Source organism: Arvicola amphibius, chromosome 2 (genome assembly GCF_903992535.2).
Source record: "Arvicola amphibius chromosome 2, mArvAmp1.2, whole genome shotgun sequence".
Lineage (NCBI taxonomy): Eukaryota > Metazoa > Chordata > Mammalia > Rodentia > Cricetidae > Arvicola > Arvicola amphibius.
In genome coordinates, this window is record NC_052048.2 from 21,503,223 (window position 1) to 21,645,761 (window position 142,539).

A 142,539-nucleotide genomic window follows, 5' to 3' on the forward strand; every position below is an offset into this window, starting at 1 on the left:
TCTTACATATTAGTTTAATTCATTTCTATTTATCTGTGTATCGCCACGTGGCTATGGCTTACTGGCTTAAGTTTTATCTGGCTCCAGCATGGCCACATGGCTTCTCTCTGACTCTGCCTCCTTTCTCCCAGGATTCAGCTTAGTTTCCCCCACCTAGCTCTGTTTCTTTACAGCTCTACTATGGGCCCAAAGCAGTTTCTTTATTCATTAATCAATAAAAGCAACACATAGACAGAAGGACCTCCCTTACCATTTCCCCTTTTCTGTTTAAACAAAAAGGAAGGCTTTAACTTTAACATAGGAAAATTACATATAACAAAATAGTTATCAAGCAAGAGTTAGTTACAATATTTATATCTACTTATCTTTTATCATATCTAAGCAAAACTATAAATATCTATTCTTGAACTGTATCAGAAGGATATAATATTACCTAAGTAAATAAGTACATTGTAAGCTACTTTCAAAACTCTAGAATTGACAGAGACTTCACACTGCCTAGACAGTGATCCAAAGTTCTTCTGTACCATTGGGGCATCTATCTTCAACCTACAGGCTCATAGTATCTGGCAGACTTTTCCATGAAGCAGGAAATTTGAAAGTCTGTTTTGCCTCTATTGGCAGTTGGTCAGTCAGTCACTTTCTTCTGTGTCCTGCAGAATGTCTTCCAGACTCTTTCATGAAGCAGGAACCCTGAAGGATCATCTCACCTTTAGGTAAGTTTAGCAGTCATTTCTCTGCGGGTCATGCATATCCAGTTCATCAAGAAATCCAGGCAAGAGCCTGGATTCTTTCTTACCCAAATAGCTAACCAACTCCATAAGGAGCCTCTTTGATACCCATCTTCCTCTTGAAGTAATTGGTGCTGCCATGAGCAGATGTGTCTCATTGTCATGAAAAGTCCTAAGTTCTTAAACATTTTAAATGGCATATTCTGAAGGTCTCTGAAAGATTTGAGGAATACCTATCAACTGAAATATCTCTCTATATATCTAGAAAACCTAACATGACTACTACACACTTGATTATTATAATTGATTATTAACCTATATTTCTTATATATTACATTTTAAATGAGTTGCACAAACACAATACCTAACCAAAGAGATCTTTTATGTCTGAATCTGTCCTATTGTGTATCTGTAATTCTTTACTGTCTATGAACATTTCTTAAAATGCTAAGTGCTTCTTAAATACTTAAGCTGTGGCATTACTAGGGTATTACAGTACTTCCTGCTTTCCCCACGCATTCCAGCATGGTTGAGCTGTTTGCTGCCTCTGAGAGTCATGCCCACAGCCCCATCTCTAGGCACATAGCAGGTTCAGGTTGCCACCAAGCAAACCATAGCACATTGCTCACAAACCCCATTCAAATGCTCAGTTTCCTGAAAGAGTCAGAGTTTGTGCTGGCAGAGTGGCCCAGAAAGCAGGCATTTCAAAACTGGCACAGTTTTTTTCCTACTACCACTGAATCAGGAAAACCTCTCTCAAAGGAGCTACAGCATGCTTCCAGAAAACAGCAAGAAGCTGTGTTAAACTATTTTTGTGTCTAGAATTCCTTTTCAAGTCCTCTCAGGTTTTAAGTGGATTTTAGTCAACCATGTTAGTGCCAATTTGTTGTAGGTAGGCTGCTTGTTTCATTCCTGTCTGCTTAGTCCTAAAATAATCACACAGAAACTGTATTAAATCACTGCTTGACCCATTAGCTTTAGCTTCTTATTGGCTAACTCTTACAAAATTAATTTATCTTATTTCTATTAATCTGTGTATCACCACATGGCTATGGCTTACTGGTTCTGGCAAGGCTACATGGCTCTGACTCTGCCTCCTTTCTCCCAGCATTTAGCTTAGTTTTCCCTGCCTAGTTCTGTTCCCCTATAGCTCTGCTGTAGGCCCAGAGCAGTTTCTTTATTCATTAACCAATAAAAGTAACATATAGACAGAAGACCTCCCACACCCGAGTCCCTGATCCTCATGTGGTGTCAGCGTCTTTGTCCTTATTTGTTCTGCTCACACCTCTTATCTGGGGCTCCTCTAGTTTGTGTTCTGATTTGATCAGCACTAAGTGTCTTTGTCATCCACTACGTCTGTTTCACAGCCTCACCCCCCTTCCATCTGTCAGCATCTGTTCTATCTACTCCAGGGCTTGGGTGTTAGAATGGAGGTCCATCATTGGTGCTTCACAGACATCATGGTGGGCTTCTCACAGCAACTCAGAGGGACCTTCACCAGGGTTTATTAAGGATACAAACTGAAATAAAGAAATTCAAGGGAGACTCTTGGGACACCCTAAGCACCCTAGCACCACCTTCAGCTCAGCCCCTCAGCTCTGCCATCAGCACAGTCATCTTTTGGGCCTTTAAACCCCACTGCCCACCATTCCCATTGGCCCTCTTGCCCTTTGCTTTGCTCCTCTATTCAGTCTCCACTTGCAGCTTTCTAAGAGGGAGAATATATCAGGGACTATGGGTTAGATGCTCATGCAAAGTCACTTTGCTAGATGGCCTCAAAGTGGCTGCTGTGTGCTGAGATGCCAGCAGCCTACTAGAAAACCTTTGTGACTAGGGCAGTGGTGTCACAGGGTACAAAGCATGGTGACCAGTGTCTAAGGGATGTTTGTTGCTGCCATCTTCAGATTGGAGCATGCACTGAAGACTGTCATTGTGGTTTTAAGAAAAGGCTGCCCATGGGTCCAGGTGAAAGATGCAGAATCTGGGGCCAGGGCCTCCTGAGGACTCATCTATTCAGGTAGCAAGCATGGTCTGAAGCTTGAAGCTCATTTCAGTTCATGGCATCCCTAGTAGCAGGCATACTCTGTGTCTGGAAGGCTCTCAGGACACCTTGCTCTCTAGTCCATCTTGTCTTTGAAGAGACCACATCATTCATCTATATTATACATGTTCTGCATGCCCCCCCAGCCTTCGTGGTTTTTATTCCACCCACCACATGTTCTGCCCCCCCACCCCAGTTTTCACAGAGAAGGTAAGTGATGTAGCCTGGTCTCTGAGCTCTGTCCTGAGGACATAGCTGGCCAAGGGCCTGTACCTCCAGCCTCTCCTGCAGCATTTTGTCATTTTTGCCAGTATGGGGGGAAGGGGGAGTGTTTCTCCCGCCTTCTCTTACTCTTTGTCAAGTTGCCAGACAGGTGAAGCAAAGAATAGCAGATGGCATTTCCATAAAAGACATGAGAATGTGAATTTCTGAGAGCAGGTGATCAGCCCGTGTCACCGGCACCTCCTGGGCACCATCTCTGAAACAGAGATGGCTAGTGATTGGTGTATAAGGGATTGAAGGCTCATGAACCTTTCCTTGGGTCCACTGGTACAATTTCTGAGTTCACGTCTGTCTCTTGTCAGCTTTGTGACTTAAGGGAGATTCCTTCATGTTCCTGAGCCTAGTTCCTCATTTGTAAAATGAGGATAATAAGAGCTGCCTGCCTATCACATGGGAGCAAGTGAAGAGGAAACCACTGGGTGGCATTCTTCCCTATGACTACATCCAAGCATGCTAGAGAAGCCTTGCCCACCACACCTCCACAGACGTGCACCACCCTGGCTCCAGCCTCCATGTTCTCTCTACAATGACTGCCACAGCGATTCATTTTGGGAAGAGAGTCTTTCAGCAATGCACTCTGGACATTTTAGGAGGAGACCAAAGACCTATGTAATGGCCATGCCCCTCTCCTGCCAAGAAGAAAATGAACACTCAAAACTCTCACATGGTTTCACACCACATTGTTTTCAACAGAGCTCCAGGGACTCCCAGAACTCTGAAGCCACGTGCAAAACTCCCTTCCTTGTCTGGCCACTCAGGCGTAAAGCCAGTGCCTGAATTACATTGTCCTGTCGGGACCCAACTCAAGTCTTTCTCCTGTGAACTGGTTGGGACAGCCCATCATTTTGAGTTAACTTGATGAGGTGAGCATCAAAAGCAAGAGGAGTGACCCTGATGTAGTGAACATCAAAAGCCAAGGGTCAGACCCTGATATCGTGAGCAAGAGTAAGGAGCATGACCCCATGGGATGAGCGTAAAGAGTAAAGAGTGCAAGTGGAGGGCCAGGAATGTTCCATTCAGAGAAGGCTGCAGAACGGGGTTGTATGGACCCACCTGTGGGAGACACAGCAGTGAGGATCAGCTGAGAAGGGGCTGAAACACCCAAAGTGGCTAATCATCCTCCAAGGATTGTACAAGAAGGAAAAAAAATATGTCACCAGGTCAAAGGAACTGAAATCCTCCAGCAGAGAAAGGAGGTGAACAACGCAACAGAATCTGTGGGCTCTCTTAGCTTAGGGGCTCCCAGCAAAGAAGGCGGGCTGCAGTATGCTGGTATGCCTAAAGCCCTGGCAGGGAAAGACAGAGGGTTGCCTATCCTGGCTGGGTTTGCCATGACAACATGAGGGCCGCAGAAATAGGGTTCCCTTGGGATTGTACTGAGACCAATTTTGGAATACAGTTAACTGTTCTGAAAGAGAAAATACTTTCTTCTTGAGGAAGAATTAATTTAAGATTCTGTTGTCTTTTGTTCATCCATCAGCAGGTGAGTGAGCTTTGTAAGAACGAGTGTGGGGAGTCCCCAGATGCAAGCTGTGCACAGCTGTGCTCCCAGGGGCAGGGAAGAGGCAGTCTTCAGTGGCTGCAATGGTACCCTAGGCTATGGCCAACAAGGAACTTTCTAGAGTGCTAGAAGCTCTGAGTTGGTTGACTCCTGGGCTAGGACAATATCTAGACTTTTCTAAGCACACCTTTGACTCTATCTCCACCTTGACCTTGAGCTCATCAACAAATTTATAAATTGGGAGTTCAAAACCACACTTTGTAGTAAACGTGGAAAATAGCAGAACACTGGATGGGTGCACCAAACAAACTCGAAAACCATTACAGAAAAGATGCGTTCCCTGCAATACCCAGATTCAGATGCGACTGACAGGGAGAGCTCTGACTCCACCCCGATCGCTCGCTTCCACTGACTAACACTGTAGTTACACGTCCAGCAACTTGCTGGACCTTTAGTTTTACTGTTTAGAAACCCCTCACAGCCTCCTGCAATCCATAACCAGTCAACATTTGCTCAGAAGGATAACTTGTCATTCAGTACGAAGAATGAGGTGGGGATGAAAGCTGAGGGAAGGGACCCTAATTGCAGCCTGCCCTTGGAACGTTAAGGAATCTTTTCACTGGACTGAATGTCAACAAAAACAAAATCTCTCCTCGTAAGACATAAACCGCTCTGCAACATTATTGAAAACACTCCTGTGAGAGATTTGTCTGTGCTTCTGTGATGCAGAACCAGTCCCAAAAGAGGCCTTTGTAAGTTGTCCCTTGAGCCAATCAGGACACTGGACAAAAACCCTCTTTCCTGTATTGTTTCATTTGCATTTGCTTCAGACAGGTCTGTGACCTCTCTAAATGAGATGGGTCTCCCTTTTGTGGGGAAAAGAATAGTCTGAAGGTTTGCTGCAGGCTGCTTGGGTGGTCCCATGTGGATTTTCCCATGGCTTGAGCCTCTTTCCAGTCATCCCTCTCTGGGGGTGGGGGTGGAATCCATAGGCAGGTTTCCCCTTCTCAGGTGCTTCTTAGCCTAAGATTTGTTAGGGGTGGAGCACTGAGCCCTGCTTTTTGTCTCCAAGGCTCAAGAGTTAGTACATCACTGGATGGTATTCATTGGCTTGTTTTTCTTCCTTTCTGGTGTTTGCTCTTAGAATAGGCAGAGGACCCGAGAGCTGTACTGACTCTCATCTCTTAACCAGACATCTTCATTTTCCAAATGATTCTGAGTCTAGCCTTACTTACTTGGGAAATCAGAGCCTGGCTGGCTGGGCTAACTAGAAGTTGAAGGACATCTGCCCAAGGACGGCAGACATTGGTTGTTGGGAAGAGTGTCAGAGCTGAGCTTCTTGCTGCCATTGCTCTTCCACACCTGCTCTTGGGTGGAACACAGGGATTCTTTACCCTTCCTCACATGGTCAGTTTCTTCCTGAAGCTCTTTGTCCTACCTCCTAAGTGTGATTTCAAGCCAATACCGAAGGAGCTGAGATTCCCTGAATGGTGAAGGAAGAAACACAGAAAACCAAATGGTCCCTACCATGAACCAACCCAACCTAATGAGTGTGCTTGCCACCAGCACTCAAGTTGCATGGTCTCCTGAAAACCTTTTTTGATAGAGAACATGGCCACAAGGTTCCTTAAATGTAACCTACCCATAAGTTTGTTAATGGGGAAAAAGATGCCTTTTGGCAGGCGAAATGCTGCTGATGCCTAACTAGCAGGGGATGGTTTGGGGCAGAGGTTCAAAGTGAACATTGAAACAGAGGCAAGGAAGGGAAAGGAGAGGAGGCTTAACTGGCATCTGCAGCAGTAGACGGTTAGGGATCTTCCTTCAGGCTTCCGCCCTTTGAACGGAAACAGCGGAAGAGCAGAGAGGTTTGGGTGAGTCCTTGCTCTGTCTCTGTTGCACTTCCACTGACGAGAAGTAATGAGACCCTTCCTAGACTTCATGCTTGCTATATACTGAAGATGCGGGGAGAGAAGACCTACTGCTATCACATTTTCATGAAAGCAAACCTCAGTTAACTTTCAACAAAAACATCCCCAGTGCCCCACTGGGATTTTGTCTTTCTGTGATCTCTGTCTGGCTGTCACCGAACCATGTAAGCTTGAAGTGTGAAGACTTTTTTCCATTAGGGCATCAAGGCATTCTGAAGTGGCTCACAGACATAGGCTGGATAGCATCATTCATTGCCCAGATGACCTTCTACAATCTAGCTCCCATCTGAGAGACCCACTGAGCAAAATATACTTGTGTTCTTTTAGAGGGAGGGCTGAGGATCATTTTCTAAATGATGCAACTGGCTTTTGTAGGTCTCATGTGAGCTTCTGGACATCACCAGTTTCTTAGGCTTTTCAAAACCCAGGCAGCTGGTTGAACTGTCATGTCTGCCTCGACACTTCTGGGCTGTCCAACACTACCTAATTTCGGAGAGGGGGTTCCCTTCTGACTGTCCATAGTAGTTAGGACTTAAGAGGAAAAGAGAGGAGAGAATGTCAGAGTGGGACACAGGAGTATGGAAGGTAACCACAGATTGACCATAATATGATACATATTCCTCATACCACTTAGTGCTTTACCCAATATTATCCCCATTTTACAGATTGAGGAGACTGAGGTTTAAAGAGGTTAAGTAACTTGTCTAAAGTCTCATGTCTAGTATCTAACAGGATCCAGAATTGAAACTTGAGGCTTTCTTATTTTGGAGCTTGAGCTCCCAATTCCACTTGTTATTGAAGAGTCAAACCAAGAAAAAGACATGTCTAAATGACCTCGTACCCTGCTATTTGTTTGACTGACCTTCATGAGACTTTTTGTCACTAAGTGGGAAAGGCAGGAAAGGAGTTCAGGGTGTCCCTTAGAATCAGTTAAGAGTTACTCAACCCTCCGGCTTAGACTGAGGTTGAGAGGTTGCATTTTCTCAGCAGATCTGGCCTGAGAGCAATCAGAGATGTCGGTGTCCTGACTACAATGTGTTTAGTAGCTTAGGGCAATATTTCCAATCTTCCTTACTCCTCAGCTTTGCCCACAGGAACTGCTGCCACAAAGGCCTGGGCAGGAGATGGAGATGCTGGGTCATGAGCACTTGGGTTGAGGTTTTGAGGAAGGATATGGAAGCCAAAGACTAACAAGAGGCCTTGGCATCATTTGGGACCACCCTTCACTCTTGTACTCCATTTCGTTGGGCACTTCAGTGAGGTTCCTGATGTAAGGGCCAGCTGCTCACTTAATCTATCCCAGCATCCTTAGCGCCACCTCAGAACTAACTGCCAGTTGCCACTTGCCTGCCCCAACAGAATTTAACGGAAGCTGCCAACAGCCTTCCTCTGACCTCACTGGATAGAACCCACTGTGTCCACAGATAAAAACGCCTCTCTTTCTTCTGAAATAGTCTTCCTGCTCTCTTGCAGTGGGCAGTCCTCTTGTGTGGTGTCCAGGCAAAAAACAGAGAAGGAGCTAGTTATTCATTTATCCCCACAAGGGACCTCTTTTTCCCATACCAAGTATACAAATAATTCCCATAAGGAGAGGCTGTTGAGAGTGAACAAAAGAACAGACCGTGTATGGTGATTAAAAAAAATGTTGGGCCAGGGTTGTCTGCCCCTCAGCTTCAACCAGCTTTGTTGACTTTCCTGCTGACAGAAGTGGGAATTTGTTTAACTCAGATGAATATATTTATTCAACAGACCTTGCTAATCTTCTCCCCAGAGATCTTGTAGCCTCACTGGAGGCCAGGGAAAGTGTTCATTAGTGGAAACCTTTAGGAGCCAGTTCCCTTTGGGAGGCAGTGAGTAGCACACATCTGGGGACATGTATGTAGAAAAAGTGAAATTGGCAGAAGAAAATCTCTGGGGTCCAGGGTGTGGTTATATTAAGATAGAGCCACCTGGGAGGGTGGAGACATAACTCTCATTATATTGAAAGGTAGACTTCATGATGACCGACAAAGACGTCCTGAGAGTTTCTTCTTAGTCATTTGCTCTAGGCTGATATGCAAATCCACACGCACACACTGGCATCTTCATGTACCTGTCTTGCCCTTTAGAAGCTTTTTTTTATGAGTTAGATTAAAATATCAAGGAAGGTTATAGTTGCTTTTTCTCCATAAGCCAAAAAAGTTGGACTTCCATGAATTTCTAGTGGGGGGTTCAAAGCAACGCAGAGGGAAAGCCTCGATTTTAACTTTTCCTCTTGGCTCAGCTAAGCAGCTCCTCTGGGAGAATTGTTCTCTGAAAAGATTCTTTAGTGGCTAAGAGGGAACCTAGCCAGGAAAAGAGATGTAAGTTGTAAAGAAATCCACCCCCAAAGGTGGTGATCTTTACATAAAACCCTGGTGTGACTAGCGCACATTCTTTCCTAGAGAGAATATCTAGCCAGATGCTAGACCCACCACCTACGGCTTCATTTGCAGTCCACATGGGCAGAAGGAAGGTCCCTCTATAGCATTGTTGCTCTTGGCTGCTGAGCCAGATGAAGAAGTGGGGTGGGTCTCTCAGCGCTGGTGACCACTGTGAACAGTTGGTGACTTTGGTTTAGGAGCACAAACAAAACCGCAGTCAACAGCAGAAGGCAGGCATCTTCCCTCCTTTTAAGCAATCAAGTAAGGGGAAAGAATCTCACTGACAAAGAGGTATCATTTGTTTCCGCAGCCCCAAATGCTGGTTGCAAAGTGTGCAGAAACCATAGCGTCTGTCTGTTCCTCCTCTTCCACTCCAGTCCTGGCGTTTTACTCTTCAGTGTATGAAGATGAAGAAAGGCCCTAAGCGGGAGGGGCCTCGCTTTTCTGGAACCTTTTTCTTATCTGAGTTGTGTTCCTGCACCTATTTTCTCTTCTGTAGTAGTTGATTCTTCCCAGGCCGTGAGTGGCAGAGGGAGGATGTATTTTTTCCATAGCACACACCTGCTCACTTATCTACTATTTATTCAGGGCGATCACATGCTCTGAGCTCTCTCCTAGGTGAGGATGGCGAAAATAATCCAAAGAGGCTTTGCATTTAAGGAGAAAAGAAATTTCAGGATCTGCATTTGGGTAGACATGATTCGTCAAGTGGGGGATAAAAGGTTTTGGGGAGCAGGGTCAGAAGGAATTGCAGCTATTTCTGAATATCTGGTAGACATGAGAGCCTAACATGGACACAGTGTGTGATACCACTACAGGGGGCTGTAGGTCACTTGGTTTTGAAGGCATAGTGAGTACAGGACAGGGTAGTGGTGCCACTGTCAGATATGAATAAGATTTTCAAGTTTAGACAGGCTAGTGGTGGCACTGTCAGACGTGACTTCAGATTTTCTAGTCTGGACAGGGTAGTGGTGCCACTGTCAGATGTGACATCAGATTCTGAAGTCTGGAGTTTGGTTCCTGTAAGGGGACTTTACATGATAAGGCCACTGGTGGATTTAAGGGTGACTTGAGACTGACTGTTCAGCGGGGAAGAACAGTCTGGCTTGTTGGCTTCCTTTATAAAGGTATTGACTATCTCCTACCCACCCACCCTCTGTGCAGCAAGGGCAGCTGTGCACATAAACCAAGGAGGGTCTGGATTCTTCTGTGGTTTCCCTCTGGGTCTGAGACAGACTTGGAGAGTTAAGGAATGTAAGAGACAGACCTCCCACCTAGTTGAAAGGGAAGCCCTAGCTACTCCAGTGAAGACATGTTCCTTCAGGACTAAGAGGAATGGAACAGAAACAGGAGATACTACACTCCAACACAGGGCCCTAGGGCACCTGCTGGGGGCGAGAGCCCGGTGTTGGCTTGCACCACACACTGCCAATTTGCCCTGCAGCCTGGGCATTGCCACTAACTTGCTGTGTGACCTTGAACAAGTCACTTTTCTTTTGGGGGCCTGAGTCTCCTTATCTGTAAACAGAGAAGAGAGGCAGGATGATCTTTAATGCTGTTGTGAGCTTTTAATGCTGTCTGTGGGCTTCTCTAAAAAAAAAAAAAAAAAAAAAACCAAAAAAAAAAAAAAACAACAAAGAACAAAACGACAGACCAATGAATACCACCCCCAGCCCTGCCAAGGGAGGCAAAATGTGCTGTAAGTCATTCGCCTTTGACATCCAGCTCTTGACCACAGGTAACGCTTTGCTTTAAAAACCCAAAAGGGATTCAAAGTATGTGGAGTTGGAATATAGGATCCGTCCTCGGTGGCTTTTGCTGCAGGGAGAACTGGCTTTCTCTGATTTGACCCTTCATGACCCTGGACAGCACTTATGATCTGGTTGAAACACAGACCATTATGAGAAGCAAAAGTGTGATTCATCCCTGTGCCACACTCTTCAGGGACCAGCAACTCAAAGCAGAGACTTGAGGCCACCAAGGTTTTTCCAGAATCCATCTGGGGCTGCTTTAGAGAGCCAGGTGGCTTCTATTCTAGTTTTACTTGGTGTCATATTAACTCTGTCACGCTGATATGAGAACAGCAGGAAGTATTGGAGCAGAGGGGTTCTATTCCAGGACCTAACGACAAAGGGCCATGGCTGTCTGTGATCAGCCACCCTGGCTCATGAAGTTGAATCTGACTTGTTAACCTCGTTTACATCAGGAGTCATACCTATATTCTGCTGTCAGGCTCAGAACCAAATCCAGACTATCTTTTCAGCTCGAGTTAAATGCCTGCTATGGGAACCAAAGTCACTAGCATGAGCACGGGTGTTTCTTCCATGTTCTAGGTGGCTTCTTCCAGGGAAGGTGCTAATCATTTCCCTCTTCAGTGACGCTGAATCCAGTGGAGGGACAGCCATTGGATGCACCCAATGGACTCTAGCAGTTATCCTGGGGAGATAGGATACTTTACTGTATTGGCAGGTGCACTTGGGCCTGATATCCTACATTAGATGTGACCCCAGTTGGGCGCCGTGCCTGGGTGCGGAGAATGAGTGCCAGTCAGCACAGCAGGAACAAACCAAGAATTTTGCCTCTCAGGACAGGTAGATTCCTAAAGTGGAACTAAGTGGTCCCTGCAGAGCCAGAGCAGGCCAGCTGGTGCAGCTAGAGGAGCATCCCTCCTTAGCCTCGTTCTTATTCTTGAGGACCGACTGTGGCCAGTGTGACTGCAGAACCTTCAAAGCAGCAGCTCTTCAGTCTGGGAGGAGGGGGGTTGCTGGGAAAAAAAAAAACCACGTTATTATGAAATGGTGGAAGAGCCGTGCATGCTTCTCTGCACTCCTTAGTCACTCTTCCTCCATGTTATGATTTCTGATGCTCCCCAGAGCTCCCTTTTTCTGGAACATTTCTTCACCATTTTGCTTTAGAAGTCACTTGGATGCCCAGGCCCCTCCTGCTACACATTTTGCTCAAATTGTCTTGACAAGCCTAGAGCTTTGAGAGAAGGGGCTCAGGGACCTGCCCAGCCTAGGTGGATAGGACTCTTCAAGATGGAGCTTTGGTGGTGTAGGGTGTGAGCAGTGGGATGCTGAGCAAGTGGGGAACTGCTGGACTCCCTCAAGCTTGACATGTCGTCCAGGCAATAAAAGTAATGAAGGAATTTCAGGGGGAAGGCTGCTGGGAAAATTCAAGGCCTCTGCAGTGAGTATGGCAGATAACATTGCCACAGTGTAGTTCCCGTTAGTTCCCCCCCCCCCCCCCTGTAAACAAGAACAAAAGTGATTGGAAGAGTTTGTAGAGCTCTGCTTGCTGTGGAAGGTGGTGTGTTAAGATTGCCCTAAGAAATGGCTTCTACTTCAGACCTCACCACCAGAGCCTTTCGAATGCACAACATGACCATTCTGAGCCTCAAGATAGTGTTTGCAGCCTCTTTCAGAAATGTTCAACCTTGGTCAATGAATCAATAGCTATATGGATGGACGAATGAATGACGACATGAGTTTATCATAAGCTCTGGCTCGGGTAGGAGAGGTTCATGGTGCTCGCCTTTGAAGAAGATAGGCCTGGAGTTGAATCCCAGCTCAGCCACTTGCAAGCTGTGTGACGTAGGAACAGGTTATTTAACTTCTCTGAGCCTCCTTTTCCTCAACTTTGTCCGTGCCAAATATCTCTGAGAAATCCAAACAACACCATCTTCATTCCCCAGCATGGGGCTGTTTGTTACACAGCACCATAATGATGGGCTAGCTTAAGAGGACAAACATTGGGTGGTGGCAGCTTCCTCAGCACATGGAGGCTTGTTTGCTCAGTGGTGGCCTAGAGTTAGGTGAAAGAGAAGAACTGAGCTAGGTCCATCCCCAGATGCACATCTGATCTTCACCACTCGGACTTGGAGAGGCCCAAACACAAGCACTAAGTATATAACCAGGGCATGACTGAGGTGTCTGGCAGCAGACGGAGTGTGTGCCCTGGGAAACAGATGTTGGGGAAGAGCAATGAGGAAGTGGGGTGGAGAATCTACCAGATTAGTATCCATGACCATGCCTGCAGTGGGCATCAAAACTTTTGTGGAATACGTGAAGGCTTAAGAACCCAAATCTGTGGATCAGTTTGTTGAGCGATTAGCAAGAAGGGTGCTGGGGGAAAGGTTGGTGTCTGGGTTGGAGGCTGGGAACAAGTGAAGCTTAGGTTATCTAGACCTCTCCTGACTTAGACACGGCCCTGGAGTCCCATGAGGGTCTGCCAGTTTCTGAGCAGACTCTTACACTGAAAGTGGGCTGCAGTGGGGGCAGGAGGAAGGCACAGAGCTCTAAGGGCAGTTCCACAGTGGAGTTCCTACCGAAGGCCTGCCGAAGCACTGTGCTGCACTATCCCGGCAGCAAAGGCTTTCTGGGGCCCCCGTCCTGTAAAGCCACCCGGTCCCCACCTGCTACTCACAGCCACCTTTCCTCTAGAAGCTGGCAATGGCAACACTAAGGTCTCCTCATCTCAATTTCTCATCCTCACAGCCCCCCGCACATTATCACACGATGTCCTCTTCCAGTATCAAGACTTCGAAAGCCTTTCCGTTTCTTCCTGATACTCTTCATAGGGCCCTTGGGATCTTGGCTTGTTTTTCCTGACCTGTAGTGTCTCTGCCTGTGCAGTGGTCCACATCCCCCACCCCCACCCCCGTCCATGCCATCAGACACAAAGTTGTGGCCCTATGTAGCCGGAAATCATCTGCTCCCTCTTGGGGGCGACTGAGAGCTGCTGGAGCTCACAGGGTGTGGTGAACTTTGGCCAACACAAGATCTGTGACCTTGGCTTACACCAGTGTTGCCCAAAGCCTTCACCTCCTGCCCAGCGGCTCTATATCTGCCCCCACATTAGCTAGTGGAAATGCACACAGAGCTGACTCCTCAGTCCAATTTCTACTCTTGATGATAGTTTTCATGAAATTTGCCCTCTCATCCCAAGGCCAAAGTCACTTTAGTTGTATGAGGATGAACCTCCTCATTGCCGGTCCCCTTCCTGTCCATGCCTCCCAGGAGGATCTCCTTCTATAACTTGCTGATAGTTCTCTTATTTTTGACTACGGCTGAACCTCAGGGAACTTTCACCATTAGGCCTGCCTCTTCCCTTTCTCTCTTACATTCTCCAGGCTTTGCCCAGCCATTCTCAACCCCATACAACCCTGACCTGTCACCACTTTCTTTTCTAGTTAAAGGTCTTACAAGTCCTGCCTGTAGTGGGTGTCTGTGAGGAAACCACCCCTCCCCTCCACTTCTTAATCTTCCTAACTCAGGCACTTCCTGTCAACCCACAGGACTGAATCATGACTAAGTTTCGCATCACAAGCCCAGCGGACTCCACTTCTCAGTTCTCAAAGCCAGAGGGGCTCGAGAGGAGGCCATGGTCAGCTCTGCCTCTGCAATGCTCTCCTGCCTCGCCTTCCATGACAGGGCCACCCCCTTCCTTGTCTGTGCTTCTTTAGCTGGCAGCTTCCAGTCTCCCTGTCCTGCTTTTCGGTCCACCTCTCTGGAAGACTGGAGCTTGCAGGCTTCTTATAGAAGCTTCTGGCAACCTTTGTTTGCAGTGGGACCTGAATCCCAGTTGCTTTTTGTGCCTGGAGTCGGGGTAACGCCACACCTCTGTCTTTTTTTCCTTTATTACCTGTGGTCTTGGTAAATACTGTCCTCAACGGCTTGAGGTTTGATTTATTCTGGACCTTGGAGATAGCTCAACCCAGCTGGCCACTTTCACAGCTCCTTCTCATTTTGGTGACTCCTCTTGTGTGGTCCCTGGCCCCATTGATTTCCCCTTCTGACTGCTTGCAAGGGTGGTTCTTGTCTGCTTTTATCTGCACTACCTAGCTTCCGACTCATGGCATCTCTACAACAGCCACCTCCTGCCTTCTCGGGGCCTCAGTTTCTCCACTCCCTGCACAGGACAGCTAAACATGTAGATCACGCTTTCCTTCTACTGTCTTTCTGTATCTTCTGTTGGCATCTGCCTTATTGTAGTAGGCACATAGCGAGTGGGGCCCAGTGTTTCTACTCCACTCTCCTGTCCACTCTTCCTGGCAGCTTTTCACCCAATGTCTGCCCTCTACTATTTCCACCCTGAGTGGTCCCTCCCAGGAGTGGGCATCTCCTATCACCGTCCCTTTAGACCCTGTGCCAGTTTCATACCCATACTTAGCTCAGCAGCTTCCTCTTCTTGACTTAATTCCCCTCATTGTTTTAAGGTGGTGAACTTCCCTCACTGCTTAAGGTGGCTCTCAGGAGTTACACAAGAGTTTTTCCTGGTTGCTGTTCCTAGTTGTTTCATAGAGGGCCTTCCAAGACCCTCGCTTTTCTATCTGGAAATTACCTTTCAGCCAAGGACTTTTCCCTGGGCAAAGAATCTCTAGGACAGGGATCATGTCTTATTTATCTCTATATCCCTAGGACCCGGCATTATCCTTGAACATGGTAGGCTATCATAGACACTTGGAAATGAATCAATTAACTTTGGGAATGTGTCTAAGTGGCGTTCAGGCTTCTGCTCAGCCGTTATTCACTTTTTTGCTCATCTTGGTGGCAAGGAACTGTCAGCTCAGTTTCAGATGGGCGAGTTCCCTAGTGGAAGGCCCATTGCAGCGTGGCGACCTGGGGGATGGGAATGGGAAACTCACACTGCACATCACTGACAGCTTGACTAGACCCATCAAGGAGGAAACCCCAGATGGGTTACACAGATTTCTATCTAATCTTTGTCCCAATCGAATACAGTAGCCCCAGTGGGATCCTGGCTTGGCCTTAGAAGTCTCAGGGGTTGGAGGATGGTGTTCATGAATGGAGGATTGAGGTAGAAAGCACAGAAAATTTGAGATGGCAGGGACTGAGCAGCAGAGGGATTGATTAAGCCTTCTTATTCCAGATGCCTGAGGCTCTCTGGGCTCCCAGGAGGTGTGGGGATCCTTTATGAGCCTCTGTGTTCTCACGCAGACAATTTATCCCAGGGGCTATTAAATCTCCACCCCTCACTTTGATTTTGTTTAGAGTCTCTGGCATGTATAGCCAGCTGTCTGACCACTGCCGGAGTACTAGGCTCTTGGGGACCTCTTCAGCTTTGCCAGACCCCACTCTCTGGGGGTGCTTATACCATCTCCCGTTTGTAAGACATGACTGATTGTTGCTGCTTGGGTCACTAGCAAAAGTGGGGGACAGATGGCAAGCCTAGACCTATTTGCAAGGCTCCGGCAGTGAGATGGCCTCTGGCCACAGTGAGAGAGCTAAACTGCTTCCTGCTCTAGAATTAGAAGCTAGGGCAGCTGGTTCTTGGGGAAGGGACAGCAGACTTGAGCCCAGTGTCCTCTAGGATGCTCACTCTCTTCCACATCTTACTGGCTGGAGAGGGATGTGGGGGACGAGGGGCTGAAGAGTCAGGAATTTTGTGCCTCAAGTTCTCTTTTTAGACACCTTTCTCCATGTCAGCTTTGTTATCTTCCAATAGCCTAAGAAGTGAGACAGGTTTAGGTGCTTCAAAATACGAAGGGTCTCAAGGGAAGCATCCCTACAGAGTTACACAGAGATACTGTACCACCATATTATACTTTTGCATAATTTCCCTACAGATTAAATAGTGTGCCCTTTACTATTTCCCTCAAGAAGTAGTCACCTGTTCACTTTTTGTTGAGCAATCTTCATTCATAATGTGTGTGTGTGTGTGTGTGTGTGTGTGTGTGTCTTTCTATTGAGTACTTTAGGCTAGCTGCTCCTAAGACCAACTTTAATCCAAATTCACGTCATCTTGCTTCCCAACACTCTTAATCTCCAGGATGGGAAATTCGTTGTTCTCCAGTCACTCCTGAGGCCAGGGGTTTTGAGTATTTGTAGGGATCTCAGCTCTTAAGAGGATTGTGCTGGAAGCAAAGATCTGTATTTTAAGACCTGTATTTTGAGACCTGTATTTTGTTTATCTTAAGTTCACAAGTTAAGTAAGATATTCACCTTTGCAGGGCAAGTTCCGACCTAGAAATGAACCTAGTGAGACCTGCAGGCCCCAGGCTTTAGAAGCAATTAGCATTTCCTTTGTTAGTTAGCAGTCACAGACCTCAGTTTCCTTATCAGCTAAGAACGTTCCCAGACCTGAATTCCAGCATCCTACCTCTCCTCCCCACCCCTGCCTGTTTGCTATATAACAGCTTCTGAGGAACAATAAAGTGGCAGCCTGATCAGAAAGCCTGTCTTGCTGTCATTTCTCCTGTCTCTTGCTCTTCCATTCCTCCCTTCCAGGTTTATCAGAGACCCTGTTTGTATCCCACTGGCCGGAATAGGATTGTCATACCTTAGACACACAGCGACTCCTCTTGCTGGGACAGTTAGATGCCTGGGCATAGGGGAGGCATTTTTTTTTCCTGAAGGTTATTACTAAAGGACACAAGTTCACCTCTGTCCAGGGTAACAGGCTGGCATGGCTAATGTGTGGGCCTGCTGGGTCATGGTGCCTAAGCCAGCTGGTCCTAGGCAGACCATTTCAAGAAGTCTGATTTCTTCCATTCAACAGGTCCATAAACAGTGAACCAGGGAAGTACCTGCTAGCAAGTCCATGCCTAGGTAGAAGGCCCTAAACTCTTATCGATCTTTTGACATGGGCCTTGTTCATATCTTGTTAGCACACTTGTTCCTTCTCCTTCTTCCATAATCTCTTAAAGTAAGGGTTTGGCTCAGTGCTCTTTGCAGAAGTCACAAGACAAGGCAGAGCAGACGAGTCCTCGCAAAAGTATCTTGTAAGGCAGAGTCCTTGCCCAGACTCATTAAAACAGAACATTGAATTTGACCTTGAGTGGTTCCTTTTTTTCTACCTTCTTCAGCATCTGAAACTATGGTTTTGTATGTGAGCATCCAGGTATGGATCAACAGTTTGATCATACTGAGCCTGTCCATCTGAAGGGTGATGGAGGGAAAGGCCTTGAAGGTACTGGTCTCAAGGGCCGCCTCTGGAGAACCTGGAGCAACAGTTTCCAGAGAATCGCCAACCCCTCTGGACTGAGAGGGGGTGGTTGTAGGGTTTTCAAAGAATACTTTTAAAATAGATTTATTGACAAGTCTTCCTAGTACAAAAATGGTTTAGAGTAAGGAGAGGCAGAGGGCCTAAAAAGTTAGTTACTAATATGTGTTCATTCATTAATTCAACCATATCTTAAAAACACCTACTATGTGCTTAGTTAGTGCTGTCTGAGCACTGAGAGGAATGAACTGAAGGCAGGACTCTGCCCTTCGAGCTTGCAGCTGCAACAGTAACCAGGAGCTTGAGCAGCACAGCAAGGGTATTTGGGTGGCTTGGCTTTTATTTCCACTTGCCCCTTGACTTTCCTACAACAGATATTGTTGTCTTCAAGCTCAGAACATTTTATACGAAGACATATGAGGGGACCTTTAAAAAGATAGCCCCACTCTGCCTTAGAGAGCGGCGTCCTCAGGACACAATCTTATTTTAGGTGATCTGGTCCTAAGTCAACCCTTCTTTGACTGTTTCTAAATGTTTTTCATTGGTTTTAGTGAGTCCCTAAGTGGTGACAGTTCGTTCTCTTTCAGGTCCTCGCTGTAGCTGTAGCCTAATGGTCTATGCCCGCGGAGAACCAGTGACTGAACAAGCCAGGAGATTTCATTTTGGTTGAAGAGCAAACTTAACTTTAGCCAACTCCAGGTTGAATTTTGCTTTAGCAATGACTGGAGACTTTCATAGCTGCTCTCTCCTTACCTTCCTGCTGGCTTGTCCTTCGCCCCCCCCCCACTTCTGTATTTTATATAATCAGAGCTGAAGGACATAACTTTAAACTAAGGTGGCTCAACACTTGACCTGTCAAAGTGACTGGTAGCATCTATATTGATGGGCAGAAAGAATATTCATATTCTGAGAAGCTAAGGAATGATTTCCGGAAATGAAACTGAACTGAGCCTCAGGGACAGGGTAGGACTCAGATGAGTTGAAAGAGGAATCAAAATTGTAAAAAGAGGATAGACTATACTCTCCAAAGGAATCAGATGGCATCATTTTGAGAAATTAATATACATCTTTATGTAGTTACACAGTGATACTGTACCACCATGGTGCCAGTCAACATGAGGGTTCATCCTCTAGATTCTGGGGAAAAAAATACTTGCATAATTTCCCTACAGATTAAGTAGCATGCCCTTTACTTTTACCTCAACAAGAAGTAGTCATCTGTTCACTTTTTGTTGAGCAATCTTCCTTCACAAGTTGTGTGTATCTATCTTCTGAGATCATTCATGTCCTTGGCTTGGCCCTGTCACTTTCTATGAGATGCTACAGCACATTTGCTGACTATGGCTGCTGCCTGGTCAAAGAAGGTGAATGTCAGAAAAGAAACCCACAGCCTGGCTTTTACTCAGATAAGGTAAAATGAGACATAACGTAGAACTTCAATGCGTACTTCAAACGTGAAGGTGGGAGGTTGGTTTCATGAACTTTATGTGCTGCTAAAGACCCAACTCATCCCCCAGAACCAATGTTTCTTGAAATCTCTAGGGAAGTTAAACTTGCAATCAAGAGCCACCACATAGGGGTTAACTGCTGTGACATTTGTTAGTGACAAAACCCTTAGGTTCTTTGCAAGGTTATCCTTGGGGAATCTAGAAATTCTTGGAACAATTTCTAGAGATTCTTGTAAACAAAAAAGTCTGCTACTTGGGCCATTAGGATGGTTCTGCACTCAAGTTGAATGGCAGGAGAGACAAGAAGTCAGTCTACTAAATTCGTGATGCAACACTTCTTTTCCAAAGTTGAAACTTTTTTAAATGGTAAAGAAACATTAAATCCATCCATCCATCCATCCAACAACTATTTATTGAGAACATATCATGTCTTTTGGCTCAAGAGGGGGGATTAAACAAAAGTGAAAACCTCACCTTTCCACTTAAAACCCCAAGGAAGAACAGTATATGTTTCAAAACTATTGACAGGCCAAAAAGCAGGAACTGTCTTCAATGCATTAAAACTGGAAGAAATCTTAGAAACACCGAAAGCCAGTGCAGCCAGTTTTCTGATGGAGGTATTTCTGTGAATACTGTCACAGAAGTGACCTGTGAAAAGTATGCCTGGACTTCTAAGTGACAGGTGTGGGGTGGAAGGGAGCCGAGAGCACACAATGGAGCGAGTGCCTGTGGCTGCTGGGATGATCAGATAGTCAAGGTGATCGCCCCATAACTGCCCTTGGACCTGTACTTTCTCAGACATTTGGGTTGCAGGATCCAAGTGGAGCTCTTCAGTCTACACAAGCCAAGAGACAGACATCCCTGCTATTCCTCTCTACCAATAACAGATACCTTCCCTGTGCTGGACAGAAGGAAGCAACACTTGCCAACAGGGCATACAGCAATTTTCTCCTGGTTGCCAGGCTCACAGACACTTTCTCATACACAAATGAACATTATGTATGAGGAATCAGAGAAGTTGTACTGATGTCAACAGAATTCACAGCAAAGGAAAGGTGATGTGGAGCTTGGAAATAAATATGGCTAGCAGATACACAAAGAGCGCTTGCAAACCAAATTGCTAAACATTTAAAAGCAGCAGATCAGTTTAGATAGTAGAGCGAATAGAACGGAAGAGAAAACCAGTGAAGAGGGAGTGGGAATTCTCTTGGACTATGCTACCTAAAAAGATGATGAGGTAGAGACTTGAAAAGTTAAGGGTTGAGGTGGGGAGCATGTCTGAACAATCCAGCATTTCTCTGTAAGGCGTTTTAGAGGATAGGGTGGAGTACGAACTGAAAGAAGACAAAAATCCCAAGCATTAAATAGCATGACCACTTGCCAGGTCAGAATGCTTAAGAAAATATCCATGGCCAAATGGAGCACATCATGGCACGAGGACAACATGAGGGGAGGAGCTGAGGGAAGGAGCATGGAGAAGAGCATGCGAAGAGGAGCAAGCACAAGCGTGACAGCCTTTCACTGATGACATACATGCCTCTCTCACTGATGGCATACATGGAAAAGAACAATGGAATCACAAAATCTGTACAGGTGGGAAAGATATTGGGCTTGGTGCTATAAATCCATCAAAATTAACAAATGTGTGGATGAGAAGTTGTTTCAGGCTTCCTGGGTTCAGAGTTCATCATTTCTTGGCTAGCGTGTGCGTGCATGCGTACATTCTCCCCCAACACACACCACTAAAGGTCATTTAAAAGCAAAACAATGGGAAAGGGAGTAAAGAAAACTGCTTTGTTGTACACACTTGTGCTTTACAGACAACAAAGTAAGATGGCCCCCTATATTCACCAGCTGAGTGGTGGCTGAGGAAGCATGAATGGAGTTTTTAGAGACCAATGGCCAGACTGTAGCTGTTTATAAAAGCTCTCTTAGGCTCGAGTGGTCTTGCGGGTGTAGTGTATGTATAGTAGAGTGTAGAGCAGACTTGTCTTTTTAGCACCCAGGGGCAGTTATGGCTGCCAGGCGGAAGGAGGATTGGAGAGACAGCTCATATTGCTCTTGCAGAGGACCTGAGTTCAGTTCCCAGTATCCACATCAAATGACTCACACAACTGCCTGTAACTCCAGCTCCAGGGCATCTGATGTCCCGTTCTGGCTCCCAAGGGCAAGTGCACCCTCCCTCCCAAACATACATATACACAAGTACACATAATTAAAATAAAAAAAATCTTTGGAATGAGTATGGCTGCCTGTCTGAAATTGCCACGCCTTCATTTGATGTTTACTGTCCCTTAAATTCACTTGGGGGTACCTCGAAGTGAGACTGCAATAATTATTCCCCAGACAGAAGTTGTAGTTTGCAGCAAGTACATCTCAGTGATTTTTCTTACTGTATGAAGTACACAGGCAGAGTTGGTTGCCCAGGATCATAGGTGCATACCCCCACTGAACAGAGAGAAACACGGATAGGGCCTCTTAAGGCAGCCAGGTGGTTTGGCATCCTCGGGCATAGCCATCCCTGCTAGATGGAGGAGGGAGGCTAGTCAGAAAGGTCCTGGCATCCTTGGAGGCTATTTGGGGAGGCTATATCTTCTGGAATAGGACTGATCCACAGCATACCCCTCTGGCAGACTTCCTGGGCAGGGCTGGGAATAGAAAGGAGGCTGGTCTAGCTGCAAGTCCAGCTGCCAGGGTCCCAGCAAGGGTACAGTCAATCATCCTGGCCCCCACCCCTGGGAAGCCTATCCACAGACCAGGATTCAGAAACAATTAAAATTTTTTATTAAAATAATTTTTCACCTTCAAATTGATGTACTCTGCCTACTGTTGTGTTTGGGAAAGCCGAATGGGGCTGTGTTTCCATCTTGAGTTTGTGATTCCCTGGTGGTTTTCTCCAGTTCATAGCTGGTCCTGGTTCTTGCAGAAAGGCATCCCATTTTATCCTTTTTCATTTAGCCATTTGTTTCTCATTGTCCCCATCTCTCCAGATCTACGGGAGAGTTGGCACTCTGCTTATTTGATTGTGTTCCAAGTTATACCATGAACCTGGGCAGTATGTTTTTAGCCCTGGAAGTGCACATAGAAGGAGACCCTCTTAGCTGTGATGCCTTGGCTCCTGGCTCCAGGTAGAATCAAATTGAAAGCAGATTCCTCAGCTAATCATCTTTGCTTTTTTTTGCTTTTAAAACACTCCTAAGGAAGCAGTTGCCACAGTACCTGCCAGGAAAGCTTGAATTTCTTGCTGTTAATCAAGAAATGGCATGCTTCCCCTGAAGTCCCATTATGACTTAGGACAGGACCATCTTCAGGGGTTTCCCATCCATCCAAGAGCTCTGATGGCATGCACACGGTCTCCTGCCATCTTTGCCCTCGTGGTTCTTGTAGCTGCTTTAATGTTTTTTGTTACATGTTAATGTCATGTTCAGCCGTCAGACTTTTTAGCCATGCTTATACCCATTGCAGAGCCTCTGAATGCAACGACAGGAAACTATGGCAGATGCGTGGCAATGAGCAAGACTTGGAAAGTGCAGCTGGAAGATAAAGGAGGCTTTTACGTAAGGTTACCTGCCTTGCAGGATGGATACCCAGAGGTACCAGTCTCCAGATGCATGTCCCCAACACATCCCTTCTAGTGTACATGGTTGCAATGGTCCAATTCCAGAGGGTACATATCTTCAAGCCTGGCTTGATGGAAAGACAGACTGTTTCTACTGGTATTTAAATTTTTTTCAAAAAGAAATAAAGTTTGAAGACAGGTATGGCTGGATATTCCCGAGACCCAAATACTTGAGCCCCTGGTACTCTAGTTAAACTTCCTAAATACTGCCTCCTCCTTCCCCTTGCCTGCCTGGAGAGCTAGGAACGGTGTTTGTACTCATCAGCCGTAGGACTCACAATAATACAACCACAAACATGAGCATGACCTACACACTTGGCTTGCCCAAACAGCTCTAAATGTTGAGGAAGAAGTGTGACTTGATAGTGTAGAGGACCTTCAGGACAGACCCAGGCTAGATGCCACCAGTCCAAATTTCCTAGGTGTCTTTCTGTCTTAGTTGACCCCCTACCTTGGGGCCTTCCCCATCATGCAGTGCAGCTGGGACTCGAATTTGATGTTCTTTTCGTTTTGTGTAGTACTTTTGTTATTCCTACAACTCTACTCTTTTCCTGAAACTCATTCACCATGCCACAACTTAGCCATTGGATAAGAATTAGAGTTATATAACTATAATTATATACCAGTATAAAATGATTTTTATGGGTTTCAGTTCACTTGGAAGTACCTCTGAACCACTCCAAATCGTGGTTGCACCACCCTGTATCTGATGCTTGACTTTCCACCATTAGAGATTCATTCTTTTGTGGAGGCTGGACAGTCCTCCCAAGTGTCTTCCTTGGATGTAGACCCATCAACAGCAGATGGGAACAGCTCACAGATGGGAAGGATTGCCCCCCCTCCCGCCAAGAGTCACATGACCTTGGTGATGACAAGACAGAGGAGGGAAGCCATGACAGGGACTTTGGAAGTTGTAATAAGAATAGTTTGGGTGGTTTAAAAGGTGGTCCTCACTCTGTTGTGGATATTCCGTAAATGCTGTCACCTACCACACTGGATCTAAAACACAGAATGTGACCCAGGTACATTGGTGGGAAATAATCTGCTAAAGACAAGAGCAAGCCTGAAACCCAGGGGGAAAGGACTGGGTACATGCACAGCTACCAGAGGAGGCCCAGCCATCTAACTCCTATATAACTGAGTCCGAGAGTTGGTGAGAAGCAGGCCTCCCCACCCTCAACCCAAAGCTTCCTTCTCTATGAATTATCCTGTATGAGCACTGTATCCGTTACTTTTCTCAAGGCTGTGACAGAACAGTTGACAAAGTCTGCTCAAAGAAGGGCTTTGGGGAGGGCACAGTGCCTTGTGGTGCAGGAGGCCGTGCCGGAGGGAGCGTGGAATAGCGGCTCGCATTGCCTCTATACTCAGGGAGCAGAGGATGGATGGTAAGTGCCGGTACTCAGCTGGTTTCCACCTTTGTCTTTTTATACTCAGTCTGGCATCCCAGTCCAAGGATGGTGATACCCACATCCAGGGTAGGACTTCTCAGTTAAGCCTCCCTAGAAACATCCTCACAGACACACCCAGAGGTGTGTCTTTTGGATGACTCTAAATTCAGTCAAGTTGACACTGTAGATGGACCATTAAAGGCACTTTTGTGTGTGGCTGAAAGAGGAAGGTGTTTGTATTCTGTGAGTAGAAGACAGAGGAGAGACGTAGATGCCAGATGCCAGAGAGTACTCTGTATGTCTTCTGAACAGTAGGATGGCGTAGGGGTGGAAATAGGATGAAATGGTGTTTCTGCAAGAGCCTTAGTGAGACCTTGAACACAGGGGTGGATGCTGACAGCTCTCTGGACCCACCCATATTTCTACACAGAACTCTAGGCACAGCCCTTCACAGTCTCACGAGGGTCATTGTTAATGCAGGCGGCAACAAGGCAACTTAAGATTATCAGAAGATGGTCCATGGGAGCTCAAGATGAAGGTCTATTATGAATATGAATGATGTGGGTCTCCTAGAAACCTCCCAGAGGGCCATCAGAAGAGGGATCTAGGGAGGACACTGGAGCCTTGCTACCTAATGTGATGCAGGCCATAGTCTCCTAGTGATATCATCAGATCTCTACCTGAAATGCTACAATAACAACCCACAGTCTCATTGGTCCACTTGCTTGACATCTTGCCACCCAAAAGCAGGCTGTGATTCTACGGGGGGGGGGGGGGGAGGGCTAGGTAGGGAAAGGGGAGAGACAAGAATGGTACAAGAACTAAGAGGAGGAGAGAAAAGTCTCCTCTTTGTCGTACTAACATGAAATGAAAGGAGAAAAGGAGAGGACAAGATTTGAACTCAGTCGTTCAGTCAGAAAACTACGATTTGACATTCCAAGGCATAGTTCATGGAACAGGAAGAAGAGTTCAGATACTGAGTTTAATTTATCTCCGCGCAGCATAAGATATCCTGCAAGGGTTGACAACAGATTAGAGGGGAAAGAGGAGAAGGTGGGGGGAGGGAAAAGCAGGCAGGGGGGATGAGAGAAGAAATAAGTAAGGTAACCAACAGGACCATCTTTGCTTGCTGGAAAATGGGCACGCATGCAATTTGTCCTGACGTCACCTCCCTCAGTTCTTCCACCACCTTCTTGCCCATGTGGCTGGATCCTTTTCTTTCCTCCTGTGATGAACTCCATTTTCAGGATCCTCTAGATAGGTTCTGGCATCTTTGGATGGGCATTGTATAAGCTAAATTTTTCCAACAGTTAAAAACCAATGTCTTCCAGACCTGCAAAGTCATTATGCAACCCGAGTGACACCCTTGAGGGAACTTACTAAGCAGATGTGACAGACAGCACGGAGGGTGGGAATATAGGTTGATAGGTGTCAGTTAGGTACAGTTGCTCTTGTCTATAGCTATCCCCAAGCTGACAGGTCCTCTGGCCTCAGGGTCGGCGTGTACTTTTTGCACTTGTCCCTGTACGTAAGGGTCCAAGAGTAGATTGTGTTACCATTCTCATTTATTAGGGACTCCAGTGAACTTGTTTTGAGGTTAGGTGCATCATAGCAGCCCCAAACAGTGTGCTTTGCCAGTCCCCTACTCCATTTTGTAGACAGGCATGGGGGTAACTTGGAAAAGTTAAGTGAGGGGTCCCAGGTCATAGAGTTAGTTATACACCAGATCCCAAATTTAAGACCAAAGCCTGTGATCCTCTGCTGGTGGTGTCAGGAAAACCAAGCTCATGTGAAATCCGGTCGCTGAATCTGTGACCTGGTCCTTTAGCTCCGGCCTCTCAGCCTTTCTCACCCATCTGCCGTTGACACACACAATGGGGGTGTGCAAGGGTGGGCACCGGAAATTGAGGCTGTCAAGAGGATCTGGAGGGTATGATGGGGGCACATGCACCCCAGAATCCTCACCACGCACACCTCACACTAACAACACTAGGTACTCTCTTCTCTACGTTTGTGACACCCCAGGAGAAAGAATCCAGCCACAGAAGACAGATCTACTCAGAAAGCATACACACAGGAGAAGATAGTCCTTAGCCATGGCGAGTCACAGATGCATTTGGAGCACAGGGATACTGGTAAGTCCAAGAAATGGAACTCTTCTTCTACTGGGTGATTTTACAGTCTCCTCGCGTCCTTGCCATTTCCCATGGAGTAACTTGAACCAACCATCGCCCCAGTCGGGAACCTGGTGGAGAGCTTAGCTAGGGTAGTGGATAATGTCTGCCTGCCTTCCTGCAGGTAGACTAGCCACAGAGTGTGCTGTTTTTAGAAAGGATGCTCCTTAACTGCCTCACCTTGTGACCAGATGGCTGTTACTGAGGACATCTTTGGTGACCCTCATTATGTAGGCCAGGTCATCCACACATCTGGATGAATTTTGATTCAAGAATCATGACAAGTATTTTTTTTAAAAGCAACAACTCTTATTTTATGTACCTGGATCCTCGAAGCAGGTCAGTTTGTGGATGACTGTAATTGTACGTCAGCAGGAGCTGCTTGTAGTTCTAATAGCCCTGGCTGTAGAGAAATTTATCCACTTTCCCCTGAGCTCTGCTCTTGACCAGCCCCAGAGAAACAGAATAACTGGTATTGGCTGTTTGCTTACTATCTTTGAAATGCCTTCTGAGCTCTGGAAAGGCCAAGACATGGCTCACTAAGGGTACACACCATGGTTAACAGGGCAGTGGGCTGCCATCAGCCTCCGACCACATAGGAATTGGACTTCCTTTCTACATTGGTTACTTCTCTCATAGTTGTAGCCAAATAACTGACAAAAGCAACCGAAAAGGAAGATTTTGTTTTGGCTCAAGTGCATCATGGAGGTAAAGGTGGCGGCAGGCAGCTCTATAGCCATTGGAAACGTTGCTGGGACTCCTTACATTTGGCAGGACATGGGACAGAGACCAAAGAAGAAGTAGGGCTGGTGGATAGACCTCAAGGCCTGCTCTCAGTCACCCACTTCAAGACTCTGCCATCTAAGGTTCCGTGATGTTCTCCAAACAGTCCCACCAGCTGGTAGCCAAGCCTTCAGACCCAGGAGTCTATGGGCACCCTTACAGTTGGGAGGGGGCACTCTGGTCTTTGTTCCTCATCTGTACTATTGTGTCAGATGTGTCTGGTCCGTCTTCATCGTAACTGGGGTGTGCGAGAGAGTTTTGATTGCCACAGCATCCCCAAGGTGACAAAGCCGACATGGAAATAGGCCTTTCTCAGGGAAATCCCTGTTCCAAGTGCAGGAAATGGGTCATAAGGTGTAAGGCAACTTTCCCAGATTCAGCCACAGGTCTGTTCTCAGGGTAAAATGCTCTCTCTCTCTCTCTCTCTCTCTCTCTCTCTCTCTCTCTCTCTCTCTCTCTCTCTCCACACACACACCTTTAGTGCTGATATCATCTGAGAAGCAGAACTAGGAAGGAAACACTCCTGCCTTTAAACACTGCAACCCAGGAACTGTGTCGTGTGCCTCACACCCCACTGCTAGCTAGTGTCTGTCGTTTTCCCCTGTGCACACAGATGAGAGCTTTTCTTGAGTGACAAGGGACAGATGAGTCCCACCTGGTAGGGCAAGCCTGGACCCAGGAAACATTGCTCCATGCTCCATAGAGGAGTGGAGCACAGCTCTCCCAGAGGTAGAAAATGGCTTCACCGTGGTGAGGTTTCTATCGGGTACAAACAGCGGTAGCTGCTATTGATCTAGGCACTACCACAGTACAGCCTGGAAGAAAAGGGACCCGAGGGTGCCTGGTTAGTCCTGTCTACAGAGAGAAGAATGTTGTCAATTAAAAAGAGTTTTATTGTTTTTCAGATCACAGAAGGTCTTGGAAACATCAAAACAATCCCTGTTGTCTAGCATTTGGGAGGACTCTGGGCACCGAAAAGATGACCACTGAAAAGCACCACAGGACTCAGTGACTCTCTTGAATTTTCTTAACACTGAAAGACTCATGCTATAGACACATCTTTCTGATGCAATATGACTTCGATGTCACAGATCTGCCTCAATATGCTGACCTCAGTTTTGGATGCAGTGGATGTTTTCACACACGACATTAGGGCAAATAAGGGAAGGAAGGTGGAGTTTTTGTCTTATCAGGATTCAGGCTATATCTCTAGATACCAGTTTGGTTAATATTTGACAAGATATACTAAGACAATATTACTTTTGGAAACCCATCACATGAAAATAAGGGCTCCTATTCACAAGGTATGTGTAAAAAATATTTGCTATAAATTTCTGTGACAGGAAACTGTTAACAACTTGAAGGTCTCTCAATAAAGGGTTGCTTTTTTTAAAGTGGGGTTCATCCATGCAAGATGTTTGTACTTTTAAAAATTAACTTGCCAAAACAAATTAACTTGGCTATATATGTGATAACTTGGAAAAAGGCTTGTTTAATAAGGGATACAAGTTTCAAATGATTCAATTGCCATAGCAACAGCATGTACTGTGCACATGCATACACACGTGTATACATATACCATGCACACATGCACACAATATGTATGCATGCACACACGTGTGCCCACACACTTGCTTATTACATAGATTTACAGGAGCAAAACTCCAAGACCATGCAGGAAATGTCAGTAGTGAGTGCATGCATGTGAAGGCCAGAGGACAGCCTCAGGGGCTTAGATTTTCTCAGGGGCCATCATTTTGGGGTCTCTCATTTCTCTGCAGCTTGCCAAGCAGACTAGGATGGCTTGCCAGTGAGTTCAAACACCCTTCCTCCTGGTCCCCACATCTGCTGTACTGGGATTGCAACCATATAACACCATGCCTGGCTCTTTTATCTTTTCTTTCTTTTTTTTTTTTTTTTAAAAAAAGTGGGTTCTGAGAATCGAACTCAGGTCCTCACGCTTGCAAGGCAAGCGTTTCACTGATCTCTCCCCAGCCCAGTGAAGTCTTAAATGAAAATCCAACAAAGAGAGAAGAAAGTGATCACGATGGCTAAATGGTCCGTGAAGAAAACGTGCTTACTCATTCTTGGTTTTATTTGGCTGTATGGGTTCACTGAGTTTTCAGGCTACCTGAGATCAGTCTTGCTTGCAATCTGTGTTATGAACAAGGGAAATCACAGTACATTTGGAGAATTGAGGCAGGAGCACTTCCCAGAATTGTATCTTCATAATGGAATGTGTTCCTAACTTTCCTGGCATGCAGGCTTACAGTTTTGGTGAAGAGATTACAGCTTTCAGGGTCTCCCTGTTCATCTCAATATTTGATGAGAAGCCATTGATCATGGCTGTATTTAACCTGTAACAACCAATTCACAAGACTCCAAAAAATGTCTGAGCCTATCAGGATGCTGACTGTACTAGAGTTTGTCATTGGACAAAATCTTCCCAAATGAGTGCCACCAAGGCCAGGCCCTCAGCTTTATGTTCTTAGTTCAGAAACCTCACACATGCATGATCCATAATCATCCTTTCATGAGGGTTCTTAGGAAAAATATGCCTTGAGCTACTCTACTGGGAGGCTGAATGGTTGCCAGTTGGCACTGGTGGTGATAGGAGGTGCTTGGAAAGGGTTTGCTGTAAGAAGGTAAATATTAATGAGTCGAAAGGGAAGGGAGACTTATACAGTTTAGCAGTTAGCAGGTAGAAAGAGCTAATTCTGTTGTGACCACATTTTGGAATATTTTGGTGCCTTGAGGCTCTTCTGTGTCTCCAAAGAAGTTTGGACCCTATCATAGACCATTGAGAAAAATGAATATTTATCTTTGGGCCCTTCTCATCCAGAAAGAAAGGTAGGTATGGAAGGTATTAGGGTTTTTTTTGGCAGGGGGCAGAATCTATGTAGTTTGTATGTGTTCTTTGTACATGTTCATGGGGGTGCATGCATGTTTGTAATTGGATATGCATGAATATATGTGTGGTGGTCTGAGGTTGACGTCTGATGTCTTCCTTGATCACTTGCCACTTTATTTCTTGAGACAGTCTTTCACTGGAGCTTACAGGCCAGAGATCATCAGCTGGCTAGTCTGTCTTGCCATTGGACTCCATGGACCCTCCTGTTTTTCTCTCCTCCAGCACTGGGGCTATAGATGCCTGCCAGTGCTCCTGGCTCTTACATAGATGCCTGCCAGTGCTCCCGGCTCTTACATAGATGCCTGCCAGTGCTCCCGTCTCTTATATAGATGCCTGCCAGTGCTCCCGTCTCTTATATAGATGCCTGCCAGTGCTCCCGGCTCTTACATAGGTTCTGGGGATCCAAACTGAGGTCTCTGCTTATAGGACAGACACTATCCAGTAAGCCATCTTAGTAACCACTAGAATTTTTCCTTTTTAACTAGTTTCTGTAGTGTTGTTGGTGATTGTACTTCAATCCACGAGCAGGATTTGTGGATTTGATGACAAAGCACCAAAGAAAACCCTATCAGTGCAGAACTATAACAAATGCCTCCCAAATAATAAGTTACCATGCCAAATAATGTCACACATTCTTAATCAGACACCAGCAGAAGACATCATATTCTGGTCTTAATGTCAAAAAGGAGGAAGCATAATGCTTCACAGGCCTTGGTGGCACTGCTGCAAGTTTGTCTTTGGAATAGCGGGCCTGCAGGCAGGCAGAAGATCGTGGCTTCTGGGTGCCACTATGATGAGCAAATACACGGTAGAGAAATGGGAGAAGTCAAACCGTCCATGTGCTCTGGAGAGAGGCTGAACATGCAGCAGCAGTGAGACATGGGCTGACAGAGTCGCCTGCCCTGCCACCGGAGGCCATGCGATATCTGGGTCTATGGCCCTGCCACAGCTGCCGTCTGTGTTGATATCTGTGACCCAGTTACCACCAAAGGCTATGAGAATGCCTGAGGTCTGGACTGATGCCTAAAGCCTGTTGATGTTGTTCAAGGTCCCTGTTGATCAGACCTTGGGAGAGCTGGCCCTGCACCCCACAAGCCCTGGGAGAACTGGCCCCTTCACAGGAGAGCTGACTTCTATAACAAGAATAGAATGTTCTATATATTCTATAATATATATATATATATTCTATATATAGAATATTCTATAACAGGAGAATGGCCTGGGCATGGAAGAGCTGGCCCTGCCCCTCGCTGGCTGCCACACATAGGGAAGCTACCCTGTCCCTTGCTGGCAACAGTGGAGCAGAGCAGGTGGTGGTGTGAGCATAGGAGAGTTGGCCCCAGTGGCATGGTCAAGGAAGAGTGGGCTCTATCCCTTGCTGGCTGCCAAGGGGAGAGCTGGCCATTGCTTGAGTTGGGTACTGACAGAGACCAGGGCTAACCAATTCAGCTACCATCCATGTCTACATCCAGAGTTTTGAGTTGGCCCACCCAACATCCACGACCTGCTAGAGCAGTGAAGGGACGAGTCCTGCAGAACCATAGCTTCAGCATCTCCATGACTCTGGGCAACAACAAGATGGATGTCGACGACGAGTCTCAGTGAGGGTCCAGTATTGTTCATGTAGCAGAAGTCAGAGGACTTGAACCAGACCAACAGCTCATGCAATGAACAGCTGCAAGAAAAGCTGTTTGGGCAAAGGGTCTACTGGCAACACACCATAGCTCACAATACCAATATGACCAACGAATATGTGATGGAGAGGCTGACGAGGCAGAAGTGGGTTTATTTTATCATTTTTTCTCTTCTTTTTTGGGGGTGGCTACAAAGATGGGGGGTGCACATGGAGTGTATGTTGTGAAATTCCCAAAGAATAAACAAAAATTCAAACACAGGAAACAGTGGGCCTCAGGTCAAGGAGAGAGAGCTGCAGAAGCTTTTGTGTAGGAGAACCACCCAGGTGTGGGGTTGCTTACAAGCTTGGACCAGGTAGCGGCTGCTGCAGCCTTGGCTGAACTCCATCTGGCCCAGACAACACTCAGAACACTGCTGGGTGAGCTGCCATGTGTGGTGATGGATAATGGCTATGGCCTGATCCTTGAGGAGGCATGGATCCACTGCAGTGTGCTGTGGTCCTATGTGAGCCCTAGTTCCAATGAGGGGGCAAGAAGGATAGCACACATTGGTCAAACATTGCTCCTACATCTTCCCAAGCAGTGTGGTCTATAGGTTAGGGAAGCTGCATCCTTATTCTGGGTCATTGGATTGATGGTAGTGGCAAGGCAGTCAAGGAAATGTTTGGTTCTGGAATCCCAGTATGGGCTCTCAGGCAAAATTATAGAGTTCCAGAATAGGATGATGGGTGGGAACATCCAGGCCTCCCATGTTTACAAGTCACCTCCTGTTGTGAGATATTTTGATTGCATTTTGACACTCCCAAGACTAACAAAGTTAAACCTTGAATCAGAGGGTGGAGTCAACATTCAGCTCGTCAGAATTAATCATGGAGTTTTTGGTGGACCAAGATTATGATAGAGAGACACAGAAGGAACAGTGAGGGGCTTAGAAAGATTCTCAGGCCTTTTCAATCTGGAAATGTGGAAAGTCAGAGTTAGCTGATCGTCCCCCCATTGCTCATTAGATCTATAAGATTTTAATCCCAGTATCTGACTCTCAAGTTTTATTTAATAGAACAATTTAATCACTTCCTTTGGTGCTTCAACTTCTTCAATGTCTTTGTCATATAAAGAGTCTAACTAAACCTGGTGACAGCAACCCCAGCTCTTCAGTGGCATCTCACAGTACCAGAGAACTTTCCCCCATGATGCTCTTCCTCAAGGGTCTCATTCCAATCCTACATGCCAACCAGGCACCAGCCCAACTTCACAGATCTCAGGATCCAGTACTGGTTGCAGTGTCAGGGCACACACCTGCAGGTCCAGCACCATGGAAGCAGAGGCAGGAGTTTTCCTAGTTCTGACTCATCCTGGAGACATAGCAAGACCCTATCTCCAAACCAAGGGCTGTGAATGTGGCTCAGTGGTAGGGTGCTGACATGGTGCCTGCTGGGATTGGAACCCAGCTCTGGAGGAAAACACCAAATAGGTTTGTGTGTTAGAGGAAGACCTTGTCACATCGGGACAGCTCCTGTGGTTCTGGAGGGTGTTTTCTATACCTCGGGGACCTCACAGTTCTTGTCTCCAAATATCTGTATCCGTTTGTCCTCCACATGGCTCTCTATTAGAATTAAACTCTTAAAATTCTTGCTGCCCTGATCAACTTCTCATCGGAGGAGGAACCACAGCATTGGTGTGTTTAAAGCTCCCTAGATGGTTTCATTAGGCAGCTAAGGTTGGGAGCCACTGTCCTGTTCTTCAAGCTCAGTTAGCTTCTCCAGAGCTGTGTATGGAATGAGGCATCCTGGACCCCCATCTTGATTGCATTCTGAAGGCAATTCTTTGGGTTTTGTCTCTCTCTGTGAATCTCCTCTGTGTTTTGTTTGGTGAAGACAGTATCCCAAGGAGTAGCCAAAAGGTCTACATGAAAACCTGTTTAGATATAGAGACTACAGCACACGGAAACTCTCTATTACGTTTAACTCACTCCAAGACAAACTGCAGCAAATGTTCACCTATTTGCATTCTCACCATCAGGTCAGCATTGTCCTGAATACATAGTTGTTCCATTCAGCACATTCTGTTCTGTTGAAAGTCTAGGGCAAGGAAACTGAGCTAGTGGGTCTTCGGGACCTCTTGGACACATCCAACACACAACATGACAAGTGCTGAATGCCTCTGTCATCCCATGTTTTCTCACTTGCCACAAAACTCTCCAAAAGCTTTACAAACATTCTGGTCCAAGCGTCAAGGTGACTAAAAATTGAGAACTCAGCAGAAGTCTGGTGGGTTCTGTTGCCTTGTTAAGCCAAGTTCCTGTTATGAGCGAGGCACCCAAGCAATGCTCAATCAGTATCATGTGGGATAATTTAACTTGAAAAAGAGAGTATTCTGATACAGAAAAGGGTTGGCTTCTGAGGGGATGGTGAGAAAATAGTCCTTAAAAGGACCTACTATGTGTTTTTTCAGATAGCATGGATTTTCATAACCCTAGGAGGTGGGTGTTTAGGCAATTCTTGTTGTGTGTATACATGTTTATATATGTGTATGGGTGCATGTTGAAGCCTAAGCCTTCTCTCTACCCCCAGTATTCAAGACTAACAAATCACTCCAAGCTCCACCTTTCAATCTGTGAATTTGTAACTAGGCAGGTGCACAGCAGGGACAGTAGCTCAGCTCCAGGAGGATCCAGGGAGGGGTGGAAGCATCAGCCATGATGGGTCACACTCATGCTTCCCTCTGGCCATTGCAGAGCAACCCTAGTGGCCTAGATTCCCCCCCCCCTCAGTGACCCAGTCTGGGTTTGAGTTGGAATAGAAAACTCTAGCTGTAAAAACACAGCTCTCCATGTCCCTTCCCCATTCCAACAGGAGCGGTGTCTGTACTTGGGGAGAAGCCAAGCACAGCAAAAGATTTCAACAGAGAACTGAGGAAACACCCCCACTGAGGTTCTCATAGCAACATAATCACGTACAGCAGCAGCCTATTTCGGTGGGAGCCTGCTTCAGCGCCCCTCCTCCCCTGTTAGTCACAGAATGGATGAACAAGCAGAAGGAGTGTGGGGTGGGGACAATGTTGGGTTGAAAGTCAGGAGGCTGAAGAGCTGGTTTCAGACTCTTCCACAGCTTGTCAAGGGACCATAGAAAAATGTCTCCTTCTTTGTGATCTAGGGTTCTTAATCTGCAAGAGGACTGGCCCAATGTGTGGGTGGAGATCTTGCTTTCTCTAGTATTATTTGATTGTACAAGTACTGAGCCTCTTTTGATCCAACATCACAGAGTTTTTTGATCTGGGAGAAGATGCTTAGAAAACAGAAGGTACCAGAGGGTAAGAGTCACTCTTTAGATGCACTTATAACCCTGCTCCCCCATACAACTTTTGGAAGAATGGCAGGATGGTAGTGAAGAAGACCAGGTATTGCCAAAGAGTGCTCATTTGTGCCCAACTCCAATTTAGGTCTGTGGACTGAGAAGGTTGAGGTCATTTATTTGAATTTACTCTTGTTCAGAGCATATAATAAATGTGCTTCAGTTAACCCAAGCTTCTTGCTGCATTTTCTTTAATCCTTCCCATTCTTCACCGTCTCCTCTTCCCGCTTTACACTTCTCACCCTCCCCCCCCCCCCCCCCAGCAGTGTCTCTCTTCTCTTTGCTGGACAATCTGGTCTGATGGAGGAATTCATCATGCTGAGTCTGGTTTGGCCCTTTTCCTCAATGGATCCGGGTTAGTTGAGGACAATCACTCTTACACTTCCTGGCTATCAAAGGTTATGGTCAGAGTAAGCAGGGTATTTGGATCAGATAAGACAAATGGGGACGGAAATAGAGAGAACAGAATATAATAGGGGCATCTGCGAGGTCCCTGTCATTGACCTGTGGGGCCGGGAAACCTGAAGTTCAGCTGTCTTTGAGATAGCCAGCTAAAGTGTCCTGAGTGCGGCCTCCTTCCCCCATTGTTCTGTCCCCCAGTGCCTGACAGATGGCCGAAAGGGAGAAAAAAAGCTCTCAAAGTGAAGACAGGAATGCATTGTATAAAATTTCACACCCCCCGCTGCCGCCCAAACTCCCTTAAAAAAGGATCTAGAGAATCCTAATGGGTACGTGACATCCTCACAGCTCTCTCCCATAAAAGGGACTTCAAAATCTGGTGGTGGGGGAGGGGGAAGGAGGGGGGAAGAGAAATTTGGGCCCAGGGTAGGGGGGCTGTCAGGCAAGACAGAGATAGGGAAGCTAGACCGCAAGTCGTTTCATTGACTTGTTTCTGATCATTTTCCCAAGCCACCTCGAGCGGCCACCTTCAACCCAACCCGGTTCTCCTGAGAGAACCCTCTAGTCTTGGGCTCAGAGTGAAGGAAAGGCTAGATAGAGACGGCCTACTCAGTCCTAGAGTTGAAGGAGTTAAGGACACCCCCCCCCCCATCCAGACACCCATCCTTTCACTCCCCAAATCGTAATCCGCGAAGGATCCAGGAATCGCCGGAGGGGGGGGGGCGGGGAGAACGACGACGAAGACGAAGTAACGGTGGCCGAGTCTTGCCCCGGGTTTGCCTTAGCTAGGAGGTTTCGCACCCGGGCTGAGAACCTCCGACAGCCTCGCGGACGCAGGCTTCCGGGAGCCTGGCGAACAGCCCTGCAGCGTGCGCTCAACCCTAGCCCCCGCGCCAGGTGTGCGCCGCGACAAGAGCGGAGCGGAGCGCAGGCGGCCCCCAGACCCCGCGGTCCCGGGCACGGGGGCGGGCTGGGGGTCCCCGCCGTCAGCGCCCCGCCACCGCCCGCTCCCGCGCACCTCCCACCCCGCCCCCACTCACCCGCTCAGCCCCCGGGAGCGCCGAGCAGGACGCGTGTTGCTTCGCCCAGCGATCGGCAGAAGTTGGGAGAGTTGGCGTCCGCCTCCCGCCTGCCGGACTTCGGAACCGCGGCTACAGCCCGCTAGCCCGCGGGGCCGCCTCCCTCCCGCCCAACCCGCCGCGCAGAGGAGAGGGGCGCGGAGGGGGTCGCGAGCTCGAGCAGAACTTGGAAGTGTGCGAAGGGATGCGAGGTAGATGAAGAGCCAGGAAACGTGAACAAAGTGGCGACCGCAGGAGGGACTCCACGGAGCTTGATTGTCGCGGAGGACGCTCTGGCAGAGGGGCTGGCTGGGGATTATTTCCCCTTCCTCTCGCATTCTTTGGCTCTCTTTTAAAGCCATACCAGCCCTCTCTCTTTCTTCACTATCTCGAATCCCCAAACCCTTGCTGGCTCTTATGGGCATGAAACACTCCTCCCGCTGCCTGCTCCTCCGGAGGAAAATGGCGGAGAACGCAGTCGAAAGCACGGAGGTAAGGAGGCGACCGGGGGCCGGGGCTTTAGGCGACCCTGCCGCCCACCCGTACCCCCGTGTGCCGCCGCTGGTAACTGCTACTACCGCTGCCGCGGTGCCAAACTTTCCCCATTCCGCTTGAGTCTCTGCCGGCAGAGAGAGAGAGAGAGAGAGAGAGAGAGAGAGAGAGAGAGAGAGAGAGAGAGAGAGAGAGAGAGAGAGAGAGAGAGAGAGGAGTGTAGGGGTGGGGGGCTACGGTGCATGTCTCAGCTGTCCCCGCTTGAAAATGTAAAAGTCTTTTTCACCCCCATCACCCTCGCCTGCCACCCGCTGCTCCCTTCCTGCTCCCCCAAGTCCCAGACCCTGGGCAGCCCCGTTCTCTTGCCCCTGTGCACTGAATTCCGATAGTAATCCAGGATCCCGGATTTACGCAGAGCTGGAGTGGGTTATATCAGGGCCAGGTCTGCTCCCTGCAGTACCTCGACCATCTCCCACCTCTGCCTTGGGCTTTACCCTTCAAGCTCGAGGCGGTCCCCAACCTCCCGGTTCCTGCAGCACCGCGGAGAGCTCCCGGCCTCAGGGGGCCGACCTGGTGGCGTTACTCAAGCACCTGCAACCAGATCCCTCCTGCCCACACCGGGGGTTGGACTGGAGGTCGGCAGTTCAGAAATGCTGAAGGAGACGCGTGAGCGCGGAACTCGGGGAGGGCTCACCGCGGCGGCCCCGTTCAGCACCAGGGACAGCGCCTGCCGCAGCCGAGCCTGCACAGGCGGTGGGGGCTGCCCGCCCTAGGCTGCAGCGCGAAACGGGTCCGAGGCCACTTGTCCCGCAGCAGCTTTTAAGGAGGCTGCTCTAGCTCCGCAAATGATACTCTTGCCCTCCTTCTTCGGCACCCCTCACGGCAGCCCCTTAGCTGCCCTTTCTCTACTCCGGAGTTGGCCCTGATCTTCAGAGAGCCCAGCGGGGCTTTGGGTCCCCAGCAAGTCTGTTCTTTCGTCTCGCTCTGACCCCGCTGTCATTACAGTGGGATGGTTCCTCGGATATGGGCACCTGTAGTCATGGAGGGAATCGGCGTGGGCAGCCCCCTTACCTTCGCGGAGGAACTTAGCGCCGAGGTGGGGGCGGAATGGGGTGTGTGTGATCATCCCTTATTCGGTGGCAGGAAAAAGACACAGAGCAAACTCCGGGGCTCTATTAATAGCCCGGTGTCTGGTGGGGCTGCCGTACATTTCACATACGGTAACCCATATGCAGCGTGGGGCGGGGATGGGGGTGTGGCGCGGCAACTGTTCCGGCCTTGCGGGAATGCAAAAACAATGTGAAGACCCTTCCCGGCCTTCTTTCCTAGAGGTCAACTCATTCCCACCCCACAGTGTAGGCAACAAAGCTTAAGAATCCCCATTTCCTGGGCACTAGAGGCAGCATGCTTCTGGCAACTGTCGATTTTTTTAAATAAACGTGCTCTAAGGGCTTGAAAGACAAGGGGCATTCAGCAGCTCTTGTTTTTTTCTCCTTGAGTTAGGGCAAAGCCAGCCCGCGTGTCGTTCCTTAGCCCATCCTCTTCCCCACCCCCAGCCCGAGAGCAGACCTTTGAAACCGAGTACAGTACCGGGCGCTCAACATCGCAACAGAGCGACTCTCTCCTTTCCCCTCCCCCTCCGCCCTTTGATCGCCCACCGGAGGAACAGGTTTCTAAAAATAGCTTGGAGTCTCAAGGCCGCGCTCTGGTAAAGTGTTGGACCGGGCACATAGCAGTCCCTGAAGCTCGGTATCTGTAGCTCTTCCCTTCGGTTTCCCTACCCCACCTCAGTTCTGCTTGTCTTAAAAAAAATAATAAAAATAAAAATAAAAAAGTTTTCGTGGGTCCTGATCTGCCATCACCCGGACTGGCGCGTGGAGTCTGGTGCAGACCCGGGTCACATTCCGCAGTGTGCAGTGGTGGCTGCGGCTCTCTCCCTCTCCGTGAGGGTTAAAGGCGTCCGGAGCAGGCAGAGCGACGCGCGACAGGCTATTTTTACTTGCTTCCCCCGCTGCTCCACGCTCCCCCTTCTCAGCAGTCGCACATGCCAGCTCTGTTCAAGGCATCAATGAAAACAGCAGTAGAGGCGGCGGTGGGGGCTGGGGGGGAAGGGGAAGGGGGAGAGAGAGAGAGAGAGAGAGAGAGAGAGAGAGAGAGAGAGAGAGAGAGAGAGAGAGAGAGAGAGAGAGAGAGAGAGAGAGAGAGAGAGAGAGAGAGAGACAGAGAGAGAGACAGAGAGAGGTGGGGGAAGGGGAGGAGGCATAAAGGCAGCTTGGTAGGAAAATACCCAGCTGGGGCCCCTTGGAGGGACAATGAATCAAAGGAGGACTGAGGAGGTTCAGCTCTCAGCAACTTCCTTGGAGAAAGGATGGAACACAGACTTGGTCAAACAAACGTGCCCAGCGAGGCATCCAGGCCTCCTGTGACTACCGCTTGGTTTTTCTCCAGGAACGGGCTGTTTTTGGAATAAGCCAGGAGAAAAGCAGTGTTTCCAAAGTGGGGTATTGTGGGGGTGCATTGCTTGCACGTTGTAGGGTTGGCAAGAGCAACCTTGTAGAGATGTGGAGGTCAGGGTCACAATGGTTTCTGCCCAGTCCCTAACAGGCACTCACTCTGTACAGGAAAAAGTAGACCCCCCCTCCCCTAAGACCCCAATGGTCTGGCTCTTGTCCTCAAAGAGCTTACAGGCTAGTGACACTCCTGCTGGATAGCCCTGTTGCATCCTGACTGACCTCTGGCTGGTCTTAGCACCCTCCTTGTGTTCTGTCCTCGGACTAAGGTTGTTAAAGAAGCAAAGGCAAATATTTGGTTTTCACTTTATTTGAGGCCACAAAGTAGCAGGAGTTCAGGTAGTGTCTACAGCCAGCTGGTGGGCTAAATCAGGATTGGAACGTAGATTGCCCTCACTTTGGATTCGTTGCTCTTTGCCCTACTCTTGCTATTTCTAGCAAGATGCCATGTGTGAATGGGAGTGGATGGGGAGTGGGAGGAGAGGATTACTTTGGAAGGGAAAGAGGCAGTGGGGAGGGAGGCTGAGAGGATGGCAGGATGAGAAGAGTTTTTCTTTTTCTTTTCATAAGGTAAAGATTTGGAACGAGGTGACAGTCTTCAGGCAGGGGTGAGGGGTGAGGGATGTAGCTAATTGTACTGTGACCATAGTCTCCAGGCCTGAAGTTAGGAGAGACTGTAGGGCATGGAACCCCCAGTGCGAGGCTCTGTGGCTACAGTTGGTCCTGAGTGCACCTTCAATCACTTCGATTTCGTCTTCTTAATTCGTTCACCTGAGCTGTTTCTGTGTGTGGTGTCAGGGAACACTGGGACAGTACCTGACCTTCCTCCTGTGCCCTTGCTTCCACACCTCTTCTTGTCAGTCTCTTGTACCCCAGTCAAGCCTCAAACTCTTGAGGGTGACCTTGAACTCCGTATCCTTCTGCTTCTACTTTCCTAGTGCTAGGATTATAAGCATGTGACACACTGCATTGGACTTACCCAGTGCTGGGGATAAAGTAAGGGCTTTGTGAATATTAGGCAAACCCTCTACCAACGGAGCTACATCTTCAGCCTCACGCTGGGGCCTCCTGTGACATCTGCAGAGCCTCCACTCCCACCCTTTGCAGCCTATCCTCAGTGCCCAGGGAAGGCCCTTTATCCTGTGCCACGGCCCTAGCCTTCGGCAGCTGACCATGCTGGTCCAGTCTTACCATCCTTGCATGGCGGCTGGCTTTGGAAAGGATACATCTGCTTTGATAGGACAGCTCTCTCAAAATTTAGGAGCTGCCCCATTTCCTACAGCGTACCAGGATTCTTAACATAGTGGGCAAGGCCCTTTAACATCTGCCCCATGGGAGCCTCCAAGATGGCTGAATTTAGGACTGAATGCCTTGTGTCCTTCCCTCCATTCCCTCCATTTAGGAAGCCTCTTCCCATTCTTCTTTTCTATGGGGGAGTCTTCCTTGACCTGCAAGACTCAAATCAAATGTTGCTTCCTCTGGGCAGCCTTCCCAGATCTCTCATTTAACCTCTCTCCTTAGGGAGAGCAATCTGTCACTTCTTGGGCATTTGTGCTGCTTGCCTCTTGCCTTTCCTATTGCAAGATAATTGTCTTTTATACATATCTGTTTCTCCCATTGGATATGCAACTTTTTTATATGTTTTATTTTTGGCATGGTATCTGCCTCATAGTAAATAATGTGCTATATTGAATTGATTTGTGTAATTATAAGACTTTTTCAAGCCTTCTGACTTTTTAAAAATTGGGTCCCCATCTCATATTCTTCGGCTGTGCTAGAGCTAATGCAATCCTTTAAAACTCACAATGGAGGATCCAGATGTTGCAGTCCACTCAGAGCACTTTGGTACATTCTGGATATTCATGGATCTATCCAGTATTTGGTAATCATTGCCTCTTGCTATGGGGTATTCATCTGAAAGAAGATAAATGTATTAATCACAAGGGCCTCTTACAAGCCAGGGAGTCAAAGGGCCCTTCTCTGTTTTTCTTGCCGAACTGATTCTTGGTGAAAACCTGATGAATTATTTATGGTTAGTGACTCTTCGATTAGGGATCCATCATCCTAAAGGAGAACACCAGGGCTAGAAAAAAACAGTTTTTGCAATAACCCTTTCCAAGAATGCTTCTTAGATGTTCTGTCGACTTGTTGACCCAGAAAGAGAATTGTCACAGACTGAGGAAGATCCTACAGTGATGACAGAGTCTGGGTACCCATGAGCACAGCTAGAGTTATGGGAGTAACTAAGTTGACTTTCCAAGTGCTGTGTAGATTTGTAATGCCATTAGCTTCAGCTTCACTTTCAGCCCCGTTATCCCAATGTCAGAGAAATGAGAGACAGAAGTAAGAGGAGGCAGGAGGCAGATGCTTCTCTGAGGATGATCCGCTTCTAGGTCTCTTTCTGAAGAATGTGCCCACCAAATACCTCCTCAGGCCCTGGAGTCAGGTGACTTGGTCTTAAGTCTAGTTCTAGGCTCCCTGGATGTGTTGCTATGTTGAACCAGTAACACGAGAAGATTGCTGTTATGATTAAATACATTTAGTCTTGCGCTGAGGTTAGGAGTCTGGCTCATTCCTGGCCAGTACTTGGTGTCTGGCTGTTATCCTGCCAGCTTATACAAATTTTGCTAGAAGTTCAATCTGGGTGGGTTCTCCCTTCCTTGCCTCTCTTGTCTAAATGGCCCCTAATTCATAATCCACATTCATATTTCTTTCTTCAGCAAACACTGATTGAGCTTAGGAGATTTAAGAAGATACCCACATGTCTTTCCCCCTGGCAAATCTGGCTTTGTAGAAAGTCCTAAATTGGCTTTTGGCTGTCAAAGAGGGTGAAACACAACACTCCTGTCTCCAATTTGGGAGTGAGCTTCATTTCCTCCTCTTTGCTAACTGCGATGCGAAGTGATTCTCACATACCAGTGTGGAACATGCAGAAATCTGTAAAAACACTACTTACACCTTGGACTGTACTGTGCCAGCAGGGAAGAAATGGGCAGCCTGACAATGTGTGAGCCGCCAAGAGGCTATTGTGTTTATGAGACACAGGGGGCTTCTTCCTTGCGAGCTGAAGCAGTCACCTGATGGACTGGGACCTCCAAAAAGTTGCTTTGTCATTGCTTTTGCCTCTGAATGCCCTTACCCAAGATGCTTAGCTGCCTACCGGTGGTCTCTTGTCAAAAGGCTTCAGAGAAAATGGTTCCCCTAGCTTCCCAGTTATCTCTGTAGTTGAGAAGTTCTTCCCAGCTTCTGAGCCTGCTCATTCATATTGTAATTACAGTTACTTTCGTAAAACTAGATGGTTAGGTTTCTAGCTAAGGGTTTAGTTACTGACTCCATTTTTTTTCTTCTTTTAAAAGAGTCTTATTATGTACCTTTGACTAGCTTGGAACTCATTATGTAGATCAGGCTGGTCTCAAACTCATAGAGCTCCACCTGCCTTTGCCTCCTGAGTGTTGGGATTAAAAGTGTGCTACACCATGCCAAGCCTGTTAACTTCTTTTATAGTTTGTGTTCAAATCCCACCCCCTCTCTCTACTACTCTGAGGTCAGGCTTCTCACAGGGGTCATGCAGAGGGGAGCATTTGAGAAGATTCTTCTGTCTGTTATCAGTCAGGCTGTCGGCTCTTTCACACAAGGATCTTTTTATAGTTCACTTGTTATTGGAATTCTCTTAAATATCATGGCTTTCTTCAGATTTTTAATGGGCTACCCATAGGTAAAGATCCATCTCCTGCAAAGTGTTATTTGATAAATGCAGGCAGTTTGATCTACACATTTTCATAATGTCACCATCATAGAGCTGAAACTCAAATATAGACAGAGAACAACACCCTTGCATCTCAGAGCAATGATGTTTCTGCCCCCCTTTAAAGAGAGCATCAAATTTCTGGTTCTGACTTTTTGCTCATGGTTTCTGGTACATCTTTACCCATAGCATCATCCAAAGCGCTATTCTTCTCCATGCAGACATTGGAAATTGTGCACAATGAGATCTCCTTCCTCTTCATATGACTTTTAGATGCCAGGTTGCACATTCCATCCCACGGGACACTGTGAGATACATGTTTAAACCATGGTGTAGGTTAAGAAGTCAAGGCAAGGATAACGAGTGTGACTTTCCAAGCCCCTAAACTTTGACTCTCTGTCACAAAAACCCACATTTTGTCCACTTCTAAAGTCTGGAAAGACATGGGGAAAACCAAAGGCAAGAACCGAAAAATGAAAACACAGGAAGGAAAAATCAGTAAGAGAATGAGGACCTGTGGGCTTGACAGCCATCTAGAAAAGGTCCTACTTTCTCTTTTCTGGGTATCTGGTTGTCTCCACCACCGTCTTGCCACCTTCACCTCTGAAGTTCTCAGAAATGCCCTGTGGCTAACAAGGACAGAGCAGAACTTGCTGTGGAGACCACTATCTCGTCCCCCACCCCCACCCCGCATCCATGCAACTCCTCCTGGAAATTGTGTTGGTGGGCCAGGATAAAACACTCCTGTCTAATAGAGTGCACCACCTTGGAGGTTAAATTCAAGGCCATCAGGATCACACCTAGACTCTGAGCTAACTGCTGCTTGGTGGGAAGAAGTGAACGCTAAAGACGGTTGGTTGGTTGGTTGGTTGGTTTTCAACGATCTTTTTGCTTTCCTCGTTTATTTGCATTCCTAGTGTTGTTGTAGTGGTGTACCACAAACTGGGTGGCTTCAACGGAATAAATTAGTTCTTTCACAGTTCTGAATCCAGAAGCCTGCAATCCAGATGTCAGCAGAGTTGGTTCAGTCTGGAGGCTCTGGCGAGCATCCTCTCCCGTTCCTTCCCCTTCTTTTAGCTTCCTGTGGTTGCCAAGTGTGCTGGGCATAGCACACTTGAGCTTGTGGCCATAGCACACCGGTCTCTGTCTCCATCTTCACAGGGTGCTCTGCTGTGGTGTGTGTGTGTGTGTGTGTGTGTTAGAAGGTCATTTGCCACATTGGCTTATCTGCCCTCCCCCACTGCAGTGGGACTTCACGACTTCATCTTTACTTGATCGTTTCTGTTAAGATTGCAATCCCAAATGAAGGAAGTCACTGTCTTAGGATTTCTACTGCTGTGATACAACACCAAGTTCAAAATCTCAGGCCATACTTTAATCACTGAGGGAAAACAGGGCAGGAACTCAAGGAAGGAACTTGGAGGCAGGAACTGAAGTAGAGGCCACGGAGGAGTATTGCTTATTTGTTGTGGGATATTTTGGTTGTACTCTGACACTCCCAAGACTGACGATAAAGTTTATCGGTGAATCAGAGGGTGTAGCTAGCTACTAGCTGACCAAAATTACATAGAGGCTTTGGAGGACTGAGGCCTAGGGAGGGGCTTAGGAGATTCTTGGCCCTTTTAGATGGAGGAAGGAGAGAGAAAGAGGAGCTCACTGGTTGCTTCTCTGCGGCTGTTCTTATCAGTCAGGTTCTTACCTTAATATCTGATTTCCGAGGTTTTTGTTGTTGTTTGTTTGTTTGTTTGTTTGTTTTGAGACAGGGTTTCTCTGTCTTTGGAGCTTGTCCTGGAACTCACTCTATAGACCAGGCTACAGAGATCCACCTCTCTCTACCTCCCGAGTTCTGGGATTAAAGGTGTGTGCCACCACTGCCTGGCTTAGAATTTTTAGTGATAAAAAATAGTGAGATAAATGTTTGATCTGGTGCCCAATGTTCATACTCTGTGTGAGGATGTGGTGCTGTGATTGGTGTAATAAAAAGCTGAATGGCCAATAGCTAGGCAGGAAGTTAGGCGGGACTTCTGGAGACAGAGAGGACTCTGGGAAGAAGAAAGGCAGAGTTGCCAGCCACACACAAGATGGGAGGGATGGGGAAAGGTAATATCATGTGGCAGAACGTAGATTACTATAAATGGGTCAATTTAAGTTATAAGAGTTATTTGAGAACAAGTCTAAGCTAAGGCTGAGCTTTCATAATTAATAATAATTTCCCTTATTGTTATGAGCTGGTGGCTGACAAAAAAGCTTGCTACATTTACTGGTTTGTTCCCCATAGTTTGCTAAGCCTGCTTTCTTACACAACCGAGGGCCACTTACTAAAGTGGCCAACAGTGGGCCAGAACTTCTCATATCAATCATTAATCATGAAAATGCCCCCATAGACTTGCCTACGGGTGATATGATGGAGATTAAGTCTTCCCAGATGGCTCTAGCTTGTGTTGAGTTGGCAAACCCCAAAACCAAACCAAACCAAAACCAAAAGACAAAACAAAACTAACAGCAGCAGCAACAACAACAGCTAAAACCCCAAACCCCCAAACCAACAACAGAAACATCCAAAACATTCACTTTCATGCATACATCTTTTGAAAGGAACACACTCCAACAGGTAGGGTCACCCAATACCAAGCCCACAACATAGTAAGTTGAGTCAGAACCTGGCTGATGAAAGACTGGATGGTTGATTATCCAGTCCAGGTTATTCCATCACCCCTTCCCTTTCCTTGCCCCACACTGCCCTCTTCCCCTTTACTTAGCTGCCTTCCTAACCCAGGCTCTCTGATTAAGGCTTTTTCGTAGAGCTGTGGCTATTATCACAAGAACTAGCATGGCTAATGTTTATATTCTCATTTCCATTGGGTACAGTAAATGCTGGGGGGTGGGGGGATGCACTGTGTGCCTTAATAGCATCAGTAAAAAGCAGGTTTTATCAGTTGCATTTTGGAAGTGAAGAAATTGCAACTTGCAGTGGTTACCTGTCTTGACCAGGAGTATACAGTTGGTAGGGGGCTGGTAGGTAATGCTCTGAGTTGGAATGTGCTCTATTATTGACACAACGTCTCTCTCTCCCCTTTCTTTTTCTCCATTTCTGCCTCTCCCTCTTTAATATATTATTGGTGCATATTATGGTGCATATGCTCAAATGTATGTTGCACATGTGTACACTCAGGGACCCGAGGTTTGTATCAAGTGTCTGACTTTATCCCTCACCCTCCTCCTAAACCTGGAGCTTCCCAATCCAGCAAGATCAACTGGCCAGCAAGCCCAGCTCCCCTTTTAAACTTGGGGGCTGGGGATCCAAAGTCAGGTCCTCATGCATCCATGACAAGTACTTTACCATGTTGCCACCTCCTGACTCTGTTCTCTCTTTTATGGACACTCCTTACCTCAAGCTTGTCTTCTTCCCTTTTGCCCCACACCAGCTGCTACCCACCAGATGAACTCGTAGGCATAGGAAAAGGCACACACCTTTTTGACATCTGCAGACCTATAACTGGACTGCAGCAGGTGAGCTCCCCAGGGTACTTGTTTGGGAATTGCCAGTGGAGTTATTTAAGTGGCAGAGCCGTGAACCCATCAGCAGTGTACTGGCAAGGCTACTCGGGACGGCAAGGGAACAGCCAGTCTCTTGGCTCCTGATGGCTTGGCCTTGAGTGAAGGCAGAAGGCAGGCTCTTGGCCTCTCTGGCCAAACTGTGACCTTAGCTATCTGTGGCTGGCCCGCTCTCACAGGTTACTCCGTGTATCTGCACCCGGCATTTATCCATGATCTGTAACAGAACTTCATCCCTGAAGGCCATTCTGAGTGGTGAGTGGGTTTGATCACACAAGTACAGTGGTTAGCCTGAGGTTTGTGCTAAACCAATGAGCTAACGAGCTGTCATTAATCACCTGGCCTCATCAGGTGGAGTTTTAAAGTGGGAGCAGACAAACAGAGAGCCTTAGCTGGTGACATCATGCGGTTGGTGCAGCAGATGCAGGAGCTGAGCAGGTAAGGAAAGGCTCAAGTTTAGGTGGTCCAAGACAGTTGGGGATAGGAATCCAGCGTATTGTTGCCTTGGGGTGCCCTGGTCCCGTGGCAACAGCCTTGTCAAAGGAGGGTGGTCACTGGTTGACCTTCTGCACTGGGGGCTCATTCATCCCTGGAGAGTAAGCACTCTGGTACCTGATAACATCTTTAACAAATGTGCAATCCCAGAACATCCCTGATAATCTGAGGGAAGTAGAGATGGGAGCATCAGTCTGCCAGACTATAGTGTGCCTGAGGAAGCACACATGGCTCAGGTGCCGCTGTGCCCCTCCCCAGTCTGTCTCCTTAAAACAAGCAAAACAAAACCAACCCTTACTGTTAATTACTGTATGAGTGTAGCCCTCTCCTTAGTGTTCTTAACGGAGAGAAACTGAGGCAAGAGGGGAGAAGATAAACAGGAGAGAGATGCGCAGGCTCACAGGATAGATTGGATGGTTAATTAATGAGTTGAGCTTCCACCCCTCTTGCCTGCAAATCCCCTAGGAGAAGATTGTGTGTGCTTGGACTGGCCGAAGCTAGTCTAGTTGAGTAGGGCCAAATTGGGCTAATGGCACTACAAAGGGAGTGGCGATTAGCAAATTCATCAATTAGGGCCCTATTTGCCACTGTATTGTGGGAGATAATTTCCCGCTAGATGAAGTAAAGACTGGGGCTCCCAGCAAATGAAAGGCTGGGATTCCCGCAAATGCGTTCAATTCAAGGACTCCATCTCTCCCAGACAAGCAGTTATGACAGCAATTCTCTGAAGAGGCTCAATCAGAGAATCCACAAATGATTACAGCCCAGGACAAAAGTGTAGACAGGATTTTAATTGAGGACTAGCCTTGTTAATATTAACACACAGTCGTCCAACTTTTGCCTCCAGGTGCACGTGTAAAGTAGGTAAAGAAAGACTAGTTAACGGCGGAGTGATGTTACATCTGTGTCCCACGCCCAAGCACCAATCTCCTTGTAATAGAATATCTTTCCATGTCCCTCTGCTCAAAATAGAGCTGAGGGCTTTAGTGTGGAATAGGAGGGCTCGGGGCATCGGTTTTGAGTTTCCATCCCTGTGGGCTTACAAAGCACATTGTATGGGTAGCTAGGAGCGTTACATTTAATAATGACATTGGACATAAAGTAGCCTGGCAAATGTTTTCTTTATTTTTTGCTTCCTCTTGGAACTTTTTTTTTTGTTTTGTTGTTAGTGGAAAATTTATAGTTCGGCATGGGAAGAGTTGCTTCTAATACTCTGGGAGAACTGATGTGAATGAGAGACTCGTGGCAGGCTATGGGAGTAGGGGATGGGTGTGCTTCTGTAGAGGTCTGTGCGCCCCTGTCTGGGGGGGCAGGTACTGTGTCAGACAACCGTGCTCACATCCTTCCACACTCATCCTTCCACGCACTCACCGAAGACATGGGGGCAGTTTTACTTGCTGGCTGGAGCTTTGGAGATAGAGGCGGTGTCTGAAGTCTTAGCCAGGGGAGCATGTCACATGTGTGGGACATGGTTAGAATGACTTCAGTTACCTTTCCTGCCTCTGCAATAAAGATGCCTGGCAGGAGCAATTTATGGAAGGGGAGGGTTTACTTTGGCTCATAGTTTAAACCTACAGTCCATCATGGTAGGGAAAGGTGGGGGAGGAGAGGGGATCGAAGGGCTAGAAGGGGTGGGGAAAGGCAGGGAAGGGGTGAGGAAGGGCGGGGAAGGGATGACTGTGAGGCTGCTGGTCACGCAGTGTCCCAGCTGAATGCTGGTTTTCTGTTTGTTTTCTCCTTTTTATTCAGCCCAGGCACCCAGCCCTTGGGATGCTGTCACCCATGTTTAAAACAACCTAGAAACTTCCCTATGACTCTCCCAGTAGTGTCTTCCTAGGCGGCTCTAGATTCTGTCAAGTTGATAGTCAAGAGGAAGTTTCACAGGCAGCTGTGAGAAGAGCCTAGCGGAGAGAGGGCTGAGTTCAGGATTAAGAAGGCAGCTTTGCAGCCTCAAATTTCCGTCACATGTTATGCGGGTGCAGGGATCTCCCCCAGGGCTGGGGTTTGGGCTGCCTTCTATTGCTCACGAGCTTCCTCTAGGTGATCCCATCCTTGCCCTGGCTTCTCCTTGGTTTGTACGTGGGTTGCACGCAGAGGTTGAATGCATTTGGAAGCTTTGCCCTCGGAATGGTGGGAATGGAACATGGCCCTTTGAGAGGTGGGGCTGGAGTGCAGATAGTCAAATCACGTGACAGAGGTGAATGACATTATCGTCGCGAAACCCATTGCTGTGTAGCAGTAATATAAACAAAGAGCTGGGGCCGACAGGGAGGTACTTGAGTCTCATGGCTTTCTCTCAGCACAGGCTATGGGACTACAGTCTCATTCTGTCTCCCGATGTGAGATGAAATGGCTCTTTTCTACTGCCTTAAGATGTTTGCTCCTGCCTTCTGTCCACAGAGGCCCAGCCAGTGCGGCAGCCCAATCTCAAACTCTGAACCTCGAAACTCTGAGCTGTCTCAGTCCCTTTTCCTGGGTAGCCTGCCTCAGGTGTTCTGTGACAGTGTGACATTGAGGACAACAGCTTCCTTTCTGGTTCATCTGCCGCCACTTCCCAACCTCAGAGTTGCGGCCAAGCTTTCCCCTCCAAGGTCACCCCACACGCCTACAGGATCTCTCCACTTAGACGTCTCATTGGAACTCCAGATCTCTTGGGTGTTCACCTCTAGTCCTCCTCTCTTTCCTACAACTCCCGCTTTCTTCTGCTCTGTGTATCTTCATCTTGCTGAATATTAAGTCACCAAAGCTACAGACTAGACTCCTCTCTTTTCAACAAGGCCTGGCATGTGTGTGTGTGTGTGTGTGTGTGTGTGTGTGTGTTTCATTGGTATATATGGTGTATACATGTGCAGAGACCAGAGGAAGACAGGCCATGGGATGTCTTTCACTATCCCTTTCTGCCTTATTGCCTTCAGACAAGGTCTCTCACTGAACGGGATGCTCGCTGGCTAAGGCAACTGGCCAGCAAGCTCTCAGAATCCATTTTCCACCCCCTCCCAGTGTTGGAGTTACAGATGTGCAGACATACCTGACTTTTTACATGGGTGGGTGCTGGAGATTTGAACCCAGGTCTTCATGCTTGCATAAGAAGTGTTTTTACACTTTTGGTCATCTCCCCAGAACCTTTGAAGCTTCTTAAGTACTTGTTACCTCCCGATCCCAAATCTGTCCTCCATGTTCCAGGCCCACAGTGATAAGGAGAACACAAGATTCAGCAAGGACTAGGAGCCAGGATTTTGTCACTGGCGACTGGGACTGCCTTGCCCTTTGGCCACAACAAGAGATGGTAGAGGCCTGGAAAAGTCTGTCCGGAAATAGGGGGCTAAGAGTTTGGATCTAGCAGCTTGCTCCCCCTTATTGGTCTGTTAGCTCTGGCTGCTCTGAGATTAAATGTTGTCAGTCAAGGGATGAGAACTGAGAGCCTCTCTAACTACAGTCTCACAGTGCTTCTGCACAGGCAAGTGGACATGACACCCACGTCAGTCAATTTCCTTGTCTTCCTGACAGAAACATCAGATATACAGTCAGAAAGGCATGCTCTGGCTCATAACTTCAGAGAGTGCTGTCTACAATGGGAAGAAAGACATGGTAGAATAGTTCAGTACTTGTGGAAGTTTGTGGGAGAGAGATTTACATCATGTCATGTCTGGGTCAGGAGGCAAAGAGAACTAACCCGGAAGTAAGAGTCAAATATAACCTTCAGAGTATACCACCAGCAACCTGCTTCTCCTGAACAGGGCCCGTGTCACCAAGAGTCTGTGGCCTCTCACACAGTACCACCAGCCGGGGGGAATCAAGAGTTAAGCACACGAGTCTACAGGGGAGATGCCATTCCGAAGCCATCAGACTTCTGCTTCTACTTTGGCCCGGGCTTCTTTGCTGCACACCTGCTCTTGGTTCAGCATTGCTTTTTACTCTTTCATCTGCATGGTTAAAAATAGATCCTTGCTACTTTCCGATGTAAAGCAACCCAAACTGCGTGGGCAGCCTGAACGGAGGAGCACTGTGATTTTTGCCGCAGGGCACTCTGGTGGCTTCTCTCGTAAGCTCTGTTGAGCCTGCACCCTGCTCCACTCTCTCAGTGATCCGAGATCCTTGAGCACTTCCGGTCCATCCTCCGACTCTCCAGTGGAGGCCACGTGATCTGGTGGGGGCCAGTGGGGACCTGTCCTGAGCCCCAAGGATGAACGGCCTCCGCTCTCCTTTTTCATTCGTTCTAGTTTCTCTGGATGCCACCGTCAAAGGGGAGAACCAAGAGGCAGAAGCTGTGGTCTGGATTCTGTGGTTGGAGGCTAGCAGACAGGGGGCTTGGTGGCTTCTCTGAAAAACAGGCAAGGTGATTCCTGTCTGTCCTACTCTATGGAGTGGCCCCTTAATAACCGGGGATAATGGCATCAGAAATATTTTGAAAGTGTGCTGTCAGGGAAGGTCAGTGTCCTGCAAGATCTTTAAGCCTTAGTGGGAATTAAATAATTTTAGGATGAGGGTTATGGGATTCAACACATTGGAATTAGAGTCCCACTCGACAACTGTTTATTGTGTGGCCAGCCATTGCTGAGACTATGTGTGTTCTCCAGAGCTCCGTGAAGCCAAGAGTCAGGGCATCTGAGGTTTTCAGCTGCCTTGCCATCATAGTTCGGATGCTAACCCAGCAAAGCGTGTATCCTCTGTACTGGTTAGGCCTGGTTAAGTTCCCTTACATTTTGTCAGGCAAAAGGACCTTTAGACCCGCTCAACACCTTACCCGACAACAGGGGTTTTTGGAGGTCCTTTCTGGAGTTCTTGGATATTAATCTGTTCTTCCTAGTATGGTTTCAGTGAATCCCACTGAGTCCCAGGAGAGCAGCCATTTCTTTATGGTGCCATCTATCAGATGGCCTGCACTTTGTTTTTCCCAGATATCTTTGGAAACCCAGCTCTGGGCTTCTTGCATGTCTTTTCCCCAGCACCAGTCCCTTTCAAGCATTCTAACAAAGGGAGCCAGAATCTGAAGTAAGAGAGCATCAAATGTCAGCAGCTTTGGGACTGTCTTTAATAATGGCTGTGAATTTAGTCGCGTACCTGGCTGAGGCAGATCCATGTCCTATCGTATATCCTTCAAGAGGCTTTTATTCCATCTAGCTTCGGATAATGAATACTACATTGTAGCTTGTTGCCCTGATGCTTTCCTCCGAGGATCCTAAAGTGACTTAACAGATCTTGGAATCTTTCTCCAGCCTCAGTCCAGAAGGACAAGGAGGATCTGGACAGAGGAGGGGTCAGGGTGGCAGTGGCTGCCCCCTGATGACAAGTTGCCCTGTCCAAGTCAGAGAGTTGGTTTGGGGGCTGGAGATCAGGTGCTGTGGTCATTTTCCAGGCTTTCCCGAACTCACCCTGCCTTACTGCTCCCTGCAAGGTGCTGCCTTGTCCCCTCCTGAGGACCAAAGATGTTAGCACCTGGCTGGCTTAGTGTTGGAGCTGGCTGTGGCCCCAGGACCTTCTTGGCTCATCTTGCCAGAGTTGCCAGGAATGCCAGGATTGGGAATGCCAGGGAACAGCCTGGTGCTGACCACTGCTGCTGCAGAATTGGGGGGGGGGTGGTGCAGTTGCTGGCCTAGCCAGTGGAAACTTTCTGACCACATCTGTTTCACTGAAGGCAATGAAGCATGCTGGCCATCTTAAGGCTGCGCCTCCAGTTCCCCTGCCATCTGTGCCCAGGACATCTGTGGGGCTTCCTGTGCAAAGCTGACTACATTACCTTTGTACTACCCCTCTCCCAGGTCTTCAACAGCCCCATTATTAGCTCCTGATTGGCTAAGTCATCCTGGGGTAGCAGCAGCAGCAAGGAAGGAGGAAAGTACAGTCAACTATGTGTCCCCCGGTTTCTTTTCTGTGTGGTCCTTATAAACCACGATTTCTTGTACAAACTGGAGTTATTACCTGTAGCGAGGAGTTACGGGCCGCCTGGCTCCCGGCCACCGGCTAGCTTATGCCTCGAAATAACAACACACAAATTGTATTCTTTTAAACACTGCCTGGCCCATTATTTTCAGCCTCTTACTCACATCTTGACTAACCCATATCTAATAATCTTTGTAACACCACGAATGGTGTCTTACCGGGAAAGATTCAGCACATCTGACCTGGTGGCTGGCTTCATCGCATCTCTCTTTCTGAGGAGAGGCATGGCAGTCTGACTAACTTAGGAGAGGCGTGGCATCTGACTGAGCCATCTACCTCACTTCCTTCTTCCTGTTCTGTCTACTCCACCCACCTATGTTCTAACCTATTAGGCCAAGCAGTTTTCTTTATTAATTAGCCAATGAAATCAACAGATTGATAGAAGACCCGCCTCCATCAATTACCTACCTCTCTCCTTAAGGCACATGGGCTCTGAATTCCGGTAACTTCTCTTCTCTCACCTGAGATCCAGGGATCATTGTGGAGCCCCCCACAGCTATGATGTCCACTAAGCCATGTTCGCAAACAGAAATGATGAGCCTCATTCATTTAGCACACTCTGTTCAGGGAGTGGGCACCTTTCAACACACCAGGCCGGGGTCATCCAGTCTAAATCTTAAATAATCCCATGAGTGGATATGTATCCTAACTTCAGTTTACAGATGAGGATGAGGTTGTGATCCAGACAGGTTCAGCAATTTCCCAAGTTCTGGTGCCCACAAAGCTGGTTTCAAGAGAACCAGTTATCCTTCTAGAACCTACGTGGCCCCTGGTTGCTCTGGTGTACCCTGTACCAGTTATAGCAACACTTCCTGGAGCCATTAGAATTGTAAGCTCCCCCAGAGCAGATCCACTGGATTTAAAAGCTCTAGAGGTTCGGTCAGTAATCATCTCTGTAGGTGGATCTCATGGCCACAGGATGATCAGCCTATGACACTGGACTGCCATCTATGTCCCGGTCATTACCCTTCATGGGAATCCAATGGCTCCATTATCCACTGATCAGAACCTCAACGATTCTCTAGCCCACTCAGGGGAACAGGCTATTCTCAGGGTCTACGCATTGCCCTTGGCCTTGGCAGTTTCTTGAAACTTGTATTCATGCTGGAGTCCTGGCTGTCCCTGTGGTTGACTTCTAAGAACTATGAACATAATTTCCCTGGCTTTGTCTTTCATGGCATTTTCCTTAATTATGAATGCAGTGGCGCTAAGTAATGGGGAGGCATGGACTAAGCCGGCCCACACATGACTCTCATGGCCTCTGGAGGCTGCCATTTAAAAACCAACAGGTGTGTGTTCAGAAGATGAGAGCAAAGAAGAAGTGCAGTCACCTTGCGACCAAAGGTGGGTGGCATCACCTCTGCCTTCTCACTGGGCTCATGGCACCCTTGGAAATGCTTGTTTGAGTCTTCAGCTTAAAGTATCTAATCTTGTCCCTCTGATTTCAGTAGAGAGGAATTCAAGACCAGAGAGAAGAAAAGTAGGTTCAAGGACATACGTGGAGTCAGGGGGCAAGCTGAGACTAGAAATGAGACCCTGGTCCAATATGGTCTTTGAGGCCACTGAACCCCCTAGAACAGCCCAAGGAGTAGCTTTCTTCAAGATCTTTTTATGAGTCCAACTAAAGAAAGGTCCTCTATGGTCATGGAGATGAACTCTGGGTTCTATGATTCATGTACAGGGTCAAAGTCTCCCCAGTTAGGAGAGTGGGAAGGTACTTAGCGGAGAGCTCAGAGCACTTCCTTGTGGGGTCCAAAAGGAACCTTGGATGGGAAGTGCTCCAGACAGGGGCTGTCATCATTGGCCATTTGTCCCTGTGACCACCGACCAGCACTGGTTCTTGTATCTCAGGCAAACCATGAGAAGTCCTTTCCTAAGCCTGGAGTCTGGCTTCTCCTAGTTTCTAACTCTAGGGCCTTGAGTTAGCGAGTAATTTTCTATAGATCGCATTTTCCATCCTGTTCAAAAGATTCGTGTGAGGGTCAGAGGAAGACACATTAACAAAGCCTTTAGCGCAGAGGCTGCTCAATGAAGGGTGGCTGCCATTCTGGTTGTGATGGTGACGGCTGTTCCGGGTTGCTAAATGCTTTCCCCCGTATGAAACCCAAAAGGCAGATCTAGTTTGCACGCTAAAATTGAGCTCAAAGAGAGCAAAGAGCAGTGTATCAGCCCTGGATGTCTGGGATGATGCCCAAGGGATGAGGAAGCGAGGCTGTGACAGATTCCAAGGAAGAGGGACTCAAAGTCACTTAGACTCTCAGTGTCTCAGGCTCCTCCCAGGGTCATTTGTCCACTCATCCGTTTGTGTAGTCAACAGATGGAATTTTCTACTGCTAGTCCCATGCCATTTATGATGAGAGGATGCAGTTAAAACTAAGACATGGCTCTACCCGCCTCTTGCGCGCGCGCGCGTGTGTGTGTGTGTGTGTGTGTGTATGTGTGTGTGTGTGTGTGTGTATGTGTGTGTGTGTGTGTGTGTATGTGTGGTGTAGTGCACAGACATCCTTGTGTATCTGAGATGGTCTCATTTCTGTAGTCCAGTCTAACCTGGACTTACTCTGTAACCCAGACTGGCTTCAAACTCACTGCAATTCTCCAGTCTCAGTCACCCAAGCGCTGGGATTTTAGGTGTGTGCTACCATGTCTGGTGGTTCTTGTCTATGAGAAGCATGCACATTTAGCAGAGATTTAGGGGTTTGGTAAGGAGAGCATCAGTCTAAGGGAAATTATGAAAGGCATAGGAGAGAGCCAAGAGAGGACTTCTAGAGGGGCTGCCAGGGAAAATGTCAGACTCAGAACTGAGCCTGACGTGGTGATGTATGCCCATGATCCCAGTCATCAGTGGGTAGAGGTGGGAGAATCAGGTGCACAAGGCCGTCTTTGGCTACATAGTATGTTCAAAACCAACCTGGGTTCCCACAAAAAAACAGGAATGTGGTGGTGGTGGGGGGAAGACTCAGAACTTTAAAGTCAGACTTCATGCACTGAGACCTGCAGTGTGGGAAGAAACTAGCCAAAGGCGTGTCCCAGAAGGCTATGAGCTTGTCCCCCTACCCCAGCCATTTTGAAACACGTCAAAGCCACAGCTCTCTTTTACACAGAGCCAGAGACGAAGCCTTCCTCAGAAGATTGTCTGTGTTCAGTTGGGAGAGGGAATTTCATGATATTCTCTCTGGTGGAGAGCGGACAGTGACACACACAGAAGTGGTGACCCCATCATATTTAACAGTCGCCATCTTGACCGCCTTGAAAACTCAGCAGGGGTACCCAGGTGTGAGTTGAGCAGATAAGTGGACAGCAGAGAGGAAGAAGGTAGTGGTTTCAGGCAGAGGGAAGGGCAAAAGCTACAAGGCCTGTCCTGGTCTTAGGGGGACATAGTGGAGGCCAGTGACACTGGGACAGCATTCGAGAAGGGGTTAAGTCCAAGAAAGAGCTCGAGGAGTAGGTGGGAGTCAACTTAAAATCTTTGCTAATGAACTTCAGCTCTGTCAGTGTATTTCCTATGACCCCAGCTCCATTCTCTGTCCTCAAGGATCTGGCTTTGCTGGAGTGGGGCTTAGTCTAGCTTGGGCACAGAAGAGGTTCCTTTGTCCCGATTGTTGGCTGAGAATGTGTCTCTTGGATTCCCTTCCAGCTTCTCTCTGTCCCAGCCTCTTTGGCAATTGGTTTAGGGTTCCCCTCTTCCATCCAGGCATCTACCAGGGATTTATCCAACACCCACTCAGTACAAGGCACGGCGCTCAGAACTGGTGTGAAGGTACAAGAGCCTGGCACTGCCAGCAGAGAACTTGCATCTTACGGGGGCGACAGACAACAAACAAGGACGTGAAACAGAGTCAGGAGCTGAAAGGAGCTCTGAGGAAAACCCAGACACGAGAGCGCGGGCGACAGAGGTGGCCGTGTTTGCAGACAGGAAGGCGTGGAGACAGTGTTCAGAGAGGTGTAGACACCCATGTGGGAAGAGATGTGAACTGTTGAGTGGTTCGGTGGGAGGAGATTAGCCAGTGCTCAGTCCCTGGGAGAGAAGGAAGCTTTAGCGTGTGAGGAGCAGCAGGCAGGCCAGGGGTCAAGCAGCCCCAGGGGGCTGCAGAGGATGCAATATCTCAGGCTTTGTAGAGGATGCAGGAGTTTGTGTATGTGTTTAGGGCCTCAGCAACCCAAGGCTTGTTAAATGTACTTCCGATATTCCTATGTCTTTTCCGCCCCAGCTTTACTTCACTTCCTATGGCTGCTGTCCCCACCTTTCACGATCTGAGCCAGTCCCTGGGAAGATGGTCTTTGAAACTGGTCTTTCTTCTCCCCACTCCTTTCAGAGGAGAAGAGGCCTGATGAGCGAGTTCATGCTAAGATGCTATCTAAGTAGACATCTTAGCTGGGGAGTTTGGAAGCACTAGGAAGGGTGGCGCTACCTCCTGGGCTCTTAGTCCAAGGCTGGATCCTTTGAGTGCCTTTAAACCACTTAATGGGCTTGCTCTACTTTGCCTTATTAGTCCATCAGAACTTTTCTCCATATGTTTATAACTTGGCGACATCCACATAGCCACAGCATTTACCATCTTAACCACTTGTAGGGCACTACAGCACCAAGCTCGCCCACATCGCTCTGCTGTTTTCCCTGACATCTTTCCCTGGAACCTTCTTCCTCTTGCAGACCAGAAACATCATCCCCCTGACACCACGCAGCTCTCACTTCTGCCCAGCCTCCAGCAGCTACTGTCCTAGTGTCTGAAATATTGATTGCTCCCATTACCCAGACTGGTGGACTGGCCCAGTGTTTGGCATTTGTGACTGTCTTAGTCTACAGACTGCCACGTGCTCAGAATTCCTGTGTTGTGGCGTGTATTGAGGTTTCCTTTCTGATTGTACTTTTTTTGGGTTGCATTTGATGGTGCTGGAGATTGAACTCGGGGCATTCTCCATGCAAGGTAAGCCCTCTACTATTGAGCCACACCCCCCAGACAGGATTCCCTTCCTTTTTAAAGCTGAATAATATTCCTTGTGTGTGTGCATCAGCAGGCCCTTGGTTGGTGCTCATATTTTAGCCGTCATGAATGATTCTGGAATGAATATGGAAGCATCGATGTCTCATTCAGAACCTACTTTCAGTTATTTTGAGTATGTGCCTAAAAATAATCACTTCATTATACGTAGTTTTATTTTTAACTTTTGAGGACCCTCTATACTGCTCCCTATGATAGCAATACCAGCCTCACCAGCAGCACACGTGCTTCCCTCTCCAGTCTCATTACTGTCTTCTGTGTGACAGGGCAACTCATTGCAGTCTATTTGTGCTAGTGCTGGGGATGAAACCCAAGACCTTGCTCATGCTGTTTGAGTTTCAACCAGTGAGCTGTACTGGTTGAAACTCAACCCCCTGTATATTTTGATTCATGTTTTGATTTATGTCCTAAATAATTATGTCAGGCTTTCTTGATAACTTTTGTAACATTTAAAAAGATGGATAAAAGTATATAGAATTGTATATCCTCTTGATAAAGTGGACATTGGGAAGTGTCCTCCTAACATTATCTACTTGGAAGTGTGTGTTGCCATTAGCATGGCTGCTGAGCTTTCAGCTCATTGACATTAACACGTATAGTTTCTTCATCTCTCCACATTTACCCTATTCTAACATTAAAATGCATCTCAGAAACAAAGCATTCGCTTGTTTTTAAAAGTTCAGTATGACAGCCTCTGCCTTTTAATAGAGCTGTTTCAACCATTTATGTTTAATGTAATTGTTCATGCAATTAGGTTTAAGCCTATTATCTTGCTGCTTGTTTCTTTGTCACCTTTATTCTCCCCTTTTCCGCCCTTTGTGGGAGACTATTTACCTGTGTGACCTATGCATTTATTTTCATAAAGTAGTCATTTTAGGGCTCACAGTTATCTTAGGGCTTCTACTGTGATAAAACGCCATGACCAAAAGCAGCAAAAGGGGAAGAAAGTTTATTTTAGTTTATAGCTCTCAGGTCACTCTCTTTCACTGAGGTAGGAACTCAAGGCAGGAATCTGAAAGCAGTAACCAGAGGAAATATTTTTATTGACTTCCACAGACTGTATATATATTACACACACACACACACACACACACACACACACACATATATATATATATATGTATATATATTGCCTAAGACCATTTTCCCAGGCCTAACACCAGCTACAATGGGTTGGGCTTTCCTACATCAATTACTAATCAAGAAGGTGTCCCCATTGGTTTGCCTACAGGCCAATTTTGTGGAGGCATTTTCTCAGTTGTGGTTCCTTCAATTGAGAAACAAACCAAAAAATGACAAGGAAAATTGACCCTTGTCAACTTGGCCCACAAATACATCACTATGCAGCTATAGCCTTTTCTTTCTTGTTCATTTCCAAGATCTCATATTAATATTACTATCACAATATAAAATATTCTGACCTTTAAAAGTCTCACAGCCTTTAAATTTTCAACCCTTAAAAGTCTTAAAATTCTGAAGTTGTTTTAAAACATCCCAAGTCAATAAGTTCAAAGCCTGTCCAAAATATTCAAAGTCTCCTAAGTATCCAAACTCTCAAACATCGAAAGTTTCCCTAACACTACAAAGTCTCTAAAAATTCAAAGTCTCTACAATTCCAAGTCTCTTGACTCCTATGAAAATCAAGTAAGTTACATACTCTCTCACTCCAAGAGGGTATAACAGGGCACAGTCACAATCAAAGTAAAGCCAAGCCCAAGTCTATCAGTACATGATTCCTGGAGTCCCCTCACAGTCTTTTAGGCTCCATAGGGCTTAGGCAGTTCCTCTTCTCCAGCTCTGCCATCCGCAGCAAACACAGCTTGTCTCATGGGCTCAAGACAGCTCCACGCCATACTTGCTGCTGTCCTTGGTGGTTGTCCCATGGTACTGACATCTTCAACATTCTGGGGTCTCCATTGCAACTGGGCTGCTCCTTTCCCAGTGGCCTCTACTGGCTCTCTTCGGGGATTCTAACCCTGCTACAGTCTCTCTCTATGACCCCTTCAATCCAATATCAATTTGGTTGATATTGAGGCGGCCCTGTCACCGATGACCTCTTACAGTGCCAGGTCTCAGCTGTTCTCCATGACCCTTTCATGCCTTCAAAATCATTACTACTTGAGAGACTCTTACATATGACCAAGTTCAACTACCTCCATGAAATACAGCCCTGGTCCACTGTAGGCCACGGGTTCTGTGTGCCCAGCCTGAAGGAATAATCTCAGGTTTCACTTCAGTGATGCTGGTTTCTTCTTAATCATCACTGGCTTCTCAGCTTTCTCTGACTGAGCAGCGTCAATTGTTACCAGAAAAGCAAAAGTTTTAACTCAGTGGTTCTGACCTCTTGTTAACTTGTCTTTTAGTCCCAGCTAACCAGAGCCACAGATTCTTAATTCAAAAAAATTACACAAATGAGGGGTGATAGAGTTGGCTCAGTGGTTAAGAGCACTTGTTGCTCTTGTAGAGGACCTGGGTTCAATTCCTAGCACCTGCATGGTCATTCAGGTTACTGTGGTGGTCTGATCTCCAAGGGCACTGGGCATGCATGTGGCACACAGACATACATGCAGGTGAAATACGTGAAAAAAATAAGTAAATCTACAAAATAAATATTTCAAAAAATCAAGCGAACAATTCCAGTAGAGAACTATTTGAAGAACTCTCAAACTTCCCTCTGATACTCTTCAAGTCTTGCTTCTGTTGTCTGCAGAGTTCTCAACGTTATCTTCAAATTCACACAGAACAGCCTGTTAAGTTCTGCGGACTCAATGGCTTTCAAAGTCAATCTTCCCAACAAATATATGGTTGATTCTGTAAAGACCTGGTGCCAACTTTTGTCCTAGTTTCTATGGTTATGATAAAACATCATGATTAAAAACAACTTGAAGAGAAAAGAACTGATTTTAGCTTAACACTTCCACACCACAGTTATTGAAAAATGTCAGGACAGGAATCCAAGGCAGGAATCTGAATCAGAGGCTATAGCGGGGTGCTGCCTGCTTGCTTGCTCCTTATGGTTTGCTCAGCCTGCTTTCTTATACAATGCAAGACCATATATATGTCCAGCGGTGGCACCATCCACAATGGACTGGGCCCACTCACATCATCACTTATTAAGAAAATGTCCCTTTGTCTTCCCCACAGCTGGATTTTGTAGTAGAATTTTCTCAGTTGTGGTCCCCTCTTCCCAGATGACTCTAGTTTGTATCAAGTTGATCAAAAAGGCCAAACAGGACAAGTGTGTGAAGTGCAAACTTATTATAGTATGCCTCAGGGAATACTGTAGCATGTGGCAGGCTTTGCTCTTCAGTGTAAATAGTTTTGGGTAGTGTTTTCTGCTTCTTTGAAAGTCTGAATATTTTTGACTGGAGGTCAAACACTGTGGTCTTTTCCTATTGTTGTTGGGTACTGGATATTCTTAGATATTTTGTGCTGGGGAGTTTAGCAGTGAACCATTCTGAGCACGAATTAGGAGCTTTCTGAATTGGCTAGGAGGGACGAGAAGCTTTGCAGGCCCTGGGAATCACAGAAGATTAGTCACCCTGTCCCTTCAGGGCTTATTCTCCTGGTTTATTCACATCCTTCTTGTGGTCAGCCTTGGCAGAAAGTTAGGAAAACTCAGCAGAACGGTGCATGCTGAAGACTGTTCACCCGAGGACTTTCTTGGAGGAGCTCCAGACGTTTTGGTATCAGGTCCTCACCTCCATCTCTCTCAGCAACGGAGATCCACCCACTCTGCCTGGTGTGGACTCTCGCTGTTGTGCCCAGACAGTTCCTCCAGGCCATGTGCTGGGACAATCCATCTCTCAGGTGTCACCTTTACCATTGTAGGGTGTCCAGTATCATGAGATTGTTGTTTTTCTTTTTGAGACAGAGTCTCTCTACGTATCCCTGGACAGCTTGGAACTTTATTAGATCATATAGACCTTTATATAGATAAGAAGGCACGTGCGTGCACACGCGTGCGCACGCACACACACACACACGCCTCCTGAGTGCTGGCATTAAAGGTGTGCTCCACCACACTCCGTCTAAACCTTTCATTTCTTACATTTCATTTGGTTTTTAAAATAGGGATTGGAATCGGAATTGCCTGAGAATGCTTTTCTTTTTCCCCAAACATTCTAGTTTGTGTTGGCTATTATTCGATGACAGACTTTATTCCTCTCCAGCTTGTGTCAGTAATGTCAAGAACTATTCATATCAGATTCTTTGATGAAAGAAGTCAATTGCTCCTGCCGAGACTCCAGGTGGGAATATATTTACTTGGAGTAAATTAAGCTTGTTATGATGAGGTGGAAAGTTTCTGAAGAAATCCATGAAAACGGTGACAGCCTAAGTTTGTGTGGCTGTGGTCTGGGCCAGCCACTTGAGACTTCTGTCTGTCTTATCACAAATCACTGAGGGACAGCAAGGTAATTGCACAAGTGCTACCAAGTCTTATGACCCAAGTTTGGTCACCAGGACCCACATAGTGGAAGAAGAAAATCATCTCCTACCATTTGTCCTCTGAGATCTCTGCAGGTACACCATAGCAAGCATGGTCCCCTCTTAAAACAAACACAGACAGACAGACAGACAGACACACATACACACTAAAATGTGGTAAAAATTAATTGGTCAGGTATCATAATGTACCTTTAATCCCAGCACATCTCTGTGATCTTAAGGGTAGCTTGATCTACATAAGGAGCTCCAGGCCAGCCAGGGCTGCATAGTTAGATCTTGTCTCATAATATAAACAAAAAATCAAAACAAAAGCTCCAAACCCAAAGAAAATGAGATTCAAGCTATCAGTGTCATGTCCAAATGATAGGGCTTGAGGGTGTGAGGAGCCAGCTCCTCGATGAGTCTGCAGTAAGCCTGTGCCTGAGCTACTGGAGGGTTCAGGAAATGCCTAACAGATGCGCTTGAGTCTGCACTTAAAGCCACTCGTAGTCTGCAAGGCTGGAGTTGTGAGTCTCAGCCAACACCAGCTGCAGTTCTAAGATATTTTCTTCCCCTGGAACTTCCCTGAGATGAGGCACTTCTGGTAGGAAGCCCTGAGTACTGTGGGCCCTCCAAAGGGACTGAGAACATCACTAGCCTCCTTTGAGATGATGCTTGGTTTCCTCTTTCTTCCAGCCACCTTGCTACCTTCTCAAGAGAGTGTCTGTTTTCTAGTTTCAGGAGGGAGAGGGAGCCTCCTCCACTTTCCTTGGATCAGGCAGAGATCATGGATCTCAGTTAGCCGAAGGGATGGGGTCGATATTTCATTGACGAAGGGTTGTGCTGACCCACTGAAGCGTAAGTGTTGTGCCATCAACGCGTCATTGTGTCCAGTGTTGCGAGGGAACCAGAGACACACGGAATCTGTTTGCACTGTGAAATAATCCTTCTGGACTGTCTGAGCGGTTTCCTTCTTGCAGAAGTGACACCTACAGACATGGCACAGTCGTGACTAGCTTTAGACCAGCAGGTGCCTTGGGCTTTCAGGATGAAGCAGTTGAAATTCAAGTGGCCCAGGAGTAGGGGAAATGTCTGATTCTGGTGGTGGCCTCTTCCTAGAGATAGCAGTCCCCCAGAACTTGGGTAGTTCAGAGACTGGTGGGAAGTGGGATGGTGAGTGGAGTCAATGCCTGGAGAGAAGACACCATAGGGTGTGTGTATGTGTGTGTCAAACAGTTGTCAAAACAGCACACAAAAGGCAACTAGGGACATTGTGCCCAGTGCTGCTGAAGGGCCCAGGGTACATCCAAAAATAGCACCTTGGCGTGGAATCACGTGCCCAGAACTGGTTATCTCATGGTACCCAAGCCACATTTGACAATTTCCTCTACCTGCTGGCACATCCAGAGTCTTTTGTCACCCTAGTGGCCCCAGGGAAGGAACAGAATACATTATTATTACAAAGAAGGGGAGGGGAAGGGGGAACGAGTAACAGCTTGGGTGTAGTGGCATGATGGGAGGAGATCCTCAGGAACAGAATTCACAGGTGTGTGTGTGTGTGTGTGTGTGTGTGTGTGTGTGCAAGCAGAAATCAGACAGAGACAGGATAGCGCCTTTTGCTGATGCCCCAGCCTGAGGGGACCAGAGTCAGGAGCGTGACTGAAGTCTGGAGGTGAAGGAGCCCCCTAACTCCAGCAGGGAGAAGGGTGAGAGGAAACTGTAAGTGGGCATCTGCCATAGTGGCAAAGGGGAAGACAGGTGATCAGCAAGGCCATTCCAGCAACAGGAGGGAGAAAGGGGAGGGGAGTCCTGTTGCTTTAGGGAGGGGAGAGGGAGGAGGAAGGGATGCCTGGGGAATTCTGCTTTATAAGCCTATTGAAGAGGAAGAGCCAGGAGCCAAGCATCCAATTAACCTGACATCATTTGCAGCCCAAATATCTGAGGATATAAGAAGAGAATTTAATATGTGGGGGCTTGGGAGAAGAAGTGACTAAGAATGGAAAACAGCCCCAGTTTATTTAAAAAATAGGTCAGGCCCAACAAATCCAGGCGATGCTTTCCCAGGAGTTACTGATCCAGGAGACAGAGGGAGGACTGTGTGGGAGCAGTGTGGTTTTGATTTGAGGCAGGCATTGCTGTTGCACCACAAAGAGACAGCCAGGGGCTGACAGGAAACGCTGGGACACAGTGCGCAGCACCAAGGCTGCCTTCCAGTTACACCGCAAGGGCTTCTAGTAGTGGCTGTGAGTCAGTCAGGGATCAGCCCAGGCCATGCAGCCCCAGTGTGGTGGAACCTGCCCAATCTCCAGTCACCTACTGCAGAGCTAATGGGCGCTCTAAAACCTTCAGCTCTCTCTCTCCAGGGTCTGCGACTGCTGTGGCCTTTGGTCAATGTCAGTAGCAACTAGGTACTGTCCAGCTTCCATGTTGAGGGCCATGTACGAGCTTAGGGGCTCACAGGGGCTGAGGAAGACAGGTAACCATACTCTACATGGTCAGTGCCAGCATTCATAAGCATCACCCCCTGGGAGTTTGACAATGAGTTCTGCTTCTGGGCTTCAGGGCCTCAGACCTGCCCTTGAAGGTCCACAGGGCTGATAACTAGAAATTAATCTAAATCACAGCACAGGTTTGCTCCTTCAGATCCATGCTCCCTTGCCTCTTGGGAAAGAGCAACCCAGACAGGAATTCAGGGCCAATGGACATCCTACCACTTTCTCAGAGACGGATAGTTCATTTTTAGCAAAACGAAACTTTAAAAACATCACCAAGAATTCTTCTTAGCTAGTTATACTTGACTATGGTTGTTTTACTTTTTTTGCTGTTTTTATTTTTATTTTTTTCCTAAGAGTTGTGGTTCCATGCCATGCTGGGTAGGAAGTACCTGGAGGGACCAGCAGTTCTCAAACTGGACAGAACATGGGAATTTCCTGGGAACAGTCTGAGCACAGACCACTGGGTCCCACTGGGGTCCTGGGGCAGTGGTCTCTGGTGTTCTAGAGGCTGATGCTGGTAGTCCAGGACCCATGCTCCAAGGGCCACTTCCCTTTGCCCCCGTCTCTCCATGATACCACCTTGTTTAGTGCATTGGAGTGGGAGTGGCGAGCGGTGGGAATGGATGGGAAAGAAGGGCTTCCGAAAAGGGAGCCTAGAGGGTGTTTGACTCCAAGGTCACAGGACAGCATGTGCAGAGGGATGACTGGCAGTAGGAGAGGGCCATGTTCCTGCCTTCAGGGCTGAGGAAGGATATCTGGGGTGGCTGTGCCTAAGCCGCCCCTGTAGTGGGAGCACAAGGGGGACTGCTAATGAACGCTCTGGAGCAGCTCAGGGAGCCAATGACCAAGTGCGAGGAGACAATAGTAACACACAGTGATCGCAGTGCCCAGACACAGCTGCCCCGGTCATCGCCCCTGGTTCTGGCAGGGAGTGAGACCCACCTACTAGAACACTGCTTCCATCCAGGCTCACGGACCACAAGGCTTCTCCACCAGGATCCAGGGAGTCACCCTGCAGCCCAGCTGTCAGGAAACATGGGTGCGGGATAGCAGATGGGAGGATGCTCTCTGGCCACCTGGAGCTGAACACATTCTTGGAAGCTCCCTATTTCCAGTACAGTCTTAGGAAGTTGGAGTGGCCCCAAAACCCAGGGTGAGAATGTTCTCCCTTAGACCTCTGGTACCCATATAATGGCGACAGATGTTGTTAATGCAGTCATAAACATAACATAACTGTACACACTTGTTTATGCCATTGTCAATAACACAGCTACATCTCAGATCACAGCTTTGGAAGTGTGTATGGCATGGCGACAGGGTGCAGAGGGTGTCTGTGAGGATTCTGGTGGCAGGGCCAAATGAGAGGATGGGCAAGGAGAATGAGGCAAAGGCAACCGGGAGGGAAGACAGGAATGAGATCAACCCTCACCCCCTCCCGTGGGGCCTTATCTTCCGCAGTACACTTCTTTCCTTCGGTGGCAACCCCAGGCTGTATAGGAATGTAATGTCAGAAGCTCTCTTGGCATTTGGAGACCAGAGCAGGAGCTGGCTCCCATAGTGGGCCTCTGTCTTCAGGGAGAGTCTTAAAGCTTGGCCTGGTGCGGGGAGGAGTCATTTATAGCACAAGGGCTCAGGTCGGCTTTGACTGTCGGCTACAGAAAAGACTGGCAGCTCTCTGTCCTGTCGCTGGTCTTCCTGTGCCCTCTGACCTGTCTCCATGCCTTTCCTGCTTCTTGCAGTCCAAGTTCCAGCTCACCCTAGAAAGATCTCTGTCCTTACGTGGGTCTCAGTTTCTCCATCTATGACCTGAAATCTGCTGCGGATTTTCTTTAAACCTAGAAATCTCGGAGAAGTGGCTACCTGGATCTTCTGACGCATGCTCCTGAGCCAATCACTGCTTTTAACCTTGTTTCTGCCCTGAGTGCTGGGCCTTCCTTCTGAGTTAGCTTGCTCGGCCGAGACAGCAGCTGTGTTAGGCATGGCTGGGCTGAACCAAGCTGGCTATAGTGTCAATGCTGATGGCAGATGCTCTTGTTGCTGATTGTCAACAAGGAATATGCTTTGTCGCTGATACTGGTTTATTGCCAGGCTCTGGGACTTGCTAGCTCTGGACTCTGGCCAATAAATAACCCTAGCACTCAAGAGCTTTAGGCCTTTGTTTTGTTTTGTTTTGCCTGTATGTTTCAACACCTTGTCGTGTTGTTATGCCTTCACCGAGCAATGTTTGCAAAGCACTCAGCAGAGTGGGCCTTCAATCAGAGCTAACTACCTTCCCCAAATCACCTACGATCTTTCTCCCTTTCTACGCTGAGATGGGGTTAGGTTTAAATGTTTCTATCCCATCCCACCTGGGGAGGTCCTACCCTTCCTTGAAGGACCAGTGCAGAATTTCTTCCCCAGAAGCCTTCTTCTTCTTGACCTTGGCAGGCAGTGGGCATGATTTTCTGCACATTGGGATCATAAACTGTGTGGAGAGACTTGCAGGAAATTGAGCATCTTAGATGAGGCAGAGATAAATATTTCAGGGCCCTTTCCATGAACTGGGGCCCCAGGCCTGGGTAGGACTAGATGGGGCCACTGTGCACAGATACTTTCCTCGAGCAGGACAGCCATTGCAAGAGGCGAGGTCAGAAATAGAGGCTGGATTGGGTTCCATTCCTACTGGAGTACTGTGTTGGAAAGCTATCCATGGTGGGAGGGATTCTGGGTAGAGAGGCACCCTGGAGCTTAATGGGCACAGCTCTGGAGGTGCTGATGCTGGCAGTTAGTTGGGCTCCACACCCAGTGTACCTGCTAACCCTCTTCCTGACTTCTCAGGCATGTTTTCTACTAAAAAGTTGGAAGACTTCCCTGTCACCGCTTTGATTCTCCTTCCTAGGGAGGAGTCAGACCTTCTGACCTTACAGAAGTGACCACCAGGACTGGAGGCCTATATTTCTCCAGTGTTTCCAGAGGCATGTGGGCAGGCAACTGAGCCAGCTCCCTGGCCAGATTCCCAGAGAGAGCCGTCATTTGTGGCTGATCCATCTTCCTAGAGTGGTTTCTGCATTCCTCCACGGACCCTTCTGTCTCATGTTTCCTTCTTAGCACATACACAGTGCCCCGTAGCTCGTCAGGTAACTGTGGAAGGCAAAGCATCACTCCCTACTGCCTGCTCACCCTCAGCCCCCAAGAGAGGGCACACCTCTTGGGTTACCGGCAGAATGCAGCTCTCCTCGGCAGGAGGCTTCTAGTCTTCAGAACCAGGGCTAATGTCACCTCTTGGTCTTATTTGCCTCCCCTAACTCATGCATCCCTTTGTCTCACGAGTGCCCTGGTGGCACATGACATATACTTGGCTGTTGGGAAGAGACCCAGGGAACCTCATAAAACAGAGGACCTTGACTTGGCATGATGCTTGAAAAAACTAGGAATGGTCTCTCTTTTAACTGTATTTAAATAGAGTCAATATCGGTGGCAACTGGATGTATAGAGGATCCTTGAGATTTTTTTTTTGGGGGGGGGGGGTGACTCTAGGCTGCTTTCTGAGCTCATTGTCATTACCCAGGCTGCAGGAAGGAAGACTTTGCCTTCAAGTCTCCTCTTTGAAGTCAATGCCTAGGTCACATGTTCCCAGAAGAAAGGCAGTCTGAAGACCCATCTTCCCTCTCCACTGTATCCCTGTTCCCATGTCAACCCCCTGGGTCCTCCAAGCCCACTCAGGTCCGTAAAGGGTGGTTAATGTGACCCTTCTCCCAGGCATATCCACCATCCTTCCACTGTGGTCTCTCCTACGCAAGCCCTTTCTTCACCCCATCCTTCCAATGGCTCTCAAGACAGAGTCCCAGCCTCAGTTTCCCTCCAGGGGTCTGGAGTTGCATTTTATACTCTTTTGCAATATTAGCTTTTGCTCTTCACAAAAGTGGCGCCAGAAAGAATTAATTATTCACGACCCAATACCCAGGGACAATTGCTGCCAATTCTGGTGCCTTCCCTGAATCTCCTCTCTCCATGCACCAGCATGAAGAGATTTTAATTAAGACATAAGCGCACAGTCTATACTCCTGTGTGTCCTGCTCTACCAACGGTTTATTGTGCTCACACGCTTGTGTTCTTAAAGACTTTCCCTACATTTGTAAGGGCTGCATAGCATTCTATGACAAGGTGTTCACCATAGGCTGTAATCAATTTTGTCTTGTGAGCCATCTAAATTGGCTCTTGTGTTTTGGTCATCATGAAATTCACAGAGCTATGTACTTAGGACGATAAATGGCCCTCTCCTGGTGTTAAATTTAAAGAAAACAATTGTGGGTTAAAGGATTTGTGCTTTTTAATGATCTTAATAAATTTTTACCAAACTGCTTTCTAAAAAGTCTTGACTTAATTACATTTCCACAAGATATGGGAGAAAGTACCTCCTCTCCTCTTCCCCCACTCCCTTCCCCTGCCCCTCCTAATCTTGCAAATGAAGAGACTGATCATTTTGAGGGATAAGATAAGGTTTTGTTCTATTTTAAGTTTATCTGATCTCCAGTGAGCCAAACATTTACGCTGAGTGTTAATTTGCCATTGGGTTTTTTTTTTTCTTTCACATAACAGATGAGAAACCGCAGCATCCCCATTAAGCTGGGGTGTGAAGTTCCTGTTTTGTCAGCCCTGGCTTCGTGAGCACACATTAACCTCTCCTCGCCACACGTGTTGGGGTGTGCCTTTCCATTGTGTGAAGGTGTTTATTGACTGGAACTACCTCCATATCTGCTTGCTTGACATCTTTTCTTACAGGGTTCGATGGCATTTCAAACTCCACACATCCCATCATTCCCCACCCCAGCTTGCTCTTTCCACTGATGTGCTGATTTCTGTTAACGTCACCACCATTTTCCTACTCACCCAGGCTTGAGATGTGGACAATGTCTCAGATTCCAGCTTCTCCCTCGTCCCCCATGTTCTGCCAGCTGCCAACCCCATAGGTTCTATTTTTGTGCTGCACTGGCAGGCAGCCCCTCCAGCACCCTGGGGGCTCAGGTGCTCATTATTTCTTGACTTAACTTTGAACATAGTCTCTTAAATTCCCCCATGGACACTTCTTTCTTCTTTGCCCCCTCCTGTACTCTATGCCCACATTCAATTTCCAAAATCAGTGTTCAAACTCAGGGCCCTGCATACACAGGGCACTTCTCTCTATTGTCTGCGGTAGTTAATTCCGCCCTCTTAGCCTGATCATGACCTTCTCTCAGCCGAACCCTCTGCTGTCTCAGCATGCTCACCTCCAACAAGTTCACAACCTTCCCACCCCCTGTCCTCTCTGCTCAAAGCACCCCTTCCTCTTAGAATTCCCTCTTGTCACCTCTACCTTTCAAAATCCATTGACAAAGCTCCCTCCCCGCTCATGGCTTGATAACTCTGCTAGGATTCCTTGACTCGCAGTTGAAGGGAATTCACCTCTTGATGTCTGACTCTTTTGTAGCGTGTGTTTTATTGTAGCTTCTGGTGAGGTTGCTAGAGGTCTAGGAAGCGGAGTCTCTGGGGGACTCCTCCCCCCAGGACTATTTCTTCTACGCAGGGCCTCTCAGCGGCAGGCCTTCAGCAGCTGTCTCTAGAATTCAAAGCAACTCTCAGTAGCTTAATGCTTGTGAGTTCAAAGCTACTGTAAGAAGGGCAGGCCTGTCAGTCCAGGGTAAGAGTCCAAGTCTACTCTGCAGAAGACTGAGCTGGACAGAGGAGTGGCCTCTGGGACAAAGCACCAGCCATGATCACCCCCTTTTCCTCGTGACTTACAGCTATTTATTCAATGCCCTTCTCTAGTCCTTGGTCAGGTCGTCCATCCCTTTGCCTCATGCAATGTGTGACATGTGGAAGTTACCTCACAAGTTGACTGTTGAGGACAGAAAACCAGGGAGTTCCAAGGAAGACCCTGTCCTTGGACTGAGAGTTGAATGATAGCTGGAAGCCCCCTGACCTTGTCACACAAGTTCCTATACCAGCTAAGAGTTTTTCTCTCCTTAATGTATTTAAATGGAGTCAATACTGGGGTCAACTGTGTGCACAGGCGTCTTCAGCTCTGGAGGTGACTCTGCAGCCTGCATGGGAGTGTGCGATTGACACAGTCTATTTTTAGCCTCCCAGAGACCGTGACCAACATCCCAAGTGGAGGGTGGGTACACCTGCAGCATTATGATGAGGCAGCCCCACTTGCCAGCCAGCCCCCCTCTCCTCAACCCAAAGGCTTGTGTTGCTAAACTGGGAAATCTGTCGTTTCCTTGGGGCAGCAGCCGGGATGCACCTTAAGAACAGGGTGTCACCTCTTGCCCCATGCAGCTCATTCCTGTCTAGTCTCAGACACAGGGTGGTCTTGAGGCTGTGCCTGAGGTAGGAGGGAGGGAAGGTATCACTTGTATTTCCCCATCTGCTCTGTCCTAGGGGCTACCTTTTCCCTTGACTGTAAGTCTGAGTTGACCTAGCTTGTGGAGAGGTAAATTAAGACAGGACAAGGATATTATATATGTATATAATCTATATGATCCAGATGGTAGTAATGATACTAGCAACAATAAAGAAGCCTTTATTATGTGTATACCATGTGGTTATCTAGTGCTGAGAGAAACTGGTGTTAATGCCTTGGTTCTTGCAGAGAGGTCTCTCTCTCTCTCTCTCTCTCTCTCGTGTGTGTGTGTGTGTGTGTGTGTACATATATGTGCACATATTTCAATCCCAGGGGTCAACCTTGTGTTATTCCTCAGGAGCCATCTACTTTGTTATTTTGAGGCAGGTTCTCTTACTGGGTGTCAGGGTTCACCCATTAGGCTACACCGTCTGGCCAGCAATTCAGGGATCCCCCTGTCTCCACCTTCCCAGTGCTAGGATTATGCCTGGATTTTTACATGGGTGCTGGGATGAAGCATGATTAATAAAAACTCACAGACAGATATTGGGGTTCAACTTGAAGACCAGAAAAAGCAAACCAGTCAGCCACTGACTCTTACCTCAACCTCAGTCCGAAAATGTTGATCCTCCCCCTAGGAAATCTCAGAGTGAGGCTGAGAGTTGCCTCTTCCCGTTTAATAATTCTCTCTAGTTCTGGGATTAAGGGCATGCATCACTACCTCCTGGTTTCTATGGCAAGCTAGTGTGGCTACTGGGATTAAAGGTGTGTCATTGCTGCCTGGTCTATAAGGCTGGCCAGTGTGGCTGTTTTACTTTTCTGATCTTCAGGCAAGTTTTATTCATTAAAATACAGATGAAATGGCACCACACTGGGGATTGGGTTCATGCTTCCCTGACAGGCGTTTATGCACTGAGCTATCTCAATGACTCCTTGGGGGATTTCATTAGGCCCTGTATTTATCAAGGAGAGAACAAAGATGTGGTGGTGGTATGCACAATCCCAAGGTCACACAGCCAGGAATTGGGACCGAATCCTGGAATCTTGAAATTTATAGGCAAATGGATGAATCTAGAAAACATCATATTGGGTGAGGTAACCCAGACCCAGAAAGAAAATATATGTGCTCATTCAGAAGTGGCTTTTAGACATAAAGCAAAGAAAAACAAGCCTACAATTTACAATCCCAGAGAACCTAGACAACAAAGAGGACCCTAAGAAAGACATACATGGATCTAATGTACATGGGAAGTAGAAAAAGACAAGATCTCTTGAGTAAATTGGGAGCATGGGGACCTTGGGAGAGGGTAGACGGGGAGGAGAGAGGAAGGGGGAGGGTGTAGAAAAATATACAGCTATAGCTCAATAAAAACAATAAGAGAAAGAAATCTCTGAGGCAGGACTAACTTGGGTCCCTTCTCTCTCTTTAGGTGAGCAGTGCCCCCCCTCAGCCCCCTCAGCCTGTCATCCCAGCCAAGCCTGTCCAATGTGTCCACCACGTGTCCACACAGCCCAGCTGCCCAGGACGGGGCAAGATGTCCAAGCTGCTGAATCCCGAAGAGATGACATCAAGGGATTACTATTTTGACTCGTATGCTCACTTTGGGATCCACGAGGTAACACACTCAGCTTGGGGACCAGTGGGACAGGTGCGGCCCTGTCACTTCATTCTCGTTCTCAGAGGTGACAAAGAATGTTTGTCCAGCTCTCTCCCACCTCAAAGTGAACCCTTCTGGTGCCCCTGAACCCTGACCCTCTCCCCCTTGTGTGGTTCCCTTTGGGACAGCCATGGCCAAGGCAGAACCTGGAGCAGGTGAGTAGGTAGAAGTGGGTGTTTGTGCATTCCACCTATAATCCCAGCACTTGAGAGCCTGAGGGGGAGCTCAGAGGACTGTTGACAGTTCGAGACCAGCCTGCACTACATAGCGGGCTGCTGGTCAGACTGAGTTACAAAGTGAATTGCTATGCAAAATGAATGGCAGCGAGTTGGGGGTGGGGCTACTATGGGATGCTTTGAGCTTATATTTTACCTTCTGGCCCTGGGTCCGTCTCTAACCACCAGTCCCAGACATCCTGGGTGGCCTGCACATCACTGATGCTGACAAGGAGTTGAAGTACTTGTAGCCGATGCACTGAGGCTATCCTGCTCTCCTGGAGGTAGTGATACCTATTAATTTATCCAAGGGGGCATCTCCAGGGGAAGAACCAGGGTGAGATCTTATAGACAGGACCCCCCACCTCTGATGCTCTGATTCCATCTTTGCAGTTCTCAGGTGAATACTCAGCCCCCTTCCCAACAGAGAAGCCTTTTGTCAGCCCCCAAACAGAAGCAAACCTCGTGGCGATTAGGGGTACAGGATGGAACTTCATGCCACACCTTATTATATAATTCCCTAGCAGTGTCCCAAACTGCCCCCAAAGCAATGAGCGTTGGCTTCCACTTGCGGAGTGCTGGGCATGGCTCTAGTTGTGACCTACATGCCATTTTCATTTGATCCTAGTAAGAATCCATGAGAAGGATATCCCCACTATCCCTAAACACAGGGAAGAAAGTCCTGGGGGAGGAGGTGGTGTTTACTGGCTAAGGCTCCCGGCTGTAAGGATGTCTTTGCAAACCAACTCCTGCGGCTCCCTGGCGATGGGACGATGCCGGAAGGTCTGCTTCCATCCAAATTGCCAGGCTGCTGCCAGGGAGGTTTTTAATATCGGCAGTCAGCGGTTTTGAGTTGTGAAATGCTTATTGTGTACTGGGTGTTGTTCCAAGCAGTTTGGACTATTGGCTCATTTGCTTCTTGGATTAGCCTTATGCTGTTATTGCTATTATGGTCACAGGTGATCCAGGGCCTTAACAACCAGCCCAGCCCTCATCCTAGCCTTGTTCTGCATGTGACTAGTGGAGACAGCTAGGAATTCAACCTTACCCATTTTGGCGCATGGACTTCATTCCTAACTGCCCCGTCACACACCTTTTAAAATGTTTCCTTCCTCTGTACTCCCTGATCCTCACATAAATCTTAATGGTTGAGTGGACTCACCTGCTTCTGTTGAATCCTTGGTGGCCTCTGTGCAGGCAGAAGGTAAAGGTGAAGAGGTTTCTCATTCCCTTTTTAGGATCAAGGCCCCTGTCTTGCCTAGTCTAGGGAGGTTGGAGGTTCTCTGTGTTGCCCTCTGCATAAATGGTGTGAGCTTGGGACTGTGGGGGCGGGTGGATTGAGAACCAGGATTCTTTACCAAGGACCCTGGTCCTGGAGGGGCCAGATACCTGTTCAGGAATGTGGGTGCTCCCTTGCACCATCCTTGGCCCTGCTTCCTGTCCAACATTAATCTGTGCTAACGCTGTGCATACTCTATGCAGCAGCAGGGAACGTGACAGCATCCGTCCTAGAGAAAGGGTACACCCATGCGGTGGGCTCTAAGGGCCTGTAGTTCTGGTTTCTCTTCTAGGCTGACACTTGTGTGTTTTAGTTAATATACTATGGCTGTGGAGAGACACCATGACCAAGGTAACTTACAGGAGAAAGCATTTAATTGGGGATTAAATGCTTATGGTTTCAGAAGGTTAGTCGATGATCATCATGGTTGGAAGCATAGCAGCAGGCAGGCATGGTGCTGGAGAGAGAGAGAGAGAGAGAGAGAGAGAGAGAGAGAGAGAGAGAGAGAGAGAGAGAGAGAGAGAATGAACCTGGCACGAGCTTTTGCAGCCTCAAAGTCCACCCCATGACAAATTTTCTCTGACAAAGCCACATTTCCTAAACCTTCCTAAACATTCCACCAACTGGGAATCAAACTTTTAAATACATGAACAAATGGGGCCATCCTCATTCAAACCAGCACACTTGAGAACTATATCCAGAACCCCAGATGGCTGGGCCTGCCTGAAGCTCACCCACTGGAAACCAAGCACACTGGGGACAGTCTTCCCTGCATCTCCACATTGACCCCAGGAAGCCCCCCTCTGAGTTCCTGGGCTAACCCCAGGCCCACAGCTGCCTACAGCGCAGCTTTCCTGGGCTATTTTTGGTCTCTGTAATTCTTTCAGGACTTGACATCCCTGCCCTCCCCGCTCTACACACACACTGTGACCTGGGGCTTGCAGATGTTGAGGCTTTGTGTGTGTGTCTGTGTGTGTGTGTGTGTGTGTGTATGTGTGTGTGTGTGTGTGTGTGTGTGTGTGTGTGTGTGTGAGAGAGAGAGAGAGAGAGAGAGAGAGAGAGAGATGCGGTTTCACTATGTAGCCAGGTTAGCCTTGAACTTGTGGCAGCCCTCTTGCCTCAACCTCCTAAGTGCTTCCTAGCCTGGTTCTGCTTAGTTTGTTGGTGGGGACCAGCCTCGTGACTGGCACGTGAGGGTGAAAGATTGGCCTGACTCTGCTTGGGAGAAAGCCAGCAACTAAATACCAGACCAGATACCCTCAGTCAGGTGTTTTAACAACAATAACAAAAAAAACCCTAAATTTATTTGTGCCATAGTGCAGACTAAAGTCACAGGTCACACCTCTACCCACTGCCTTAGCAACCTTCTCATGGGGAAGTGCTTCTGCACACCTATGTTCAGTTCTTTAGTTGCTGCTGCAGGCCACCTTTAGACCCAGCTAGGGGAGCATACAGGTCTTTTAATACAGGTGTGCCTAGATGGGTGGCCTTCACCCCTGTGACTGGTCTCCAGGATCACTGAATATGAAAGGAGATAGGGGCCTGGATGGGTGGAATGAGGCACTCTGTGCAGAGAGACACTTCCTTACCTCTTGTGACTTAGCAGCAGGGACCTGCTCATCACTAAAACTCTCACAAGGATGCTCTGCCTAGATGTTCCAGGCAGGACCTCAGATATCCAGAGTGGGTAAGCTGGCCGCACGGTGGTCCCCTAGCTATCAATAGGCTACTGAGAGCTAGGCTGAATCACAGTATGGGTGGATGGGCAGAGCGAGATTATTCTATAAATATAGACAAGATGGGTTGTAGCAAGGGGGCTAGGCAATATATATATATATACATATATATACATACATATATATACATATACATACATACATACATACATACATACATATGGTCTTTCCATCCATGGCTTCACCTAGAGAGGATGCAAGAGGGCAGGGCCAGGAGAAGGAGACCATGACCTTCTGGCAGAACCCAGAGTGGCTACTGTGGGCTTCAAAAGAGAGGGCAGCCTCCAGGTCAAGAGGCACCTTGAATCTCAACATCTGTCTGCTGGTCAGAGGGTGCCTGCCTGTGTGGCCTGTCAGCTGGCCAGCACATGTGTACTGAGCATCCTTCTACAAGGTCTGCTAGGTACCTTGCTGGGGGAGCCGACTTTCCCCATTAGCCTAGCGCTGACACTTGTACAATTTTCTTCATTTGCTTAACAATCACACCAGCCCTAGAAGTAGGTGCTACTGTGGCATTATTCCTCAGATGAGGATGCGGAGGCACCAGACACTCGATGACAGGCTGTGTCAGAGAGCTTAGCCACCGTGGAGGTGGGGTGCGGGTGCAGTGGTTGAAGCTCCAGCCTCTGTGTGCAATGGTCACGTGCTCCGTAATTTTGTCTTCTAATTTATCGAGCATGTGCGTGTGGCATGCCCTCGCCTGTTCTGGGGACAGGGCCTTGCATGCTTGTGGCACTGGGATCTAGGGATATCCTGAAGAGAAAGTAAAAGCCAGACAGGAACTCAGTCCAAGCTCCGCCCCCCTCTCCCCCACTCGCACCTTTTTAACATTGAAGCCGCCAGCCCTGGGGCAGCAGGGGAGGTGGAAGCTGGCCTTCAGAGTAGTTCTCCATTCCTTTTCACCTTCCAGGTCTCAAGAGAATCTTCTCTTTGATCCATTGTAACTAGAAGCACAAGAGAAAGGATTCTAGGTGCTGCCGTGCTGCCTGGTTAAGGGGCGGCATCACCATGGTGCCCGTGCGCAGAGCTCTGAAAGTATGGATGGAGACCAGCAGGACTAAATAGACACAAGGACAAATGGCTGATCGTAGGCTTTTCTCTTTGGTAACGGAGAACACCAATATATTTAAAAGACCAGTGAGAATGTAGGAAGTTGGCGTTCCACAAACAATCTGGCCTCATGTCTCACAGAGTATTGCATCCCCAAGCTTCAGTGATGCAAGCTTTTTCAAGCGCATGTGGAAACAGTCATTGAGGTGGATGCTGTGCAGGGTTCATTAGCTTTCCATTCCTGTGACAAAATGCCCGAGATAATCAGTTTACAAGAGGACAGCTTGATTGGAGCTCAGATTTAGAGGTTCTGATCACAGATTTGTGGTCTAAGAATTTGGGCCTCGCCGGGCGGTGGTGGCGCACGCCTTTAATCCCAGCACTCGGGAGGCAGAGGCAGGCGGATCTCTGTGAGTTCGAGACCAGCCTGGTCTACAAGAGCTAGATCCAGGACAGGCTCCAAAGCCGCAGAGAAACCCTGTCTCGAAAAACCAAAAAAAAAAAAAAAAGAATTTGGGCCTCCCCGGGAGGCAGTAATCATGGTGGCCTCAGAGCGGTCTGGAAGTGAAGAACTAGGAAGGGATAGAAGTCTCCAATTGTCCCTTTCAGGGACACCTTTGATGATCCACATTCCTTATACTAGGCTCCACCTATTAAAGGTTCCACTGCCTCCCCTAGTACCACAGGCCTGGGACCCACCTTCAACACTGGAGGGTTTGGAGACCCTCAGGTCCAAACGGCAGGCACCGTCACTCAGCAAACCTCACTGAACAGCAGAAGACTGAGACCACACAGTGTGCTCACTGAAGTGAATGAGACCCAGGCCTGGAGGCTTCTGCCTAACATCATGGTTACTCAGGAGGCTCAGGCAGGAGGATCAAAAGTTCAAGACCAGCCGGGGCTACAGTGAGTCCCAGGGCAACCTACACAAGCTGGTGAGATCTTGCATCAGGATAAAGGGTGGGGAGGAAAGGGACTAGAAAAAGCCAGTGTTAGAGTAACGATCTAACCTGTGTGAGACCCTAGATTTAATGCTAGCACTGGAACAATCAAAATTAAAAACCAGAACATCTTCAAATGGTTCGAAATTACTCTTCCTTATAACCCATGTGCATGAGAAGAAAACATGAGTGGAATTAGAAAGCATTCCAGACTACGCAGCTCTAAGAGCCCAACACATCAAAATTTGTAGAATGCTATTTAAGGTATATTTACAGTGGTTCTCAACCTGTGGGTCGTGACCCCTTTGAGGGTCACATATCAACTGTCCTGCATATCAGCTATTTACATTACAATTCATAACAGTACTGAAATTACAGTTATGAAGTAGCAAGGGTCACTACAACAGCAGGAACGGTATTAAAGGGTCACAGAGTCAGGAAGGTTGAGAAGCACTAATTTAGAAGGAGATTTATCACTTCAAATGCTTCTATTAGGGACAAAAGTAAAAACACGAACACCAAAACCCAAAAGCAAAACTTTCACCTTACAAAACTAGAGAGTTAAGGACACACAAAGCTCAAGTCAAAGGAAGGAAATGATACAGATGGAACAGGTCAACTAAAGAGAAATCAAATGGTAAAGAAAACCATCAGAGCCGAAAGTTTTGAATTTAGTGGCACACATTAACTGTATAAGGTAACTGATTTCACCGTGACAGTTTCATACTGAATACTGCTCATTTTAATCTCATTTACCCTGATCACCTCTTTTAGTGCCCCCCTCGATCCCAAACCACCCCTTTTTTCCTTCTACATTTTTATAAACAACAGGATCCTACACATGAAAGAACATACCGGTAACTTTCTGAATCTGCTTATTGCGCTTAGCGTGATGATCTTGGGGGTTTTTCCAGTTTCACTCATGCGGTGCACTTTCTTCTCATTTGTGCGTGAGTCCGTACGGCCCCATTGTGTAGGTACACGCTCAGGAGTGGGGTGGCCGGATCGCATGGCAGTTTTACTTGCAGGGTTTGGAGGACCCTCCATACCAGTGACTGTTGACCACACTGCCTTCAGCTCCCGCCAATGGGTTCTCTTCACCTTTGCCAGTGTGTTTGTTGTTGTTTGTTTGTTTTCTTGACAGTAGCTTTGCTGACTGGGGTGAGAGAATCTGAACATAATTTTGCACTTCCCTGATGACTAAGAACGTTCATTTTTTTTTGGCCTTGAATTCATTGGACATTTTGTCTTTCTTCTTTGAGAAGTATCTGTTCAGCTCATTTGACCATTTATTGATTGGATTATTTGTTCTCTTGGTTTCTGTAGTTATTTATAGATTCTGAATATTAATTTCCTGCCAGATGTATAGCTGGCAAAAGTTTCCTTCTACTCTACTGCTTCCTTGGCTGGGAGAAGCCTTCTCATTTCATGCAATTCCATTTGTCAACGTTTTATTACTGTTCCTGAGTTACTGAGCCCCTGTTCAGAAAGTCCTTGTCAATGTCTATTCATCAAGTGTCCTTTTCTAAGCTCAGGTCTTGCCCATGAAGATCATGGAGCCTGTTTAGTTAGATTTTGTACAGGGTGAGAGGTAGGAATCAGTTACCTTCATCTGCATGCAGATAGCCAGTATTCCTAGCACTGTTTGCTGAGAAGCTATCTTCTCTCCAACAGATACCATTCCTCACTTTGTTGCTCTTCATGGATTTCTGGGTTCTCTATTCTATTCCTTTGTCTGGGTGTTGGCTTTTGTACCAGCCCATGCTGGTTTTGCCCAGGCTCTTCTGTAGTAACTTGAGATAGGCATATGACCCCTTCAACAAAGCCCTTTCCACTCAAGATTACCTTGCATTATGTTCTTCTGTGCTGCCATCAGGATGTTAGGTTTGGTTTTCCTTGTTCTTGGAATGTCATTGGAATTTCAGTGGGGCTTGTGTGAAATTTGCTGGTTACTTTAATGTGGCCATTTCCATAGTAGTTCTCCCATGAGAAAATTCTCATTTTCTGGTGTTTTCCTGGGTTTCTTCCCAGGGTTTGGTAGTTCTCATTGCAGATGTCTTTTCTCCTAGTGCCACGTTCCTTCCTACACATGGAATTCTGTAAGGCTATTGTGAATGAGATCAATTTCTGCATTTCATATTTATTATTGGTGTCTAGAAAAGCTACAGATTTTTGCATGATGATTTTATACTCTGAAAGTGTTTGTCAGAGATATGTTTTTCAGAGTCTTTAGTGTCTTTCAATAACAGGACCGTGACTTCTGCAAATGGAAGTCAGCTTGCTTTCTCATCTCTGTCTTTTAAATTTCTCCTCTCTTATTTCCACTCTAGTTAAGAATTTAAGCATCATTCTGAGTAGGTGTGAAGGAAGTGATCACTCTTGTCTTATTCTCGAGTTTTAGAGAACAAGTTTTCAGTTTCCCCATTCAGCATAATGTGGCTGTAAGTTTGCTGTGTGTAGATCAAAAGTTAGGTTTCAGACCAGTTAAATTAATAACACTAACCTAGACAGAGGAGAGAGAGAGAGAGAGAGAGAGAGAGAGAGAGAGAGAGAGAGAGAGAGAGAGAGAGAGAGAGAGAGAGAGAGAGAGAGAGAGAGAGAGAGCCCGCACCCTGAAAAGGTGATCTTTATCTGGAGTCATATAGGACATACAATTAAAACCAGTGTGGATTCCTAGAACTAAAATGGCCACAAGTGAAAACACAAAAGATACAAAGTTTCTAAGATGAGAGGCGGTGAGAGCTGGCGGAGCTGATGCAGGCTTAGGGAGGACGACAGTCTGATGATTCCTTCTTGGGTTGTGCTGTGGTGCTGTGGGTGCTGTTCTGATCTTTCCTTTTGGTTTTAGGCAAACTGGAGCAGGTCTGGACACAACCTTCTTTTCTTATACCTCTCCGCTCTCTTTCAAGTGGACCTTTAAAGCGGGCTTAGTTTGGAATGAGGCATGTGACCTGCACGTCCTACAGAATCCCCATTAACTACCAGTGAGGTTATAGGGGTTCCAGAAGGTGTTACAGGGATGATTCGATTTCCTGTGTCCCACGTGTGCTCCCGTGACTCAGGTGTGCTCCCTGATGCCCGAGTCTCCTGACTGCAGCTTTCTTTTCCTTCCACTGCAGGAAATGCTGAAGGATGAGGTAAGGACACTCACGTACCGGAACTCCATGTACCATAATAAGCATGTGTTCAAGGACAAAGTGGTGCTGGATGTCGGGAGTGGCACAGGAATCCTCTCCATGTTTGCTGCCAAAGCAGGGGCCAAGAAGGTGTTTGGGGTAAGCATGCTACCCTCCCTTGTGTTGACTTCTGCAGAGTGGTCTTTGCCTCTGACTTCCTCTGGACCTTCCTACAAAGACCCACCCTGGTCCACTATCTCTTTTTTGGTTTTTGTGCTGTGCTGGGGATGGAACCCGGAGCCTTGAGCATGTTAGGCAACTACTGTCCCACCAAGCCACCTCCCCAGCCCCAGCCCATCTCTCTTGCTAGAGGATCAGAGGCGATGAATCACCATGCAGTTCTAACACCCTCACTGCTATCACCATCAGCACCACTACCATCAGCATCACATCGCCATCAAGAGCAGCACCATCACCATCGCTGCGACAGCCTTCCTTGCTTCAGGCTTCCTTCTCTCCAACCTCATCAGCACAGAATCCTGATGTCACAGATCTCAGTGGTCTTGAGGCCGTCTGGTGATACTACACTGTCCCTTCAAGGGCAGAGGCCTAGATTAGTGCCAGCCATGATCAGGCCGAGCAGGGGACAGCAGTCTCTGGCTCTTGAGTCATCAGGGGATACAGCTAAGTTGCTGCCAGGGCTCCTGCTTGGTGCCTCTCAGTGGTAACTTGGCATTGTCTGCCTATTGTAAGTGTCTCTGGCCCTGCCAGGTTTTAGCCAGCTTCTTTCCCATGAGCTCATTTCAGTTGTTCCTGCTTCAGGCTTCCTCTTCTACCCCTGTCCACTCTGCTGGGAGGTAGGGAGATTAAGGATAGGAAGTGAGACAGGAGTGCAGCAGGAGGTGATAGGAGGCAAGAAGCAGAAGCTAGTAAGACTTGCAGGAAAGCTAGAAGAAAGGAAATAGAGTGGAAGGCGAAGAAGACAGAAGCAAGTGATGAGCAAGAAGCACAGGGAAGAGCAGGAAAAAGAGACGAGGAGCCAAGGTGTACAGCCTGGCCGGTGGGCTCCCCACGGTAGGTGACCCCTGTGTTTGACGTACTTGGACTCAGGTCACCCTTGAAAGGGATTGCAACCTTTCTCGCCCCCAAAGGTGGACAGTGGTTAAGGCCACCAGAAACCCCTCAGGGACCCCCTGCAATGATTTCTAAAGTCCTCCATGTCAGAGAGCCAGGTAAAGTGGCAGAGAGGTCTCCAGAAATGCCCCTCAGCTCCCAGCACCCACAGCACATTCTAAACTTCTAGACCCTGGGATGGGTCTGGGTCTCCAACCATTCCCACGAAGCCCTGCTCTAAGCTGATGGTCAATTTATTTCTCAAATAATTTTGCCCTTTCTTAGAGATTTGGGGATCCTGAAAAGGCTTCCACACACAAGCAAACAAATTCCATCAAAGGAAGAATCCACAGAAGGCCGTTGTCAGCCAGCTTTAGTTACTGTAAGAAAATGCCTGAGACAATCAATTTCAAAAGATGAAAGGTTCCGTTTGGCTCACAGTTTCAAAGGTTCCACTTCATGGTCACTTGGCTCCTTGGCTTGGGCCTGTGATGAGCTATCTCATTGCCGTAAGAGCATGAGGTAAGTGAAGGCCTCACTTCCTGGTAAGGAAAGGAAGGAAGGAAGTGAAGGGCTTATAATCCTAATATCACATTCAAGGACATGCATCCAATGACCTAACTTTCTCCCACCAAGCTCCCTCTCTTAAAGGTTTCACCAGGCTACTAACACCAGCGGGCTGATGACTGAGCCGTCAACACGAGGGCCTTCAGAAAACATTTATGCAAATCAGCTCAAGGGTTCAGAGTTGGCTGTATGTGTACCTCAGTAGAAGGGACTCTTAAGACCAGTCCTGAGAGCTGTCCTGAACTTCCTGTTCAAGAATGTGCCAGCTTTACCCTGCAGGACTTAGTGATGAGATTCAGAGGGACACTCATGGTGACTCTAGCCTAGCTCTGCCTTCTTTCCCCCCAAGAAGAGCTTAGTCCGTTCTGCCTTTTCCCCTTCCCCCTCCTGCAGGATGGTGAGATTAGCCAGCTACTCTTTAAGCTCCAGCATGGAAACAGGGTCTCCACAGTGGAGGTTTGATCTCTAGGCAAAGTGGTCAATTTAGTAAAATGCCGCTTAGCCACCCAATGAGAGGATCAGATCCTAGTTCTCTAGCTATCACGAATTTAATGTATGGCTGTGGCTAAGACTACGAAACTCTCGGAACCTCAGTGTTTCCATCTGTTCAGTTGGTTCTGGTTCTAGAGAGGTTAATTTTGACTCAGCTTCAGAGGTCTTGGTGCATGGTTGTCTGTAGTGAAGAGGCGAGCAGGTCTGCATTTTGTCCCGCTCGGTTCCCGCACGGCTAGCTTAGCCCCGGAAATAATAACACGGAAACTATATTTATTTAAACACTGCCTGGCCTGTTAGTTATAGCCTCTTATTGGCTAACTCTCACATTTTGATTAACCCATTTCTAATAATCTGTGTAGCACCACGAAGTGTTGATTCTAACCTGCGTCCATCTCGGAGAGTCATAGCGTCTGACTCATTGCCTTCTTCCCAGCATTCTGTTCTGTCTACTCCACCCACCTAATTTTCTGCCCTATTAAAAGGCCAAGGCGGTCTCTTTATTAACCAATGAAAGTAACACATAGACAGATGACCCTCCTACATCAGTTGTTGGCCGTGTTGCTCCTGGCTTGCAGTGAGGCAGTTGCCATTGTATGTGAATTTGGAAAAACAAAGCCACTTCCCTCATGGAGGCCAGATAGCAAAGAGAGGAAGAAGAGGAGGAACTGAGGTCTCCATACCCCTCTCAAAGGCGTGTCTCCAATGACCTAACTTCCTCTTACTTGACCCCTTTGCTTCCTCACAGTACCCTGTGCTGGGACTGTTCCCAGCCTCCAACACATGGGCCTTCAGGGATTTTGAAGGTCCAGAATTTAGCAGGTGGCTGTGCTTTTTAAATCCCTATCTCTTTTGTTCTGTGTACTTTCTAGATCGAATGTTCCAGTATTTCTGACTACTCAGAGAAGATCATTAAGGCCAACCACCTGGATAATGGTAAGGCCTACTTCAGAGTCTTTCCCCGTGGTGATGGTGGGATGGGGGCTTGCATTTTCTGGTTCTGGTAACGCAGGCGGACACAAGAGGGGAGAGCACAGGACGTGTAGTTTGGGAGAGGTACAGATCCTGCTGAAACAGCCAATCACAGAGCTATGGCCCTGTAGTGTGATGTTCCCCTCTCTTGTTAGTCAGGGGACATCTGCCCCACCCTAGCTGTCAATCATCCCTGTCTGTGACTGAGATCTGATCATCATGCCCTCTGCTGGGCTCAGCTGGAGGCTGTCTAGTCTGTAAGGTGGCAGCTAATGTTCTTCTTCTCTGTTTTCCATACCCACTCCGTCCTCTTTGGTCTCCTGTCTACCACAAGCCCTGGTGTTGATGGAGTGTGTGCTCATCAGGATGGTCTGGGGAATGAGGCCTTGATCAGGCTGGACTCTGACTGCAAGGAGTGATGTGTTCCCTTCTCTTCCTATGATCTGTGACATTCCTAGCCCCCTCTCAGTGGCCCGTCTTCATATGCTCAGACCTGCAAGGGTCCCTGACCAGGCCACCTCCTCATAATTTTTGCCCATCAGCAGGACCAGCTATGGAGCTGCCAGACCCAATGCTCAGCGTTGGGCTACTGAGCACTTGGCATTCTAGGATCATATCTGGTCCTGGGTGGAGGTGGTGTTGGGAGAGTGGCAGGTAGACCAGAAGCCGCATTATAAGGAATGGGTTGGAATGGAGGCAGGGCTGGCAGGAGTGGTGAAGCTAAAGTAGCTGGGTACAGTGGCAAGGTACGGGGGGAGGGGAGGTCAAGTCCAAAAGGCAAGATTCCCATGCTCAGTTCCAAAGGGTGGGAAGTATGGCACCTGGAGGGATGGGTATCCCTGAGTGAAGTAGACTGGGTTCACTGGCAGGCCTGGGAGCAGGGTGGACCAGCAATGCAGAATTGGCTGGCCTAATCTTTCCATCTGTTAAGACAAAGGATAGAGCCCTGGATGCATTTCCTGTTGTACCCCTGTATTCCTCTGCTTCTTCATAGGGAGCCTGCTGACCCCATGGGTCTGACTCGAGAGAGCAGATGCCATGGAGCCCTTCCACTTCCTACTATGCCCTACTTCAAAGTAGGCCAAAGACCTATTTCAGTGTGGCCTTAGCCTGCCACCTGTGCTGTCTGCGGCTTGACCCACTTGCTGCAGACTCCATGAGAGACAGTAGCATAAATCATTCCACAGACTTCTGTGTGTGTGGCCATGAGCCTGACTCTGGGGACAGAGCAGGGAATACAGATACTAAAGAAAGCACGACCAGTCGGTGTAGAGCTCTTGGTGTCACTACTCTTCTGATCATTGGGTGGCAGGGTAGCTGGGGACCTTCCCCTCATGTGAGGTTAGACCCCTTCAGGCAGCACATCCAAGGTCCAGTCTGAAAAATGTGAAGCAAGCAGGCTGACCTAGAGTCTGTTTTCCGTGGCTATAATAAAATACCTGAGATTGGAAAATTTATAAAGGAAAGATTTTTGCCTCATCATTCTGAATGCTTAGAAGCCCCAGACTGGCTGGACGTATCTGGAAAGAGCCTTGTACGGCCTCTACTCACAGTGGAAGTGTGGGAGGGCAAGGAGGCAAAAAACAAAAACAAAAACAAACAAACAAACAACCCTCTCAGCATGACTGATCCTTCCCCTAAGAATAACACTAATCCATTTGCTGGTACTCTGTTCCCATCACCTGGCATTCTCCTGGGTCCCATCTCCCAACACCACCACACTCAGGGTTCAAAGATCCTGCACATGAACTTTTGAGGCCACACTCAACCAAAGTACCTAAAGTTCAGAGGAGGAGAGCTTTGGGCAGGATTGAACTAGGCATGCTCACTCAGGCACAAAAAGGCCCATGGCCACAACACAGAGAGGGGAAGTCTGAGATGGGGGGGGGGGGGTAAGAAGGTGATCGCACACAGCTCACTCTCAGACAAGGCTGGGTTTCTTTCTTCAGGCCAGGAGATCATTTGGAGGGGGAGCCTTGAGGGTGGCGGGCATATCTGGAAGGATTGCAGACACGTTTAACACAAGCACACGGTCCAGAGGCTCCCGAGAGAGATGTGTGACAGTGGAGGTAGAGAGAAATGAGCTGTGTTGTATCCTCAGAGCCAGAGGACCTGATGCTGCTCATGGCCTGGGGAGGACGGGTGGAGAGTAACCGACTGCAGGTGTCTGTCTGCAGGGCTCACAGGGACGGCGGGAGAAACCAGAGCTGCCTCTGCCTGTGAAGGGCTTGAGGTGCTCTGCTTTGGGTACCCAGGTGGATATGTTGAGGGAGACTTGGATTTATGTGTCTAGGCTTCAGGGCAGACACAGGAGACTTCCATTGGGATCATCGACATGGTGATGTCACTCAAAGCTACTTAGGAGAAACAAGACAGAGATAGGGCTGAAGATAGGACCACTCATCATTTGGACATTATGCAGGGGATCAGATACTACCTTGGAGGTTAGTGAATATTCAAGAGCAGCCCAGGGAATGCTGAGGTGAGTCAGGATAGTGCCAGGGTAGCCGCAGTGGGATTTGGCCACTTGGTAGGGATTGTTGTTACCAATGAGACTCTGTAGCAGGGGTCAGAGGCCAGTTAGAGTAGGATTAGGGGAGGATGTGATGTGGGGACCACAAATATCTTTTCTTTCAGTAATGGGGACCAGGGAAAATGGAGCAGTTGCTACTGAGGCTATAAGGGTCAAGGAAAGGAAAAGCTGGGAAAATTTATGTGATTCAAGAGAAATATAGGAAGAGGTATGTGTGGTGTGGATCTTGAAGGGCTAGGTATAGATCATAGGGGAGCGAGTGACCTTTATCATGGAGTAGGGACAGTCTAGACATAGTAACTAATGGGGACATCTAGGAGGTGGCTGGTGGCCTGAGGCCTCTAGTTGCTTGTTCCCATTTGCTTTATGATGCAAATGCAGTCTTAGGCAGGAGAAGGTAGATGGGGAGGGGAAGAGAGAGGAGGAAGGCTGGGTGCTCTTTGCAGGGCTTGCTAGGGTGGCAAGGATTGCTGGGAAATGTGCTTCTCTCTTAGAGAGCTGTGGACCCTGCTGTGCAGAGGGCCCAACTCTCATTGTTTTGTGGGTTTTCTCTTTCCGTGCTCACTGGCTTCTACGTGTGTGGAGCTGGAGGCTGCCTGGCTTTGATGAGAAGATAGGCAGAGGGAGGGGGGTCCAGAAAACAAAGACAACAAATTGATGATGCAATCTATTTTTGTCAGCTTTTGTTCCCATCCTGAAGTGCCGGAGACCAGCTCTGTTTTAGAGGTTAAAATTAAGAACGAGGAAGCAGAGGGGAAGGATGCGTGGGGCCAGGCTTGCTCTTTTTATGACACCTGTTTTGCAAATCTCAGCCCTCCAATGACCTAAGGATGTCCGACTTGGCTCCCCTTAAAGGGCCTACCACTTTACATTAGTGCCACCATGGAGACCAAGCCTTTGATACATGGGCATCTGGGGAGACCCTGGCCACTTTCAAGATGGGTAAAGAGTGAAGCAGAGTGAAGGGAGGGGAAGGTGCTGGCAGCAGAGGCAAGGACAGGGCACTGTATGGGCGGTAGCTGTCATGACCCTGAGCAACGCCTTCAGACTGAGCAGGCAAATGTTGCTCAGACATCCTGACCTCTGGCCTCTGACCTCTGGCTTGGTCTCTAGCATCTCTTAGCTCCCTCAGAAGGCATGGGGACCAGTCTCTTCTCAAAAGTGATTGACCAGGGCAGAGGAGGACAAGCGTCTTCTACTCAGTGGAGAAGGGAAACCAGGCCACCCTCTCTGTGTGATGGTGACACAGCCTGGCACCAGGCTTCCCCCTTCCCTTCCCCCTCCCTCTGAAACAGGCAAGTGATTCTTCCCAGTTAACAGATGTGGAAACGAAGGCAAAGAGAGGTGGGGGCTGAGAGGAGCCAGAACCCTAGCCTGAGCCCTTGTCCCTGCACTTCCAACTCGCGTTTGTGAGCGGATGCAGAGCTCCGCAGCACCCACAATCCTGGAAGTGGGAACTTGAGTGAGTGTAGACGATGCGGAATCAGATCCGCTGTTAGGGACGCTGGGTTCCATTCCTCGACCCCAGGGACCTTCCACTGATGTGGGCTTCCTTGACAGTAGCTCCTAGCCTCTGGGGTCTGCCTTTCCCCCTGTACTTGCCCACTTCTTTTGCTGCTGACTGAATTTAATTTCTCATCTTGCTATTGTCACAACATATTTGGAGTAAGTTAGTTCTAGAGGAGGTACTTTTTTGGTAAACATTCCATTCCCCATTTGTTTTCATCGCTCTCTCTCTCTCTCTCTCTCTCTCTCTCTCTCTCTCTCTCTCTCTCTCTCTGTGTGTGTGTGTGTGTGTCTACCTACCTATCATCTCTAACTATCACATGTGCATCATCTCTGTATGTCTATCTCTACCATGCATCTTTCATCTGCCATCTATATCTATCTTCTGTTATTTCTATTCGTATTTACTATTCTGTCTACGGGCTGTCATCTATCTGTTTGTCTGTCCCTCATCTATCATCTTCTTATCATTTCTCTTTATAATTATTCTTCCTTTTACTTACTAATTTAACACTTTATGGTGCACCCATGCTATACTTAGTAGATGCCACCAGGCTGTCACTACTTACCCTGATATTCTGATCATCCCTGATAGGGTCTCTGAGAGCATCTTGAATCTGGCTCCTGGGTACTTTCTCCTTTTTTCTAGATTCCTGATCTCCCAGTTCCAGCCATTTCAGGCACACGTTGCACTGCATCTGCCTCTATTTTCAATCAGTTCCTTCCCCAGTGTCCTTGAATGGGTGACAGTAACTAGGAATAAAGAAGCAACTGGACATGCTCCTTAGCTTTAGGGTATCTCGGCAGAGAGCTGGGGACTGAGCATGCATGTGACATATGTGTGTGTACATATGTGTACGTGTGCACACGCAAGCAGGTGTATGATATATGTATGTGTGGTGTATGTTACGTTGTTACATGTGCGTGTGTATTGTGTATATGCATGTGTTATGTGTGTATGGGTGTGAATATATGTGTGTGTATGCATGTGTGTGATGAACGTGTGTGTGTGCCCACACTTGCGCACAACAGTCGTTCCTGTCTCTATCCTCACGCTGTTGAGACTGAGCTCATGTGACTCCTCCACTTCTAACTCAGCCCCACGAGTCTGCTCTCCTTTTCTCCCTATCTCTATCTAGACCTCCATCCTCGGAAAGCTAGACCCCTGATCTTACATATCGGCTGACTGGATCAGTCCTCCTACACGTAGCCCATCTCCCAGCGTCCCCACCTCCTGCACCATATACATGATTCCTCACTCTGTCACCCTGTGCTGGACAGCTTCCCAGTGGCATCTCACCTCGTCCATCTTAAAGGGCCCTCTTCAACCGTGGGGCACCCTATCCCACCCAGAACAGTCCTCTGAGGAATGCCCTTCATTTTCAACTTGGTACCAGATGGCCAGGCTGGGCCACTGTCTCCTGACGCAGGCTTCCCCATCCCACGTCGACCTGTGACATCTATGTCACCTTTCCCTGGCAGTATGGACATCTAGTTTGTTCAGCCCCAGCTCATCCATTTCATGCTCTGGATTTTTATGGCTTATGCTTGGTTCTGTTTTTTCTCATGATTAACTGAAGCAAAGGCCTATGAAGACTAGACCGCTCTCACCATCCCCCCCCCCCGCCCGTAACAGATATCCCTATGCCTCAGGCATGCACCCCCTTGTACACTAGATCAACAAGGGACCCCCAGGCCCAGCGGCCTTCATTTCTTCCTCCCTAGAAGGTAGACTAGGTAGGCGGGGCTGGTGAGATTGCAGCAGACCAAGTCCCCTGCACCAGCTTACTCAGCCTTGGCATGTGTCCTCGACAGAGGACAGCTTGACTTGCACGAGTGCTTCCATGGTGATGAGTTAGAAACGCTGCCACCACCAGTTGTATGAGTGTCGGGAGTGTGGGCGGTGGGCCATAAATAACAACACGCACACAAAATACCTGGCATCCAGCATCGGCGCGGTTCCCTCTCCACCTCCGTGCCGCTCCTGGGGTGGGCTTATTCCCATGGAGACACACACTTCCAGGAAGCCACCTGCACAGATGGGCCACCTTCACGTGCCTCGATCCACACATGCTTCAGTTACTTTTTCTCCGACTTAAACACCAGCAATTATTTCCTCCCTGACAGAACATGGCCGTGGGATGGAGTTGGGGGACCTGAAGAAATGCTTCAGGAAGTCCCCTGGTTTGTGAAGATTGGCATCAGTGCAGAGATTGAAGTTCTGTAATTCTGTAAACAAACAACTTTTAAAAAATATATAGTCCATTGACTCTCCAGATACCTGAAGGGAGAAGATGAACCTCTCCGTTTCCTTCACCTTGTGTCTGTCCCTAAGAATGCATGAATGCATGTCACAAGTGGAAGAGATCGCAGGACAGCCGATAAAACACAGGGGCGGGGCACAAGGGCCCCTAATCTAAGTCAGGAGGACTCTGCTGCGCCATTTCATACTGAAGAGCAAACTGCTCTCCCAAGGAGGAGTATCAAGGTAGGGCTTGAAGGACTGTAGGAGAATAGCAACGAGGCAGGTCAAATGTCAAGCCCATGACCTCCCATAGATCAGGTACTCGACAAATACGGCAGTGTCCAGAGAGTCAGATCTCATGGTGCCTCTGTGGGGACCGGATGATGACTGCCACAAAGCTGTAGCAGCTCTGTATGTGACCCTGCAAACCCATGTGACACATTCAAGAGATCTGAAGAAAGGATGTCGTCACTTCGGTGGCTTGAAGTTGGTCTTCATGCCCTTTCACCCCTCCCCCCCCCGCCCCCACAGTCAAATCCCAAGGACCACATTTCATCCCTTGGAGATCCAGTCAAGCATCTGTCTCTAGCGCATCACTGTATGAAACAGAACAGCACTGGCGGGCAGGCAGCAACCAATACCTGTTAGCCATTGTTATTATTATTTCATTTATTAAGTTGACAAATAAATGCTGTCAGAAGAAGAAATGAGATTAATCACATAAGACTGTTTTGAACGAACCTGTACCGGTAGCTCCTGGCAATTGCCTCTCTTTTTCCTAACTGCAGTGAAATGCTCCATTAGTAATTTCATTGATCGAGCTCTTCAAGTGTTATTGTCCCATATGCCAGGCCCTGTGCTAGGTATTAAAGGAGTTAACCGTGTGGCTAGGAAAACAAAAATCATTGCTGTCACGAAGCTCCTAGCCTCACAGAGTCTAATGGCCACAAAAGCGGGGAACAAAGACTACTGTAATTAGAAGTCGTGACTGTGCTTAGGGAGAACAGGTGAGGAGGCTGGGGGCTGTACATTAGCAGGGACAGTCATGGAGGTGTGTGCGAGCAGCTCACATGCCTACTTTAGAGAGGCGGTCTTGCACGAGTCTTCACCCTGCTTGGAGTGGTCTCCTGCTCCCAATTGGCTACGGGATGGACGAGCGGGGTGGGGGAGGGGCTGAGGGAGTGTTACACCCTTGTCATCAGCTGGTGCTATAGATCAGGACTCCTTCCCTCCCTCCTTTCTCTTGCTCTCCCACTCTTTCCCTCTGCTCCTGGTTTCCTTTCTAGATCTGATAGTTAATCCTCCATAAGCACTGGTTGTAAAGGAACACTTTCTGAAGAGAGAGCTTTGGGGTAGAGACTTGAGAGAGTTAGGGCAAAGGTCAGCCATGCTGAGGGGACAGGACCAGCAGGGACAGGACACAGTGGGACTAATGTACAGTTGTCACTCAGTGTCCATGGAGGGTTGGTTTCGGGACCCCTGAAGATACCAAGAACCAAGCACACTCAAGTCCCTTTAATAAAATGCCATCGTATTTGTATGTAGACTTTGAATGGTACCTGTGCATATCCTTTACTACTTTAAACCCTTTCCACGTCCCTCAGAACATCTAACACCATGGAAACACTATGTAAATAGTTGTTATGCGATGCAGCCTGGGGAATAAAGACAACACTTATCTGTGCTCAGTACAGACACAACTTCCCTTTCAAATCTTCTCGACTCCCTGGTGGTTCAATCCGTGGATGCAAAAGCTACAGTGGTAGAGGGTTATCTGTGCAAATCCCCTGGGGTGTGCGACATTTTGTCCTCGGTCCCTTGCTGGCTTCTGTTCCGGTTACAGGGTAAGAATGAGAGAGAGCTGGGGGGTGAACATCGGAGCCCAGTGGAAGCCATTCTGCTGGGTACAATTTCGTTCTTAATAACTATGTGGGCCAGGCCTGCAAGTGGCCAGTGTGGTGGGAATTAAGCAGACTAGATCCTGCCAGTGCCTCTCAGTGTTCAGAGATGGCTTGGGTTGGGTAGAAATCCTCAGATGGATTTGGTGGAGAGAGCATTATGGCGGGTGCTGTCCCCAGTTAGAAAGTCCGCTGGTGAAAGCCAACAGGTCTTCGGAGCCCCAGTTTAGCAGACTGGTCCCCCCCAGTCCTTCAGAAATCTAGAACTGGCTTATATAGGAAGCATTCCCTAGGAGAGGGGTAGACTCTAAAGCTCCTGGATCTCGGGTGAATAGGGATTTGGACCAGGAGAGGGTACCATTTTGTTGTATGCAGTACACTGAGCCTGCATGACACCCAGGGCCCACCTATGCTACTGGAATCTGGTGTTGCAGGGCTACGAGATATGCAGAGAAAGACTCCGGTGCCCTGTGGTGCACAGGCTCTGATTCTGTGTGTGAGAGAGAGATTTATGGAGTGCCTGGGCTCTAGAGAACATGGGGTACAGAGGCAAGGTATGGGCTGATGTGCAGGAAGCTTGGTAGTTCAGACCAAGCCTCACTGCCCACATTTATTCTGCTCTTCCCTCATTTGCTCACGTGAGCAGAGTTCAGAAGGACAGGACAATCCTTCCATCCTTCAACTTCTTCCTTTTCCCTCTCGCAAGTATTTGCCCACTGCCCACACTGTCCCAGGTGCTGCAAGGTCAGCAGTGATTATGCATTCATAAAGTAGGGCCAGGAGCCTCAGTGAGGCTGTGTGAGTTGTGTTCAAGTGACTCAGTGGGCCCGGATTAGACTCTTCTAGATGCCCGTTCTCTTTATAAGCAGATGATAGCAGCAACATTCTCTCTGGGTGTATTGTTAAGTTAATTCACATGAAATTGCTCTTCAAGCTGCTTTTCAAATGTTGATCATTTTTTATTAGTATAATTAGGACTGGTTTGCAGCTCTTTGGTCTTTTAAACCAATGCCCTTGTTTTGTTTGTTTTGAATTGTTTATTCATCTATCCATCCATGTGAGAAGTTTAGAAAGTCTGTGGAGAATCACGTGCTCTGCCAGGTATTGGAAACGGGAAGCTAAAATCGGCAACTTGGAGAGGGGGTCACGGGCCAATGCCTAAGAAGCATAGTGATGATTGTGGGTGTCACCCAAACAGGAGACTAAGCAAAGCATATGGAGAGAGGGGGTCTGGTGGGTTGCAGTGATAGAACTGGGGGCTTCGGGATTCATAATGCATTTCCTGACCTGGGGAATGTGGCCTTACTGCTCACTTTTCCGTGGGACAGAATTAGTGCTTAGACGAGCAGATGGCTCCTGCCTGTGATCTAGCACTGAAGCAGGAGGTTCCCTCTAAGTTTGAAGTTAGTCCAGGATACATAGTCCGTTCTAGGTCAGCCTGGGCTACAGTATGAGGTGCTAGCTAAAAAACAAAACAGGAAGTAAATAAAAATAAAAACAAATGGATAATTAAAATAAAAACTAAATGACATACCATGAGCTGCAGGCCTCATGGGGCCATGTGATTTTGATGGATACATTGAAATCCCAAATCAGGTTAGGCTCGTCTAATTTATTTCGTAATAACGCCTCAAATAAAAAAAAGAAAGAAAATCCCATTACAAGCAACAACAACTGAATTCTAGTTGTCTAATTTTCCAACTGAAGCCAGAGGGTAAAACTCCCCAAGTTAGAACCTATGGCTCCCTGTGGTGCATTTAGCTATGATTAATCACTGTAAAATTTATGAGCCAGGGTCCTGTCACAGCTACTCGAACAAACTTTCCATCATATTTATGGCCTGGAAACACAACTCCAGATTCAACCTCAAAGCCACCTTGAGCCAATGCTGCCCTGGTGCTGTGGGGGTCCAGATTGGGCAAGGGATCTGCAGCCTAAGTGTTCTGAGCTTTGGGGATGCTAGCTTCTACCCCTCAATGGCCTTTTTGTGGAGAAGGGAAATAGAGCTTTGTATACTTACACGGTCCTGTGAGCCGGCTTCCTGCTCTCTGAGAGTCTGTAGCCCCCAGGCAGCCAACACATGCCCTGTCGAACATCTTATAGCTTGTGCAACCGAACATAGATGTTGTGATGTTCCCGGTGTTGGCTAGAGACAGGAAGGCAGTGTCTCTGGTGAATTGGCTATGGGTCTGGCTACTTTCCTCACGGCTGTGACTGAAATTCCTAACACAGGCCACTGAAGGTGAGTTTACAACTCACAGTTGATGACCTTCATCGGGGCAGGGAAGGCATGGAAGCAGAATGAGGCCCTTTGCACCTGCAGTCGGGAAGCAAAGGGAGATGAATGCTGGTGTTCTTTCTCCCTTCCATTCGTTAGGGAACCCAGCACATGGGATAGGACTGCCCACATTCAGATGGGTCTTTTCTCTTCAATTAAATTATTCTAGAAACATTCTCTTAGACACACCCAGAGGTACATAGTTCCATGCTGATTCTGAATCCAGCCAAGTCAATGATGAAGCTATGGGAGACAGATAATGTGTGCATTTAGTCTCGTCTGATAAACACGCATGTATGGAATATTCCTTGGGTGACCTTCCTGTTCCCTGTGCTAGACTTCTTATTCATTTGCTGCTATATTCTGATCATTATGGGTTATAATAGATAAGTAAGTATGCAGATAGACAACTCAGATATAGATAAATAGATACTCTATTCTGATCAATATGGGTTATAACAGATAAATAAGTATGCAGATAGACAACTCAGATAGAACATAGGTAGGTAGATAGATAGATAGAGGTGATACATATATTACATACATGCATACATGGGTAATGTTTAATACTGACTGTCAACTTGACGTAGGAGATAATCAATCTCTGGGCATGTCTATGAGCAAGTTACTATATTATATTAACTGACGTGGGAAGACCCGTCCTAAATGTGGGCAGCACCATCCCATGGTCCAGGATCCAGGAATGAATAAAAAGGGAAAAGCAACTACAAACCCGTGTTCCTCTCTCTGGTTCCTACTGCAGATGCAGTATACCCGGCTGCCCCACGGGCCTGCTATCTCGACTTCCTGTAAATGAACCATGTCCTCCAACTGTGAGCCAAAACTAAACCCTCCTTCCTTCAGTAGTTTCCTTCTTGAAGTATCTCTGAGTTCATCCTGGCTGGAGCCTTGCATTAAGCCCCCAGAGTGGAACTACAAGGACCCAGAGGCAGAAGGGAGTCTCATCTAGGACCATATAGAGGCCATATTACAAGACGACAAAATAATCCAAAATGGTACAGCTGCATATAAACGTTAGGAGATGTGCAAGGAAAATAGAAAAAGGAAGGTCATTAGACAGTGTAAAACTGTGGACAAAAATAAAACAAGCCAGGCTTTGCAAGCTGTTAGTTGGGCAAAAGGGCATGAGTGTGCTTGCTGGCTCCCCTTCAGAGTGAGAAATAAAATAGAGACTATTCTAATTGTGGGCATTTTCCAAAGCCCTTGGTTTTGTCCCCTTGTGAATTCCCAAGGTGTGCCACTGGGTCCTTCTCTTATTGAATTCTTTCTTCATGGTCATGGTCCCCCCCAAAAGAAAAAACCCACAGGCTTAACACTTGCTTCTCCCATTTGTTCCAAAGGTTTTGGAGAAGTCTGGCCTTGCTTTGATCTTCCTTCTTGGGGATAGGGGTCACAACTGCTGACCAGGAAGGGCACACAGGCCTCCGTGGTGGATGGTGACGGAGGTTGAACGTGATTCTCACACCTTAGAAATTATTATTAAGCCTTGATTAGCCAGGCAGTGGAATAGGGAGCTGCCACCAGGCTGCTAATGGTGCCCTTAACTGGGAAGACGCTAAACAGAGGCCCTGACCTGTATGCCCTTTGCTAGAGACCAGCCTCCAGTCCAAATTAATTGCCTTATATTTGAGGCAGACATTGTTTGGTTTGTGATTCTGAGGTCTGGTCTTCTGTTCCGTTTTGTTAGCCTGATTTTCCCAGGGGCTGTCACAGAAGGGGGGTTCAGAGCATGAACACGTGTGGCCTTTCGGCCAAGATGTTAAGAAGGGACCAGGCAACCACCCAACACTCCTCCACTGTCACAGCAGACCTTAAGGTTACTGTTTCTCTCCATCTGTGCATCAAAGAATACAAAAAGTGTGTGTCACCCTGGGTCAACTGGTCAAAAACTCAACTAACATTCTCCCGCTGCGGCACTTGGAAAGTCACTTCTCACGGGGGCTTTATCCTTTTTCTCCCCTCCATATATTGTTAAATAAGGGATGTGTCTGCTCTGGCTACCTTCTGTTGAGCTTCAGCTAGAGGCCTGGCACTTCCTAGGTGTTGCTTCATTTCCCCCACACAACCCAGGCCCTACAGAGACCTCATGCTCTCCGCTATTCTTTGGGGAATTGGATGGGAACTGCATGGCCAAGTGATGTGTATAAAACCAGACAGCTAATTAGAAACCCCAGCACTTAACCCTGGGTTTCTCTGTCTGCTGAGTCCATGGTCTTGTCAAAACACCAATTTGCCTCCTTCACAGAGACTAGGAGGGCAGCCACTGAGTACAGGGCCGTGGCTGTGTGCAGATGCAAGAGCAACACGTGGGGTGTCCTTTGTTCAGTTTGGGCGAGTTGCCATGGTAACCTTACAGCTGGGAGTGCACAGTAGGGCCGTTACAGTCCCATTCCATCAGACCTGGACCATCATCTCACCTGCGTTTCCTTAGCTGAAAGAGGAGATGGGGATAATGACAACATGCTGGTTCTTCAGATGGATTACATGACACCGTGCCTTCTGCAGGCCTAGCAGAGTCAGGTGCAGAGTGATTGTCCAGTCCCTTTGATGGAGGGACACACTCAAGTAGCTTTCAAAGACCTTAGCATTTATTCAGAGACTGTGTAAGTTCCTCTGATGAAGGATAAGGTAAGTCACACCCTAAAAGCAAGGACGAGTGTGTCAGGTTCCAGGTGACAAAACTCCGCAGCCCTGCAGCAAGGAGCCCGTGTGCCTAGGGGTTCCTCGCACAGCATGGCTCTGGGTTCTTGTTTTCTAGTTATTACCATATTTAAGGGTAAAGTGGAGGAGGTGGAGCTGCCCGTGGAGAAAGTGGACATCATTATCAGCGAGTGGATGGGTTACTGTCTGTTCTATGAGTCCATGCTCAACACGGTGATCTTTGCCAGGGACAAGTGGTTGGTAAGTGGTCCGCATGCTCTCCCCGCGTGGCTCTGATGGCGGTCTTGCCATATTTCCCTCCCATAACTTCCCACCTGGGAGGAATAGGAGGACTACAGAGAGAGGAATGGGCTCGAAGAGCGCTGTCTGGTGGCATCCCCTTCAAGGCATAACTGCTTCAGGGCAGCAAGTGATCAACCCTGGTCCAACATGCCCCGCTGTCAGCATGCTTCATCACGGGAGGTCTAACTTTGTCCCCCTGTGGCTAGAGCAGAAAGCCACCTCCTCTTGTTAAGGCTGCCAGAGCTAGGGGTACTGGCTATGGCTTCACCAAGCCACAGGCTGGTTCTCTGTCACTCCTTGATTTGCCTTCTGCCTCCGCATGTCCTGTCAGCTCCACCTGGCTCCTCAGATTCCCCCTGCTCCAAATAAACACAGAGGGTTACCGCCATGTCCGGCCAAGCCGTCAGTCCACTGAGTGAGAAATGCTGGCAAGGGGGGGGGGGTGCTTGTCTGGTGACTCTATGTGCAGTTCAAAATGTGATGTCTTTGTCAGGTGACTAGATTACGAGACCCATTTCCCCACAATTCATCAACAGAAACCTGGAGGGCTTATGTTTCCAGACCGGGCAGCTTTATACGTGGTAGCAATTGAAGACAGACAGTACAAGGACTTCAAAATCCACTGTAAGTCACTTTACGGTTCTTTGTTGAACTTCTGTTGGGTGCTGGGGGTTAGAGAAACTTCAGGGTGGACGGTTGGTATCCTGGGAGAGTTTATCTGTGACCCTTTGGGATTCTTCTATGGAGTCATTCTCTCTATTCCCAAGGGTGGTAGGTCTACAGAGTATAAATAAACTAAATAGCTGGTAAAGGGAGTGAGAACGGAGCATGAACCCAGGCAGTCGGCGTTGTGTTTGTGCCAAAAATAGTAGGGCATGTGGCTTGGAATGTGACATTAGGTGAAGCAGAGTTTCCATCAAGCCAACCATTTTGAAACCTGCCTTCATGCCTATAAATTGGTCTAAATCACTGTGACTCTACCTCACATTAGGGAAAATATGGATTCTTCTCCAAGATTCCTTTAAGAGATACATGTGATGAGGTGGGGAGGAATAGAGACTCTCAAAAAATTAGATAGTGTGGTGTGTGTGTGTGCATATGTGCATGTGGGGGGGGGCTCATATGTAAATATGTATCCATAGTGTCTTACAAGTTAGAATAATGTCTTCTCTCAGGCAAATGGCTCTATGTGGTGCTATATTCCTATAGTCCAGCACTCAGACTGATGTAGGAAGGTCATAAGTTTGGAGCTAGCCTGGGATACATGTCAAGACCCCCATATTTCTCTCTCTACACTACTTCAAACAAAAGAAGCAAATATGGTAGCTCATTCCTCTAATCCCAGCATTCGGGGGAAGGGGACTGAGACAGGAGGATTATCTCAAGTTCAATATCAGCCTGGCATACAGAAAAAGGCCCAGTTAAAAAAAAAAACAAACAAAAACAAACAAAAAACCCAATTTTGCCAACATTTTATCTGATTCTATAGGATCATTTTATTCCATTTCATTTTAAAAGCTATATTTCTTAGTGACCTGGGTCTGGCGTTTGATGGAATGGTACCCAGTATATTTCTATCAGGTGAGACATGGTCATGTCACCTGGAACCGCACATGACAATGGAGCAAAGAGCCCTTTAAACAATTGGCATACCAGCGTCCAAACCAGAAGGAAGAAGGAGGAAGCAGCTCTAGGTTGCACAGCCGTCTACAAGTCCAAATTCACATCCTCCGGCCACTTACATCTGCTTGGGAAGACAGCTGCGGAGGCTGCACACACCCTTCTGGAAGCTGAAGGCCAAACAGTGAAGTTCAGAGTCAAAGTCCAGAAGTGTCAATGAAGGAGCGGCTTGAAGCTCATGTCCTGGAAACCTAGGTCACTGTCATCACTAATATTTGACCCCAAGAAAGAAGCACACAGTGCTCTAAATGAAAGTCAGGAGATGTGGGGTGATGTGGGTGAAGGGCTTTGACACCTGCCAACCCCAGGGTTTTAAATGTGGGCTTTGCCATTTACTGGCAAAGTAACCTTGAGCGGGTTACCTGACTTTGAGCCCCAGGGAGAGGCGATGCCCTCAATCCCAGTGACTCACAAGGACTAAATCAGATGATACATGCCAAAGAACACCACAGTTTGTGTGTGCATAGAGAGAGGCCATGTCCAGCCTCTGAAGGAGTAAACCAGCATCTTGTTCTGTTCAAGGCTCTGCCAAGCCTGCTGGCCTCTGGTATATTGGAATATGGGCCACACATCTATCTCCTCGTCGAAGAAGCCACTGAGTGGTGAACATAGCCAAGCGTATGTGTAAAGAGAATGCAGATCACCTCGGAATGACAGTTTAGAGCTTGTGAGGAGTACTGTACTAAGTAGCGTGTGGGAGAATGTTCGGACCATTCCTCATTCACATCTAACTTAAATATTTAGTGATCTCTGAGTGAAAGCTCTTTATGGAACTGCCTTGCAGTTTCCAGACCAAGCTCGCCTCTTCCCCATCTCCCGCCCTGGAACCTGCTGGAGTCCCTGGAGCAAGCACTTTGCAATGAGCCATTCTGAACCCAGCAGAAGAAGGGACAGTGGCTGCTGCTTAGGGGACAGCCCAGAACTGGAGAACATGTAATTCTTTCTCACAGTTCCTAAAGCTGCCTTTATAGCTCAGGAAAGGAGAAAACCAAACTAACAATCAAACAAATAAAAACTGAACAAAATCAAAAGTTAGGCCCAGTTTGCTTTCTCTTAAAAGAGTTTACCTTGGAGTATCTTTGAAAAAAGCCAACACTATAGTTCTATGGTACTTACTTAGCTCCAAACTCCAGCACCACAGTTAAAAAACAGAAGAGCAACATCAAACAACATCAAACCTCCAAATTCCCAAGAACAAGATTCTAATGTTTATATTTCTTTAGGATACAGTTAAGTTTTCTACTTAAATGTTTTTCTTTTAAAGACTACATTTTTAGCTAAAGGAAACAGCCCATTTAGAGAATGTGTTTCAAACAATATCTTTGGGTTGCTGGTTGCCAAGGGAACAGTTAGAGGCAAAATTTCAATCAGGCCCAGGAACCACAGAACATTGTAAATGTGGAGTTTGCCAGCCCTAGCAGAAAGTAAACCCTTGAGGTTGAAAACCTTCCTTTCCCGATCCCCTCTCCTGCTCCTCCCTTCCCCTCTCTTCCTCTCACCCCTCTCCTCCCCCTTCTCAGCCATGAGCACACAACAGAATACAGCCCTGCCCTTACTCTGGTGGACCAGCTAACAGGGCACGGGCAGAAAGGACCAGGTGCCTGACCCGCACTGGCTCAGGATGTGCGTGCTTTGTTCCGCAAAGCAAGGAATAGCAAACACATCAAAGGATGTGCGAGGCGGTTTGAATCTGGGAAAGAGGAGCAATCAGTAGGAAAGTGTCCCCTACTGCAGAGGAGACTTATGGAGTCTTAAAGTTGGGTCCATCGATTCCAGTTCATCCCTGGCACAAATCACCCTAGTACTAGAATCTCCAGTCAGCTGAGGGTCAAGAGGGTGGGGAACCAGAAGAAGGCCTGCATAGAGGCAGCTGTGCGCTGCTGGGGGTTGCAGGCTGTTTCCGGGAGGTGGCCTGGGGGTCCATCTGGTTTTGCTACTCTCTACCCTTATATCTTAAACCTATACATTTTTATATAAGGGCTTTCCCACATTACATTGCTACTGGCAGCCTAAAAGTGCTCGAAGATATTACCAACTCCATCCGTCCTGCTCAGAGAGGATGTACATGGGGCTTTGGGTACCTCTGGTTTACCTCTGGCCGCATTCTGAGGCAGTAGCCCTGACGCTTCAGCCCTCACAGGAGAACTCAGATCTTTTGGGCGGAGGAAGGGAGGGGCAGCTGCTGCACTTCCAATATGCATTCTGTTTACCATCCTAGGAACTTGTATTTCTGCTTCTTAGGCTGGTTTTGAGACATTATCTTCTTGTGCATTATCTTTCTATCTGTGTCTCTCTGTGTGTGTGGTATTGTGCTCTGTCTCTACCTCTCCCTCTATCAAATTTCACTTTGATTGATCTGGGTGTGTTTCCTTGTATGCATCCTGATTGGTATCATACATAACGCTTAGTATGTTGATTATCTCATTAATCTGAGAAAAAAATGAACCATCATCTACAAATGTGCATGTTTCTCTGATCTTCCTCATCTCATTAAAATGTGTTTGATATTATACTTTAGGTGGTTTTCATCACTGTGTTTAATTTTGGGTTATTTTTATTGAACCAGTTTTAGGTTTATCGATCATATGTCCTCGAGTGTCCATCCATATTCCACTAACGAGCTGATTGCAGGCATTCTTTTTCTCTGATAGTGTGGTTCTGGTTTGGAGAATCTCATTGGCCTTTAAAGACGCTGCTTCTCTCTCACTGATGGAATCTTCTTTCCCATCTGTTACAGATCCTTTACATTTCCCCATGGATTCCTTTAATGTGTTTGGTTATAGTGCCGCTATTGTCTCTGTTAGCAATTCTAACATCTGAGCTATAGACGAGTCTGCCCTACTACTTCCTCTTTTGGATGATAGGTCAGTGTGTGCCCTTTTCAGTGTCTTGTGATTCGTCACTGCTGCCGGGCATTGGGGTGTGTTAAATAGCAACACAGAGAGGGAAAGGATATTTACACCCAGAAGAGGCTTTTTCCTCTGACAGATCTTTTGGAATAGGGGGCTTCAGTCAAATAGGCCTGCAGTCATTGGCTCTGAGGTCACCTTAATAACATTTAGTGTGATGTATCATGGGTCCTGTTCAGAATTAATGCCCATGCTATCACAAAAGATTTTCAGTAACCCTCTGAGTTACTTTAAATAAGTAATGGCAGTACTTCCACAGACAATATATCCTTGCAATAGAAAATTAACAGGCCTGATTCACATCATCCCGTTTCTCATCACCACCAAGAGAATCTAGTGGAAAACAGACAGTTGGCAGAACGAAGAAAACGCATCTGTGAAGGTGCTGGATGCTCCTGTCCCCAAATGGCTGCAGTAGGACAGTCTAGCTGGGGACATAGGACATCAATTAGCCCCAGTAACGGTACCTAGAGGATGAGGCATGTGCAGAGAAAGAAACCACTCCGTTTGTGAAGACCTTAAACTTGAGAAGAGCCAGCCGCAGGCCTGGGCTGTGCCAGATGCTGTGGGTATGAAGGACATGGAAGAGCCCCCAGCAGCTAGAAAGGGATTTGCAAATGTTAATTCAGGACCTGAGAAAAATCTCAGAAGATCAAGAAACATGAAGGCTTTCTAACTCTGGGTGGAAGGACCATGTTTGGGAAAGTCCAGTTTCCCGGGTCTGCCATCTAGAGAGTCCAGTTCAGTAGGTCTGACCAGTGCCCAGGAGCTGCACTTAAAAAAAAACCATTCCAGATGATTCCGGAACACATGAACACTGAGACAAACCCTCTCTTTTGCAGCTAAGTCTGGAGAAGAGGCTTGGTCTGCACAGGGCCGCTCAGCCTGGCGCTCAAATCACATAGTGATGACTGCCACATGCCAAGGTCTTTCTTTGTACCTGGCATTCTCTCGGGCACTTAGCATATAGTGTCTCATCGATGCTCAAAAGCACCCTGGGGAATAGCCATCGTTATCACCACCAGCTCCATTTAAAAGAAAAAAAACACCAAGCCTTAGAGAAACTCGCGCTTCTGTAAAGTTATACAGCAAATGGACAGACGAGCTCAGATTTGAATCCCAGACACCCGGGCCATCCGCCACTACACAGGCCATCTCTGAGGATTTTGTTGAACACTTACAAAGAGCTTTTCCTAGAGTGAGGGGGCACAGGGACCAAAGAACATGTGCACAGCTGCAGGTGTCTTCATGGAGGGGTTTAAACTAAGGCAGTGTGTCTCAGTATATGTATCATCTGGGAACGGAATGGGTAGCTGCCTCCAGATCCTATAGGGGGTCTTCTCTGAGGCCTAACCTGTTGCCCACTGAATGGCTCCTTTCCCACGATGTGGATTCTGTCTATCTATCTATCTATCTATCTATCTATCTATCTATCTATCTATCTATCATGGAGACAGAGTCTTCTGTAGTCAGGCTGACGTAGAACTCACTATGTAGCCAAGGCTGACCTTGAACTCTCGGTTTTCCCACCTCTGAGTTCTATGCATAAAACACTTAGTTTTATGCAGTCCTGGAGACAGAACCCAGGGCTTCATCATGCCAGGCAAGCCCTCTCCCAGATGAGCTACTTCCCAGCCCCCACAATGTCGGTCTCAACCGACACTGAGTTTGGCAGCGGTCTCCTGTGATTGGATGGCCATGACTGGCATCTTCTCTGCAGGCAGAAACTCACGGGCACTCACCCTCTGGGAATATGATTGTTCCGCCGCTGCTTCCCCCCACCCCAGAGATCTTTGTGTACCTTAGGAAAGAACAGCTATCTTTCCACTGGCCATTCACACCTCCCTCTTCCACACCCACTCTCGGCAACACTACAACACGGGGACCCGAGCTCCTCAAGGCACCATTTCTGCGATGAACACTAAGAGAAAATTACATTTAATACGATTTTAGAGAAAAGCATCTTTACTACTTCAAAGCAGTTCAAACCGCTGCAGAATTAACAGATAGATCCAGTTTCCCAGGGACCAGAGCCCCAGCCTAGGCCCTCCTCTTGGGAGGGGGAGAACTTTGTATGCCTGGCTATTGTTGCACTGAGACACAGCTGGAGGTTAGGGGGTCAGCTTGGCTTCTTTTCCGAGTTCACGTTGGTGTCACTGGGCTGGCGTGTGGCATTGGGCTCAGCATTTGTTGTCGAACCAGATGCCAACTTCACCGGGCCAGTTTCCTCATCTGTAACTTGAGGCACCCTCACGGGGTTGTTGGGTATATTAGACCAAAGTGACTACTCAGTAATAGCAATTAGCCACTGTCAATGAAGGGTGGTCTTAGGCCGTCAGACTCAAAACTCACTTACCAGCTCCTACACCCTAATTCTTTCTCCTTCCCAAGCATTCCAGGAAGTAGTCCAAGCAGCCCAGAGCCCCATAAGAATGGTTGCCCCCTCACATAGGGTGATTTCTCATGGGGTGAACCTTCAGCAAGTGCTTTTCAGACAGATAGCATGGGGGTAAGGTGAGCACTCTCCTGGACCCGCCAACTGAGCAGCTGGGGTTCTGAGAGATCAGGGCGGGAGTCTGCTCGGTGTTCGAAGAAAAGCTATGGTGCTAGGACTCAAACCTGAGTCTGTTCCGTTTATGAGCCCTTATTCTCTCAGCTACAATTGAGGTTCAGATGGCCCTGTAGGGGACAGAAAGGCTGAGCAAAGGCCCAGAAATGGGGAAGTAAATGGCCTGGAGAGGAGACAGCAGGCATGTGCCAGAAGTCACAGGTCCAGTGTGTAAGGGCCTTTGCCTTGCTGCCTTCTAGATGTGTGAACTTCCAGAAGTTTCACAGCCTCTCTGAACTCTGGCTGAGCTAACAGAATGGGCCTTGCCTTTTCTAGAGGTGTGAATGAACAGTTGGTTTCCCACACCATTCTGATTGAAGAAAGCAGAGGCATCTTCCTGCTCCCTGGTCTTAAGCGGGTTGTGCTATAGCACCCAGGAGCTTGGGTGAGCTTGGGGGTCCTGTTGCTTGCCTTCATGTCTCGCTCTGTTTCCTCAGGGTGGGAGAACGTCTATGGCTTTGACATGACCTGTATCCGGGATGTCGCCATGAAGGAACCCCTGGTGGACATCGTGGACCCAAAGCAAGTGGTGACCAATGCCTGTTTAATAAAGGTCTGGAGATTTGTCTGGGTTGGGCCTGAGTATGCTAAGGACCCAGTTGTGCCACTCTGGAAAGCTGAGCAATGTCAGTTCCTGCATGGCTCCCCAGTGAGTGCAGTGAAGCCATTTTGATCAGAGCCTGGTGACAAGTCAAAAAAAAAAAAAGTTCTTACTAAGCAGAACTGCTGAGATGACTCCAGAGTGGCACTGCTGGGAGTGGGACCCAAAGTGGTGGCCCTGGTGTATGAGTAAGAGGAAGAGTCAGCATCAGGGACCAAACAGTTGGGAGGCCGGAGGAATATGGAGACTTGAGAGAGCAGGGAATTCCAGGGCGAGTGTCCATCTTGGGGAAGACTTCCAAGACCTCATGATAGCGCCACTCTATGTACGCAGTAGGTTTGTATGGACAGAGTCTTTGGCCCCATCCTGGAGCCTGCTCCTTTGCCTGTGCTCTGAAATCATTGCTTGTAAGGGTTTCTTCAGTGCCGATGGTTAGCTGGTCACATCGTGAATCCATTCTTATTGTTAAATACCCGAACATGCCTACTTACAAAGAGTAACAATAAATGCTGAACCAACCCCCACCACTTTTCCACCCCAGCTCCTCCCAGAAGCCACCACTGTCAGGCCAGTTGGATCTTTTCGGTCTCCCTTCTGTGTTTTAGCACTCCTATGGACTGACATATTGAAACAGATACAATGAGGACATTGTGATGTGCCTTTAATCGTTTTAGATGGAGAGACATTCACTTCATAGGATCCAAGTTCATTTTCTGGAATAAACCTGTGGCACCTATGTAAGCCTCATTGGCCCACCTGTCCTCTCTCTTTTCGACTGGGGCATCTTTCTGCCCTGGGGCCCCATGCCTCCCTTTTTTGGAAGTGTTTGAGGCTGTGGGATTGGAACCTTTCTGGCAGAAGTGAGGACCAATTCACGGCCTCCAAAGTTGAGGGCCGCTGTTCACTCGCACCAGGAATTCCCCCTTTTCTGGACACAGGATCCACTGCAGCCCTTGGTCCTGACCATCCCAGCTGCATTAGAAAGGGCTAACGGGGAAAGGTGTCATCTGATGACCTCCCACTTTGTAGCATCCTGCCTAAGACGTTTGGCTTCAGATCTGAGTCTTGGCTTCTCATCCTCAGGCACCCAGTACTCCTGGCTCATGGGCTCCCTGGGACCGGCAGGTGCCATTGTGAGGAAATATGCTCACCTCTTCCTGTAAACCCTTATCCCTGAGGCATTTACTCTTGGAACTCTCAACAAGAGCAAGGAAAATGGGGGATGCTCACTCTCGGGGCATGACACACCCCTCAAAATTCAGAATAAGAGCTTTAGTGTCATCACTAAAGGAGGCTAGTGAGGACAGAGAAGATAGAGAGTTCAAGACCCTCTTGAGCAACTATCTCAAAAACCAAAGCAAGAAGGGGAGAATTCAGTTCAGAAGTTTCAGTGGTAGAGTCCTTGCCTAGTGTTGAACCAGGGACAGAGTTCAATCCCCAGTAACCAAAAACCAACCACCAAACAAAATAAATTGATTAATTTCAGAAGAGGTAGTAGTGCTATTGATTTTCCAAACAATACAGAGCAGTCACGGCTACCACCAGGCAGTCTGCATAAGGCAGCTTAGCTTGGAGATTGAAAATCAAAATCTCTGTCAGTTGTCCTGTGGCACCGGGTCGCCTTCTGTCCTGACAGATTTCATTGCTTGTGTGGCCACTGCGGTACTATGTTCCATCTGCTGGTGGTCTTACAGATCTGGCTAGATTCCCCCTACCCGTAGCCCCCATGCACCTCTTTTCCTTTTCCTCCGTTTCCCTCTTTCCCATACGGGTACCTCAGCAGGCAAGATCCTTTGCCATGGCTGCACCTGGGTGCATCTGTGTGGCAAGCAGCCAGACTAAAGAAGGAAGAAGGCGGGGAAGGATGGGTGTCGGATCTCCTGCTGCAAACTCAGACGTGCTCGGGAACCAGGGACTCCACTCTGTGTTGATGTCCCTTTGCCCACTTTCACGGCAGTGCACTGTGTACCTCCTTCCTATCCATCCGCATTTTCTGAACTAGGAGGGGGACTGTTTGCCCCTGCAGTGCTTGCTCCCACCTCTCTCGCTCTCTCTCTCTCTCTCTCCTTCTCTCTCTCTCGTCTCTCTCCTCTCTCTCTCCTCCTCCTCTAATACTCGTCTCTCCTCTCTCTGTCTCTGTCTCTCTCTGCAACATCTCACTGAGGCTCTGGGAAAACCTTGCCCTTCTTCACACACTTAATTGCTGTTTTCATAGCTATTAAAATCTGCCGAGTGTGACACTTTATTATAATTAAGACTCTGTTTGACCAGACTTCTGCCTGGAGACATCTTATTTGTGACATTATTGAGAGGTGGGGAGCAGAGGCCAGGAGCTCTTCTGAATCTCATTCCCTGAGGATCCCTGTGTTATCTGGGGTTGCCTGAGGCCAAGGCAGTGAATTTCCTTGAGGTCTCAAGGGTGCAAATGAGAGACAAACAGCCCTTCCAGGCCATCTAGTGCTTGGGCTCGCGGGGCATCAGGGTGGGTAACTGGTTGAGCTGGGACTGGGGCATGCACCTGAGCCCTGGGCCTTTGTGTTCCCCAAGCCTAGTCAGGTCTGCTCCTATTCCACAGATGGGACCCGTCTGCCTCTGCTGTTGTCACTTCAGTGCACAGCTTCCTTGCCCTTTGCCTGGAAGTCTTTTGTTTCCTTCCTCAGAGGCCCCTATTAAGATGCAAATGTCTCCAAGACCCTTGGAACACTGTCACTAACACAAGACATGACAGATGACATTTGGTTTGATGGATGATCTGAGAGTCTGACTGTATGGAGATGGGATTCTTGCTAGATGTTTGTTTGTGGTGGTGTGTGTATGTGTGTGTGTGTGTAGGGTGTGTGCAATTTGGTGTGTGTATGTATGGCATGTGTGTGGTGCGTGTATGTGTGTGGTGTGTGTTGTATATGTGCGTGTGTGTATGTGTGGTGTGTGTATGTGTGTGTATGTTGTGGTGTGTGTGTATGTGTGTGGTGTGTTGTATATGTGTGTATGTGGTGTGTGTGTATGTGGTGTGTGTGTGTGTATATGTGTGGTGTGTTGTATATGTGTGTGTGTGTGGTGTGTGTATGTGTGTGGTGTGTTTATGTTTTTGTGTGTGTGTGTGTGGTGTGGTATGTGTGTGTGTATGTGTAACCATGAAAACACGTTTGCTGCTCATCACTGGTAAAGACTAATGACTCCAGATCAGGTTGTTGGGTCAAGGAAAAAAAATCCTGAACAGCAGCCAGCTCATCTTGCCTTGGGTTTGCAGGCTGTTATAGGGAAACATGAGGGCACATGAGACAAGTGAACTTCAGGATCTAAACCACCAGTGGTCCTCTCTGATGTGCAGACTGCTGTCCACTGTGGTGACTGACTGTGTTGGATTCTGTAAATCTGAAGTTAAGTTACTGATAAGAAAGTCTCTGCCAGGCATGGTGGGAATATACCTGTAATCCCAGCACGACAGAGGTAGAGTCAAGATATAGGATTCAATGTCAGCATCTACTTAAGGAGCCTCGAGACTGGCTTGGGTCTCTGTGAGACCCTGTCTCAAAAAAAACCAGAACAAATCTGTGCCCTCTGGTTTGGTTTCTTTCTGGTAATTCTGTTTCCCAGGAGAAGTTAATTATGTCTGCCGCTAATTGTTATAAAAATAAGAAAGCAGTGTTTCCATCCTCCGAAGATGGGGAGATGGCAAAGGGACGACTTTGCTGGAAAGATCATGTGGGATAGAGAAAATCCACTTCTTCCCGAAGGGCCAGAGACAAACTGTAGTCAGGCTAGAATAGTGAAATACAGTTTTCACACAACAGGAATGGCTTTCATTCAGAGTGTCACTTGGAAGCAAAGCGCAGTGTGAAAGCCATCAACACGTTGATGGCTGCATAGTCTCTCAAATTAACAACTTTGGAATCAACTAAAAGGTGGAGAGGTAGACGTTTATTTAAGTTCTCACTGAGTAATGTGTACATATGTAGTTATATGTGTCTATATGTGTATCTATGTGTATGCTTGCATTTATGAACATATATGTGTGTGCATGTGTGCATATGTGTTTTTAAAGTGACAGAAAAGGAAGTAACAGATGGGAAGATTTATATGAGCTGGTATAAGTCACAGGGAGTCACTGAAGGCTGAGGACCAAGAGTGACACAGTTTGAGTGGGTGAGTGATTGTGATAGAAAGCCCAGGAAGGAAGGAACGACTCCAGCCAGGGAGACCTGTTCTGAGAGAATGGTGAGCCCACGCACCTGTTAGTGCTCAATTATATACCAAGGACACACATGACAATGAGGTATGGCTCCTGCCCCAAAAGGATCCATTCTAATGGCAGGGGCTGAGGATGGAGATGACAAGACCCCTACATAAGAGTCAAAAGTCAACTTGGGCTGATGGCTGAAGACCAAAAGAGAAAGAGTCAGGGACTGTGAGAGGAACCGCATGAGAGGGGGCATCACCAAGCATTTATGTACACCGTTAGTCACTGCTCAGTTCCCCGAGGCATTCTCTTGAATTCTGGAGCTTCAGGGAACTTGTGGATGAATTGTGACTTAGAGGGACCGTGAACATCTGACAGCTCCTCTGAAGTGGTTTCCTGTCCTGGATCAATGTCCCCCACTTCTAGGCAGGGTGATGGAGGACTTTCATGGGTTAATAAAGAAACTACCTTGGCTTTTTGATAGGGCAGGATTTAGATAGGTGGAGTAGATAGAACAGGATGCTGGGAATGAGGCAGAGGCCTTGGGCAATCCTCATGCCTCTCCGCTCTGAGACAGACAGGATGGAGCCAGCCGCCAGGTCAGACATGCTGAATCTTTCCCGGTAAGACACCACTTTGTGGTGCTACACAGATTATTAGAAATGGGTTAATCACGATGCGAGAATTAGACAATAAGAGGCTGGAACTAATGGGCCAGGCAGTGTTTAAATGAATACAGTTTGTGTATTGTTATTTCGGGGCATAAGCTAGCCGGTGGCTGGGAGCTGGGCGGGATGAAAAGCAGACCTGCCTGCAGCCCCTCACTACAGCAGGGGTTCTGTCAAAGGGATAGGGAAGAGAGCAGCCTGGAACGCAGACAGAACCCAACAGCTTGTGATTCCCAGCAGGAGGGTAAAGGGCATCCATATCAGTCGGAGCACACATTCAGCTGGCCCTGTAGAGGGAAGTCAGGGCAGACAGCTATGCTCTCTCCATTGCTGCTGAAGATGCCTGGACCCAGAAGGCTCTGTATTGTGCGCAGAGGATCAGCATCCTTGAACTGTCCACAAAGATCAAGGTGTCACTCATCAGGATGGATGGGATGCTTTAGACCATCGATGGTGGCTCCTCTGACCCCAGGCTTACCCTTTTATTAGCTCTCATTCTATGTCTTTGGGCTCTAGAAACCATATAGTGTTGATCTCACGGAAGGTTCCACCCGACCCTGCAGCCCAGCTGCTTGCTACCAACTCCCGGAGGGCTTCACTTTCTAACCCTGCATCTCCCCTTTTACTGGCCAGTCTGAGAGCGTTTTCCCTTCCCCATGGGTCATGGTGGCTCACTCAGGCCTCAGGCCCCATCACATCAGGAGACCTGCTTGGCTCTTGTGACTCCATTTCCTCTTTGCAAGTCCTATGACCTTTGCAAACCCTTTCCTTTGAACGATCCTGAAAACACAGAGAGATGGGAACCCTTTGCCCAGTGCCATTCTGTCTCTTCATGGGTCTTATTGTTGGGTATCTGGAGCACTACCTGGAGCCAGCAGGCACACAGGTACCTGTCTGTCTCTTCCAGAGTTCCCCCAGAGTGGTTCTTGCTATACGAGGGAAGTTCTTTAAGTCTCATTGGCATCTGCCTCTTAAGTCCCCAGTAGGGTTTCTTGCCTCAGCCAATGAACAACAGGTCATTCAGCATCCTTCACACGCAGAAGAACCGGCTCTCCCCTGCACTTGCTCCCCACACAACATCGATTTTCAGTCACTCTCCAGCTGAACTTGCCAGAATTATTAGTTCTTTGTGTTCTGCCTCTCCCCAGTCCAGACTGAGACTTCTCACCTCCTGTTTCCCCCTCTTATTTATTTTTTAAACCTGTCCAGCCTTGTTATAAATGGTCAGCGGAATGTCCTCCAGTCCGTTTATGCTTCAGTCCTGAGGCGACACTTGGAGAACTTGAATAAAAAAATGGTGGGGGCCAAGAAAATTCTGAGAGGGACAAGGAGAGTCACTCAATGCAGACTTACTCAATCAAAACATCTGATTCATGGGAGACCTGGAGGGCCCTGCCGTTTTGATGTTTTTGATTGAGTAAGTCTGCAGTGACTCTTCTTGCCCCTCTCAGAATTTTCTCTCAGGTAACAAAGATGCTAAGTGGGGTGGGTTGGGGGGGCACACTTTGTGAATGACTGGAGGCCAGTAGCAATGCTTGGCTGGCCCCTGGAAGACACTCTAACTTGCATTGGTGATGTGTGGTCTCCTAGATCACTCCTATCTCAACCTTCAGCCCCTCTGGCCTCCTCCCCCAGCAGACGTGCCTTCCTGGTTCAGTTCTGTTCAGCTTTAGATGCAACTCCATTCACGCAATTCTCCAAGCATCCGTCCCCTTAGAAAAGAGGGAGGAGGTAGCTGGAAGGGTGGTCTGGTGGGTGGGTCTGGAAGTCACTCCAAAGTAGTGGCTAATCCAGTTTCTCCAGGGGTGAGCTTACCGGGCCCCCTGGGAAGACAGAGGTTGTCAGCCTCTGCATTCTCTCTCCTCTGGGCTGCAGGAAGTGGACATTTACACTGTGAAGACGGAAGAGCTGTCCTTCACATCTGCCTTCTGCCTGCAGATACAGCGCAACGACTACGTCCATGCCCTCGTCACCTATTTTAATATTGAATTTACCAAGTGCCACAAGAAAATGGGTTTTTCTACAGGTGAGTTTTCTGTCGCTTTCCCTCTTTGCTTCCTTGAGGCTTGTGGGTAGAAACCAGAACTGGTCTTGACTTGGCCAGACATCAACTGGCATCTCGCGCGCTTCCTCCATCTAAGGAGAGGATGCAGCCCCTGCTCTCTTTACTTTCCAAGGAAAAGGCGAACATGATAGGGTAGAGTTTCCAGAGTTGCGAGCTGGCATGGGTGCCACCAGGAACTCACTCTGGCCTCCTTCTCTTCTATCTTTATTGTCCTTAAGGGAAGAATTCCTATGAGACAGGGTATAGTTACAGAATAGGGGCTGAACTCACCGCAAAGCAATATGAGGTACTTTTGAGGGTGAGAGCAGAGGGTAAGCAAAGGGGCCACTGTGCAGGAAGACACCCCAAAAGGGCAAAATGGCCAGTGCTCATGGAGATCATCATGCTGATTTGCATACTTAGGTCTACTTTAAACCAAGGGAGTTTGAGTGCTCAAGCATGCTCTCATGTGTGAGCCCAGGCAAGAACACAGAGGCAGGAACTGAAGGAACGCTGCACATTGGCTGGCTCTTGGGTTCACAATCATGCCCTTTTTTATACATCCCAGATACACTTTGCCTAGTGATGGTGTCATCCACAGTGACTGAGTCTTCCAACATGAATTAATGATCAGGAAATACCTCATAGACACACCCACCAGCCAATCTGATGGAGGCAATTCCCAGCAGTCCAGAATGTCATGTCTCCACCTGGGGCCAGAGATAGACTTAGATCTCACTGTTTTGACTAATAATCCAAGTCTTGCAGTCTCTGATCTGTGGTTTACAAGCGGCTGATAATGAGGGCAGGCTCATCCCCAGTCACCTCCACTATGCTCATTTATGATGCCCTGCTTAACGTTGGGGCTGGGCAAGATAGGAGACATGGCCTGGGTAATTTATTATTACTATAACATGTGATGTGTGAAAGGGGTGGGTGTGTTGCAGCATGCTTGTGCCTGTGGAGGCCAGAGACATTTCGGAGTTGATTCTTTCTGCTACCTATATGCGGGTTCCAGTGATCAAACTAAAGTCACTGGATTTATGTGACAAGAGTCTCTGGCTGCTGATCCATCTCACTGGGCCTGTCCTCTGGAGATGTTTAATATATGTTTGTCTGATTGGCATTTGTAAAAAGATTCAGTGTGAGGGGTAAGAACAGCATAGGGTTCCTGAAAGAAGCCCCTTCTGGCCCCAGGACAGCCTATATGACATATGGGAGGTGTGTGCAGAGGTGACGGCCTCTATGTAAGACTACACATATCTCCCTCTGGGCTATGAACTGGTGGTCTCTCTCTTTCCTTCCTGCTTTTTCCCACCTGCGTCCATTCATCATTAAGTCTGTGGTTGTGTTCCCAGATGACTTCCACTATTTCTGTCTGCTTTCTGTTGCTATAACAAAACATTTGAGTCTGGATAACTTATTTGACTCACAGTTCTGGAGGTTGGCAAGTTGGGAAACATGGTGCTGGCATTAGTTTGGCATCTGATGGGGGTTCTGTGCTGCATCATAACATGGAAAATGCTACCGAAGGTGAGATAAAGAAAGCCCGAGAGAGAGTTTTCCTGTACAGTAGCCCACTCCTGTGAAGTGGTGGTTGAATAAGAACGGCTCCCATAGGCTCATATATCTGAATGCGGTGTCACCATGGAGTGGAACTTTTGGGGAAGGGTTAGGGCGTATGGCCTCACTGGAGGGGGTGTGTCACTGAGACTGAGACTTGAGCTTTCAGAAGCTCATGCCAGGACCAGTCTTTCTTTCTCTGTCTGCTACCCGTGTGTCAGTTTGCAAAGCTATGCCGCTGTTCCGGCCCCACGCCTGCCTGACTCACCCTCTGAAACTGTAAGCAAGCCACCAACTAGATGCTTTCTTTTATAAGAGTTGCTGTGGTCATGGTGTCTCTTCACAGTAATAGAACTATAACTAAGACACATAATAACCCACAGGTATATCTATCGATGAACGGATTAGTATATTCGTGAGGATAGAACCCCAACACCCAGATACTCACCACCCTAAAAGATTTCAGCTCTCGACATTAATACACTCACTAAAGACCACATTTCCAACATACGAACCTTGGCAGACACATTCAAATCATGCTCTTTGTCTAGTCTGCCTTAAATTGAGAGGTTAGCATCAATTTAGTGTGTCAAAGATTTTGTTGGACCACATGGGCTTGGCAGTGGACTCTACTCTGAGTCTTCACTCTGGTCACTGGCAGAGTAATTTCTTCTGTGTTTTAGGCTCTTGGTGTAAATAATTTGATAAATCCCAGTGTTTGGTTCAAGACATACTACAACAATTGGACAACCTATGAATGATTAATTTTTGGCTTATTTGTTTATTAATATAATGAGTACTCATGAACTTACCACCTAACTCAATAACTAGGATGGAGATGAATTATTAACTAGAATGGAACTAAATTATTAACTACAATGCAAAGAGTAGCTGGAAACAAATTTATTATTATTTCTGTTCGAATGTAAGTGCAGGAGTTGTTGAGCAATACTTAATTAAAATATAAATATCAGCTAAAATGGATGATGAATAAATGATATAGGGTTATATTTATAATTAATAAATGTAAATAAACTAATTTGTATTCACAGAGAATTCCCTGCAAGCTCACCTCAGAACTTAGTGGCTTAGATGCTATTGGTATGTCTTAATTTTTTATCTAAATGTTCCATTTCTAGCCATCCAGTCCTGAAGGCATTATCCTAAGTTATGTTTTCTTACGTCCTGGCTATGGTAAAAAGAGTTTTCATACAATCATGCATGTGCAAAAACAAGATATTGATTGTAGGAGTTTGTGGATGCTTTCCTCCCTCTCCGGAAGGTGCCCCTCCCTGCTGGTTCTCCACTGAGTTTTACATCTCAGACTCAGTGCAGCCAGCTCTGGGGGATCCACTCACAAAAGCAAATCACATACTGTGTAGCTCGAAAATGCTTCTGCTAATGGTTCTGGCTGCTTTACAGCATTGGGCAGAAGCACCAAAAGCTCTGCCAGCCATGGGCACAGCTGTCCCCGTCCCCTTGAACTCATCCTCTGTGAGGGTGGGAGGAGATCTGATGCAGCCATACAATCCAGGGAAGCTGCAAGGTGGGTGGAAGGCAGTGGCCCTAAGGGGAGCTGGCTTCAAATATCAGTTTTTCCAAGGTAGGATGTTAATCACCAGAGATGCCCTTGAGCGGGTGACTTTGTGGGTTTCAAGCAGCCTCTTTTCTGATTTGCCATCCTGTGGCACTGAGTCATTTTCCAGGTCGAGAAAACCTCTGTACACCGCCTTTAATTTCCAAGAAGCTCGCTAGACAATGCAACTCTAAATATACAGCTAGAAAATTTACAGCCTACAAAGAAATCTAACTACTTAACTGCTAGGAAGTGAAACAGGAAGCTGAATTCTCTTCCTCAGAGCACAGGAGGATAATTTCACGAGAGGCCACTCCCAATGGCGCTCACGGCTCCCCGTGTTTCCACTCCTCACCAAAGCCCATAGCATCCACAGGGCTGCTTGCACTACCTACTGCTTGCCTGATGGTCTTCGAAGGGCTTCAGGTCTACAGGAAAGATGAGGGTGGAAATGCCATGTTCATCTTGGGCATTGCTGGACAAATTCAGAGCCATGCCTGGTAAATGACAGGCACCCTAAGCCGAAGACCTTTAGATGCATGTTCTTATCCTTGCCGTATGGCAGACAGCACTGGTCATACTCACCCCAAATGGAGAGTGAAAGTCATCAGTAACCTAGAACCGGGTGGCTGGGCTCATGTGTGCGTCCAGAATATTCCCAAAGGGAACTCATCCTCAAAATGACTGAAAGCTATGCCATCCTGGGTCGTGGGTTGGGACTGGGGAGGGAGGGACACTTAGTCACTGACAAAGAGAGCTATAAACATCACCCAGAGTCCTGAATGCATGGTATAGTGTGAGAGCCATTCGGTGCATTGCAGCATCCCAGATACGGCTCAGGCATTCTAGAGCAGTGTATCTTTGCAGGGATTCCTCCGGCGGTTTATGGATGGATACTTACATACCACTCCACACAATGACTCACTGTCAGCTGCCACAGCTTAGCTAATCCCCTGATGTGGTTTCGTTATAACTAATAGGTTGTAAGTGGGGTGTCCATATGACTCAGGAGGCCTTGGAAAGCAAAAAGGTGAGCTAGTCCTGACTGTGCTGGGTGAACAGGCATGGATGTGTCCCCAGGCAGAGAGGGATGTGTGGTCACTCCTTACGATCCATCTCACCCTTACCATATCTCAGGGGATAAGCAGCATGGCCTATATTCCACGTGGTGGCCCAGGATTTCCAGGGTCACAGTACAAGCCTGTGGCAACAATAATGCAGAACTAGGGCCCATTGTCCTTTCCACCACATTGACTCCGGAGAATGCAAGAAAAGACGGACTCTTCAGCCGTGGGGGCAGATATTATGTCGTGGCATGTCTATCCCCTCCGTGTACCACTTCCCCAGAATTATTGATCTAGAAATGCAAAATGAAGCAGAGTCCAGCTTTTGAATTGTGCTCTTCTTACTGGACATGGCCGAAAACTCGGATGAGAAAGCATGTTGTAACCTTTAGGCCATGGTTTCTGGTTCCACTATGAAAACAATGTTTGGGAAACCTTTTGAGACAATATTTCTTCTACCCGGGGATTGCACACGGGCTTTGGGGTCATCCAGTAAAGGCCGACTGGCCTCACTGGGCAGCAGACCTAAGCCAGTGACGTTCAGACCGTCGGTATCTCTGATTGGGTGACAGAGGAGGCAGCTCAAATCCCCTTTAGCTCAAGGTCTTTAGGAACGGGAGAGACACCTGCTCGAGTGGGTGGAGGTAGAGATGGGGGCGAGGGTGCTGTCAGTCACACTCCAGTTTTCTGCACACACAGCCAGAGCTTGTCTTTTGACAGTTTATTTAGAGGTAATTGGCAGGAAGCATGCTGAGAGCAGGAGGTTTGTAGACAGCCGCATGCCTGGGTTAGCACTAGGCGGCCTTGAGGTCCCAGGGTCTGCAAGGCACAGGCTATGGTATCTCGGTCTTCCTTCCCCTCCAGAGGCTCAGGCTATGCCTTCTCTTGTAACCTTGAGTTCTCATTGATTTCCAAATGCACACACTGAAGGCTGTCCTAGTCTCTATCTGACCACTGACATTTGATCAAGCCAGCTCACTGCAAGGAACAAAGGGGTGGGGGTGGGGGTTCTTTGTCATTGTTAAAATAGACCTTGGGTTTTTGAAAGATATTTTAGGTCACCCTGTCTGACTTGGCACATGACAATTGAGGACATCAGTTGGTGTCCTCAACCCTGCGGGGAGGAACAAGCCACTCAGTTTCCATGCTTGTGAGACAATTTCAATTCCTCCCACTCCTAGTAATTCCCCAAGCTGTATGTAAGGCAGAGTCTCCCATGAAGAAGTCTTCGATGTGTTTGAAGGCCCTTCCCAAGTCTTGCTGCTATTAGCATTGGTTTTAGGCGAGAAGGAAAGTCCATCGGAGGAAGACGAAGGTCTAAACCAAGAGGAGCTCACCCTAAAGTGAGCTTTCTGTAGCCCGCAGGTTTCAGCTGACCATCTTTGGGCCCATCACACAAGATGCTGGCTTTGGGCTCTTGACACTGTCCACTTAACAGTGTCCACTTGACACTCGACTCGGGGCTTCTTGATTGAATTTGGGAGAGCTAAGCAGTGGTAGGTAAGGCTGGCCTGGTTCCACTCTCTGAGAACCTGCAGAGGATCTAAGCAAGCGAGGAGCAGGTGTTTACTCTGAGGCCTGCTAGACAGTGTCATGACATTAATTCTGGATGCCCTTGGAGCACCGAATCCAGGCTGGAGTGGTCCAGGAAGGTTGGCCTTGAGGAACGAGGATGTAGTGAGCAGTCATTACCAAAGAAAAGGACTGCATCCTAAGATATAGGGCTTCTCTATGTTATTTGGGGACTACATGGGTCCAGTGACAAGTACCAGGGAGATGCAAGCATCATGATAGCCTTGAACTACGCAGGAGGGGTGATCTGGGGAAGAAGAATCTCATTCTTCCTGGTCCTGTTGGAAAGGCACAGCTGGCATCTTACAGCAGAACTGGGCCAGGGTGCTAGGTACAGCAGCAGGGCAAACACCTGGGCAAGAGAAGCTATTCAAAGGATGGAGGAATAAAAAGGAGGGGTACTGGTAAAGCTGGTTGACTGGTTGAGCTGTAGAGTTTGCATAAATGATGTCATACATCTACAAACGATGGAGAGATGATAGGCTGCTCTATGTGCCTCACTGAGCTAGCATAGGAGCATAGGGAGGAGGCTCGTGTGTGCTCACAGGATTAGCTGCTGAGGGGGCTTTCAGCATGCCAGCTGCCCCCTGGCACAAGGCTGCCTCTCTTCTGAACCCTCACTAAGGTCACCAGTTCAGTGGGGCTGGGGTTGAGTCAGGTGTTCTGGGGCTTGGTCTAGCTAGACACCTGAGCCCTTGAGTAATGTATGGGCAGAAGTCACGGAGTCCTCCGTGAAAGGACAAGTGCCAGCACAAGAAACCCTGAGACCAAGTTCTCAACACAAAGGAGGGGTTTTTGTACCAGAGGGACAAAGGACAGGGAAGAAGAGACAAAGACAGGAGGTAGAGGACAAGGGAAAAGGAGAAGGGAACAAGTGAAAGGGGGCAGGCGTATTTGTCCCATAGAGAAAACAGACCGCCTCTGGATAGAGAGGAGGCAGATGTGGCCCATAGGCAAATGGTAGTTTATAAAGAGAAAGGAGAAAGCCAATGCCAGGGTGAGTTGGTTAATTTTGATTGGGTGTGTTAATTAGGTGAGCCAAAGGAGGCTTTTGATTGCTGGACTTCAATACTTTGCTAACTGGACTTTGACAGCCTCAGGAGGAAGAAGTGACCAAATAAATGATCTTGGTGCCTGGCTTTCAGAATGTAATCTAATGGTTTAGCAAGGCAGAGGGAATGGGGGAAAGGGATGACCTGGCAGAGCCATGTTTTGATGTGGGAGAGTCTTCTGTTTGTGTTGATTTCATTTGTTAATAAAAAACTGCCTTGGCCCATTTAATAGGCCAGCCCTTAGGTGGGTGGAGTAGACAGAACAGGAAGAAGGAAGTGAGGTAGATGGCTCAGACAATGCCCTGCCTCTGCTCTTTAAGACAGTCGCCATGACTTTCCTCTCCAAGAAGGATGCAGGCTAGAATCTTCCCGGTAAGCCACCCCTCGTGGTGCTACACAGATGACTAAAATTGGGTTAATCAAGATGTGAGAATTAGACAATAAGAGGCTGGAACTAATGGTCCAGGCAGTGTTTAATTGAATACAGTTGTGCATTGTTATTTCGGGTGTAAAGCTAGCTGAGTGGGATCCGGGCAGGACGAAAAGCAGGCCCGCAGCTCAACACTACAATGTTTGCCATGCTCTGGCCCATGTTTGCCAATCTTGGGCCTGCTAGAGCCCTTGGCCATGGAAAGCTCCAGCCTTCTGTGTGGGTCCGGGGCCTCAGCTGACTCTTGTTCACCTCCGCCTCTTTCTTCTTCCCTCTCTTGTGTGCCCCACCAGCCCCCGATGCTCCATACACCCACTGGAAGCAGACCGTCTTCTACTTGGAAGACTACCTCACTGTCCGGAGGGGGGAGGAAATCTACGGGACCATATCCATGAAGCCAAATGCCAAAAATGTGGTGAGTCTGAGGGAGCCTTGCATGCCAGGACCACTGAGAAGAAGAGACACATGGATCTGACTCCCAGGGAGCTCCCAGAAGTCACCTGCCTGGTCTAATGTCTTGTGTACAGATGAGAAGCTTCTGGGGGAGGCAGGTAGTAGCTGTGTTTGCAGGTGACTGGGCCTAATTGGACGACCTCATTATAGACTCTTCCAAACCCCAGTGGCTAGAGGCTTTCTGGATTCTGACCTCAACCTTGAGGACAGCTCCCAGAAGCTCACAGGAGAACTTTTGAGAACGGATGTTGAATAAATGGGCTCTGCCTCATTTAGGATGAGCTGAGCCAGTAAATGCTCAAGTGTCTGGTATAGAGGGAACGTTGGTTGGGCATTTCTCCAGTTGGCCTGGTGGAACCTTTCTGAGATGTCCCTGTGTCTGCACAGACACTGAAAGCCTGCAGGATGGTTAGGATGATGTCAAGCCAGACCAATCACCTTCCTCAGTTATACCTAGAGGAAGGAAATCCCAGGACTGCTTTCGTGTGTGGACAGGAAGGCTGAGGTTAGCTGTCAGCGCCCTTCCTGTAAGGATAATGGGGCACTGGAATGGATTCCTGAGAACTTTCGAGTCCCCTTAGCTAGAAACTCCATGACTTCCTGTCTCTGGGGCTCCAGAAGAAGTCCTAGACCTGGGAAGGGCTGTGACCTCCTCCCCGGATTCACACTGTGGCTCTTTGCTCTTTCTTCACAGCGAGACCTCGATTTCACAGTAGACTTGGATTTTAAGGGACAGCTGTGTGAAACATCTGTATCTAATGACTACAAAATGCGTTAGCACACGTGGGAAGCTGCAGAGAGCAAGCAAGAAGAGGCACTCACTTCAGTCTGCCACGCTGCCCCAAGGAACACTGTTAGGAGGACCACACTCGATAACCAGAGCTTTGCACTCTGCCTTGAAGATAGGTGAACTTGCCAGAGCTCTCCCGGGCCCCACCATGACAGGGAGCCTCCAGCTCCTGCGCTCTGCCCCTGGAGCCCTTCACAAAGGCTTTGCTGTTGCCTGTTGTGCTGTGGTGGGGGCTCCGAGGATGGAAGCATACCCGTGTGCCCCCATTGTCCTCCTAAACTGACTCTATGGATCTTCCAAGTTTTGCATGCTGCAGACATCTAGGACAGATTACTCCCACTAGAACCTGGAGAAGTAGTGTCTTTGATAGCATAAGCCAGATTCTCTGTCTGTGCAGTGGTGTGTGTGTGTGTGTGTGTGAGTGAGTGTGTATATGTATGTGTGTGTGCATACAGATTCTATATTAATTTACACACCCACAAACATTTGTATATGCATGCATATACAACTACGTGGGCATATTTGGGTGTTCATGCTGAGGTGTGTGCGTGCACATGCACACACGTGTGTATGCGTAAGTGTGGGTGTATGTGCCTAGACTCTATATTACTCTCAGAGGAGGTTCTGTTGCTTTTGAATAGGAATTTGTTTCGTGATTAGTTTTCCCCATCCTGATCCCTTAACAGATGTTACGCAGCTATGAAGCATTCTGTGTACTAGCTCTGGTCTCGTTTTGGCTAGACTGTGGCTCTGAATCCTGAGCACAGTACCATGGGCTCTGTGGGCACTCAATAAACACACACGAGAACGAAGCAATATGGGATACCTCTGTTCCTGGTGCTGTGGGGTGTAAGGGTGGGTGCAGGGCCGGAGTGGGTAGCAGGACGCTACAGTGGATCAGAAAATTGTGGAGTGACACCCCTGCTTGTGTTTGCTCATTGGAAATACATTCCATGGAAATTGAGTCAGTTCTGGCACACTGTGGATTGCCTAGGTCCTGCCCTGAGGGGACAAGAAGGACAAGAGGTGAGGGTGCCAGAGAGGAGGACAGGAACTGACAGACAGTATTATATACATAGCTAGGAGACTACTTGTAGTCAGAAGGCCTTTGTCTGAGGGTCTAACAAGGTCTTTCCAGCCCTTTTCTGAGTATGGCAACAGAATTTCCACAGGATAGAAAGACAGTGTGCTTTGCCAGGCTTGGTGGGATATTTGGTCTTTGTTTCTGGATTATTCTTTGGCCTCTGGACTATCGCCTATGTTGTCTCCATTCCAAGTGTTGGGAGGAAAGAGGTCCATTGAAAGACAGAGCCCATTGTGGAGTGATGGTGCCCAGCAGGAGTCAGATGCTAGAGGGGCCTTGGGCTTGCTGTTCATGGGAGAGGCATGCTGGCTATAGATGCTCCAGGTGGAGGTGGTGGACAGGGACTGCGTATGCCAGCGTGACCTGACTCTCTCAAAGGTTCCCACAGCCTCCTCCAGGGCCTCAGCCTCCAGTCCCCTGAGCCTTCTTCTAGAAGGATTTTAACATTTTTCTCTACTTCCATATAAACCAACTCAGAGAGGCTATCTATCCTAGACAGGACCAGGTCTGTGTAAAGTCTATAAAGAGTCCTCAGATAATGTCAGACAAATCAATGGCAGTCTCTCTTTTGTTTCTAGAACTCTCTATTATGAATTTCATCAACTTTCCAAAGCCTTGGAAGATAGATGCAAAAGCCTCATCAGCCACTTTGTAGCTGACGTGTTGGGACCCAGGGAGGAGCCCTAGAGTTAGTGCAATGATGTGGGAGGCCTGCGGGCAGGCCTGCTTTTCATCCCGCCCAACTCCCAGCCACCGGCTAGCTTATGCCCCGAAATAACAACACACAAACTGTATTCATTTAAACACTGCCTGGCTCATTAGTTTCAGCCTCTTACTCACATCTTGATTAACCCATATCTAATAATCTGTGTAGCACCACGAAGTGGTGTCTTACCGGGAAGATTCTAGCATACGTCCATCTTGGGCCAGAGCTTCATCGTGTCTGGCTCAGAGAGGAGAGGTATGGCATCTGTCTGAGCCATCTACGTCACTTCCTTCTTCCTGTTCTGTCTACTCCACCCACCTAAGAGCTGGCCTATTAAATGGGCCAGGCAGTTTCTTTATTAACCAATGAAATCAACTCAAACAGAAGACCCTCCCACATCAGTGCAGAGCGGGGAGCAGGCTCCAGACTACTTCTGTAGGCCCTTCCTGGCCCCTAGGCTGATTCTTCAGAGCCTTGACCTAAAAGTTGAGATTCTCATTTGTTTAGAAAAAAATAAGTGAGAATTATATAACAATTTAATATACATATGCCAGAGAAGTAAAATAGAGAAACTTAAGGGGAGGGCAAAACCTTGAGTTGGAAAAGGAAATTTAATTGAAAAGGGACATTTTGAGGACATTGGAGGGAAATCTACTAGTGGGTTTCCATTACCAAGGCTCTTGGAGAGGTTGTGTGTTATGCCTACTGCAAGGGGCCTAGCCTTGAATCCCTCTCAAAGGCAGGGGGTGGGGGGATGCCTGCCAACAGGGCAAAGTCCCATGCTGCCAGAACTTATAGGAGTTGACGGGAGTCAACAGGATAACTATCTTGTGGGAGTTATAGGCATCCATGACACTACTTCAACCTCTTCAGCTGTTAGAGAAGCAGGTCATCCCAGCCTCCCCACCCCCACCCCCTGTCCTCATTTTTTAGCTTCCTGAGATTGCCCCAGACCCTGTCCTGGGGCCATCACTCTCTGGCCATGGACTCCATCCACAAAGGGTTAAAATGACAGCTGTTTCCCCTCCTGCTACTGGGAGGCTCAGGTGGGAACTGTCCAGCCTTTGTTTTGTTTGGGTTGTGTTTTGTTTGGGCTGTGTTTTTTGTTTTGTTTTGTGATGCAGTGAAAACAAACCTTATCTGCTTTGACTAAACAGAAAGTCAGGGTCTAAGGTCAGGTGTGACAGCAGAGGAGCTGCCCAGCTGATGTCACCTGAGAAGCCCACCCCGCACCCAAACTCATTGCTTTTGCTATTGCTGAGGTTGCAGAGAGCCTATTAGTGGCCTTCTCTCCTATCACTCTTCTAAAGAACTCCCCAGCATGGACCTGCAGTGCCTCTTTTGTAATTGTGTGGTAGATATGGCTGAACGTGGGCCACTGTGCACACTCCGAAGTCCAGGCTTGGAAGCTCCTCTCCCCTCCCCCCCCTCCCCCCCCAGCTAGACTACAGGCTCTGGGATCGGGATTGCTGTGAATGAACAGAGTAGAGAGCTGGGGCATCAGGACAGCAGCAGAGCTCAGCAAACCCCAACTCCATGCAATGTTCCTATGGGCCTGCCCAAGCCCTTGGTCTTCCAGTTCCTCGACATTTTCTTTACTTTCAGAGGTAAGGTGGTCCATGGAGGCCATCTTCCATCTTCCCTGGAAACCATGGGCAGATATGAAGCTTTTGCCTAGGCCTGCCTCCTCTCTATCTCTCCTCTCACGCTAACCCTCAGCAATGGTGTGGAAGGTCCCCACGTATCTCAGCCGTCCACAGTGACTGGAATATAGTCGGTCTCCAGTAAAACTCGTGTGAATGCTTGGTGCCTAATGAGACAGAGCCACACAGTAGGTCTCAGTGGGACAGTTTCACTATGGGATTACAGCCCCTGGGAGTGGACCGATGCTTTTCTCATGCCAGTGAGTCCTTGCTCTCACAGAACTGGGTAGCTACAATGGATCTGACTGTGCAAAGCAGGATGGGGGATGGCCACTCACCCCCTCATCCCACCCTCACCCCCTGCTTTTTCTTGTGCTGTCCTTTATGAACTAAAACAACGTGGAGCCGCTGCCTACACCATGGACTTCCCAGGTCACAGAACCACAAGCCAAAATCAATCTCTCTCTGTGTGTGTCTTTGTCTCTGTCTCTCTCTGTCTCTCTCTCTCTCTCTCTCTCTCTCTCTCTCTCTCTCTCTCTCTCTCTCTCTCTCTCTCTGCATTGCCTAGTCTCAAGTATTTTGTTATAGCAACAGAAATGGACCGAGATACCATCCCTGGGCCATGTTCAACTTGCTTGGAGTGCCTCCCCAGCCTGGAGGCCAGTTTGAATCACTGGTAATGATCTGTCCTGTTTTGATCACCTGTCTCAGCTGTGCCCCACCCCCACCCCCACCTCTCAGAGCCTAAGAGCTCTCCAATATGTTCATCAAATACTTTTTTCTAAGATCCTCAACAATTCCAGCCTTCTTTATGAAGCCTTCTTTCTAAAGGAACATTATTCTTGATCCTTGCTACCTGTCTGTATGGGACCTACTCTTCAGATGTCCTATTTCTGAGGACAGCCCTACTTGATTGTGAGGTGGCAGAGGGGATAGCTTGCCTTATACCCTTGGGCAATCAACTATCCTGCTAAATGCTGTGTCTCTTATCCTGTGACTTCCAAGGGAAGCCTGACTTCCAAGATCGTGGTCTGTTCATGATCAGGGGCTTCCAACGTCTCTGGCCAGAAGGAAGCCATCAGCTTACACTCAGCAAAGACTCAGACACAGCGTATCTACTAATCAAAAGACGATCCAAGAAACAGTTACTGGATAATGGGCCTGAATAGGATGCCTGAACCCCGGAGTCAACACACACTTGATGGAACTCCCTCCCTGTGTTAGTCTCAGATAGATTTGATTAGTTCCTGTCCAAATCCTGAGAAATGAGGCCACTCGGCTTTCCTTCATGCTGGCTTAACTGAGTCCCCTAGGTCTGCGAACCCCGTGCTGCCCCCAGTCCATGAGTGTCCTCAGCTTTCAGACCCCGGGCAGGAGAGGTGTGAGGCACACTTCCTCAATGTATTCTTTATCTTTGTTATTGCTGCGCCAAAGCACTAGGCCGAGGCAACTTAAGGAAGGGTTTCTTCTGGCTCACATTTCTAACGGACAGTTTATCATGGTAGGAACGTGGTGTCAGTGGTGTGAACATGGCGGGGGACATGGTGGCAGCGGTGGGAACAGTTCTTAGTGGCGGGGGAGACACCATGGTGAGGGTATGAGCTGGCTGGCCACACTGCATCCTCAGTCAAGCATGGGAATGTATGCTGGTACTCAGCTTGTTTTTTCATCTTTACTCACCCGAGACTCCAGTCCATAAGATGATGATGCTCACATTGAGGCTGGGTTTCCCTGCCTCAGTTAAATCTTTCTGGAAAGAGTCTTAAAGACACAGCAGAAATAAATTCTCACAGCTGATTCTGAATCTAGTCGGGTTGACAGTAAAGATCCCCCCTGAGACATACCTCATCTCATTCAGCAGGCCTTCGGAAACAAAGGAGGAACATGCTCAGATCGCTCCATGGTCCATAGAGTTCATGGCCCAGCCCATCGTTTAGGGACCCACCATGACTCTATACGCCAGCAGTAGGCCATTCCTCACAACACATGTGCCAAAGCACCTTTATCGAATGTCTGCCAACACCTTAGGCCCAGGACAGCCAGAGCAAGCAGGACAGAGAATCCTCTCTCTGCACTGGTCCCTAGAGCTCTGTTGTCTCCATTTCTGATGGTAGTCATTAAGTTGATGGACAACCCTGCCCAGGACACGAGTCAAAGTCCCAGCAAAATCCCTGCACTGCTGCCGACTGGTGAAGTGGCTTCTAGAAAGACACCACTCACCTCCTGACTCTAGAGCAATGGTTCTCAATCTTCCTGATACTGCAACCCTTTAAAGTAGTTCCTCCTGTTGTGGAGACCCCAACCATAAAAATATTCGTCATTACTTCATAACTGTAATTTTTTTACTGTTAAGAATCTCAGTGTAAACGTCTGTGTTTCTTAAAGGTCTTAGACTACCACTGGGAAAGGCTCATTTGATCTAGAGATGATACATGATGTCACATTCTGCTACCAAATACGTCCTAGATGCCAGTCCTGAGGCCTAGGCTCATCAGGTCTGAAAGGGCAGTAGGTATTGCAGACAGCACTTTGGTCAGTGGCAGCTGAGGTCCCAGGCCTATCACGCTGGCCTAGAGTGGGGGTGGTATTATAGAGGGAACCAGAGCTCTGAGCAGAAGTGGTTTCTTTGTGACTTTGCTTCATGAGTGCTTGACAGACTTGCAGAGGCCTTAAAGTCCACTGCCCAGGCTCCTACACATAGTGGCTGAGGTGTCCACAGACCTATGTCTTTCTTTCCTTTAAAAGAGAAAGAGCCCCAGTCATATCTCTGCCCTAGTTCTCCTTTTCAGACACTGGGGGTTGGGCTAGCCGCCCACCAGGCTCCTTGTCCACCTTTGGTCTCAGAGAACTTTCCTTTGACCTTGGGGAATGCCTAGGTACTGCCATCCAGTGAGGAACAGGGGCGTTAAAACACTCAGTTGGCATTGGGATTCAGAGAGGCAGCTCTTCCCAGGGCAATTCTTCCCCTAGGCATATTTAGTTTTAGTTAATAATGTATTGAGTTTGTAGACACAGGTTACTTGTGCTTTTGGATGCTCAGAGTTAGCGCAGCAGTCTGTTCTGGAAGCCAGCTGTGGGAGCAGAGCAGAAATCAAGATGAGAACTGAATGTTGATTGGCCATACCAACCATGTAAGTCCTTGAGACACTTCTGGCCAGTTTTAATAGGAGATAACCAGTCAGTTTCCAGCTGTCACAAATGACTGTCAACATGACTGTGGCATATCCATATGTGCCAGAAGAACTTGAAGGTGAGGGCCACAAGCGTCCTCTCTATGACCAGGAGAGGCCATGGAGGCCAGGGAAGGATGTGGTGAGCCTCTTGACAAACTTGTACAGGGAGAAAAGACCACGACCTGGAGCTACTGACACAGTGCTGCGACACATAGCCAAAGCTGTGACAAACTACTCGAGACAATCAACTTCATAAGAGCAAAGATTATTTTGGCTCACAGTTTCCAAGGTTTTAGTACACGGTTCCGTGCTCCTATTGTCTTTAGACTACAGCATGGTACAGGGAGGTGTGCAAGGCAGAGCAGGCTGCTCACTGATGTGTCTGGGAAAGAATAACAGAGACAGGCTTAGGACCCAATATCCTCCTACAACCACGACCCCAATAATCTTCCTTCCTTCCATTACACCCCACTCACTAAAGATTCTGCCACCCATAACGGCAACCCAGGCTGGAGACCAAGTCTTCAACACCTGGGCCTTTGGAAAGAACTCTTGACACCCGAATCACAGCGGTGCCATTCATAAAAGCTGATGGCCTGGGAGGAATGTGCCACCATGAAGCAAGCTCTCACTGGAGGGAGGAGGGAGGTGCCTTCATGTCTGTCCCAGGGATGCAGGGCAGTGCTCTCATGTAAAGCACATGGGTGGCACCATTCCATCTTCAGCACCAAGAGGAATGGAGGATCTCTCCCATCATCCTCCACTCCATAAACACTCTTTTGGGCTGCGTCTTCCTATGCAGGGGATGTAGCTGTGGATAAATCAGGAAGCAATGTGCCTTCCAGGGGTTCCCTGCATCTGGGAAACAGACACAAGCATGAGTGATCAGATCAAAACCATGAAAGAGGAAGTACAGAGGCAGAGGGAATACGGGGCTCTGCGGCCGAGTGTAAGATCAAGAGAGCGTCCCTGAGGACACAGCTTTAGTCTGAGACTCAAAATAAGGGGGAACAGAAGGAAGGGCAGAAAGTGGGGGGATAGATGGAGGAGACATCCATTGCAAACAGTGAGTGCCAAGGCCCAGCTGAGGGAATCCAAAGGGCGTAGCGTGCTAGGAGCAACTCACGGTGCAAGCAGAAGGCCAGAAGCAGAGCCAAGTGAAGAAGTCTGAGCTCCAAGTTCAAGGACCTCACAAACGATGTCAAGGACACTTTTTCCTCAGGCGACAGGAAGACACTGGAGGATTTTAATCAAGAATGTGACAGCCGAAGATTTGCATGGCACACGTGCACTCCCTCTAATGAGCTCAATTTGCAGCCGCTTCCCTGGGAAATTGGTGATAGGCTTAACCCATTGCCAACTTGAGAAAATGAACCAGTTGAGCGGAGGGTGGTAAACGGGGCTGCCTTTGGATGCTGGGGTTGCAAGTGGCTGACAGGTGGATTCATCTTAGAATTCCCTGGTTCGAAAAGAGAGACTCTGTGCTGGGTCAGTTTCTCTGACTTCACTTGCATCATCTTTTCTAGTATCGTTTACTCCCTGTTCCTCTGGCAAGGATGGCTTCCGTTAGGCTCAGAGGACATAATTGTCTAGGCAACAGAAGGTGGTAAGTCAGTAGGGTCTGTACAAGCCTGGGTCTTCATTTGGGGACTGCTGGGCTGTCTTCAAGCCCTAGGCAGCTGCTTCCAAAGAAGCCTAATGCTTGGCATGGCTTCCAACTCACCAAGTGTATTCTTGAAGCGTCTTTCAGAGGCTCGGTGGGTCATAATGGGTTTCTGATATGGTGACAATTGCTTTCTGGCCACGGCTGGTTAGCTCAATTGGATAGAGCGTTGTGATCGAAGCCAACGCTCAGGTTTCACAGACTCACAGCTCAGCTTCACAGTTGTGGATGACACCTGGAACTCCTGCCAGCCGTGGAGATAAACAATCCTGAGGTAGAAGCCTGGCTCTTTCAGCGCAGGGCTGTGAGACCAGCAGTCAAGTGTCTTGGCTTTTCGTATCTGCTCCTGTGTGGGTTCTTGCCCTGTGGAGCGGGAATGAGAATAACCCTTTTCTCCTGGGGTTGTTACAAGTATAGAATGATACAGCATGAGGAGAGGGCACAGCGACGTCCCCTGTGTGGCAAGTGGCCCACAACGGTTGCATATAAAACTGGAAATCTGCCTGTTATTAGAAGCAAAAGCTTCAGCTGAGCAGGTACAGAGGAGTGGCTAGCTCCAAGCTAGAGCCTCTTCCTGCAGTAGGTCAGGAGGCTGGCCTACTGCAAGCCAAGTCAGGAGGCCCATAACCCTCTGTCACATGGAAACAATTCTGAAGGTGGCCTTGAATATGCCTGGATTGGGACCCTGTAGGAGTTCAGAGCAGTCCCAGACTCACGAAAATGTGAGATCGTCCAGCTCAATTCAGGACTGGGCTGGGAAGAGAGGAACCTGATCCCTGGTACCACCAAAGTACCTGGTAAACCTTGGCTAGCTCAGGGGCACAGGGGTTGTTAGGAGCAAAAAGAGTGAAAACACTGAGCTAAAATCCTCAGTCTCCCACGCAACTTGTTTAACCCCTGTGAGCCCTTAAGCCTTTCTCTGCTTCTGTTTCCTTTCTTGGAAGTTGGTATGGCTCTGTTGCCCACCCCATAGTGGTGTAGGGAAGGACTGGATGAGAAGCTAAGCAATCCATGCAGTGGCATCCTCTTGCTGAATGCCGCTCCTCTGAGCCCTATCAGGACTCCAGTCCGGGACTTGCGCATCTCAATCCTCTCTGAGCTCCTGTACCCCAGTACCCACATTTGCCATGCTGTCTAACCAGAATGCTTTTATGTCTGTCTTCCCTCCACAGGTCAAGCTGTCTCGTCGATGTCTGTCTTTCAGTACTGAAGACAGATACTGTGGACTAGCCAGAAGATGGACTGTCACCATGACGCCTATGTCACTGTCCCCATAGCTCTTATTGTCCTCGGGAACTCACTGGGGTGACCTCGAGTCATTCATTCCCTCACCATCTCAGTCTCTGTTTCTCATTTATGAAGATGGAGGAATCTTTCTGATTCTGATGTTTTCATTGCGTCACAGTGTGCCCAATCCTTTCCGAGAAAGGCCTGTCTTCTACTTTGAGGGGCTATAATGATTAATGGAATTTTCTTCTGGGAATGGGAGTTTCTTCCAGGGTGGCGGGAGGACATCCTGGAGACGTTTTGATGCATTCCAACAGGAAATGGAGATGGGTACGCAGGAAAGTCTTCTCCTGGCCTTGATTTTCGCTTATTAGTCTGGACTCCATGGAGATAGGCTATCTGGGGGGAAAATCACTTTAATAACTGAAAGGAAATGGAATTAAGGATGCTGACTGCCGGCTGACCAGAGCTGGGTGACTCTCCTGTGGGGAGTTAATTTGTGTCTGCTGCTGCTGCCTATCTGATTAGATGCTCACTCGTGTGTCACTCTGCCAAGAGTTTCCATTGAGATGGTCCCTTGTGATATGGATTCAAGGGCTTTGCGAGGGCAGAGGGTTGGGGAGGTGCCCAGGGTTAGGGGAGGCATAGTGAGGGACGTTTGGTCCATGCAGGATGGGTCTAAATGTGGTATGCACATGGTAACACCGAGGACTGGACTGAGTGTCATCAGCCCCGCTTTGAGAAAAGGCCTAGATTTCCACAGCATGAATGGACAAAGTCCTATAATCGCTACAGTTCCGTGTGTACCTGGGCTTTCTGTTACCTACACAGTGCACAAACCACAGATAGCTTTGATCATTCACCTCCATGCTGGAAACTGTGACCTCTGATCCTTCAGCTAAGAGCTGATACAGAATTCAGTTTGCCTTGGGACTTGAGGCCTGATGTTACCTCATGCTGAGAAGGGGGAGTCAGTGTGTGGTTTCATCAGTGTGTGTGTGGAGCAGCCGGGGCTCAGGGCAGGCACTGAGCCCTCTGTCCCGGATGTGGGCAGCTGGGGCAGACTGCTCTCAGGCCCAGGCATGGAGCAGACATGGCAGGTGTGGGGAGGCTGAGGACCCTGTCAGGCATCTACTGTTGTATTTCACAGAGAAGTCAGAAACATTCTCTGAAAGAATCCAGATCCATCATTGGTCTAAACTGGACTGGACAAGGACAGACACATCAAAGAGCAGATCCACGGTCGAGGAAATGTTCACAGGCTTTTGAGACATTCCATTTTCTCCTAGTCCATCCTGTTACGATTGCTCTCAATAGTAAGGTTGCTTGATAAATCTCTTCAAGTTTTTTTTTTTTTTTTTTACTTTTGCATCATCCTGGAACCCAGGATTTTATATGTGTAAGCAAGTCCTTTGTACCTGTGACACTCTCTCAGTATTAAATGTTTTAAATTTTGAGACATGATATCACACCATCACTATGTTGCCCTGGCTGACCCTGTACTTATTTTGTAGCCTATGTACATCTTCAACTGGTAATCCTCCTGCCTCAGCCTCCTAAGAGGCTAGGATTACAGGCCTATGGCACCATGCCCAGCCCAAGCCTGCTGTTTTGCTTGCTTTTGAGACAGAGTTCAGCTAAGCAGCCTCAGATAGTATTAAAATGTTAAACCTCCTGCCTCAGCCTCCTGGTTGTTAAAATTATAGGAATGCACCACCATGTTGGGCTTCTTCCAGCATTTAATTAAATCAGAAGCTCTAGGAGCGGGGAGTGACAAGGACTGATTTTTTTAATTAAGTAAAGCTATCAAAAGTAGCATAAAACTAAACTAGTTCATCTCCCAGATGATCTGAGCACACACCCAAGGTTCAGGAGCAGAGCTAAGGAGCATGGCCTAGGTTAGGCAGGCAAGGGGCACAGCGCAGGCTGGAGGTCACCGGTAGGGCTGTGGTATGGGGACCACTCAGTGCAGGCTGCCTAGGGGCAACAGGTGCTCTGCTTTCAATGTCAGCAGCACTAGCTGGGTCATGGTGGCCATTGTAGACAGGATATGCAACAGAGTCACTTATCAGGCCCTAGATAGATGATACTTGGTCTCAGGAGTCATGTGGCTTAATTCATAGCAAGAGAAAATTGGGTTAATCCCAGGAAAGTGGGTCATGGCCCTAAAAGGCTTCCCTGTAAATGTGGTGCTTTGAGATGAGGGACCAGAGTAGCGATGACTCTTCTGGGAGCTACAGAACTCTGGCTGGCGCTTTACAGGACCAGCAGGGCTGAGGCTCTCTGTGAATGTCGTCTGAGGGTGGAACACCTCTTCTCTGGAATACTGAGTGAAGACTCTGGAAGGCTGAGGACAGCAAGGACAGGGGACCAGAGCCACAGCAGCCTAGGCAGGTACCTCTTCCTGCCCTGGATATGGTCATGGTTCCCATGCACTGAAGGAACTGGTGGGGCAGGACAGCTGGGCCTTGATTTGAATACAATAGTAGTGAGGAGACTCCAGGGGCTCCTGTGGGGTAGTGGCAAGGCCTCTGATGCTGGCTTTCCGCTCTGGAGTTCTCATGGAGTCCAGCAGGGACTAGCCCCAGGCTGCAGACCTCCTGTGCCTAAGAGGAGAGGGATGGGCAGAAATAGGGACGTGGACCTCATGAATGGAACCGGCTTTGAGAGGTGGCAGAGTGGGGAAGGGGAAGAGGTAGTGGGTGGAAGGGCAAGGGGGAAGAAGAGAGGCCTCATCTGCTTGCTTGTGTTTTCTGCATGCAAGACTCCAGCTTCTAGCATATTTTTAAATCCATCAGATGTGAAAGGCTGTTTTAAATAGACCCATGGTGTGAAGCTGGTAATTCCACTTGCTACAATAGAGAAGGTGGCAGGGCCCTGCCAGGGACTCAGCACCTCTGCCCACACCAGGGAAGACGTAGAACTCTCTGGGGGACACTAGGCCAGGTGCTTCCCTCCACAACATGGGACCTACAGGAAGGAGGGGGCAGAGATGGAGGGAGAGGACCTGGGTGATGAGGAAGTGGGCAATGCATTCTTTCCTTTCCTCGGGTCTGGGTACAGTGGGGGTGTGGGCCTTGGGGTCATCCTTTCCATGACTCCCATTACGGGGGGCAGAGGACCAGGAGCACTTACTCCATTTCTGGTCAGAGCTCCAGGAGGTAACTCCTCTGGGAGATTCTCCAACCTTATGCTCTGTTTCCTTTATCTAACCCAACCTCTGGAGCTGCTCAGAGCAAGTTTAATGCCAACATCTGCCTGTGCCCCTGAAATATGAGCTTCCCTTTCCCTCTCCAGCTTTTCTTCATCAGTAATGGTTTCAGTGCGAATCTCTTTAGAGCTCAGACGTTCCTGGATGCTTTGCAAACTATTTCTGTGGTGGTCAAGGCAGTAGAATGCCAGGGGCAGCAAGAGTTGTTGGCTGTTGATGTTGTCACCCAATACACTCTCTTGTATCCACTCTGGGGCCTCTAGATGATAGTCCTGTTGGTACACAGGGGTCCCACTGATGGGGACCTCCCCTAAAATGGTGGAAGCAAATACACAAACAGAAGCTTGGGCATGGATAACATGCATACCAAGAGCCCTGGGGTTCTTCCTCTGCAGGTTCCAGGGAGGAGTAGAGATCCAAGGACTTGGAAGAGGTCCCAAGTGTGGGAAGACTGTGGGGGCTACAGTGGCATGAGCATGGCTTGTCCCTTATGGGGTCTTAGGGGTTTCTTCCTCTCATGTGTCAGGAAGTCTGCTTGTTTTCCTCTAGACTCCCTCAACTCCTCACGTACCCCAAAATCAACTAGAGGCACCCTCGAGCTTCACTTTCAGATGGGAGAAAATCAATCCTTTCTTGATGTATACACAATTGTTCCCCAAAATGTTTTTTTCTTAATTAAAAAAGGCACAGAATTAGTTTAAGCCACTTAAAATGTGTATGTCAGTACCTTTAAGTACATTTACATTCTCACATAGAGCCATTCCCAGTCTCCATTTCTAGAACTTTCTCACTGCCCCACTGTTAAAGTGTTCTATAAAGCATGTATATAAAGGTGGGTCATTTTGGAGCACACTGTCTCTGGTATTTTATGGTCCTTATGCCCGGAATCTATTCTTTACCACACCCTGGTAAATACAGAACTGAAGGAGGCCAGAATTCTGCCCGGAACACCTCGCAATTGATGATGCCAGGCCTGCACAGCTTCAAAGCACAGCATAAAGAAACCTGGTGTGCTTAGATAAAAGTTCAGAACTTGAAGAAACAATATTTAGTTAGTTCTTCAAGAGGCAATGGGAGGCATTTTATTACCTGTAACATCTGCTTCTCTTGGTTATCCAGAAGTATGTTTTCCCCCAGCCTCTATCCTACCATGCGCTGGTCCCTTTCCTGGGAGATAACCTAATAACTATGTGATGGAGGACTCTCATTGGTTAATAAAGAAACTGCCTTGGCTTTTTGATAGGGCAGGATTTAGATAGGTGGAGTAGACAGAACAGAATTCTGGGAAGAAGGGAAGTTAGGCAATCACCATGCCTTTCCTCTCTGGGAGAGACGCGATGGAGCCAGCCGCCAGGTCAGACATGCTGAATCTTTCCCGGTAAGACACCACTCGTGGTGTTACACAGATTATTAGATATGGGTTAGTCAAGATGTGAGTAAGAGGCTGAAACTAATGGGCCAGGCAGTGTTTAAAAGAATACAGTTTCCATGTAATTATTTCGGATGTAAAGCTAGCCCTGCGGAGCTGGGTGGCGGGACACAGCCCGCTGCTCCAACTACAACTATGACTTGCTGGTTGGAGCCATTTAGTTAACTGGACTTTCCCCGTGAGTTTTCATTTATCTTTATTCCTTGCCCACAATGGGTGACAGGGTGTTACATTACAGATGTGTAGGTGGCCTCAGAGCCATGCCAGTTGTTCAAGACCACAGAGCATGTATGTAGGACCTTATTCTGAGCAGGCCTTTGAACACTGGAGAAAGCTTTCTGAGATGGGCACAGTGGGGGTAGGGAGGGCTGGTTTTATACCAGGTTGAAGAAGACCTGGGCAGGGAAGCATCTGCTATACACAGGGCATTGAGCCCAAGTCGATTGAGCTGTTGGGCTGCCCAGGGGTAATGGATTGCCACTAGCAGCTGGGGTGGCTGCGGGGGACGAGATGGAGCACACTGATGGGCCTCACACTAGCTGAAAGGCAATTGACTCGCAGCAGCTGCAATGTTCCCCAGCATGTTGTCTTAAAGCCAGAAGGAGTACCTCATTTGAACCAGCTGAGTCTGCCTAGACCGAGTTGCCCAGCCTGTAGGACCTGGGCCTCCAATACAGCAGCTCCTCCAGGGATGGGGCTTACTCTGAAGAAATGATGCTTTGCTCTCAAGAGCTCATGTAGACCAAACTGGAGACGTAAAGATAAATGTTCCTCCCTTGGGATCTCAGTCCCATGCCTGCCATTCCCTGGAGCTCTGTGGTCTGTGTGTGAATGAGCATCCTATACACTGGTTGGCTACTTGACTAGCATTATTACAGAGGGGCTGGGAGAGCCCATGCTTGCTGCATTGAACTGCAACCAAACACTGCCCTTGGCCTAGTGCACATTTCCATCTCCACATTTCCAAAATCCCCAATGAAGCCCATACATAGCATTTTGTGTCTTATACTCCTGTATTTCAGTTCTGGTTTCCACATTAAAGGTATCAGTCCCAGTCCCCTTGTCTGTGTTCTCTGGGTATTTTTGCTTAGGAGTGCAGGGTTTTTCCAGGTTGTACTTTTTATAGGTCAGATGGAGCCAGTCATAATTCATCATGACGGCACAGGCCTCACTGGTCCTCAGAGTCCTCATTTGTAGAGAGAGTAGCTTCCTGGTACTATGACAAGGCCCCTCTGGATCTGAGCCAGAGCCTTGATGAAGTCCCAGCTAGGAACAAGGGTCACTTATTGGACCTGTTTCAGCCGGGATGATGAATGGTACCACCTCACCTGTGCGCTTCAGCTTCCACATCGATTTCAGGTCCTCTGCCAAGCACCATATGGTTTCCCCAAATTCCAACATTCCCAGCAATGTTCTCCTAAGTAGGACACTTGGATTAAATTGGCCCCACTGAATCATGTGGAAGGTTCTTCAGCATGGCTGCTCCTGGTAATGAATATGTCCACTGATAGAAACCCCACCAGAGGTAGCTAGGGAGGGTGCTGGAGATTCAAATGGCTCAGGCATCCTCTTACCCATACACAAAGAGGATAGGGTTAATTGATAGAGTCATGTCCTACGGATCCTGACTGAGCATGAAGAGAGGAGAGGTGCCATGCTCTCAAGGACAGGGCCAAGGTCAGGGCCAGACCTGGAAGTCAAATAGGGGTTTTGATTCCAACCAGCAGCCACTTAGGAATTAGACTCACCATGCATATGGGCTCTGCTTTCATTATTCTGCAGTAAACTGCCTTTTAGTTTCCAAACTGCAGATGTGATTTTTCTACCTTCCCGCCATTGTCCTCTGCTAGCAGAGCTTTGCATGGTCTCTAATGCAGGGAGTAAGTACCTGGAGATCTAGCCAAGGACACCAGCATCCCCTCGCCTACCCAAGGGCCTGAACCCTCCCCGGGGGAGCTCATTTCACCAAGGGCTTCCCCGAGCTCAGTTGGAGGGCAGTTTTACTGATCAAAATGCATTCTTCCCTTGTTCAATTCACAAGAGAGGAGACACTGAGGAGGAGCCCTGAGGTGGAGTGGTCAGGGAGCCCAGATTCCTGCTGTATTATACACACTGTGAAAAAGGAAGGAGGGACTTGATTTGCACCCAGGGTAGATGTGAGACTTGAAATCTAAGCTATTTAAAAAGTTATTTGTGTATTATTATTATCATCAGCACTGTGTGTGTGTGTGTGTGTGTGTGTGTGTGTGTGTAACCAGAGTGCACAATTGCCACACGGAGGCCAGAAGATATCTTCTAGGATCCATTTCTCTCCTTCCACCAAGGGTTCCTGGGCTCAAACTTCCCTGTCAGTCATCAGGCTTTTGTGGCAGGTGCTTTTATCCACTAAGTCATCTTGCCACCCTAAATGCAAGCCATTTAAAATGTGCCCACATGACCTGGGGGAAGCCATCCCTGAGGAACTAGGAAAAAGGGAGAGTCATATTTTACCAAGTAAAGGAAATCAATCTTATCAACGAACAACATGGACATTCTGGAGCTACAAAGTACAATGATGATCATAAAAGTTTACATAAAACCTGATTTTGTTCTGGCAGAGGAAAGAATCAGTGACCTTGAAGCAGGCCAATTGAGGTTCCCCATAGTAAGGAACACTGAGGAAATAGGATGGAGAGAAACAAATGAAACTGTAAAGGCCCAGGGGACTATCAATAATACCAGCTATGCATAGTGAGAATTTTGGAAGCAGAGGAGAAGGGATGAGAAGAAATAACAGCAGAAACCTTCCCAAACTTATAAAAGCTATCAACCTAGTCAACCATCCAAGAAGCTCAACAGCGTCTAAGTAGGATGTATGGAAAGAGACCTCAAAACCTATCCATGAAAGACAAAGAACTTTGAAAGCACAGAGAGAAAAGCAACATCTCATATAAGGAATCCTCAGTGGGGCTGAGCTAATTTCATACCAGGAACTATGGGTGCCAGGCACAGTGGGGTAGCATAGACATGGTGTTGAAAAGAAAGCTAACTAAAAATTTTCTATCTGGCCAAACTATATCCCCAAATAGAGTAAACTAATACATTTCCAGATAAATAGAAACTGAAAGAGTTTTGCTCTGGTTGGTAGATCCTGAGAAGCTCAAAGGGAATCTTTCAGGTATATGAAAAACATGAAAGAATAATTACACTTGTAAAATTATACAGTTAAATATGAAAGACAACATAAATGTATCTTTTACTCATGACACCATTAAAATAAATATTTTTATTAATTCTTTGCTAATTTCATACATACATATATTTTGATCATATTCACCCCATCTCTCCCCCAATTTCTCCCAAACCCAACTCCTCACTCTCAATTTTCTCTCCCAATTTTTTGTCCTTTTTATGAGTTTTTAATAACCCACTGAATCTAAATAGTACTGTTTATATATTCCTAAGTGTTCGGTCATCCACTAGAGCATGGTTGATTCCCCAGGGGCCACACCCTTAAGGAAAACTGATTCTCCCTCCCCAGAAGCCATCAGCAGCCCCTTGTCTGAGGGTAGAGGTTCATGAGCATCCCCCACCTGATGCTGGGATGTTGACTGACTTGATCTTGTTCAGGCAACCACAGGTGCAATGAGTTCATGTGTGAAGAGGTCCTGTCATGCTCAGAAGATGCTGTTTTGGCCTGGTCCTCCCCAACCTCTGGCTCCTACAGTCATATCATCCTCTCTTCTGTGATGGTCCCTGAGTTTTGGGGTTACTGAGATATAGACATCCCATTTATAGATGAGCATTCCGTTGACATTTATTCTCTGCACCTTGACCACTCATAACTCCTTTTAAAGGACAAACTAAAGGATGAATGCATGAAGCAATAACTGTAAATCTACATGACAGGCTCACTGGTATAACGATAATTGTTGATAATATATCAACATAAAGGAGAGGATAACAGAGCGACACAGAATCAGAATTTTGTGTCTTATTAAAAATAAGTTGTTATTTAACTAATACTCAAGATGAGGATTTATAATTTTCTGATACTTATAGCATCTCAAGGCTACATCTTGCAAAAATCACACTTGCAGATTTACTTAGTATTCAAAATGAATTAAGCATTAAAAACAGATAATTAATATTTTGTTGTTCATTTATGTTGCTATCTTAAGTCAGTTAGCAGTCGAGTGAAATAAAAAGTAAAGCTCTAAATTAAAAAATTAAGTTATTCATCCAAATATATAGTTACAAATTGAAATGTTCATTGTAACCCTTACTGCAAGTACCAAGAAGATATAGTTTAAAAATATAAAGCAGATAAGATAATTAAATGATGAACCAGCAAATATCTATTTAATAGAAAAAAATGTGGTGATGGAAAAACAAAGGACTAAAATATATATTATATATGGAAAGGAAATAGCAGGGTGGCAGACATATCCTTTCTTATTAATCATATTAAATAAAAACAAACTAAAATTTCCAATTAAAAGATACTGGAAATGGATTTTTTTAAAACCATGAGCCAGCTATCTTGCATTTACAAAATACTCCCTAAAGATACACAGGTTGGAAGGTAAAAACTATACCATGTAAACAGAAAATAAAAGGACCACCAAACTGACTTTAAGATGAAAGTTTGTTAGTGAACACAGAGGATGCCACTGTATACTGAAGGTGTTATTGCTTGAATATGTTTGAACCTAGCAATGGAGCTCCCAATGCATGAAGCAAACAGGTCTCTGAGAGGGGCGGAGGGAAAGGCAGCATGGTCTCAAATATTTGATCCCTCTAAACTCCTAGGGCTTAAAATGTTGTGACCAGAGACTCATCCATTGACCTGCCGTTCGTAGAGCTCCCTGTTAAAGCAGAGTGGCAGCCCTGGGGCCACTGCTTGTTAGCACCTTAGTTGAAACCAGATGAAGACCTTTCAGAGCACTGTTCACGGCAGAGAGTAGGGCTGTTTGGCAAAGTTCACAGGTCTGGCTAGAGCGGGCTTCTGAGGAGAGAGAGTGGGGAGTCCAGAATTAGGTGAAGAACAGGACAGAAAGAACGAAGGGTGAGAAGGTAGAAACCGCATGTTCGCAGGGTAACATGAAGTACCCCAAAGATGCTGAGAGAATCAACCCCTAAGCAGGAACGAAACACTTGGGACATGAATGTGGTGCTGGCCTTCCTGACTTGGCAACCTAAGGTTGTGGGTGGCAGCAGACAGAAAACAGCACAGGTCAGCTATGGGTGAGAAGGATGTGGGTGCTGTGGGGTGGCATGAGCCAAGGTCACTCGCAGGTAAACAGCCATGGACTGACCCCAGGTCTCCACTGTGACAGGGAGGGAGAGACCCAGCCTGGGGCCTAGAGTCAGCCAGGGCCACTGCTGGGATACAGGCCCTGATCGGAAACCCAAAGCAAAGTTAGTTCTGACCAGGAACCCAGCCAATGGGCTGGGAAGAGAGATGTTAGATGAGTTGGGCTGGTAAGTGTGCCCATTCAGGGCAGATGTCTGGAAAGTGGGCTGGGCAGGGACTCTGTGCTGCCTATGAAAACAGGCCCTGGGAACTAGCACCTGTGAAGTACTGGGGACAGGGCTGAGTCCTTCCTGACCATTGCCTCTGTAACTCGAGCTCCATGGGAGGAAGACATTGAAACTTTCTGTCTATGACAGATGAGCAAGAAAGCTGGTCAATCAACGGGGTACAAATGGAATGGCTCCAAAAGGTTCTTCTGACGCTCTGCCAGCCTCTGGGCCAGGGTGACGGCTCCTAAGAGTGGCTCAGAACCACACAGTATCTTAAAAAGAATGGGGACAAGGGACTTCTCAGAGCCCCACGGAAGCTCACATTCTTCTTTCCTTTATAGTGGGGCGATAAAAGGGGGAGGGCAGCCTAGGCCTCCTGCCTGTTTCTACCTACTCCTGAACCTCTGGATAATCACAGAATTTGCCACGTGTCCAAAGGCTTGGCACCAGGGTTCCTCCCCGGTCATCCAAATCCTTCAAGGCACTTTATTTTTGAACAGGAATGGTAGCTCTAGTAGGGACACTGTACTGGGCATTAAGGCATCTGGGGACCTAGAGGATCCCAGGTACAGCCCATTTGCTCAATGAATTCTAGTTCCATCTCTGGTCAGAAGCAAAGGAGCCAGCTATGCTCCCCATGGCCATCCTCCACACACGCAGAGTGAGCACTCCCTCTGACTGGCTCCCATGCCCCTTCTGCGTGCTCCAACCCACGATACCACCGATGCCCTTCCGCTAGGGAGCGGAGCTTCTTGGGCGTTGTCTCCAGTCTGAAACTGAGGTCTGAGGCCAGCCCATGAAGGACAATGACTGCGTCACAGAGCCATCACAAGGCACCCTATGTATCTGAGCAGCACGCTCCCCAGCATCGAATAAGCCATCGTGTCTTTAACTGATGGGGCAGGGGTCTGGAGTGGGGGCTGGCCCACTGAGATCATGGCCTCTTCAAGGCACTCAGGGGTGACGTTAAGCATCCTCCACAGCTCTCTGTTTCCTGCACATGCGAGATCAGAAAAACCCTGAGAAATGCAGGCAGGCATGTGCCTGATAACTATGGGGGCTCTCGTTCCTTAGTGGTGCTGGGGAAGAGGCTGTAAAACGTGCCTAGGAACTCTAGCTCACTGCTGCTCCTTGTTTATTTGGCTGTGTGGGGTTGCCCCTAATATTCTGTCCCCTTAGTGAGTCTCGCTTGTTGGGACTCCCGACTTTCCTGGAGCTGGAGCCTGGCTCTTCAGCTATTGACTTGGAATGTCAATCACTTGTAAATAGGGACCTTTGTGATCTTTTTATCCTGTCTTCCATCCAGCGCAAGGATGTACCTTCTACCATCCAGACAGTCAGTGCTGAGCAGCAACAGGCACCCTCTGCTGAAGCCAGCAGCTACACAGCTCACTTCTTAAGCACTAGCAAAACATCAACCTCACAGCTACATTTAAAAAAAAAGAATATAACCTCTTAGAATAAAGGAAAATTAAATAAAATGAAGCCAATAATTATGGACCTAGTGTTAG

At 47.8% G+C, this 142,539-nt stretch overlaps 1 protein-coding gene across 1 annotated transcript; it reads left to right on the forward strand.

Moving 5' to 3' along the window:
- The first annotated feature begins 37,030 nt into the window (after nucleotides 1-37,030).
- Prmt8 (protein arginine methyltransferase 8) lies at nucleotides 37,031-121,375 on the forward strand. Its single transcript, XM_038320364.1, has 10 exons — nucleotides 37,031-37,105; nucleotides 73,065-73,250; nucleotides 81,633-81,788; nucleotides 84,674-84,737; nucleotides 98,013-98,155; nucleotides 98,734-98,821; nucleotides 105,832-105,947; nucleotides 112,719-112,869; nucleotides 120,438-120,559; nucleotides 121,292-121,375. Exons 1-10 carry the CDS (start codon nucleotides 37,031-37,033, stop codon nucleotides 121,373-121,375), a joined length of 1,185 nt encoding a protein of 394 aa, XP_038176292.1.
- The last annotated feature ends 21,164 nt before the right edge of the window (nucleotides 121,376-142,539 follow it).

Coding starts and splice junctions, on each gene's coding strand:
- Prmt8 (XM_038320364.1), top strand. CDS start 37,031: ATGGGCATGAAACACTCCTCCCGCTGCCTGCTCCTCCGGAGGAAAATG. Junction 73,251..81,632: donor CTCACTTTGGGATCCACGAG/GTAACACACTCA, acceptor CTTCCACTGCAG/GAAATGCTGAAGGATGAGGT. Junction 81,789..84,673: donor GGGCCAAGAAGGTGTTTGGG/GTAAGCATGCTA, acceptor TGTACTTTCTAG/ATCGAATGTTCCAGTATTTC.